General features: G+C 47.1%; 2 protein-coding genes across 7 annotated transcripts; one reads left to right on the top strand and one right to left on the bottom strand.

Annotated features, from left to right (window-relative positions):
- The first annotated feature begins 39,493 nt into the window (after positions 1-39,493).
- Znf395 (zinc finger protein 395) lies at positions 39,494-80,201 on the top strand. 3 transcript variants are annotated; one of them, XM_057786617.1, is made up of 10 exons: positions 39,494-39,748; positions 66,888-67,158; positions 68,388-68,593; positions 70,896-71,005; positions 72,766-73,004; positions 73,556-73,656; positions 74,425-74,725; positions 76,247-76,339; positions 77,083-77,186; positions 77,455-80,201. In XM_057786617.1, the coding sequence occupies exons 2-10, from the start codon at positions 66,910-66,912 to the stop codon at positions 77,564-77,566; spliced, it is 1,515 nt and encodes a 504-aa protein (XP_057642600.1). In that variant the 5' UTR covers positions 39,494-39,748; positions 66,888-66,909; the 3' UTR covers positions 77,567-80,201. The 3 variants fall into 3 exon arrangements, with proteins under 3 accessions (XP_057642600.1, XP_057642599.1, XP_057642597.1); XM_057786616.1 differs by having other exon boundaries at positions 39,637-39,748; positions 66,891-67,158; XM_057786614.1 differs by lacking the exon at positions 39,494-39,748 and adding an exon at positions 40,406-40,538.
- Positions 80,202-82,722: 2,521 nt separating this feature from the next.
- Pnoc (prepronociceptin) lies at positions 82,723-106,993 on the bottom strand. 4 transcript variants are annotated; one of them, XM_057786674.1, is made up of 4 exons: positions 106,968-106,993; positions 93,543-93,692; positions 85,835-86,225; positions 82,723-83,064 (listed from the first exon to the last, which is right to left on the bottom strand). In XM_057786674.1, the coding sequence occupies exons 2-4, from the start codon at positions 93,666-93,668 to the stop codon at positions 82,979-82,981; spliced, it is 603 nt and encodes a 200-aa protein (XP_057642657.1). In that variant the 5' UTR covers positions 93,669-93,692; positions 106,968-106,993; the 3' UTR covers positions 82,723-82,978. The 4 variants fall into 4 exon arrangements, with proteins under 4 accessions (XP_057642657.1, XP_057642658.1, XP_057642655.1 ...); XM_057786675.1 differs by lacking the exon at positions 106,968-106,993 and adding an exon at positions 106,707-106,732 and having other exon boundaries at positions 85,779-86,225; XM_057786672.1 differs by lacking the exon at positions 106,968-106,993 and adding an exon at positions 106,707-106,732.
- Between the last annotated feature and the right edge of the window lie 24,040 nt (positions 106,994-131,033).

Raw genomic sequence — 131,033 nt, 5'->3', positions numbered from 1 at the left:
CTCCACTGGCCGTCTTCTCCCTGTCTTTATGGGGCTCTCTTTTTCTAAGCTCTGGTGGACTAGGGCCTGTTCCAATGACTCACGTAACCCCGTTCATCTCTGTCTCCAAATGCAGGCTCATTCTAAGATACCGGGAGATTGGAGTCCGGCGTGTGGATGCATAGGGCACATGGTTCAACCAGTAACACATGCTATAGGCAGGGTTAGGAGAATCGAGATAAGATCCTCATCCTTTGGGCCAAAGAGATGAAGGGAAAAGGGAGAGGGGAAGTCTTGGAATCCAGTTTCTGCTGTGGCCTTGGGAGAGAGGCCAGCAGACAGGATGTGTTCGGGGTGACAGAGGAATGCGGGGAGGGAAGCAGCTGATACCTAACTCTTCTCTCTTAACACCCTTCCTCACTCCTGGCAAACACCATCTGGAAGTAGAAGCAAAGATACTTGTGGTTCAGCCCTTAGCTGCCAGTCCTCCTGAGGCAAGAGACCAGAGCTGGCAATGGTAGAGCAATGGAAAATAATCAGTATCATGGAGGAAAAGGTCTGGGACCAGCAAGATGGCTGAGTGGTTGAAAACATTTCCTATACACACCTGGTGACCTAAGACCAGTCCTCAGAACCTAGGGTGGAAGGAGAGAACTAACTCCTTAAAAAGTATCCTCTGGGGGCTGGAGAGGTGGCTCAGCGGTTAAGAGCATTGCCTGCTCTTCCAAAGGTCCTGAGTTCAATTTTCAGCAACCACATGGTGGCTCACAACCATCTGTAATGAGGGCTGGTGCCCTCTTCTGGCCTTCAGGCATACACGCAGAAAGAATATTGTATACATAATAAATAAATAAAGAAATAAATAAAATATAAAAAATATTTTAAAAAAAGTATCCTCTGGCCTCTACATGCATAAACCCTCCACCACCACCCCCCCAACAATAGAGTACATGTCTGGAGAAGTTACAGTTGCCATTTAATCAATTTAAGAGAGCTTTGGAGTAACTGGGAAACAAAAAGCAAAACAAACAAACAAAGTCATTTAGCCACAAAGACAGGAGTGCTACTGTAACAGGTGCCCAGACCTAAACACAACTGACGCCATGTTCACTTCACCATTCCAATCTTAACACCCGGCACATAAGCCCCAGTGCCTGCCAACATGGAAACAAAGACCTAATCCATCAAAGGTCTAGTCCGTAGTTTCAGAAAAGTCTGTAAAGGCACTAACCTTGATGTTTGGTTTCTGTGGTTCTGCTACTTGCTGACAGAAGTGTGACTACCAGAATGTGGGGTTTGTACGTAAAAGACAAAGGGCTGTTAATGATCAGGGCTACAAGATTTGGGCCAGTTCCCTATGCAGCCACCGGCCAGCAATAATGGCTTTCTTTTTTGGCTTTATGGGTGGGCTCACCTCACAGCACTACCGGCTACACTAAACCACCTACCCGTGTAGCCTTCTCAGTGTCCAGAAACTGCTGCTCGGAGATGCACAGTTACCTGAGTGAAACAGAATAGGGAAAAGCAGCGTCTGCTATCACAGTTTGAGTTTGACATAGCCCCAGAGAGGCTCCTACGTTGAAGGCGTGGTCCCCAGATGGCAAATCCAATCCCTGGGAGGTGATTGCATCATTAGGGTCTGACTTCATTGGTCAGTTAATTCACTGAGGAGTTTATACCAAATGTGTTTTTAGGAGGTGGGGTCTGGTTAGAGGGAGTAGGTTTCCAGTGGTCATACTTTATAGGGTCTGTCTTGACCTTGGCCCCTTCCTGTCTTACTCGCTGCCCTGTTTGCCACACGGGGAAACAGCTTTCGTTTTCCCCATGCTATTCTACATGAATGGGGCCAGAATCAATGCAGTCAAGTGACCAGGGACTGAAACTCTGATGCCAGCAACTAAGTCCTTCCTCTGAAAGTGTTTATTTTAGGTATGTTTCACAGTATTGAAAAGGATAGCAAACACAACCATCACTTGAGATACCAGAAAAGTCTTTCTACACACACACACACACACACACACACAGAAGTGGTTTTGAACAGTGGCCCAGACTGATGGTACAGAATAAAGTGATCTGTGTCAAATGATGGACAGGGACAAAACAATCTAATAATAATCACTTTGTTTGTATGACCTAGGGTGCCACGAAAGCATTGTTCCACATTGAGATTTTATGTCTTTTTTTTTAAGGATTTCTATTTATTTATTTATTTATTTATTTATTTATTATGTATACAACATGCCAGAAGAGGGCACCAGATCTCATTCTAGATGGCTGTGAGCCACCATGTGGTTGCTGGGAATTGAACTCAGGACCTCTGGAAGAGCAGTCAGTGCTCTTAACCTCTGAGCCATCTCTCCAGCCCCCAAGGATTTCTTTTTTTATAATTTATTTATTTTTATTTTATGTGCATTTTTTTTTGTTTTGGGGTTTTTTGTTTGTTTGTTTTTTGTTTTGTTTTGTTTGCCATGGCTGTCAGGCCCCTGGAACTGGGATTACAGACAGCTGCGAGCTGCCATGTAGGTACTGGGAATTGAACCAGGGTCCTCTGGAAGAGCAGTCAGTGCTCTTAACCACTAAGTCATCTCTCCAGCCCCAAGATCCTATGTCTTTCCCATAGGAAAGGTGTCCTCTTCCTGGGGCTTGTGTCCTCATGGTCAGCCCCCAGCAGCAACCATGGGCAGATGGAGAAGCTGGGTGGTTTGCAACTGTGCCTGCCTCTCTCTTTTTCCCAGGGGACCCTTTGGTCATGTCATAAGCCAGTTATATTCTGGGACTATGCCGAAAGGGCCAGCCTGGGCTCTACCACCATTCCCTTTTGGAATATGACCCAGAATCGTCTGGACCAAGAATTACCAAGGCGAAGAAGAGCTTATCTAGTACCAGTCCTGCGTGTTGTCTGTGGCTGTCTTTCAACTCTTTATCCCTGGGTGTCAAACTATCCCGGACTTAATTGCTCCAATGAGCAGTTGATTATTTTCTTCATGACTCTGAAGTTTGGGCAGGGCTCTGAGTGGAGAACTTGCCCCTGCTCTCTGCTGCAGTTCCTGGCCCTCCCTACAGAAGATTGAAAGATCTATTTCCAAGAAGGCAGAGGGGCATGGCTGGCATTAGGGCTCAGTGAGGGCTGAAGACAGATCCTTTGTTCCCGTCACAGAGCCTGGGGTTTGAAGCATGGGAGCCTGAGTCACCTTTGAGGTTCCAGTCATGGCGGTTCCTGGCATCACTCTGTTTCTCTAGTTGGCCCGACAGTTGTTTCTTTTAAAACACGAACTCTGGAGGACTGCAGGCTCTGGAAGAACATACTGGTTCCTAGGACAACCACAGACACCACAATTAATCTGGTAGAGGTGTCTTATGTGCAAATAACCTACTGTTTTCCTATGCAGTGTTTCTAATAGCCTCCCATTTATTTCTGTTGGTCTACCTGTATTTGAGATGGTCCCCTACAGTCCAGGCTGACCTTGAACTTACGAAGTATCTGAGGATGATCTTGAACTGCTCATCTTCCTACTGCCACCTCTTGATGCTGAAATGACTGGTGTGGTGGATGCCACGTTCAGTTTACGGGACACTAGGCCTCAGCCCCAGAGCCCTGTGAGTACTGGATAAGCACTCTACCAATATCCTAGGGATCGTAATAGCCCTAGCCTCTCCCACTTATTCATTATTTCTTTTGGCACTGGGGATTGAACCCAAGATCTCATACATAAACTGGTACCAGAGAGTTATGTCCCCAGCCTTTCTCATACAATTAAATCATTTCTAGATGAACTGTAATTCCTAACACAATGTGAGTAGTTGTTGTACTGTGTCCTTTGTACAGTGACTAAAAAGGACAGATGCTCAGTACAGACACAACCATAGCTGCATGGTACCTGTATGTCAGCAAGAGTGTGATAAAGTTTTGTAGAATTTTTTGTGATTGGTCGAGTCTGAGAATGAGGAACCTGTAGATGCAGGCTGTGGTTGTGAGGACTAGGCCTGTTTGTTCTTAGGCTAAGGAGCCCAAGAAGCTGGAGCAGCCATTGCAATCCAGGGCTCCTGGAACAGAGTGCCTTGAACAGAGCTCAAAGAGAGGACGATTAAACCACTCTGGGAGGAGCTGCAGGAGGAATGTCCAAGCAGAAAAGAAAGCCAGGAGCGAATCAATAGAACTGGCTCTGGACATGCAAGGGGGATCATTTCCAAGCGAGAAATGAGGCAATGAAATAGTCAGAGACCCAGGGCAAAAGCGTGCCATCAGTCAACCTGGTGTGCCCAGGCCTGCCTCAGCTTCAGTATGACAGGCCCACATCCAGGGGACTGGGGTGTATAGCTTAGTGTGAGCGAGTGTGAGCCCTGGGTGTGATCCCCAGCACCTCCAGAGCAAAGGGAGGGAGAAGGGAAAAAAAGAGAGAAGGACTGGAGAAAGGGAGGAAAAAGGAAAGGGGTGGAAGGAGGGTTATAAAGGAGGATAAAGAGGAAATGGAGAGGAAGAGAGAGAGGAAGAAGGGAAAGAAGAGGAAAAGAAGGAAGAGGAGAAGGAGAAAATGAAAAAAAAAAAACATTTCCAGGAAGCCCTCAGTCCCCACGGGTTATTCTGAAGACTGAACAGTTTGTGAAGGCTGGAGCCCACAGGAATTGTTCTGAGCTGCCCTGAGGTTGGGGAAAGAGCTGGAAAATTAGTCAAGGGTCCAAACAGGAAGCCGAGCCCTGCCAGGAAGTCAAGGCGTCACCCTAGGTACTGAATCGATAAGGGGCTGTTAAATAGGAAAGTGACCTGGGAAGACTTGCATGTAGAGGGCTCTGGAGCCTGGGGAACTGGGGAGAGGCGCTGTGCAGAAAGAAGGCTGTCCCTGTCCGTCACAGAGCAGAGAGGACAGTGAGGTGAACTAAAGAGGTGGCGGAAGGGCGAGGATGAGAAAGATATAGACAATAGAGGGACTTAGAGATCCCGAGGTTGGTGAGCAACTCTCAGATGCCTGGCATGGGCAATCGGAAAAGTCTGGGGAAGTAATGAGGGTGGTTTGGAAAGACCTTCCCACACCACCCTGCCCCGGAATGCAAGCAAGCAGTTCCTTCCCCTGCAGCTTGTGTTGCTTTGACAGTCATCTCGCTGGCTGCACAACTGTATTGGACATTCCAGGGACAAGAAAAGCTTGTGAGAATTGCAGGGGAAGCAGGAGGTTGGTCTGGGGCGTGAGGGGAAAAGAGAGAAACAGCATTCGACTATAGACTTCAGGAGCCACTTGTCTATGCTTGTGCAAGACCTTTAGTGGGAGAGGGGGGGGGGAGGAGGGAAGGACTGGCACCCTCAGTTTATAGACGGGAAATTTTGGATGGAGTAGCAAGCCCAAGCAATGGCTACAAAGCGGCACTCTTCCTGCCTCAGCTGCTCTGTGGCTACCAGAACCTCCTGTGGATAGGTCCTCCCTTCTCCTGTTGTGTCTTGGATCAACCCTCATTCAGTACTTGGGCTGGACAGAGGGTCTTCCTAGGATAGAGAGTGGAGAAGATGCTGGTGGGGAGATGGGAGGGTTAGGGCTGGTACTCTCATGGGCTCTCAGAGAGCAGCTGAAGGCTGCTGTCAGCCATTGAATTAGCTGGGCATGGTGGTGCACGCCTTTAATACCTGCACTCGGGAGGCAGAGGCAGGCAGGTTCTGTGAGTTTGAGGCCAGCCTGGTCTACATGACTGAGTTTTCTAGGCCAGTCAGAGCTACATAGTAAGACCCTGTCTCAAATAAAACAAAAAAACAAAACTGGAATCATCACGTAATTTCTTCTTCCTCCTCCTCTTTCTCATATTTTTAAGTATTTTATTTATAGGTATGTGCAGGGGGATTGCTGTAGAAAGGCCAGCTCTGAACCACATAGTAAGACTATCTTAAAAAGACAGAAAACACAGCCGGGCGGTGGTGATGCACGCCTTTTATCCCAGCACTTGGAAGGCAGAGGCAGGCAGATCTCTGTGAGTTTGAAGCCAACCTCAATATAGAATGAGTTCCAGGACAGCCTCCAACAATTACAGAGAAATCCTGTCTCAGAAAGACAGAAAAAAAAAAAAAAAAAAAAAACCCAACAACAACGAAACTGGAGCCTTCAAAGAAAGTGAGGTATCATCTCCAGTGTCTAAATCAGAAACATTTCCATTCCCACACGGACTTTGAAGCCTGTCCTTTCCAGTTATGATTTTTCTGCTTATAGCTGTCCACCCATCTGTCCATCCATCTTCTATTGTATTCGTTCCCGCAGGAGCCTCATTTCCCACCCTCTGGGGTGGGGAATCCTTCACAGGATCCCAGATTCACTCGCTCTTTCCACATTTCTTTTTACTCAGCAGGCGCATGATCGGTGTTTGACAGTATTGCTATCATCAAAATGTCATCCTAAGTTGAGAAATTCGCATTTCTCCGCCAGCTTCTTTAGTCCCTGGTTCCCGCAGAAAATGGACGCTAGAGGGCGCTCCTTCCCCTCTCTTCCATTACTCGTTTGCTTTGAACGCTACACCAGCATCCAGAAAGATGTTTTCAGAATTTTGACTCCGTATGCCAGCACCTACAAAAATGCTCATTGACTTAAGTCATTTATTCCATTCAAATCACCCTTTTAATGCCAGTTTTAAAATTTTTTTTTAATTTTATTTTTATGTGTATGAGTGTTTTGCCTGCTTGTCTGTGCACCATGTGCATGCAATGCCCACCAAGGTCAGAAGAGGGCGTCACATCCCCCAGAACTTGAGTTCTAGACTGTTTTGAGCTTCCTTGTGGGTACTGGAAATCAGACTTATGCCCTCTAGAAGGGCAGCAAAGTGCCCTTAAGCACCAAGCCATTTCTCCTGTTCTTAAACCCAGTTTTAGACACAGACTCCTCTTTTCCCATAGTGCCCTGCTGGAGTTCAGAGAACCTCCCAGCCAGGCAGTTCCAAGTCAGTAGGGGACAAGGGCATGGCTACAGACAAAGCAAGACCATTTCTCCCCCAGTGGGATCCTGACCTCACCTCCCTGTGCATCTCAGGGCCTGCTTTCTCTCTCAAACCTCTTCCATGTATGTGTCTTATATCCCAGATCCTATAATTTGGGGGGCAGATGGGCAGGGGTGAGACCTTCTAATGTGACCCAAACTGCCCTCAAACTTCCTGTGATGCTGAGGCTGGCCTCAAACTGACTGTCCTGCCTCTTTTTCCCAAATGCTGGTGTTATGCCCAGATCGTGGAGTCCCCCCAAAACCAACCAGGAGACAAAGTCCTGTATGTAAAAGCAGAGAGCCTCTATTCTTACACAAGCTTGCAAACTCGGATTCTCTGTGTGTCCAATGTATCGGAGGGGTCCGAGAGTCCCAAGCTCAGTTAGGGTTGGGTTTTTATAGTAGCAAAGGTAAGGGTGAGGGATTTCTAAGGCTCAGGACCCCTGATTGGCTGACATTTGTCTAGGGGTGTCCTGGTGAAAAGCAAGGGGTGTGTTCTGGCAGGTGATCCCATCTACAAGGGTTGGAATGTTAGGAATTTCCTTTGTATACAATATTCTGTCTGCATGTGCAGAAGAGGGCACCAGACCTCATTACAAATGGTTGTGAGCCACCATGTGGTTGCTGGGAATTGAACTCAGGACCTTTGGAAGAGCAGGCAATGCTCTTAACCACTGAGCCATCTCTCCAGCCCAATTTCCTTTGGATGGTCTGTTCCTGCGTGGTACCTGGGTAGTCTCAGTTTGTGGTCTTTCTTGGCACCAGGTATTGCCTTAGGGTAAACTGAGACTCAGGCCTCTACTGAGCTAGTCATGGCTGGGTCCTACCCTGGGATTTCAGAGGTGTGCCACCACACTCGGTGACAAGAATGCTGTTGTTCCTCCCCCTTCTTTACAGCAAGATGTTTTCTTGTAAATCAGTCGTTATCTTCCTGTTATACACAGCAGCAGCTACCCTCCATAGCTAGGAAACTTGGCCTCAACCTTCCCAGCAGGGAAATCCTCCAACTGACATAATCCTCTCAGGGGCTCCTTTGGCCACCGCCAGGGGCTCTCCTCCATTTTCATCCTATTTGAACTCTGCAGCATTTGCTGACCATTTGTTGGGTCTGAAGCTATATCTTGCTCCATCGGCCCCTTGGATTCTACCTGTGAGCCACTGACCGTTCCAACCCAGATCCCTGTCCCATCCAGCCACTGGGGACTTACCCTGGATTCGTAGGGACCTTCGGCTCCTCCTATGGACTCCCCTTTGCCTCCTCTGTTGGCTTCGCAAGTCTGTGATGATTCCCAGGTCCAGCTCCAGTGTTCCCCCTCTCCTCACTTACCCCCACACCAGTCATTTCCACTCCGAGATGTTGTCATTACCTCCAACCCAGCAACCAGAGATCTTCAGGGATCTTAATTTCTTTCTCCTTTGCCCCATAGTGTGTGTGTATGGCCTGTGACTATATACGTTTCTTCTACTTGTGTATAGGTTAATGTGCATGTGTGTGTGCGAAGGCCCATGGTTGAAGTCATAAATAACCCTCGACCTCTTCCTCTTTATTCACTGAGACAGGGTCTCTCAATCAAACTCAGAGCTCACTGATCTGGCTATAGTCCTATTAGCCTGCTGCACTAGGGATCCCATGCCTGTGCCTTCAGAGCCTGTAATTAGAGAAGGAGGTTTCACACCTGCCAAGTGTTCCTGGGAGTCTCTGAGGTCGGTTATGTATATATGCATATACCCAAAGAAGAAAAACACTGTTATTTGTTGGTTTGTGAACCACCTGGGGATTAGGGATACTTACGTCCCTCTGTATGGAGTGCTCCCCCCCCCCACACCCCGAGTACTTATATATAATCTTCATGTAGTTGCTCTGCCTTCACCACAGTGAGGTGGCAGACATGAGGCCGAGGAAGGGTGGGGCTCGGGGTGGTCTGGGGATGGATAATGCTTGGATTGAATGGGATTTTTTATTTGCTTGAGTTTTTGGGTTGTTTTTAAGTACATTTGTGCATGTACCATGGTGTGCCTGTGGAAGTCAGAGGACAGCCAGTGAGGGTTACCTCCAGTACCCCAGGGGCTCCAGGGATAGGGCTCAGGACCTCAGGCTTAATTGCAAGTACCTTTACCCCTGAGCCATCTCTTGGGTCTTGATTTAGATTCTGAGACAAGGTCTTGCTGTGCAGCCCAGGCAGGCCTAGAATTCACTGTGTAGCCCAGGCTGGTCTCTAATCCATGATCCTCCTGTCTCAGCCATCGTCTGTGCTCTGTTCTTCGATTCCTGTTCCCCCAGGCCTTCCCTCTCATGATGGACTGAGCCCTTAGAGTCCATGAACTAAAATGAGCCTCTCATCCTTGAGGTTGCTCCTGTCATAGATTTTGCCACAGTGGAAAGTAACTAATACCATAAATAACAAATAAACAGAGCAGAGAAAATTTGATGAATTTCTTAGTCACACGAGTTACTTGTAGATTTTGATAAAATACTGTGTTTGGGCCGGGAAGGTGACTCAGTGAATAAGAGAGTTCGCTGTACAAATACCAGGGCCTGAGTTTGGGTCTTCAGCACCCACTTAAAAAGCTAGGCGTGACTATGCACTCCATAACCCCAGTTCTGGGGGGTGGGCAGCAGGGGCTACGGGATTGCCTCAAAGTCACAAGATGGAGGGGGATAGAGGACACACAGCCTTCTCCTCTGTCCTGCCCATGTTTTCTGTCCATAGGTGCCCACCTATGTGCACACACGTACACATACACACAGTTTCTATCTTGATCATTTTATTTTCTAAGTCGTTCCCAGGTTAGTCAGCCTCCCATCACTATAATAAAATGCCCAAAATAATTAACCTATAAAAGGAAAAGATGTGGTTTTGCTTGTGGTTTTGGAAATTTTAGCTCATGGATAAGGTTGAGCAGCTTGTTTTGGGTCTCTGGTGCAGGGACACTTCATGGTGCAAACACGCACACCTCGTGGCTTGGAAAGACAGCAGAAAAGGAAGACTGGAAGTGCAGCTTATGCGGAATTCCTGTCTAGCATACATAAGGCCCCTGGATTGATCCTCTGTAGAAATTTTAAAAATGAGGATGAGAAAGAGATCCAAAATACCCAAAATACCTCCCACTAGGCTGCTCCTTCCAGCTGTACTGTTGTGGGGACCACACCTGTAACATATGGACCTTTAACAGACAACATAAAATGTCTGGCGTTATTCCACATATGTGTGTGTATAGTGTGGTGTTTGCTTGTACATGGTTCTGCTCACACATGCACATGCATGCACATGCCATAGTGTGTCCGTGTGACTAGAAGTATGAGGACAACTTTTGGAAATTGGTTCCCTCCTTCCACCACCATAGGTTCCAGGGGCTGAACTATGTCACCATAATTACATGGCAAGCACCTTAACAGACCCCGTCTGCCCCTGGCATGCAAGCAGACACACACACACAGCCTTGAGCTCACAGAGATTCATCTGCATCTGCCCCATAAGGAGTGGAATTTTGTGTGCATGTATGTCTGTGTGAGGTTGTCCAGTCCCATGGAACTGGAGTTACAGACAGTTGTGAGCTGCTCTATGGATGCTGGAAATTGAACCCAGGTACTTTGGAAGAGCAGTCAGTGCTCTTAATGGCTAAGCCATCTCTCCAGCCTCATGCATCTATATTTTTGAAAAGTCTAGCATAGTCTCCATAAAGAGTTCCAGACCGTAAGGGCTACATAGTAAGACCGCATGTCAGGAACCCTCAACAAAAACCGCCCAGCAAACATGGACAGGGATTGAGCAACTCTGAAGTCAAGGGAGCGGGTGATGGAAAAGTGGGGAAACCCTGGCTACGTAATTCTGGTGCTTATTTGGAATACACGTTCCCTGTAATTTGCTCATGATGAAATTTTGATATGTTTCATTTCATTTAAAAAAAAATAGCAATACTTTTCAAGTAGGAAACTGACCATGTAATTGACATGAATTACAAAAGTCACAACTACTAACACATGCCCAGAAAGAAACCCAGCCTCAGAACGAAGCCTCATCTGCTATTGCCAAATATTTATTACTTATACGCCGCTGGTCCATTCGCCTTTGTCCTCCGCGAATGCCAGTGGATCAGAGAGTGAGTCCTCACTGCTAAGGGAAAACAAGAATGGGGGGCATTTTCAAACCCAGCAAGTCTGACCCATTGACTTTTCCTTTCTCTATGAAATGGGGACTCAATTTGTTGTATATTTGATAGGCGGGCAGACCACCTCGCTCAACTCAAAGAGCACAATGTTCCCAGGAGTCACAGATTAAGTCCGGCCATGGACCATTGGAAGCAAAGTCCCCAAAGGATGACGAGTGCTTTTAAGCAAATGATTCTGGTAACTGAATACAGGACAGATTGGTGATGGGTGCTGAGAAAACCAACGAGGAGATTATAGCGGTAAACAGCTGTAATCCGAGCTGGAGATGCAGTAACCGGACCTTGTAGTTACACAATGCATATACATTCCTTCTATACCTCCTTAAAACAATTACATGAGCTAGGCTGAGTCCTTTTCTTAAGAATTGTAGGTTTCATTTAAAAGGGCAAGTATGGGAGAAAGATTTTACAAACCCAGAATTGGCAGGATTCAGGAGCTGGGCTGAGAAGGACCAGGGAAACATGAACGACCACCCCAGGTGCTTAAGTTTGGGTAACTAGAACACCATTCTCTATATGAGCTAGAGGAAAAGCTGACGTGGAGCCTGTGATGGTGAATTTTATTTATTTATTTTTTATTAAATTTATTTATTTATTATATATACACTTTCCAGGATACAGTGCCAGATCTCATTACAGATGGTTGTGAGCCACCATGTGGTTGCTGGGAATTGAACTCAGGACCTTTGGAAGAGCAGCCAGTGCTCTTAACCTCTGAGCCATCTCTCCAGCCCAGTGAATTTTATTTTTTAAGGATTTTTTTTTTTAATCTTAAGTGAGTGTTTTGCCTGTAGTGCTCATAAAGGCCAGAAGTAGCATCATATCCTCTGAAAGTGGAATTACAAATGGTTCTGAGCCACCATGTGGGTGCTGGGAACAAACCCAGGTCTTTTGCAAGAGTAGGCAGTGCTCTTAACCACTGAGCCATTTCTCCAGCCCCTGTTTATTCTTTTTGTCCTGAGCCTATTCAAGGTTTTTGTTTTTTGTTTTGTTTTTATCGTTGTGTGTTTGCTTGTCTCACAGCCTAGTCTACCATGGACGTTGACATGTCCCTGAGGCTGATCTTGACTTCCTGTTCCACTCCCCAAGTGCTCTGATCACAGGTATGCACACCACACTTGGCTCCGTTCAAGTGTTGCCTATGTTCTCAATAAGGGCCTTCGTAGAGGTCACATGTACACCCAGTTGTCGTCTGTGTCCACCTTGAGCAGTTCCTCGGGTTACCTTGATCTGGTGTTTTTTCAGGCTCTCTTCGGTTTGGAGTTGTTTGCTATTTCACCGCGCCTAACCTGGGCTATGCTTCTCTGAGACAGAGCTCACAGTGTTTACACTGTCGTTTCTCACTGTGTCCTGTCAGGGGGCACACAAGCTCCACTCGTCTCAGGACCTGTGGTTTCCGTGATTTGACTAAGGTGATGTCTGCCAGCTTTCTCCCGGCTGAAGTCACCCCTCACAAGGAAGGGCAGCAATGACTCTGGAGGAGGCACTTTGAAAGGCCCTGGGGAGGGCCTTTTTTCTCCAAGTCTCCAAAGCATTTGCAATTAGAAGGGCCCTAGGCACTGTCTACTGGTCTCCTCAAAGAAGAAAGGAAAGGAAGAAGGCGGGGGAGGGGTAGAGAAGGGGAGAACAGTGAAGGCACACATTTGAGCTGGGTTCTTACCTCCGGTCTAACACATTTGCTTAGATATGCACAGCCCTGGGTACCACCCCCAGAACCACAAAAAAAAAAAAAAAATTAATGGGGCAGGAGAGATGGCTCAGTGGTAAAAGCCCTTGATGCTAGCTAGACCTGAGGACCTGAGTTCAACCCCTGGATTCACGTTGTAGTAGAGAGTCAATTCCGACAGGCTGGCCTCTGACTTCATTTTCCTGAAGCCAGGTAGTGAAGGTGCACGCCTTTAATCCCAGCACTCTGAAGGCAGAGGCTGGTGGATCTCTGAGTTAGAGGCCAGCCTGGTCTACAGAGCAAGTTCCAAGACAGCCATGGTTACACAGAGGAAACCCCATATCAAAAACAACAACAATCACAATGGAAGGTTATTTGTCCGGCATACCATGTTTTCACTAATACCCACTTGAGAGTGGACAACCTAATGGCAAGACTAACTTGCTGGCTCTGAAGCAAGTGTAAACCGTCCCACTTGAAGGATTCTGGGTTTGAGTCAATCCTGCTGTCTCCTGCTAGGAACTCAGGTTCTGAGCAAGAGGCCCTGCAAGTTACACAGCCGGCCCAGGGTGAAGGCACAGGTGCGGACTATTCTTGGTCTTGGAAATGTTTCTGGCTGACACTGGGCGGCAGCTCAGTGGGGAGGCGCTGAAGGTTCTAGCAAGGGCGGGTGGGTTTGCAGATAGCAGTGAAGGAAGGCACAAGGCCTTCAGAAGGCGTATTTAGCCTTGGGCTGAAAAGAAGTGGAGGCAGAAACTGGCCAGGCAAGGGGGGTGGGGGACAGCCCGTGAGAAGCAAGGCACTGAAGGAAACCTGGCGTGGTGCCCAATCCCAAGGCCGCTGGGCGATTGCGCTCTGGGGGCCTGAGTGTCCCTGGCGGTCCCCACAGACGTCCACGTGTTGTGGGCATAGGGCGGCGCCACAGTCGCGCGGCCGGAACGTGCAGGCCAGGCCGCCTCTGGGGCCCTGTATTGGTCCGATGTCCTTCCCACCCCCACCCACCCACCACCGCAGGGCGGGTCCAGAGTAACGCTGGGGCCTCCGTGGGGCCAGGCACGTCGGCGCTCCGCGTCTTCTCGGCACACTAAGGCTGGGCTGGCGGGGAGGGGAACCTAGGAGGCTCCTTATGCCAGGATCGTGACGGGGGCGATCGTGTTGCAAGCCTGGCCTGAACTAGTCTGGGGCTGGGAGGGAACGAAGGCTGCCCCACCGTGGCTGCAACTCAATACAGGGCCTCGCGCTGTCGGGAGTCACCGACCCCAGCCAGCAGGACTGGATTGCTGGCCCACTGTGTGCAGAGGAACATTGGAGACCTGCGTGATCCCGCCTGCCTCCCCAGCTTGCAACTTCTTCTCCAGCTGCAGCCCCGCCCCGAGAGGGTCTGTGTGCCCAAAGGTCCAGTGTAGCTTTCACAACTTTTCAGATTGGTCATGGAAAAAAAAATTCTCCTGATTCAGTGACCTGGGAAGGAAGCAGGAGGTTTGGGGACATTTTCAACCTCACCCACCACCTTACAAAGTAATAGATAGCTTGTGATAAAAACTGGCAAACACGGCAATGTGAATAATTAGATTCCTCCCCAAATAAAGCACCCAGAATCCTACCACCCGAAATCCAATTCTTCATATACTGGAGTGTTTCATGTTTTGACGTGTCTATTTTTCTTTACATACTTGATAATTCTGCATAAATCATTTAGTATCTTGATTTTTTTTCTCTCTTGCTTTTAAAATATTTTTAATTAATTTATCGATGGGGGTGGCTTGCGTGGAGGTGATGGGGTAACTTGCAGAAGTCAGTGCCCCTTTCGCCAGGTGTGTTCCGGAAATCAGCCTCCGTTCACCAGGCTGGGGGCAACCACCTTTACTGGCTGAGACATCTGATGCCGCCCTCCCTTGACTTTGCAGCCATTCTCCTGCCTCAGCCTCCTAAGTACTAGGATCGCAAGCATGCGCCACCCCTCCCGTTTAACTCTCTTACAGCTTCCTTTTTTTTTTTTTTTTTTTGGTTTTTCAAGACAAGGTTTCTCTGTGTTTTGGAGCCTGTCCTGGAACTAGCTCTTGTAGACCAGGCTGGTCTCGAACTCACAGAGATCCGCCTGCCTCTGCCTCCCGAGTGCTGGGATTAAAGGCGTGCGCCACCACCGCCCGGCCAGCTTCCATTTCTTTAAACACATCCTAAATACGGGTAAATGGTTCTATGCTAACATAACTGTACAGGAAGACCACGCGGATTTATTGTTCCTTGGTTGTGTCGCTGTGGATTCTGATAAGGCAAAGGTCTTGGAATAGCAACCAGGCCTTTCATAGGTCCCAAACATTTCCGTCTTTGCCTCAGTTTACAAGAAAGAAAAGGAAGGAAGGAGGGAGGGAAGGAAGGCCAACAGACAGGCAGGCAACAGTTAAATTCATGTGTTCTGACTATGGTGACCTTTGACAAATTTAAGTTTTTCAGTTTTCCGGGCATTATCTGTTCCCCTCAAGCTTCAAAATCATATCACCAAATCAGTACTTTGAGGAGCCGTGGAGGAGTCAGTACACAGTGTTTCCCAAGGGCACCGAGTGCAGACCTCGGTTCCAGTCAGACTCCCCCCACCCCCACCCCCAGGTTCCCAGTAGACCCAGAGGGCAGCACTGGTTCCAGTCAAACTCCCCCCCCCACACACACACCAGGTTCCCTGTAGACCCAGCGGTTCAGCGGGCTGCACCGGTTCCAGTCAGACCCCCCCCACCCCAGGTCCCCTGTAGACTCAGCGGGCTGCACTAACAGGTTCAACAGCTCCCATGGGGTCAGGCTCAAAGAGAAGTCATGGCTTACACGCTGAGTAATCATAGTGATTACCTTATTAAGAGTCCCCTGGAGCCGGGCGGTGGTGGCGCACGCCTTTAATCCCAGCACTCGGGAGGCAGAGGCAGGCAGATCTCTGTGAGTTCGAGACCAGCCTGGTCTACAAGAGCTAGTTCCAGGACAGGCTCCAAAGCCACAGAGAAACCCTGTCTCGAAAAACCAAAAAAAAAAAAAAAAAAAAAAGAGTCCCCTGGAGCCAGGTGTCCCTTGGTAGCATAGCCTTAAGTCCTGGCACTAAGTAGGAAGGGGCAGGTGGCTCTCCATAGAGTTTCCGGACTGCTAGGGCTATATAGAGAGACCCTGTCTCAAAAGACAGGAGCAAAAAATCACAAAGAGCCCGTTAGAGCCATTTGTGGTGGCTCAGGTCTATAATCCAAACCCTGGGAACGTTGAGACAGAAGGGTCATGACAAGTTCAAGGACAGTCTGAGCTACGTTGTGAAATCGGCTTGAAAAGTGTCCCTTGGGAAGCCAGTTCCAGATGGCCCATTGAAAATCATGGTCCTGAATCTGTTCCCCAAACCTGAGTGGACAGAGGGGCTCTGGGTAACAACCTGAAGTTGCAGTATTGCCTTTAAGATTTCCTGTTTGTTTGCTTTTTAAGAGTCGTTTGCTTGGGGTTTTTGTTTTGTTTTTTATTTTTTTGGGGGGATTTTGTTGTTGTTTTTGGCTTTTGTATTTTCTTGCTATGTAGTTCTGCCTAGCCTGGTACTATGTAGCCCAGGTTGGCTTTGAACTCATAAAATACTTCTGTCTCAGTCTCCCTAAGGCTGGGATCACAGGAGTATGCCGGCCTGCTGGGCTAGCATTGCATTAGCCTACTCTCCTGAGAACCAGCCTGTACATTCCTGGCCACAATTGAGGTCATACCAACCCTAGGTGGCAGGGACCACAGACTTTCATTTTACAGCTGTAGAAAGTGAGGCTGGTGGGGTATCTGCCTGCCTTCTTACTGTTTGGTCACTGACAGCACATGCCAGTTTCTCCTCTTTGCTTCAGTGCGGGGGGGGGGGGGGGGATCTCAGCGAAGCACTTATGTACTGTGTCCAAATGGCCACAGCACAACTTATTTAAAAGCACCCACTTTCCTATTTGGCTGCATACTCAACACCCCAAGGTTTACTCTCAAGTGACCCCAGAATGGGGCCTGCTTGCTCAGAACCATAAACAACCTGGTGGCACATGGAACCCCATTTTGCCCTGATCTTGAAGTCAGTTACATTCATGCATGTACTCCACAGGCAGCTCCTATCTGGGTCCCTAGCCCTTTGATCTTCTCAAGACTGCTTTGGAGCTAGAGAATTGGTTAAGACCACTTGATGCTCTTAAGACCCAAGTTCAATTCCCAGCACCCACATCAGTGTGGCTCACAACCACATACAATGGCAGTTCCAGGGCATCTGGTACCTCTCGACTCTTTGAGCACCTGTGCTGGTGGGCACATGCTTCCCCTGCCCCACCCTCCTCCGCATAATTAAAAAAGAAAAAAAGATGACTTTGATGATCCCTGCTAAACGGGCCTGCTGTTTCTTTTCTCTCTTTCTTCTTTCTTTCTTTCTTTCTTTCTTTCTTTCTTTCTTTCTTTCTTTCTTTCTTTCTTTCTTTCTTTCTTTTTTTTTTTTGACAGAGTTTCTCTGTAGTCTTGGAGCCTGTCCTGGAACTAGCTCTTGTAGACAAAGCTGGCCTCGAACTCACAGAGATCGGCCTGCCTCCGCCTCCCTAGTGCTGGGATCAAAGGCGTGCGCCACTACCGCCAGGCTCGAGAATCTTAAGTAATGCAGATTCGGCCTTTTTTAACTTGCAAATTTTCCTGATAAACTGACTTTTTTATGAATGTGGATTGACTAATCATCTGACCCTTCACAGTGAGACCAGGAGAGGACAGTGTAACAAGGATGTCTTTCAGAGAAATCTTAAAAGAAGTCATGCTGAGAGAAAGTGCCTCTTCCTTCCTGCTCAAAACTTACAGATAACTAGCTAGTATCTTTTTTCCAAGTGATTTAAATTTTATTTTAAGACATTACTACAGTCGGGCGGTGGTGGCGCACGCCTTTAATCCCAGCACTCAGGAGGCAGAGGCAGGTGGATCTCTGTGAGTTCGAGGCCAGCCTGGTCTACAAGAGCTAGTTCCAGGACAGGAACCAAAAAAGCTACAGAGAAAAGACATTACTACAAGCATATAGCATGCTCACACTGCTGAAGTTTATTGTCAGGGCTTCAGAAATAATATTAGTATTAGAGAGATGGCTCAGTGGTTAGGAGCCCTTGCTGATCTTTCAGAGGACCTGGGTTGCGTTCTTGGCACTCACACGGCAGCTCTAAACTGCTTGTTAACTCCAGTTCCAAGGAATCTGGTGCCCTACTTTGGCCTCCTTAGACATCACACACACACAAACACGCAGGGAAGCACTCATACACATAAAAGAAATCTTAAAAGTTTTGTATCATGGAGTGTTTTTTTTTTAAGATTTATTTATTTTTATTTATTATATACACAGTGTTCAGCCTCCAGAAGAGGGCACCAGATCTCATTACAGATGGTTGTGAGCCACCATATGGTTGTTGGGATTTGAACTCAGGACCTCTGGAAGAACAGTCAGTGCTCTTAACCTCTGAGCCATCTCTCCAGCCCTCATGGAGTGTTTTATAATTTCAATATTACGTCAATTCTACAATTTGCTTTCCTGACTTTCACAATGATTTATTTTGTTTTGTTTTTTTTTTTTTTGGTTTTTCGAGACAGGGTTTCTCTGTGGTTTTGGAGCCTGTCCTGGAACTAGCTCTTGTAGACCAGGCTGGTCTCGAACTCACAGAGATCCGCCTGCCTCTGCCTCCCAAGTGCTGGGATTAAAGGCGTGCGCCACCACGCCCGGCGATTTATTTTGTTTTGTTTGGGGTGGGGTCTTGCTATAAAGGCCAGGCTGACTTGGAGCTTGCCGTATGGCTGAGGCTGGTCTCAAGCTTGTCGTCTTCTTGCCGTGGGCTCTGGAGTATTGGCAATGCAGATAGAAACCACACAAGCTGTCTTCTGGGTCTTTTAAAACACGGATGTGTAGCGTACGTCCGAAGAACTGTGCTCATCACAGAAGTGTACACCTCAGATCAACAAGTATTTCCAGTGCCCCTGGTGCCAGCCCCGCTCTGTAGCAGTTTTTTTTTTTTATATTTATTTATTATGTATACAATATTCTGTCTGTGTGTATGCCTGTTGGCCAGAAGAGGGCACCAGACCCCTTTACAGATGGTTATAAGCCATCATGTGGTTGCTGGGAATTGAACTCAGGACCTTTGGAAGAGCAGGCAATGCTCTTAACCTCTGAGCCATCTCTCCAGCCCCTCTGTAGCAGTTCTTGACCCTGCGATTTCTTCCTGCATTTCAGAAATGTGCCTGCTGTGAGTCAGAATGTTGCCTGGTTCAAAAGACAGCATTAGGATGTGCACCTCAGAAGAAATGGTTCCTCCCTCCAACTCCAAGGAATCTGGGGTGAAATCAGATGAATAGACCTTGGCTACCAAGGAGAGAGTCTGAGGGCAGATGCCTAGATTCAGTGATATTCAAGGCTGGAAGAGACTTTGGAAAGAAGAGATAGCCAAGGTGTCAAATAAACAACCTAAGTGGCAGAACCAGGCCTCCAAACAATCCATCATTGTTTTTGGCTTTGTGGCCGTTATGTAAATATAATCAACTAGGGGTGGCAGGGTGTGACAAGAAAAGAGACTTCCTGAGTGGAGTTGAGCATGGACACTGTAGAAGGCCATGAACAAAGTGTATTCAGATGTATCTCTCCTCCATGTTCCCATTCTGTCCCATCCAGACCACTCAGGTCTGCCCCAGACCTGGACCAGATGAGATGGAGCATGCTCAGGGCAATATGATAGTCTTCTCTTCTGCTCTATCCTGCTGGAGATACTCAACCTGTCCTTTAGTTGCTTTTTTTTTTTTTTTTTTTTTTTGGTTTTTCGAGACAGGGTTTCTCTGTAGCTTTGGTTCCTGTCCTGGAACTAGCTCTGTAGACCAGGCTGGTCTCGAACTCACAGAGATCCGCCTGCCTCTGCCTCCCGAGTGCTGGGATTAAAGGCGTGCGCCACCACCGCCCGGCTTTAGTTGCTTTTGAAATCACCTCATCACCTCTAACAATTTCTTTTTTTGTCCTTTTTTTTTTTTTTTTTTTTTTTCAAGACAGGGTTTCTCTGTAGCTTTGGTGCCCGTCCCTGAACTAGCTCTTGTAGACCAGGCTGGCCTCGAACTCACAGAGATCCGCCTGCCTCTGCCTCCCGAGTGCTGGGATTAAAGGCGTGCGCCACCACCGCCCGGAACCTCTAACAATTTCTGAATCAATCTTCCCCTAATTGTGAGATACCTTAGGGCCTTACAACAAACTTATGAGGTACCTCAAAAAAAAATTATATTTCTTTTTTGGTTTTTCGAGACAGGGTTTCTCTGTGGCTTTGGAGCCCATCCTGGAACTACTCTGTAGACCAGGCTGGTCTCGAACTCACAGAGATCCGCCTCCCAAGTGCTGGGATTAAAGGCGTGCGCCACCACCGCCCGGCTAGACAGGGTTTTCTGTAGCCCTGCTTGGCTCAAAAGTTTGTATATAGTGGAGGGTAATTTTGAATTCCTAATCATCTCATCTTTACCAAGACTGGGAGTATTTTATAAATATCCAAGGAAAACATAATGATGCCTGATGTCTGCCATAATGGGCATGGACTGTTAAAAAAAGTGAAGTTTCCGAATTAGCCTGCATTAAGTTCACTTTGATGGTGTCAAGTCTTTACAGAGTCAGATCTTGGTAGGTGCCGTGTTAAAACGCATGCACTGTGTAAGACCCAAAAGTGGCTAGGAAAGGAGGGCAGTTATGTGCAATCTGATGGTAAGGTCTGGGAAGTTGGGTAATGTTCACACACCCCAATAGAAAGTAATAGCAGTTGTTGAAGAGCAAAATAAAAAGATTGACTTATCTTCATGTGCATGCATCATTTTTATAAGGAACTACTAACATACTTCAGTGGTTTGGATTTAACTACTAAGTAAACAGACAATTCAGAAGTTTCTCTTGTCCTTGCCGCTGTGTGACCTTTGCCCAGGCCTCCAGCTCTTGGAGATCCAGCTCTTCAGGCTATTTGTGGCACCTCCAGCTCCAGCACTCTTCACCAACTGGACGGTCAGCGGAGAGACCAGAGTCCAGGATGTGTCAACAGTGTTGGAAAGCCACTCAGTGGAGGCCACCCACCTAGGGCTGCTCCAGATGCCTGGGGTCTGAAGCACAAACAATTGTTGGGGACTCCTTAGAGACAGTAATGCAAAATGAGAGGTCTGAGATTGGTTAGGCGGCTTGCAGGGGGCTTATGCATGCGAGAGGCCCTGAAGCTTCAGGTTCCTCCGTTTGATTAGCCTCTGGGACTAGTTGGGAAAAAGTAGAAAGAGAATTCCAACCCCATCTTGTCTGACTCCCATAATACAAGATGTGGATCTCCTCTTACCAAAGAGAAAAATTGGGGTTGTAAAAATATTTCTAAAACTGAGAGCCTTCCAGGGTGGCTCCTCAAGGACCTGGGAGTTAGGATGCCTGCGTCTTCGGATTAGAAGCTTGTGAGAAGCAGCAGGTGTAGGCTTTGGCATCAACCATGGGTTTGGAGCTGGGCACTGTGGCACATGCCTGTATTCCCAACACTGAGAGGTTGAGGCAGCAAGACCAGTGTGTTTGAAGCTAGCCTGGGCTTTATAGCAAAATTCTCAAAACCAGCCAGGCGATGGTGGCGCATGCCTTTAATCCCAGCACTCGGGAGGCAGAGGCAGGTGGATCTCTGTGAGTTCGAGACCAGCCTGGTCTACAGAGTAGTTCCAGGATGGGCTCCAAAGCCACAGAGAAACCCTGTCTCGAAAAAACCAAAATACAAAAAAAAAAAATTCTCAAAACCAAAACAAATAAGCAAACTCAACTGCCCGTGTGTGAGTGAAAGCACACATAAATGGACACGTTGGTTTGAATTCTAGCTCTCCCACCTCCTAGATCTGTGACTGTGGAACTTACTTCCCATTTCAATTGTATGTGCTGCCATGGACCAGCTATGGAAAGGGGACTTTGAGGAGTGTCCTCCATTCGTACAGCTGTTGACCTGCATTTCATTGATGGAAAAACTCAAGGAAGAAATGAACTGATTCACAAGTGATAAGGTGTAGAGTGGAACAGTTTTCCCTTAAGCAATACTCAGGCCCAGGACACTCTACTAGTGTGATGAGCCCTAGCCCTGGCTTGTTGAGAACGTGTAGCCCAGGCTGGCCTTGAACTTTCAGCCCTCCTGTTCCTGACTCTCAAGTACTGGGATTAGACGTGTACACCAAGCATGAAGACAAGAAACTGGAGAGAGCACTCAGCGTTTAAGAATATTTGCTGCTACCATAGAGGATCCAGTTCCAAGCACCCACATGGTGGTTCACAACCATCTGTGACTCCAGTTCCAGGGGAACTGACCTCTTCTGACCTCTCCCTCTGCTGACCTCTTCAGGCTTTTACATGCATGTGGTGCACACACATAGACTCAGGCACGTACACATAAAATAAATATTGGAAAAAAGGATGAAGATGATTACTAATAAAAAATCAATAGGCTGGCAGGAGCCTGTCTTTCTGGGAGATAATGAGGCAGTAACACATCCCTCCAAAGGTGGGGATCAAATGGAATCTCACAATGGAGGCAGCTAGTATTCAACATGCTTACTGCTTCTCTTACCACCCTCTCCCTTCTCTGCGCTCTGGCAAATCTCATGTTCATTTGGAGACGAAATAGAAGCAAGCTAGTTGATAGAGTTTCCTGTGAGTAGAGGATGAATATACAGCAAGCGGCTGTCTGCAAAAGATGCAAATCAGATGAGGCTGGCAGATCTCCGCCTGGTACTCAGGCTTCGTTCAGTCCCTTGTTCACTTATTTCAGGAGGTCTTTGGTACCCACACAAAGGTCAAACTTACCCCATTAGTTGGAATTTCTCCAAATCTGGCCTCAACAACTCTCCAATACCTTGTTTTATTAAGATCCAAAACAGACTGCTCTTCTTACCCACTGGCTTCCTTGTTCACCCTATAAACATCCGTCACAGCCTTCAGTAAAAAGCCACTTCCCCTCTGAAGACTTCTATTTCCACAGACGCCAATCTTACTCATCCATGAGGACCATCCAGGTCTTCTCTTGCAGTATTTCTGATATCTGGATGAAGTTCTCTTAGCTCTTGCAAGTTCTGTGTGCCGTGTGTGTGTGTGTGTGTGCGAGCATGTGCATTCATGGGCATGGAGGCCAGACAAGGACATAGCGTGACCCATTTTATCACTCTCTGCCTTATTCCCCTGAGACAGGATCTCTCACTGTACTTGGAGCTACGGCTGGAGGTAAGGCCCAGTGATCCTCTTGTCTCCACTCCCCACCCAAGCACTGGTTTACCGGTGTTCACACAGGCAGGTACTGGGATTTGAACTCAGGTCCTCATGCTTGTACAGCAAGCACTCTTACCCATTATGCTATTTCTCCAGCCCCAAATCCCACCCTTTGGAATATTTTCCCTCCAACTCCTGTATGATGGCAATAACAATCAGTGCAAAGATAGAAACATGATTCTGCGTCCCATTTGCTGACAAATACCTTTCCAGGCTTCTTGTACTTCTGGAGTTGAGTAAGAAAACAAAAATTCCTTTACACATGTTTAAGATTTATCTTTACCTAATGTATATGTGTGAGACTACATGAGTATATGTGCATCACATGTATGCAGGAGGCCACAGAGGTCAGAAGAAGACATTAGATCCCCTGGGATTCAAGTTACATGTAAGCCATGTGGTTGCTGGGAACTGAACTCAGGTCTTCGGCAAGAGCAGCAAGTGCTTTTAACCTGTGAGCCATCTCTCCAGTCCCTAAAATTCCTTTTCTTCTTCCTCCTCCTCCTCCTCTTCTTCTCTATCCTGTAGATATTGATGTCCTGAAATTTGCCGTGCAGACCAGGCTTGGCTCAAGCTCAAAGAGATCCAACCTGCTAAGCACTGGACTTAAAACCGTGTGCCATGCCAGGTGTGGTGGCGCATGCCTTTAATCCCAGCACTTGGGAGGCAGAGGCAGGCGGATCTCTGTGAGTTCGAGACCAGTCTGGTCTACAAGAGCTAGTTCCAGGACAGGAACCAAAACCACAGAGAAACCCTGTCTCGAAAAACAAAACAAAACAAAACAAAACAAAAAAAAAAAGAAATGTGTTGGTGCTAGGTCTGGAGTTCAAGCCTGTAGTCTCAGCTGTTCAGGAGACTGAGGCAGGAACATCACAAGTTCAAGGCCTGCCTGGGCTACATTAAGTGGCCAGCTGAGTGAAAGCTTATCTCAAAATAATCTGGAAGAAGAGAATGGGGATGTAGCTCACTGGTGAGGGTTACTGTAGCAAGCACAAGATCTAGGTGCAATCCCACAATATTTCAAGTGTTACTAGTCATAAACTGCGTTTGATTTAGTCAGGACAGCGACCTTATGTTTGTCCTTCCATTACCCCCCACTCCCGCGCATGGGTAACCTTAGCTTCAGGCCCCCAAAGCAATGCTGCACATTGGCAGGCACCCGGAAGTGTGTTAAAAAGGCAACACAGAACAGCGACCAGTGCTGAGTGATGTCTTTGATTAGCTTGGATGCCAAGCCCTATTCTGAACGCCTGACCTACCACGGAAATCTGTGTGACATCTCTGTTAGGTAGTTTCTGTCACTCGTCCAGGTTACAAGTCATCTCTGGAACCCAGCAGGGAGAAGTCAAATGACTTGCCCAAGATAACAAGTAGGTGGAGAAACAGGCCGTGGAATTCTGGCCTGCTCAGTCCTTTCTCTTGGAACAGGCACAAGAAAGTACTGCTGGGAAGGTTCCCCACCTCTCTCTCTGTCGTCTGTGTCTAGCTCCTAGTGCTACCTGGAAGGTAACTGGCAGAAGTGTGGTCCCCGGGTGAGGCGGGGGCTGAGAGGATGCGGACTGGACTGGGCCTGCCGGTTTGGAGTGGTCAGTTTTCTGACCCTAGACTGCAGTAAGAGATCCGTACAGAGAAGCAACAGGAGGTCGTGACTGACTTGGGATCTCCTTACTCAGCCCTGAATCTCAAGTTCCTTTACCTTCGAGGAAAAGGCAACGAGCGCCACCCCGACCGCGCAGGAGGCATGTTTACGCAGCCGAAATGAGTACGCTCATCGAGAACCGAGGTCGATTTGGGGGCTCAGGCAGGAAATTAAGAGGTTCCGCCGGGCCCAGGCTACCGGGAAGATGGAGCGGAGCGAGCTGCGTCTGCAGAAACAGCGCCGGTACCCACGCAGCCCCGAGGCCCAGCGCGCCGAGCGGGTTGGAGCAGCGCCAGGCAGCGCAGGCCGCAGGGCGGGGCGGGACTTGGCCACGCCCCCAGACCATTTTCCCTCCCGCCCATAGCGCGAGTCACGTGGGCGCGTGCGCGTGGGCGGGGTGGTCCCTGGGGGGGGGTGAAGGCTCGCAGAAGGCTCGGGGCCTCTTCGGCTTCGCGGCCGGGCGAGAGGAGGACGGGAGGGAGGGGCGGGGCCTGTTGTGAGGGGCGGAGCCTGTTGCTAGGGTTGGCGCAGGAAACTGGGCTCAGGGGCCCGGCCTACTGGCTGCGGGCTCCAGGACTGCTTGTTTACTCCTGGCGGGGGAGCTGTAACCCGGTGTGGGGAGGGGGGAGGCGGCGAGAAAGCGAGCGCGAAAACGCGGCCCGGAGTTGAGCCGGCTGCGGGAGCGGAGCGGGCTGGGGCCCAGGGGGCCGCGGCGGGCCTGGAAAGGAGCTGGATGATCCCGCCCAGCGCAGTCTTTAAACGATTTCCTAGCCGCTGCACAGCTCCTCGCCTGTGCGCCTTTCACCCTTCATATGCACACAGTACTGTAGTTGGTGAAGGGCGAATGCGCACCGTTTTTGAGGCCCTGAAATTCTTGGATCCTTTAGGGTAGGGCTGTGGAGCGGTGCTCCTAATGTGGCTGCCCTAAGACGCGGACACCCGTTGCGTGCTGTTCCTGAATGGGTCTCTGCCCCTTTTCTTAATCCAGGAAATGATTCATTTGCTCGTCCTCATGTAGTTCGCATTCCTGCATGTAGCCAGTCACACAAATAAGCCCTTTGGGGTTTGTTCTGGGCAGTTCAATCTCGCGCCTGGTTCTTCTAATTCATAGGATGAGCCAGAGGGCTGCTCACACAACCTAAAGTGCTCCACATAGGAATTCGAAAAAAATAAGCGAACACTGGGCAAATGTCTGCCTCAACTGAGTTTCTCGATATCTGAAAACTACAAAGCGCGGAGAAACTGTAGTCATTTGATAATGTATTCGTAACTACCATGTACCTGTTTTGTACCCGAACTTAAAGTAGCCGGGCGGTGGTGGCGCACGCCTTTAATCCCAGCACTCGGGAGGCAGAGGCAGGCGGATCTCTGTGAGTTCGAGGCCAGCCTGGTCTACAAAGGGAGTTACAGGACAGGCTCCAAAGCTACAGAGAAACCCTGTCTCGAAAAACCAAAAAAAAAAAGAAACTCTTAAAGTCACTAGTTGGTCAGAAGTCACAAGCCAGAAAAAAAGCAAAGGAACAAGAGCAAAAAGGAGGCGCTGACTCCATTGTGTGAGGATGAGTGTTATTCTGACACTAGTGTCTCCGATTTGGGGACATCACTCCTCTATTCCCTGGGGTTAGTTATTAAATATTTATTTATCTTTTAAATTGTGTGTGTGCTTGTGTGTGGGTTATGTGTGTGTGGACGCAGGTTCTGGTGGAGACCAGAGGTGTGAGATCTCCTGGAGCTGGAACTGTAGACTGTGGCAAGCTGCCCTAGGTAGGTGTAGGGAACTGAACTCTAGGCCTCTTGAAGTGCAGCAAGCCCACCCCTTAAACTCTGAGCCAGCTCTCCCTGCGGTTTGATTTGGCCTCATGATCATAGAATCTTACCCTTTCTGGAATCCGTGGTTGAGAGGGTGGGACATTTTATCTCAGCAGTCAATTACAGTCTTTCCTGGCGACCAACAGGAGGTGGTTGGGAGAGAAAAGGCTGTTTTTCTGCTAGAGTTACTAAGTTGAGATGTTGGATTTGGGAGTTGCCAACAAACCGTGTTCCCAAATAAATGAAGGAAGTTCTTTTGGGGGGGAAGGGGAGCTCTTTTTAGGTAGGGCCCATAAATGGAACTACTAAGATAGAGCAAACAGACATGAAAAATTTGGCTAGCTGGATCACTACCAAGTTGTTTAAACCTAAGCTCTTAACAGCTGGGGATGGGTCTGGCTCCATGTTAGAGTATTTGACCAGCATGCACAAGGCCCTGTGTTCAATCCCTGGCACATTAGATTTCTCAGTGAAGCCACAAGTTTGTTCTTTTTTTGCTTAAGCTAGCATAAAGCGAGTTCCTCTTACTTATCTCTAAAAAGAAGTCTGACTAATAAGTTTGGCACGGGGTTTATTTTTCCCTCCGAGAATAATGGAAGTTGGGTGCTGGCCACAACTATCACTTCTTAAGTGTTCCACTTCCCGTAGTGAGTCAGGCCAAGAGTGTGTGTGTGTCCCATGGATGTGGGTTAGGCAGAAGGAAGCGAGTTCAATTCTTAGTGTTACTGCCATTGCAAACAGGACACACTTCAACAAGCCCAAATTAAGGGTTACGTAGATAACACTTAACCCTGGGATACTGTAATTGTCTGAATTGTGAGTAGAATATGGACTGAGATTCTAGATTTTCTCATTTATGGTTTTTTGTTTTGTTTTTGATTTTTGGTTTGTTTGGTTTTGGTTTTTTGAGACAGGGTTTCTCTGTAGCTTTGGAGCCTGTCCTGGAAATAGTTCTTGTAGACCAGGCTGGCCTCGAACTCACAGATGTCTGCCAGCTTCTGCCTCCCGAGTGCTAGGATTAAAGGCCTGTGCCACCATTGCCCGGTTCATTTATGTATTTTCCTTTTGTTTTCCGAAACAGGATTTCTCTCTGTAGCCCTGACTGTCCTGGAACTCACTCTGTAGACCAGTCTGACCTCGAACTCAGAGACCTGCTTGCCTCTGCCTCCCGAGTGCTGGGATTAAAGGGGAGTGCCACCACTGCCCAGCCGTTTATGTACAGCTCAGACTAACGCTGACCTATAATGCATAAACTTCTGCCTGAGCTCCCCAGTTTTGGGATGGGAATACAGGCACATGCCACCACACCTTGCTAAGACTGCTAAGACCAAGTTTATCTCTTTTTTTTTTTTTTTTTTTTTTTTTTTTGGTTTTACGAGGCAGGGTTTCTCTGTGGTTTTGGAGCCTGTCCTGGAACTAGCTCTTGTAGACCAGGCTGGGTCTCGAACTCACAGAGATCCACCTGCCTCTGCCTCCCAAGTGCTGGGATTAAAGGCGTGCGCCACCACCGCCCGGCCCCAAGTTTATCTCTTTATTACGTTCATCATCACTTACTTTATTGACGGTGGACGCTCACGTATCTTAGGTTGACCTTGAACTGGAGTCCCAGCCAAGGATGATGACCTACTTTCATTTCCCACGTGCCATGGGTGAGCACCATCTTAGTTGATTCTGTGCTGCTGGAGATCAAACCCAGGGCTTCATGGATTCTAGGCAAGCAAGCACTCTACAACTGAACTCTGTCACCAGTCAAAGATAGGCTTGTGAAAATGAGATTACTGTGTTTTTTAGGGAGAAAGAAAGAAAGAAAGAAAGAAAGAAAGAAAGAAAGAAAGAAAGAAAGAAAGAAAGAAGAAAGACAAGAGAGAGGAAAGGAAAGAGGGAGGGAGGGAGGGAGGGAGGGAGGGGAGGGGAGGGGGGAGGGAGGGAGGGAGAAAGTCTGGATAACAATTTTTGGTTGGTTAAAACTGAAGGATCGATAGGAGCAGGCACATTTAGAATCACTAAATCTTAGACACCAGGGTCCCCTAATGTGTCCATCCTCCTTCCTGAATAGCTCCAGTGATGAAGAGCTGGACAGGTCACCAAGGAAAAGGGTGTCCGTGATGCATAAAGAATATGGGTAGATGATTTTTTTCACTTTTTTTGCCAGTAATGGCCATTCTGAAGGTCTGAGGGGGAAAGGAACTGCGTGTAGTCCTTGGAAACACGTCAAGGAAACCCATGAAAGTTTAAAGAAGAAGAAGAAGAAAAGCTGAAATGATGGCGTTAGAGAGATGGCTCCATGATCACTAGCACTTACTGCTCTTGCAAAGGGCAGAGGTTTGGTTTCTGGTACCTACATGGTGGTTCACAACCAGCCAGAACCTCAGTTCCAGAGGATCTGACCCCTGTGGCGCACAAACATGCAGGCAGGCAAAATGGACATACACATAAAATAAATAAATAAATAGAATAAATAAATCGAAAATTAATGAATTAATTTGAACACTTGAGATGGCTAAAATACTAAGTCCTATCTGTCCTTGGTTCCTCTGGGGGAGCAGCCTCGGCCTGGCGAGAGTAGGGCGCTGGATCCCTGAAAAAGCTTCTCTGAAGAAGGCAGGTTGTCCCTGGAGGAGGGGGAGTAAGTGAGACCCGAAAGGCTTAGGACAGCAGCAGAAAGAAAGAAAGAAAGAAAGAAAGAAAGAAAGAAAGAAAGAAAGAAAGAAAGAAAGAAAGAAAGACAGAGAGGCAGAGCGAAACAGCAGATGTGGGAGTTGAATCTTGAGGAGAGGAATTTGGAAAGAAGGTTTTTGAGAGCGTTGTTGTGTGTTGTGCAATAGACTTGCTCCTTGGCTTCTTCCCATCAAAGAGTCAACAGAGAGCCTGGGGATGGAGCTTGCTTGGTGGAGCGCCTGCCAAATTGGCACCATGCCCTGGGTGCCAGCCCTAGGACTGTGTGAGCCAGGTGTGCCGGTGCGCGCCTGTAATCTCAGCATTCTGGTAAGTGGTGGCAGAGGAACAGAAGTTCAAGGCTATCCTCGGTTATAGAGGGAGTTAAAGGACAGACATGAGGACGCCTGAGACTTTGCATAGTAAAAGGGGTGGGAGTGAGGGGTGGGCATGGTGGATCAGCAAATAAAAGCTCTTGCCCAGCCAGCTTGATAACCCGAGGGCAATCCCTGAGCCCCAGGGTGGAGGGAGAGAACTGATTTGTGAGCGATGAACTCTGACCTGCATACTCACGTGGTGGCACACGCATGCGTGCCTGAACACACACATGCACGCACACAATAATACATAAACATAGATCTAAAAAGAGAATGCAATAGTGTTATCTTATGGTCTTTTAAAGAAGGCCTGACATATTTATTATTGAGCCAACCAACTAGAGCAGATCAAAGAAAAAGAAACATCAGATTCCCAAACATTGTCTTGTTGGAAAGGTGGTTATATGTGTGATGGGGTAAGATGATCATAACTGGAGCTGGAGAGATGGCTCAGTGTTTAAGAGCATTGCCTGCTCTTCCAGAGGTCCTGAGTTCAATTCCCAGCAACCACATGGTGGCTCACAACCATCTGTAATGAGGTCTGGTGCCCTCTTCTGGCCTGCAGACATACATGCAGACAGAATATTGTATACATACTAAGTAAATAAATAAACATTAAAAAAAAAAAAAGATGCCGGGCGGTGGTGGCGCACGCCTTTAATCCCAGCACTTGGGAGGCAGAGGCAGGCGGATCTCTGTGAGTTCGAGACCAGCCTGGTCTACAAGAGCTAGTTCCAGGACAGGCTCCAAAACCACAGAGAAACCCTGTCTCGAAAAAAAAAAAAAAAGATGATCATAACTGGTAAATCACGATTCTTGTGCCAGCTCATGGGGAGTCCTTATAGACCCAGCTTGCTTTTCCAGTGTCTGCTCTTGGAGATGGACCTGGTCTTATGACCAGTTTTCATCTGAATCCATTGAGGAATGGGGCCATCTGTTTTGTTGTCTTGGCTCGACCCAGAAACTCTTGTGAGAGAAACCCGGCTATAATTCAGTGGAGTCAGGTATATCCCACAATGGTGGAGAAAATGAAGGGCAATAAAACACTCTTAACTGCAGAGGCATCTCTCCAACTCCAGAAGATGATGATTCTATGCCAGGAGGATTGTGCTCTACCACACCAGGAAACATAGGGAGGCATTAATAACTGAAGTTACCAAGCGGCGGTGCGTTTGCCTACTGCAAATGGGCTGATGCTACAGTAAAGAACAGGCATTTTCTAGCTCCTCTCATTTGTTGTAAACTAGCTGGCTAGTGCGCCTTAGGGGTCCAGGACAGTTTTGGTCCTAAGGTAAGCGGGAGCGATGGTGGGAAATATAAGAGATAATACCCTGTGGCCATCTGGAGTGGACTGAAGTCCTCAGCCCTGCCCTGAAGTGCCAACGAAGACAATGCTTGGTTATTAGCCATTTCTTGGGTTCCCAGGAGGCACTGAAGCAGTTTATTACACGCTGAGAGAGGGAGGGGTGGGACTTGGTAAATCAACAGTTTGTGAGAACATTGTGAGACTGGCCATGCCGGAGACAAGCTTTGGAAAATCAGAGTGCTCCCAGGTGGATCACAAATAGGTAATTGAGCAGGACTTTAATAATTCATAGGGCCTCTATCTCAATGTATTAGAAGGTTTACTAAAGCAGGATGTGGTTTAATGTCTAATGAATTGCAGCTTAAGAGAATCAGTGTGGTGATAGCTGTGTTAGGAGGCGAAGACTTAGCTTTCCCGGTGTTTGACTCTGAAAAACAAACAAGCAGGCAATGGGGCTGGAGAGATGACCCAGTGATTAAGAGTGCTTATTACTGCCGGGCGGTGGTGGCACACGCCTTTAATCCCAGCACTTGGGAGGCAGAGGCAGGCAGATCTCTGTGAGTTCCAGGACAGGCTCCAAAACCACAGAGAAACCCTGTCTCAAAAAACCAAAAAAAAAAAAAAAAAAAAAAAAAAAAAAGAGTGCTTATTACTTTTCCAGAGGACCTAAGTTTAATTCTCAACATCCATATCCAGCAGCTTACAAACACCTGTAGCTCCAGCTCCAGGGAATCTAACGCCCTCTTCTGGCCTCTAGGGATACTGCACACACACACACACACACACACACCATGCACATAATAAAAATAAAATAAAAATCTTTAAATAGACAATCTTAAAGTAAGATCCACATTTCTTTACCTGAACTTTGAGTTTAAGCATAGACACTGAGCCAGGCGGTAGTGGCGCACGCCTTTAATCCCAGCACTCGGGAGGCAGAGGCAGGTGGATCTCTGGGAGTTTGAGGCCAGCCTGGTCTACAAGAGCTAGTTCCGGGACAGGCACCAAAGCTACAGAGAAACCCTGTCTCAAAAAAAACCAAAAAAAAAAAAAAACAACCAAAAAAAAAAAGCATAGACACTGTTATCTAAAACTTAGATTCTTCTTCTAATGTAATTTTTAAAGATTAAATAACTTAATGGAAAAGTTTCTTCCCTTTTTGTAGATCAGGATACATTTCTTCAGGCGAGACTTCATCCCTTGAAGTTTCTTCCACCTCTTACTATTGTCAAACTGGGAACTCATCTCTAACCTACCAGGTTTGGGAGACAAAACCACTTCAAAAAACAATGCAGCCACCTTAAAAATCAAAAAAACAAAAACTAATTAATCTTGTATGTGTGTTCCTGTGTGTGAGCATGTGGCATGGCATCTAAGTGGAAGTCAGAGGACAATCTGCAGGAGTCATTCCTCTTATAGTCCATTATCTGGGTTCCAGGGATTAAATTCAGCTCATGAGGATTGACAGCAAGCGCCTTTACCTGCTGAACCATCTCGACCTGGACATCGAGTTTTATGTTGCGACACCTTACACACCTCTGACTTATTTCCCCTGTGGGTGGGAAAAGTTGCCCTAGGCCTCACTGAGGTCTTCTATAGAAGACTCTTTCTTCAGGGGTTATGACAGAGAAGCCCCTGGTGACACTGGGAAGCATAGTGGCACTCATGAAGTTGAATTCAATCAATGTTTTTGTTATTGTAATTTGCCTGTATCTGGGAGGCTCTGGGGTGACAGCCATCCAGATAGCCAGAAGACAGTGTGGAAAGCTTTCTGGTCCTCTGTACCTCCCTAAGGACTTGATGTGCCTGGGAGCCACCTTCAAAATGGTCCTGTTCTGGATCTTATCACTGTGCTTCAAGCACCGCCGAGATAAACAGACTTCCCATCTCTGTTTTCTGCCCTCACTAGAAAGCAGGCAGGGTTGTCCAGAATGAATTTCCCGTGTCAGAAACCGCAGAAGCATGAAATGATAAAACCATATGTGTATATATACAGCCTGCCTGGGCTTACACATCCTCTTCTACCCAGAGTTCTTAGGCCTTGTGTTCTTTTCTCTCTCTCTCTCTCTCTCTCTCTCTCTCTCTCTCTCTCTCTCTCTCTCTCCTTCAGTGAGTATGATTCTTGCTGAGATCCGGTTGCAAAGATTAGAGGAAGTAGGCACGGAGCTGAGAGTTTGTGCACCGGAGTGTCCCCAGCTGTCTTCACCTGTGGGAGTTTGTCTGGGTGAAAGTGCATTGCACAGATCTAAGTCAGGTACTTGAGGGATGCCCTTAAGCTTTGAGCAACCTCACAACCTATCAACCATCTAGCGACAGAATGCTAAGCCTACTTCCTTCAGAAAAGCCTTAAGATGAGTAGATCAGAGAGAACCACTATTAGCTGCAGGTTCATCTGCAAAATGCTCTCTCTCTTTAGAATTTCTGATTCTTGTGCTTCTTAGAGTGAAAAATGTTCCGGATAGGTGCTGGGCCTGTGTGTGTGTGTGTGTGTTGTGTGTGTGTGCATGCATGCATGTGTGTGTATCTACTAAGATACATTGTGACTTTGCTCAGCTGGAGAAAAGCACCGAAAATGCTTCAGATGCAAAAATAGCATATTATTCTTTCCATCCGAAACTCACAGCCTGGTTTTGAGAGGACCACAAAGGAAGCTGTGTTTAGAAGTGTGTATTGAAGAGACAGCAGTGGCTCCTACTTTGACTAAATAAGAAACAGAGCCCAAACAACTGAGTTGATAGGTGCCCTGCTTTAGGGTAGCTAAATTCTGGAGGGGGTTCAAGAAATTAAAGTTATGGATGGACTTGACTCATGTGTACCCCACCACACACCTCTTTTCATTTTCATGTGTGTGTTATGTATGTGTGAAGTATGTATGTGTGTATGCACATTTATATGTGTTTACATGAATACACATGCATGTGTGTGGATATGTGTGCACATGAATACACGTGTATGTGTGTGGACATGTATATGGAGGCCTGAGGTTTTGGTTGGGTTGATCAGGAATTATTCCCCTATCTCTCTTGCACTTTGTTCATTGAAGGAAGGTCTCTCAGTCAAACCCAGAGCTAGCCGAGATGGCTGGTATTGCTAGCTCTCTTGCTCCGGGAAGCCTCCTGTTGCTAACTTCAGAGGCTGAAATTCTATGCAGGCCACCAATTCCACCTGTCATTTACTTGGGTGCCAGGGATACAAACTCTAGCTTACCTGCTTGATGAACCTGGGTTTTCCCACTGAACCATCTCCCCAGCCCATGGGTACCTTTTTGATTGACTAATGAGACTCTTGATTTCTGATTATTTAGTGGGTATCTATTATATGCTAAACACTATCCTAGAAGCTGAGGACACAGCACAGATACAATCCTTGTTCTCATTGAAGTTGGAGCCAAGCAGATGGAGAAACAGGCTGTCGGGTGGTAGTGAATGCAGACTGGAGATACCACTGGGTGAATGAATGGGGTGGTGGCAGGAGCAGTCTCAGATGTGTTGGAAGGAAAATGTCTCATGCATTTTAGCAGAGATGGAGTTAAGTACTTGATGTCTATAGGAAGATTGTTCTAGATTCTAAATAACTAGTCTCAGGAAGGCTAAGGAGGGGGCTGGTTTTGAGCAACAGCAAGGAGTCAGTGTCATTGGGTAGGCCAGGGTTGCTTGGGGCCAAGATCACATGGCTTTGTAGTGAGCAGATGGAGATGCCCTTGGAGGCTTTGACAGAAGAGCAGCATAATCTGAAGGAGTGTTGTGTTTGCTGGGGTATTGCAAGGACTATAGAGAGACAACAGAGACAAGAGGGAGGCAGGATCTGTTTACAGAGATCCAGGTAGGAGATGGTGGCTGGTTCTGGGAAGCTGTACTGGAAATAAGACATTAGGCAGATAGTATCAACAGATTTTTTTTAAAAAAAATGTATTACAGAGTTAGAGACAGAAAGGAAGGGATGAAGGAAGGAAGGAAGAAGAGAAGGGAAGGAGGGAGGTAAGACGGAAGAAGGAAGGAAGGAAAGAAGGGAAGGAGGGAGGTAAGAAGGAAGGAAGGAAGGAAGGAAGGAAGGAAGGAAGGAAGGAAGGAAGGAAGGAAATGAGTTAATGATGTTTCCAAAGATGGGTGCTTGTTCTAGAGAACTAGAAGAATCTGTCATTTGCTGAAGTGGGAGGGACCAGATTTGTCAAGGGCCATCAGAAGTCTGTTTTTGGACACAGAACCCCAGAAGTTTAATGCTGGAATGCCAAGCAGAGAAGTGGTGATAAGAGCTTGGTGTTCACAGCCGGGCAGTGGTGGCACACACCTTTAATCTCAGCCCTCTGGAGGTAGAGGCAGGCAGATGTCTGAGTTTGAGGTCAGCATGGTCTACAGAGTGAGTTCCAAGTCAGCCAGGGCTACACAGAGAAACCCTGTCTCAAAAAAACAAAACAAAACAACAAAAAACAACAACAAGAGTCTGCAGTTCAGAAAACCAAGTGATAGAAATGTCTCAAACTGGGAGTTTCACCCAGCTTTGAAGAAAGGGCTGGGAGCTCCTCAAGAACCCCAGAGCCCACGCGACATTTAAAGCATGCTTTGGACCCTAGAGCACTGCTCTTTCCCCAGATTCGGTCAGCAGTTCATTCAGCAGCAAAATCTTTTTTTTTTTTTTTTTTTTTTTGGTTTTTCGAGACAGGGTTTCTCTGTGGCTTTGGAGCCTGTCCTGGAACTGGCTCTGTAGACCAGGCTGGTCTCGAACTCACAGAGATCCGCCTGCCTCTGCCTCCCAAGTGCTGGGATTAAAGGCCTGCGCCACCACCGCCCAGCTTCAGCAGCAAATTCTTAAGGCACTGTGCTGTATTGGACATGAGGCATTGGCAATATCATGGAATGAGACTGTCCTGTAAATTTGTAGGTGATGAAGAAAGAATGGAGAGTTCAGCACAGTGAGGAGGGGGTAAGTTGAGGGTGTTGGGACCATGAGAGAGGCACCTCAACTTGTCTCAGAGACCAGAGAAAATATCTCAGAGAACATGCTCCCGCAAACCTTCCTGCTTAGGGATGAGTAGGGAGAGCCACGTAGATCAGTGTGTGATAGCAGTGTTTCAAGCAGAGGATACAGCAGGGGACAGAGGAAGCCATGCATTTTGGTGAGCGGCTGAGGGTGTCTGGGGTGCAGCATGAATGGGGTAGACAGACACACAGACAGAGGCGGGTGGAAACTAGAGGCTCACCAGGAGCGGCTTCCGGAGAGTACTGGGACTGTATTAGAAAGGCTACAGGCCGCCTCTGGGGAGCTTTAGGTAGAGGAAAGAGGCCAAGAGAAGGGTAGGCTGGAGAAGCCAGGCCTATAAGCAGTAGCTTTAAGAGTTTGAGGAAGGTGGATATTTTAGACTTACAGAGAGCCCTAAATATGATAAGTGTGTCTATACAACATTAGGTATGGGAGGGGAAGAAGAAGGTTGGGTGTGCTTGCCTTAATCTCAGCAGATGGAGGTACAAGGTGCGAGTATTTTAGGAGGGAGTCAGGGTGTGGGAGAAAGGAAGCTGGACAGGCCAAAGATGAGACAGCCCCCAGGAAGGGCAAGGTCTTTAACATGGAGGAAGCAGCAGGCAGGAGAACAGGATCACAGACCCAAAATGACAGTCTTTCCAAGCATCCTCCGCTTGGCCTGTTGTGTGTGGTGTGTATTCAGGACCGGCGCCTGGCTTCCGAGGGAAGGTGCTTTATGCTGGGTGTCTGTGTGTTTGGGCTAAGTGTTTGCGAAGGGATATTCTGAGTTGGGACTAACCGTAGAACTCTGGGATGTACACCATACTGCCTGCAGTTAAAAGGGATTTGCATTTAACATATGCTGGGAGAGAACATATGTCCTTGAACAGCCTGTGATCCCAAGAAGAGATTTCAACCAGAACAAGCTATGGGCTGTGTTCACGTTCAGAGAGTATAGGCTCACTTTGTACACAGTAGGGGCATATGTTTTGTCAACAGAACGAGCATATCAGTTTTATCGAAACCCAGTCATTTTAGGAAGCATATGTTTGGTTAAAAGTTTGAATGAGATAGTTTAAGAAAAATAAATTCATCCGGGGGGTGGTGGCATGCGCCTTTAATACGAGCGCTTGGGAGGCAGAGGCTGGTGGATCTCTGTAAGTTTGAGACTAGCCTGATCTACAGAACAAGTTCCAGGACAGGCTCCAAAAGTTACACAGAGAAAACCTATCTCGGAAAACAAAAACAACAAAAACAAAATAACTAAATAAAGAAAAAAGAAAGAAAAATAAATTAAAATAAATTCAGGCTGGGGATTTGGATAAGAGCTAGAATGCTTGCCTGGTAGGCACAAAGCCCTGGGTTCAATCTCCAGTATTGAAAATTAAATTAGTAAGTAAATAGCCAGTAGTGGTGGTATATACTTTATAATCCCAGCACTGAGGATGCAGAGGCAGGAGGATTTCTATGAGTTCAAGGCCAGCCAGGGCTATACAGAGAGACTCTGTCTTTTTTTTTTTTTTTTGATTTTCGAGACAGGGTTTCTCTGTAGCTTTTGGAGCCTTGTAGACTAGGCTGGCCTCGAACTCACAGAGATCCGCCTGCCTCTGCCTCCCGAGTGCTGGGATTAAAGGTGTGCGCCACCATCACCGGCCGCTCTCATCCTCTTAGGAGGCCTGGCAGTGGTGCAGCTCCTATTCTGGCTAGAGTCCTACTCTGTGCGTGAAACTTTCATTTAGCTCAACAAGCATTTCTGGTTTTACTATGAAGGTTCATTTCCCTTTCCACTCAGACACCTTAGTCCCTGGACTGCAATTAACACTTAATTATAGTTCTTTTCTTCTCTCTCTCTCTCTCTGTCTCTCTTTTTGTATTGCTCCTCAATTGTTAGTGAACAGCAGTCTCCCAAAGAGGCCGAGTGTTCCTTGGGGCAGGGACTCTATTGCAAACATCAGGTTGATCAAGAAAGGCAAGAGAGGGTGACTGACTATCCAGAAGCGTTTGAGGACAACGGGAAACAAGAACAGAAGACCATGCATCGGCTGTATGTTCCTTTCCTAATAAAATATACAATTGCAATCTACATTTTCATGTTAAGGGAAGGCTTTGTGTATTCAAGTCATTGATGTGAATCCCTACAATGCTTTGTTCTTCTTAATTTGAAACAGAACTCTTTCCCGGGGTTGAGGATTAAAGGGAGCAGCAGTCTTGGATCGCCCTGGAGCAGGCATTATGGGCATTTCAGACTAGTCACTATGAATTAGCTTGTACCCAGCAGGGCATTGGTGGCATCCATCACCTTCAGCAGCTTAGATGCTAGCAGGAAACAGCCCTCACCTAACATCAATGACAAATGTCTTCAGATATTATTAAGTGTCCCTGGGGATAAAATCGCCCCTAATTGTGAACCATGTCCCATAGGAATTTTGATTCCAGCTGGATAATATTATTTCAACAAGCAGTTGGAGGGACGTTCCATTTTCTAAAAAATTAATTATTTATTGTGTGTGTGTGCAGGTCTAAGGATAGCTTGCAGGAGTTTCTCCTGCCACCTTGTGCATCCTGGACTTTAACTTGGGACATGAGTTTTGACCAAAAGCACTGTTATCCACTGAGCTGTCTCGCCAGTCCTCATGATACACTTTTTTCTTTTTTTTCTTTTTTTTTTTGCTGTGACTTAGGCACTATCTCTAGTTACTTTGCTTTATCTTATAGCTCAAGAAGCTGATGTTCAAAGTTAAAGCTGCTGAAGATGCTGGTGTTAGTTCAGCGCTTGAAACAGGATCACACATGTTAGCAACAAACACTCCACTGCCTCCTAGAAAGGCAGCAAGTTCCAAACTGGAGGTGAACAGCAACTTCAAAATATTTTAAAACTTTCTTTTTGCGAAGGGAGGGGACTATTACTCTTTTACTCATTAGTTTGATTGTAAACACACACACACACACATATATATTCTATATACACGCGCACGCCCCTCTCCACTGTCCTTGGCCTTATCTAGGAAAAACACCGAACTACACAATGGAACAGCTTCGATTCTCCCTGTTACAAATTATCCAAAAGCCAGAGCCTAACGGTGCCAAAAAGCAACCGGTATTGTTTACACAAGGGTTGAAGGCTAATAGTTAACTTTCTCCCATTTAATTCTAGAAACAGCAAACACCGCCTGGCGTTACAACTACAAACGAATAAATGTCATAAAACCGGGGATGAAAACTCTTGGTCTAAAGCAAAATGGAAAGGTTGGGTTTTCAAGCGCTTCCGCCCTCGCGCGCCGCCCCTGGCTACCCGGCCTCGGGTCCCTGTCGCCCTCGTCAAACTCCAGTCCCTGGCGCCCAGAGCTTCTGGCTTCATTTCCCGCCCTGGGGCGCGCTGGAAAAACAACAGCCAGAAACTTTGGCTGGCTTTGCAGTTCAGTGAGGGGAAAAAAAAGCCAAAAAAAAAAAAAAAAAAAAAAAAGAAGAGGCGTAGGAAAGCAGATACTCTAGTTCGGTTCCGGACCGAGCTGAACGTTCCGATTTAGGGGTGGGGGCTGGGGGGTTCACAACTCGGTCAGGTTCAAATGCGCATGTGTGAGAGGAGTCGCTCCAGCATTTATTGAGCGCCCACTGTGTACCGCCAGCCAGGGTTTGTGGAACGCGCGCGCGCGGCCAGGGCTAGGGGCGCGCGGGCCGTGCGCGCGCGTGGCCGGGGGTGTGTCCCCGCGTCTAGCTGGCTGGCTTGCGGGCGGACTGGCTGCGAGCGGCTTGGTGCGCTCCCTTCCCGGGCGGGGGAATCCGGGCCGGGTTGTGGCCGCGGCCGCGTACGTGAGCGCTGTGTCCCGGAGAGGGAGGGCAGGCCGGCCAGGTGGGCGCGAAGGCGGCGGCGGCGGGAGGCGGCGCAGTGCAGGGGCCGCGCCGGTGGCGGGCAGGGCCGCGGCCGCTGCAGGGAGCCGAGTTGTCCGGGCCAGTGGCCGACCGAGGTGAGCTGCGCGCGGGACCTCACGGGGGCTGCAACCCGGGATTGGGGACGGCATCGGGCGGGGGGCCCAGGAGGCTCGCGCGGCCCGGGCGGGACCGGGGCTGCTGCGGCGGTGGCGGGGTGGCCGGGTGGGGGTGGCCGCTCGCTTTCTCGCGCGTCGCCTTGTTTATGTCGCGGATTCTACCGCTGGATCTCCCTTCCAACTTTGAGCAGTCACCGGGAGTGGCCTGGCGGGCCCACACTGACCTGTTAACTTGCCCCCTTTCCGGCTGGGCCGTCAGCTCGGCGCTCCGCGCGCCCCTGCCCTCTCCAAATCCAGAGAGCGCGGTGCTGCAGCACTGGCCTCGCGACACACCCTCTCTCAACCCCCTTCTTCCGGGCCCCCTTCACCGCCCCCTTGGCTCTAATCTTGCCGACTTCACCCCGGGTCCCTCCTTGGCCGTGGCACTGTGGGCCTCTGAAGTGGCCCATGGGGACCTAGAAAGGGAGTTTGTCATGGGCAGACAATTCCGAGGCAGGGTTCCTTTCCTGCCTGGGAGTTAAGGCTCTGCGCCTTCACTTTAGGGCCTACTTGGAGGTCTAAAGAGACCCACCTGCCAGCAATCCTGCGCGAGCCCTGTTTTCCATCTCTCCGCTTCCTGTGGTTCTGGAGGACTTCCACCATGCAATGGGTTCCCATGATGCCAGGCCATGGCACAGGGGCTATCTACAGCCCTTCACTGCTTTCTTGACTCTCCCTTACCAGAAGGGTGTAAAGTGGGGCAGTTGGTTTCAGAGTGAGCAATCAACAGGTACTGTAGCCTGGGGACACTCTCCTAAGGGGCTGTGTAAGCAGAGGTTCTTCTTGCTTTGGAAGAGTGAAACAGAAGGAAAGTGGTTAACCCGCAGGTACCTCTGAGAACCTACTCTGTTCTTTTCTCACTGCCAAGCTTGCTGGGTGATGCTTAGAGGCGCGTGAAAAGTCGAAGGTCTCAGGAAGCTGCAAGACTAGAGAAGAATGATTAAGAGCTCAAGTTTAAATTAAGGTGCTATGACTGCAAAGTTAGTGTAAACTCTGGGGCACGGGAAGCATGGCAGTTAAAGGTGGGGAAGGGCGCTTGGCACTCATTTTGAAACAATTTCCACCTGTAGACAATTCCCTGGCAAGACTCAAAAGTCAGAAGGAAGAGTTCACTGGTTGGCAAGCTTGCCAAAGAATGCCCAGTGTCTCAGAAAGAAAGGTTACAGATGATACATAAATATTTCCGTGCAGGGCTTATAATCTCTTGGAGGACACAGGAAGACTTGAGCATGTGAAATAAGATTCCAGATGGGGCACAGTTAGTTGTCAAAGTGCCAGGTGCAGAAATGGGTGCTGTTGGAGGTCAAGGGAGGGAGGTCTGGACAAGGGATTGGCAGACCTGTGCCATGTCCTTGCAAGATGAGACTCTGTGGAGGTGGGAGGCAAAGTGGGGGGATGAATCTGGGTTTCTCTGGAGACCAGGAGATGGCCTTGGCTCTCTTGAATGTTTCCTGAACAGTGAAAGATAGAGAGAGAGAGGAACAATGACTGAGATTGTGAAAGTCCTAGAAAGTCAGACTAAGGAATTAGACTTTTATCCTGGGTGTACCAGGGAGACATCAGGCCAGGGAATGATGTAACAAGGATTATTTGTAAAGATTTTTTTGAATCTGATGTTAGAAGACCGACCAGTAAGTCGCCTGTTGCGCTTTTGGGGGGCTGTGGGTTTGGACTTGGTTTTACTGGAAGACTTTACTGTTGAAATAATCTGTTGACAGGGGCAGGGTGGAGAGAAGACACGAGTAGGAACTCATTCCTGGTGGAAGCTGGTCGCACACACACGGGGGCCTTGGAGTTGCCGTCGTTGGTGATCTGAATCGGAAATGTGTGTTTTGTGGAGAAGTAATTGGCACTTGGGCTCTTGAGAAGTCTCTTGTGTTTGCCAGGTTATCCCGGATGTAGGGATGTAGGTGTGAGCTTACCATTGTGGCTCTGAAGAACCCTGGAGGGTAGTGTAGAGGGGAACTCAGGGAGCCGTCTTGGTCATAGGCGCAACAGAGAATTTACGTGGGACTGAGAGTCTGATCCTCAGGCTTCTGTTTTGCCCTCCTTTCTCTTGTCATCGCCTGGGATTTGACCCTGAAGATGGAGGAGCAAGGCTGGGGAGCGGGCTTCTAGGAAAATGGGGTCATTTTTTTTACAACCATGAGGGTGGAGTTAAGAGGTTGGAAGGAAGTGGAGTGGGCTTTGCTAAAGGAGTAAGTTATTAGGCTTTGATTTGCTGAACTTTACACTTTACAGAGACACTGAGGTAAGTCTCCCTCCTGCGCTGTTTGTGCAGGGGGAGGGATGGACAGCAAGACAAGCTAAAGTCAGAGGAGTGTGGGGCCTGTTGTAGAGCCTGGCTTTTCCCAGTCTCATCCAGTTCCTCTTCCCAGGATTCTGGTGCCGAGGATGAGTAGCAGGGAGCTGGCATTATTTTTTTCCCCTGAGCTCTAAGGTCTTTCTTTTTGCAAGAGCAGCTCAGGGTGATTTGCAGAATGAATTCCCCAAGCCTCAACTTGCAACATCTGAATTTGAAGGATGATTGCAAAAGGTCGTGGAGTGAGCTGAGATGGTCATTTCAGTTGCTTATTTCTCTGAGATTCAGGATCAGAGAACTGAGGGGAAGAGGGCCTTGAGGGATAGGGACAGAGGCCATAAGGATCAAGTTCTTTCTTTCCTTTCCCGGCCCCTCCTTTTTCTTCCTCCCTTCCTCTTCCTCTCTCTTTTTGCGCCTTTTCTCCGCCCCTCCCATCCTTCTCTCCAATTCTTCTTACTCTGTGTAAGTCAGGAGGAGCCTTTGAACTCACTGCAATCCTGCTGTGGCAGGCCTGATCTTTAACAGATATTTTTTTCCTTATAGTGACTGTCAGAGTATCAAAAAAAAGTAATCATGCAGAGCAAACAGAGGGTTGAGTTCTTTGGTTCATCATAGAGTATAATGGCCTATATAATGACCTATATTAAGAAATAAAGTTGAAGTCGGTCAGTGGTGGCATGTGCCTTTAATCCCTGCACTCGGGAGGCAGAGGCAGGCGGATCTCTGTGAGTTCTAGGACAGACTCCAAAGCTACAAAAGAATCCTGTCTTGAAAAACAAAATGAAACAAAACAAAACAAAAAACCCAAATAACAACAAAAAAAGCTGAATGCTGACAGATGGCTTGGTGGGTAAGGATGCTTGCCACCAAGCCTGGTGACCTGACTTGATTCCCAGAATTTACGTGGTGGAAGGAAAGAACCGTGAACTGCAAGTGTCTCTCTCAGTGTAAAATAAGGAAGAAACTTATATCTATTTATCTATCTGTCTATCTGTCTATCTATCTATCTATCTATCTATCTATCTATCTATCTATCTAATGATTTTATATACCTAATCATGTATGTAAAAACTGAATCTCATTGTGTGAAGTTTGTTTCTTTTCTAGGTGCAACCTTGGATTTTTTTTTTTTTATTGTCTATTCTGTTACTTTTCACTAAGAAAACGCTGTTTCCTACCAAGTTGATCCGTAGTGGATCATAACCCAATCACAGTTTGAAATGCCCTGGGAGACTTTCACATTCCTCAAGTATTTACGAAGCTGCCTGAGTGCAGCGCTGCACCCCCCAGGGCTGAAGGTAGCTGCCAGCCAAACAAAGAGGTGGGGGGTATGGTCTAGTTGGAGAGCTGAGATATACCTTGGAGAAGGGACAAGGCAACCTACTAAATGCCAAGATGAGAAATTGATACCCGGAAGGACTGGAGAAGTGGACAGAGGAGGGAGGACAGCACAGTGGTGTGCTGATGGGACTGAGAAGAACTCTTTGGAATAACCAAGTCTGGGAGGAAGTTTGGGGCATCTAAGTGCTGCATGAGTGGGGGGCTGGGGCTCGGAATGTACACTGGGGTTGTGTGTGAGAGGGAACAGAAGGTTTTTGGGAAAGAGGACTGGAAAGGTGGTTTAGGACATGTGTAGTATAGGGCCTATGCATGTGTGGCAGGTTAGAGCACATCAAAGTTCCAAAGGTTATTTTTTATTATTATTATTAATTTTTTTTTTTGGATTTAGGTTTTTAGACAGGATCTCACTGTATAGCCCTGGCTAGCTATAGACCAGGCTCAACTCCAACTCAGAGATTGGCCTGCCTCTGTCTCCGGAGTGCTCGGACTAAAGGTATGCATCACCATGCCCAAGCACCACAGTTTTTAAAAAAGAAATTGGGAGCAGTCCAGAAAAACCTCCGAATTTGGGCCTTTGAGGAGTCAAACCTGGCTGCCTCCTCACCTTGAGGAATGGCTGTCCGCTGAGTACAAAATAAAGATATTAGAGTGCCCAGTTGTGGCCTCAGTGTTCCCTGGTGCTCTGGAGCAATCACGACATCTTTGCGGAGGCCTGTGGACATTGGGCTTTGGAACCCAGGGGTCTATGTCATAGGCTCTGACTGGCCACCAGAAGGGTCTTGTAAGAGTGTCACATGGAATCTGGGGTGTTTGTGTGTAGTGAATTTGTGTTATGCAAGTCAGAGGTTGCTCCTAAGGAAGATGGAGCCTGGAAATATTTTTATGTAATCAGAATTATGTTTCTCAATTTACTTTTTAAGTGTTGAGTGTTTTGTCTGTATGTATGTGTGTATGCAACATATGTGTAGGCCACAAGATGTCAGATCCCTTAGCGGAGAGTTGGACTGTGAATCTAAAGCCTATGGCCTCTGCAAGAGCAACAAGTGTTCTTAAGCACTGAGCCATCTCTCCAGTCCTAGAGTAGTATATTCTTTCTCTTCTCTGTCTCTTGTTTTTCGAGACAGGATTTCTCTGTGTAACCCTGGCTATCCTGAAATTTGCTCTGTAGACCAGACTGGCTTTGAACTCATAGAGATCCACCTGCCTCTTCCTCCCAAGTGCTGAGATTAAAGGTGTGTGCCATCACCGCCTGGTTAGAATGACATTCTTTTTAAACAAGCTTCTGCTGGTTAAATTAGGCTCACTTGTTTCTAGGGATGCCAGAGACTCTCTGGCATCTTCACTGTAGGTTTTTGCCTTTCCTGCAGAGATGGTGACTCCAGGCTTTCCTATCCTCTAAGGATGATGTCTGGGGCTGATAACTGGTGAGATTGGGAGTCATGACTAGCCAGTGCCGCCAGACAATGACTTCTCAGGTGCTGTGTCTCTGGGAAACAGTCCTAAGGGCTGTAAGAAGGGCCAAGCCATCTCTCTCTGGTTTCTTTACCCCGGGACAGTCCAGGATTCAGGGAGACTACAGAACAGCTGGTTTAAGTCTAGGTGGTAATGGGAATGACTCCAGAAATGCTAGTCTGATTTGGTGACCAGTAGTAGTGAGAAAATTCAGGTTTTTGTAGTCTGGAATATTCTAGTTTACTCTGGAGAATCCATAGCCACCTGTGATTCAGAGGCGGTCCCACGTGAGCCACAGGTGGGAACGCTGACCAATATTTTTGTATAAGTGGACAAAATTCAGTTGCTTAAAAGATCCTGTTTTGATAACATAAAAAACGAAGTAAGAAGCTAGACTTGGTGGTTCATACCTATAATCCTAGCACTTCAGAGGTGAGGTAGAATTCTAAGTTTAAGGCCAACCTGAGCTACATAGACTTTGGGGAGGGGGAAGGCTTTTTTTTTTTTTTAACTATATTCTGCTTAGAAAATGTGTCTGTAGGATGCAGAGGTAGCCCAAAGTCAGCTGAATCCTATCAAATTAAATCCATGTCCTGTTTTATATGATGGCTGAATGGTAGCAGCTATACTAAATTTTGGCTTTAGTAAACTTTTTTTTTTTTTTTTGGTTTTTCAAGACAGGGTTTCTCTGTAGCTTTGGAGCCTGTCCTTGAACTCATAGAGATCTGCCTGCCTCTGCCTCTTGAGTGCTGAGATGAAAGACGTGCACCACCACTGCCTGGCTAGATATTTAGTAAACATTTTTAAAATTAATTAATTAATTAATTAATTAATTAATTTATTTATTTATTTTTATTTTCGAGACAGTGTTTCTCCGTAGCTTTTGGTTCCTGTCCTGGAGCTAGCTCTTGTAGACCAGGCTGGCCTCGAACTCACAGAGATCCACCTGCCTCTGCCTCCCTAGTGCTGGGATTAAAGGCGTGCGCCACCACCGCCCGGCTATTTTTATTTTTTCTAAACCAGCAAATAATGTATTAGATACCATTCTGCCATTTTTGAGCAAAGTGTGTTTTTATGACTCTCCTTCTCCACCTCCTCATCCCTGCTATCCCACCCTCCCTTGGTAGCATCCTTGGTCTCAAAGATTATTCCCTTCTTTCATGTCCCATGTGTCCTTTTGCCTCCCTCTCTGCATTCTTCCTCATCACCCAATATTACCATCTTTGGACTTCTTTTCTGGATTTTTAGACTCTGTTAATCAAGTATTTAATACTTTTTTTAAAAAAGGGATAATTGTTTATATTAAACCATAGGTGGTAAATTGTGGTGGGCTGGGTGGTGTTATTAATTTAGTTTGACAGTCACATGCAAAAACTTAATTATTGGTGCCAAGCCAGCCTCGAGGGAGCTCTGAAAGTAAAAGCTTTGTGATTTTGCTCTTGATGGGTTCAACATTTTCCTAATGTTGTGGGGTGTCGATGTTTATCCAGCTTAAGAGTCACAGAAGTGGCAGGGATTGAGTATTTCATACTAAACCAAGGTTCAGAGTCATCTAGAAGGAGGATGATTTAGAAAGGAATTCATTAAAGAATAAATGTCCAGAGTGACTTTAAACATTTTGAACTGCCGGGCGATGGTGGCGCACGCCTTTAATCCCAGCACTCGGGAGGCAGAGGCAGAGGGATCTCTGTGAGTTCGAGACCAGCCTGGTCTACAGAGCTAGTTCCAGGACAGGCTCCAAAGCCACAGAGAAACCCTGTCTCAAAAAACCAAAAAAAAAAAAAAAAAAAAATTTTGAACTGTGGCTTGGCAAGATGACTCGGAGGGAAAGACACTTGCTCTAGCCTAGCAAGTGTGACCGTGGAACCACGTGGAGATAGAAGGAGAGAACTGACGTCACAGGTTTGTCGTCTGTTCACACACATGCCCTGGCCTACATGTGTGACCCACCAGTCATGCATATGTGTTATAACACTGCTTAGAAAATTAGAACAACATTGAACTGTGATGTATTGAGATGTTCGTGCATTCTGATTGGGAATTCCTCTTCTGAGGGTATAGCTGAGACCATATCCAAAATGCAGACGATGTTTTATGTCCAGATTACCCAGAGATTTGAAGACTATATATATAGTGAAAAATGATCTCATTATGTAGTTCACGATGGCCTCGAGCTCATAAGAGCCCTACTGCCTCTGCCTCCTAAGTGATGGGATCACAGGCGTGTGCCACTGTGAATGAGCCTTGTGATGATGGAATATGACAAGGTTGTAAAAAGTAATGTTTAGGAATAGTTTACAAAAAATAGCATCAGAGATGCTTCTGCCCAAAGGTTGATGTCTAAGATGAACGCGGATGTTTCCTAAAGAGCCGCGGGTAGAAGGTGAAGGGTGTGATGTGCTCTCTATACATTAACACAACACACACTGATTCTGCCTCCAGAGCTGACCCCAAAGACTGGGTGAACAGATGCCAGTTCGGCATGTAGAAGGTTTTCCAGTGGGTAGGCTGTCCGACAGGGGGCCTGACTACCCGTGCAGTAGTGAGCTTCCCGTGGTTGGGTGCATTCAAGTAGGATTCAGGCTGTCAATCGGGGAGCAGTCAGGCTGATCGTTAGAGTCTGTTTCGATTTTCAGTTATTCTGTGTCACAGCTGAGGGACGACATGGAGGAGTGGGTATACTTCCTGAGTCAATATCACTACGTAAGTCTCAAAGAAAGTGTCTCCTCTTGTTTTTCTCAGTACTGGGAATGGAACCTGGGACTTCACATAAAGGCCCGTCCCAGACTCGTTCTAGCGTTTTGAGATGGGTTCGGACTTAGTTTGTGGTTGTTGACATTGCGTTTGGTCCTCGAGAGGCAAGGAAAGTGGGGGAGCTGGTTGATCACAGTGAGCGCTCCACCCTCTGCTGATTTTGTTGTAGTTGTTTATTTTTTGAGTGTGGTGTGCGTATGTGTGTTTGCATGTATATGGGATGTGTATGTAAGCTTGTGTGTAGTGGCCATTCCATGTTGTCTTAACTGTTGTCCACTTTAGCTAGTTATTGAGGCAGGTTCTCATATAAAACCCAGAGCTCACTGACTGTCCGGCTAGTCTAGCTAGCGAGTTTGCCCTAAGGATCCTGTCTCTACTTCCCAAGTGCTTGAATGACAGGTGACCAGCGTGTTTGCCCAGATTTTATGTGGGTCTGAACCCCTACCCTCAAAACAAGTTCTCTATGCACTGAACTGCCTCCTCAACCTCTAGATTTTTTTTTTTTTTTTGAGACAAGATCTCACTGTGAAACCTTGGGTGGCATAGAGTTCACTCTATAGACCAGGCTGGTTTTGAACTTACAGAGATTCAGCTGCTTCTGCCTCCCCAGGGCTGGGATTAAAGGAATGGGACCCTATTCCTGGCTTCCTTCTTCTTTTTTTTTTTTTCTTTTCTTTTTTTTTTGAGGCCATCTCTCACATAGCATGCTGGGCCCACACTCACAGCCGCCTCCTCTCCTCAGTCTTAGAAGTACAGGTATGAGCCACAGCATCCAGCTGTAGATGTTTTGGGGGCGACTTTTGCAGTTGTTGGTATTGCTTGGGCAAACTTGCAGCAGCCCCTTAGGGACTATAGCAGTTAATCTTAACTCCCAGAACTGTCCCAAGCTGATTTCTGTCTCCATGCAATTCATGCTCCTATTTTGGCATTTGAAAGGTCATTATTTGACAAGTAGTGCGTTCATATGGGTAAGGTAGTTTGGGAACCCGACAACCCAAGGGCTGGCAGTTGAGGTGTGTGTAAAATGATTGGGGAGAATTTGGTTGTGCGGGACCAGAACAAAACATCTTTGTACTTTTGTTTGTTTTTGTTTTGTCATGGGATCTTTGTATGCGATTTGATGGTTCTGAACTTGTGTCCGTCCTGTGTCTGTCTTCTGAGCTCTGGGATGACTGGTGTGCACTGCGAACCTGGCTGCGCTCATGTGGAAGGATGGAGGGACTTGCCCTTGTTTCCCTGTTGCTTGTGCTTTACGTCTGTACTTGCCTAGCTACTGGAAACTGATTCTTTGGTGCACATTTGTGGGTATGGAGAAAAGTTAAACTAACATGTGATTTTTGTGTGTGTGATGTTGGGGTTGGAATCCAAGGCTTTATACAGGCTAGATAAGGGCTACATTCTTAGTCCTAGTTTGTGTGTGTTTGTGAGTCGGCCATAGGACAACCTCAGGTGGTGTTCCTTAGGTATTGCCTGCCTTTTTGTCTGTCTGTCTGTCTTTCTTTTTTGGTTTTTCGAGACAGGTTTCTTTGTGTTTTTTTTTTTTTTTTTAAATATTTATTTATTTATTATGTATACAATATTCTGTCTGTGTGTATGCCTGAAGGCCAGAAGAGGGCGCCAGACCTCCTTACAGATGGTTGTGAGCCACCATGTGGTTGCTGGGAATTGAACTCAGGACCTCTGGGAGAGCAGGCAATGCTCTCAACCACTGAGCCATCTCTCCAGCCCCCTCTTTGTGTTGTTTTCAAACCTGTCCTGGAACTAGCTCTTGTAGACCAGGCTGGCCTCCACTCACAGAGATCCTCCTGCATTTGCCACCCAAGTTCTGGGTTTAAAGGCGTGCGCCACCACCACCCAGCTTCCTTCTTTCTCTCCTTCCTTCCTTCCTTCCTTCCTTCCTTCCTTCCTTCCTTCCTTCCTTCCTTCCTTCCTTCCTTCCTTCCTTCCTTCCTTCCTTTCTTTCTGAAACAGGGTCTCATTGGCCTGGAACTTGCCAGAGATCTGTCTGTCTATAAGTACAGAATGACTGGCTTAATTTTTTCTTTTTAATGTGAAAAAAATGTGAATTCTGGGGATCAAACTCAGGCCTTGACCTATCTTCCCAGCTCTTGGTCTTTACCTTTGTTGGAAACAAAGTATATAGTTGGAGTTGGCCTGAGTTATCTCATTTTGTACCCCAGAATGACCTTGAGCACCTCATTTCTCAGCCTCTCAGGCGCTGGGATTACAGATAGAAGTAGTCATACCCGTGTACTTTTCTTCTTCTTCTTCTTAAAAAAGCGAACTGGTAAGAGTCAGCAGTTCTTGGTTTTATTTTGTTCTCTGAGTACTGGGAAGTCATAAAAATCTTGGTTAAAGACAGCCGGTCAGTGGCCAAATGTAGACAGTAATAAAACTTTCTCTCCTCTGTTTTTTTTTTTTTTTTTTTAAGATTTATTTATTTTTATGTGTATGAGTTTTGCGCGAATGGATGTCTGTGCACCATGTGTGTGTCTGGTGCCTGTGGAGGCCAGAAGAGGGCATCAGGCCTCCTGGTACTGGAGTTATTGGGCAGTTTTGAGCCACTGTGTGGGTACTGGGAACCTGAGTCCTCTCCAAGAGCAGTAAGTGCTTCTAACCACTAAGTCATCGCTCTAGTTCCTTGTCATCTATTTTTATGTGACTGTTACTGTGCTATGCATGCATCTTACATAGTTTAACAGATGTTTCTAGTGTCCTATAAAACAGTTCAGAGTCCCATGGCTTAGCTGTTTGAGTTTTTTTTTATTTTTTAAGATGGGCTCTCTTCACATAGCCCCGGCTGTCCTGAAACTTGCCATATAGACCAGGCTAGCCTCAAACTCACAGAGATCCATTTAGTTCTGTTTCTCGAGTGGAATTAAAGGTGTGCACCAACCACCCCTAGCTGAGTTGTATTTTTTTTCCTAAGGTATAATTAAGTACAATGAAATTTTCAGATCTTAGTGTTCTTAAATCAGTTTTGACAAAAACATCTTTTACCCCAGACTTTGTGTGTATGTGTGAGCGTGTGTGTGTGTGTGACTATTTTAAGGTAATCCTTAATCCTTATTCTAATGGAAGTACCATAAATTTGATTTATGTTACATAGATTAGTTTTACTTAGTTCTTAGTTCTTGTGTGTTTCTGAGGACTCAGTAAGTGGCATCTGGTATCTGAAGATGAGGAGGTTATAGGTGTGTGTGTGTGTGTATCTGTCTGTCTAATAACACTGTCCGGGACTGAGACTGTTAATCATTGGGGTGTGCTTTTCTAGCATGCCTAAGGCCCTGGCTTGGATCCCTCTGTAGACAGTCAATCAATTAATCATTCAGCTTCCTGTATAACTAGGTGGCCACAGTAATAATGCTGTATGTAGTCTTTTTCTTATGGGTTGTTTATGTTCTTCCTCTTCATTAGCCCAAGGGATCTAGATTGTTTCCCAGCTGGAAGAATCAGAGGAAGCGTGATGGGGCAGGAACTGTCTTATTGCTGTGTGTGTGCGTTCTGTGTGCATGCCTGTGTGCCTAGGGTGTGTTTTAGCTTGTTGAGTTGGAGCCCTGCAGTATGGGCTAGAACTGGAGTGGCTCCAAGGAGGTCCCTTTGGATTACCAAAGTCCCCATGACATACTCCCCCCTCCCCCACCCCAACTGACATAAAATTTAACCATCTGCAGAGTTTCCACAGAGTTAACTGAGTTGCGCCTGTGAGATTGAAATAAGATCCGTGTTGCAAAATGAGCTGCTGGCTTGCAGCGCACACAGTCTGTGTACTGCTGAGCTTGCAGCCTTCTGGCAGGCGGGAGCCAGATTCCAGTGGAAATCACTCTTAACTAAACATGTTATTAAAATGTATTGAACAGGGTCTCAATCTCTTCTTTAAAAAAATTAAATGAGTGAGAGTTTCATTGCATAAATAATATGTGAACATACTCTATAGGGGAAGAAAAATGCAGACTCAAGCAGGCAAAAAAAGGCTTCCTTGACAACCACCTCTAATCCTAGTTTTTTTCCCCCGGAGGTTAACCACTGTCCTAGGGTTGTTGATATTCTTCAGATGCTTTGCATACTTATAGCTGTGCCCCTAGGAGTCAAATGCACTGTACAGAGAACGTGGGTTGGGTATACCTTACCCATACCAGGATATCTTCTCCGTGTGTGAAAAGTGGCCTTGATCTTACTTCCTGCTTAGGTTTAGAAGGCTGAACAATTGTTTCATTCTTTCCTGATTGATGGACACAGGAGTTACTTCTCATCTTTTTCTGTTACCAATGCCCCTAAGAGAAAACATTGTTGCAGCCTTTGCAGCTCTTGGGAGGTAGAGTTCTAGGGCAATGGACATCTGGTAAGGGGTGGGGGCACTTCTGAACTCAGAGTTACTATAGGCGGAAGGGTGCTTGCATTGTGCGTAGAGAGCAGGATTTAGCATGTGCAGGGTGTGTGTTCTCTGGATCTCATTGGCCATGCAGGCCAAGTGATGGTAGGTAAGAAAGTCTGGTATTAAGAAAGGCCCTTTGGGCCAGGTAGTTGATGTCTGGCCCCGTGTCCTGAGGACTTTGGTCTGTATGTTGATAGTGCCTGTGTGAAGAGTCACAGGGTTGATGAGCAGTATTGTGGACCCACAATGGGCAATTCTAGCTCTCCACTCTTTTACCTGAGACTCGACTCACTTGTGGGTCTTCTCCTTGTATTCTTTAGAATACAAAGTATAGCTTCACTGTTCAAGCTTGGGTGGGGCAGTCGGAAGTGTTTCTAGTGTTCTGCGAGTATCTAGCCCCCTGCCACACAGTGATTGTTGGAGAAAGAAGCTGTGTGTCTTCCAAGTGTGAGCATGAGCCAATGGAGGCCAGAAGAAAGGCTTGAATCCTCTGAGGGCGAAGCTGCTGGAGGTCCAGGTACTCATGAGCTGCCTTAACTGGGTGCTGGAAACTGAACTCAGGTCCATTGGAAGGCCAGCAAGCACTTTTATTTGTTGAGCTATCTTGCTATCTATTAAAAAAGATTTATTTATATATTACGTATACAGTGTTCTGCCTGCATGTATGCCTACATACCAGAAGAGGGCCCTAGATCTTATTATAGATGGTTGTGAGTCACCATGTGGTTGCTGGGAATTGAACTCGGGATCTCTGGAAGAGCTGTTAGTGTTCCTAATCTCTGAGCCATCTCTCCAGCCCACAAGCCATCTTTCCAGCCTGCAGGATTTGTTCGTTTGTTTGTTTTTCTTTTTGGTTTTTCGAGACAGGGTTTTTCTGTAGCTTTGGAGCCTGTCCTGGAACTAGCCGCTGGTCGAACTCACAGAGATCCGCCTGCCTCTGCCTCCCCAGTGCTGGGATTAAAGGCGTGTGCCACTGCTGATGGCTTGTTTGTTTTTTGGGGTGGGATCTTACTCTGTGGACCATAGCCATCCTTGAACTCTTGATCCTTCTGCTCAGTCTCCCACATGCTGAGATTACAGGTGTGTGCCCAGTATAGGATGCTTTTTCGCTTTTTGTCTTTGTGGCTAGCATAGACTGGCCATCTGATCCACAAGGATGTACATGTCCCCACCTGTGAATGTTACTATACGCACTTGCAAGATTTTGATGCTTTTCTTTCAGATGCCCTCCACTGGCCTTGTCAGTGGTAAATTCCATTCCCCTCTTTGAGATTTTAGTGACTTTATCATGTGTGTAGGGTGTGTAGAGAGTGCATGTGTGCACCGGTGCATCAGTGGAGGTCAGTGGACAGCCTGTAGGAGTTAGTTCTCTCTCTCCACTGTGCGTCCATGGGTGTCAAATCAGGGGGCAAGTGCCTTTACCTGCTGAGCTATCTCACTGGACCAGTGTTATAATTTATTGTTTTCTCCACTATAGTGCTACCCTATAATCTGCCTATAAATTTGGCTCTTCACCGCTGCCTGTTTGGTGTCTATTATTTGACCCTTGTGTGGGGGATTGAATGTAGGGCCTTGTGTATGCTAGCCAAGTACTGTATCGTAGACTTGATACAGCCTTACTCAGCCCCGCTTCTTTTGTTAGAAGCCTGTTTTGGGGAGACGGTACAAGCATGAAGAATCTTCAGAACCCACATACAGTAGGTACAGTGACACTTACAGTAACCAGTGCTTCTCTGGTGAGCTGGTAGGTGGTGACAGGAGAAAGCCCGAAGCTTATGGGCCAGTTAACCTAGTGCTTGAAGTCACCAGCAAACCAGGCGGAAGGCAAAAGACTGGCTCCGCAGGTTGTCCTCTGACCTCCACACGTGCCCTGTAGCGTGTGTCTATTCATTAGTGCACAGACATCTCTCTCTCTCTCTCTCTCTCTCTCTCTCACACACACACACACACCTTTTTTACCCTGTTAAAAAGATCGTTTTTCTTCATTTTTAATTGATCAACAAAATTATACCTACTTATAGATGGTGGCATTGTGTGTGTATATGTGTGCGTGTGTGTGTGTGCACCTAGCATTTATTGCATATAAATAAACATGAGCTCTTGTGTTTGACATGTAGTTTCTTATTATTTTCTCTCTCAGACCTGGGGACACAATAGCTAGGAAGAGGCGCCCCATGACTCCCAAAAGCCAAGGCACCCCCTCCACGAGTATGCGCGTGTGAGGTGTATATGTGTTTGCTAGTGTGTGGGTTCGTGTGCTTGTGATGCCTGTGTTTATGGAGACCCGATGTTGGGAGCCTACTCGGTTGCCTCCACCTTATTCATCTAGGCAGGGTCTCACCACTGAACCTAGCGGCAGTCTAGCTGGCTGATTACTCTAAGGGATTCCCCATCTCTTCCTTCCAATAGCTGGATTTACAACTGGGCTGCCATGTCCGACTGCATTTATATTAGCTCTAGGGATCCAAAATTTGATCCTTATAGCTGCACCTGTGAGAACTTTGTTTACCGAACCATTTCCCAGGCCCTAAGGCATTTTTGAGAATAATAAAAATAAAATAACTCCAACACGTTATTGTCTCATCAAAGTTTCAAAGCGGCAGTGATGCTTGCCTGTAATCCCAGCTCTTTGGAGGCGGAGGGAGGTGGATCTCTGAGTTCAAGGCCAGCCTGGTCTACAAAGTGAGTTCCAGAACAGCCAGGGCTCCACAGAGAAACCCTGTCTTGATAAACCAAAACCAATCAACAGACAAAAGCTTCAAATTGTCCTGTAGGATAGAAACTGGTGGTGTGTGTGTGTACCATTTTACAGGAGTAGTAACTGAGGAATAAGACAAAAAAGGCTTTTTTTTCTCTCCAAAGGTCGCAATAGTTGGGAAGTCTGAGCTCATTTGCTGCCCAGACTGTTGGATTTTGCCTTCTCTGCGGGTGGTCCTGATGTTGGGGGGAGCCCCGTCCTGGATCACCGCCCCGGGGCCCATTTCCCCTTTCATACCACAACCACCAGTGCCACTTTGACCTCGATGTGACTTCAGATCTGTAACAAGGAGCCTGAAGAGTCATCCAGCCTCTCCGGCCCTCCACTCGTGCATGACCATCCTGGCCGTGTCAGATAGGCTGAGCTCCCAGCTGAATCCTGTCCTTTACTGTTTCTGTGGTTCTGGAAAATTGCTCAACCTCCCTGGGGCTCAGTTCGCTTATCTGGAAAATGGGGACGAGCAGGGCGCTTATCTTGTGAATTCTTTGGGAGGATTAAATGAGGTGCAAGTTGTGAAGTGCTCTGCAAGTGACTGGCGCTTAGGTATTGGATCGGCAAAGCTAGCTAGCTATTGGACGGGTTTGGAACACAGCCCTGAAAGGCTGTGGGTTGTGTGTCAAGTTTCCTATTCTGTGCTTGCCTGTTTATGCTGTAACCAGCAGTTCTAATGAAGGAGACATGAGCAGCTGTGCTCTGGGATCATAGATGTTTGCCTCTGGGCAGACCACACATTCTTTTCAAGGCAGGTTGGGACCTTCAAACTCTTCTTCCTCTGCTTAGCCTTGTCTTCAGGAGCTAGGCCCTGGTATAGCTAAGTCAGCAGATGGCTAGGGGCTGGGGCTCTGCTCTGTGGTGCCCCTGTCCCCAGGTTTCTGGTGAGTCAGTGCTTAAATGTGTCTTAGCACCAGTGTGGGCCGGATCTGCTCCAGGAGGCTGGCCAGGCCACACCCCAGGGAAGTTTGGCAGTCAGCCTTGAACACCCTGGGCAGGGCCCCAAGACAGATGTAGGCACAGGGGAGCTGAGCAGGGGAGCAGCCCATGGCTGAAAAGAGGTGACAGGCAGCTAGTCATGCGGAAGACAGGCGGGATCTCACTCTGGACTCCCCGAATGTCTAGTTTGGCACTGAGCACGGTTTGAGTGCTGAACCCGGGGGTTCTTTGGCCGGGAGGCCTCTAACAGCAAGAGGTTGGATTTCTTTTTCCCCCATCTTGCTGAAGTCAGCTTTGTTGGGATTTCAGTTAATTAGTGGCTCATCCATTGTAGGCTTCTGGATTCCCTTGAGAGTGGGTAGTCGTATTTCAGGTTCTGGTACGGTACCTTGGTGCAATGCCAGTTCTTCCTAGATGGCTGCTGGATGGACAGTGACCGCTCTGAGTCACTTGCTGTGTTATGTAGCATGGACCCAACGGCAGGGACAGGAGCATGTTCCTTCTGGATTTGGGGTGCTGGCATTGGCTCAATGAGGCAGATGCATTCTCGCCTTCACCAATGGGGGGGGCGCTGTAGACTTTCAGTCTTTCAGAAGCTGGTGGCTTCTGGAGTAGACATGGATTCCTGAGGGGTTCTTGTGCGGTGCTTTGATTTCTACCCTCAGTGCTGAGTGTCTTTGCAGGCACAGTGTCTCTTGTGTCTGTGTTTGCGGTGTGTGCCGTCTTCAGCCTGCTGCCCGAGTTGGTGGTACAGGCACTGGACACCTGTAGCTCTGAGTGCCCCGCTTCTCCACCGCAGGGAAGTGGCAGGGCCGTTGGATGACCTGTTGATTCCAGCCAGGAGCATCACCAGGTCCTTCCGCGCGTCCTCCAAGCCCACTGCTTGTTTGCTTGGCCCTGTCTGGAAAAGTGGTCATTCGCTGGAGTGACGTCTGAACTCTGCAGCCTCCTCTTCTAAAGGGTTCACCGTCATCCATCATTCCCGTTCATGTGGCATCACAGGGTCTGAGGTTAATTCATTCAAATGATGGCCCGGTTTCAAAGTATGTTTGCTTTAGTCCATGTCCCTGAAAAGAAAATATGAATTATATCCTATGCCCTGCTTCATTCTTCAAGGAGTAAAACATCACCCTGTTCACTGAGCATCAGGAGGGGACCTTGGGTCCTGTTAATACTTAACCTGTCTTTCTAGTGTCTGCCACTGGCTTGCTAGGTTTTTAGGACTCTCTGCTGAATGTTTTGCGATGCCCATTTTGCCAACCTTGCTTGCCACTCACAAAGACCCTTCTTCCTAGTGAAAAATCACCCTCTTTTCCTCCAGAGTCCCCTTCCTTTCCTGTGCCATCTTCCTACCCCCCAATTCCTGGAGAAGGGAGAGCCAGACCAGGAGGAGCCAGGGAAGCTGTAAATGTACACCCCCTCATTGCTAGTGTGAGGGACCTTATTCTCTCAGCCATAAAACAGGGGCACTTTTGGCCCTATATATCAAGAATTATTTTACAAATAAATAAAGAAAGAAAGAATTGTTTTTACATTTACTTATTGTGTGTATGCATATGGAGTTCAGCCAGAGGAGAGTTTGCAAGCATAGCCTTCTGCCATGTAGGTCCCAGGCCAGGGATCGAAGTTAGGTTGTCAGACTTGGCGACAGGTACCTTTATGCCTGAGCCATCCTCTGTATTTTATTGAGTTACTGGGGTGGGGTAGGGGCGCAGGAAAATAAAGCAGCCCTGAAAATGTCTGTTGAGACTAGACAGGAAGCCACACGAGTGTCCTCCTTCGTCCCTTAAGCTCCAGCACCAAGCTCTCAGACTTACCTTGAAACACCGCAGAGCCGTTGGATGTCTGGGGCCTGTCTCCCTGGGGAAACGCTGGCTCCCAGTTCCCTCCCCGGAGACCTGGCTCTGGGGAGAACGCCCAGTCAGCACTTCTTTATCTCCCTACCCTCTTTGGGGAGGCTCACGGAGGAGTTTCAGCCAGGTTTCAGTCAGCTTTAACCTCATCATTCCCTCTCTGGTTTTTCATTTATTTGCTGTGTTGCCCAGGCTGTTCTGCTAGGCCCCAGGGATCCTTGTGCTCCTCTTCCAGGCTCCCCAGTACTCGGGACTACGGGAATTGCAGGTGTGCACTGCCTGCATTGCTGGTTGGTTTGTTTTCTATGTGTGTGTGCTAGGAGTTGAAGCCAGGGCATGTTTGGTGCATGCTAGTCAAGAGCTCTACTTCTGGGTACCCCCAACCTTTCCACCTTTATTAATATTTTGAGACTGTGTCTCACCAAGTTTCCCCAGCTTACCTTGAATTCACTCTGTAGTCTAGGCAGGCTTTGAACGTGTGTTCCTCTTCATCAACTTCTTGATTAGCTCGGATCACGGCCCTTGTACCACAAGACCTGTCTCAGTGCCTGCTTTTATGAACAATCTTAGAACTAAGTTTGTGTGCTGTTTAAAACCCTGCCTTGAAGCTGGGCGGTGGTGGCACACGCCTTTAATCCCAGCACTTGGGGGCAGAGGCAGGGAGGATCTGTGTGAGTTCAAGGCCAGCCTGGTCTACAAAGCGAGTTCCAGGGCAGGCACCAAAGTTACCCAGAGAAATACTGTCTCAAAAAACATAAACTCACAAATAAGTAGATAAATAAAAATAAAATGAAACCTTGTCTTGCGTTGGAGAGATGACTCGGTGGTTAAGAGCACTTGTTGCTTTTGCAGAGAACCCAGGTTCAGTTTTATATCCATATGGCAACTCGCAGCTATCTGAAACTCCAGTTAGTTCCAGGGGATCTGATTTCTCTCTGATTTCTGTCAGAACCAGGTACCTATGTGGGCACATCTAAAACACTCAAACACATGTATTTAAAAAACAAAACAAGACTGCTTTACTTTTTATATAAATGTGTATGAGTGTTTTGTCTGTCTGTCTCTCTCTCTCTGTGTATGTATGTATGTGTGCTACGTGTGTCCATATCCACAGAGGCCATAAGAAAGCACCTTTGAATTGGGGTTGTGGATTGCCATGTGGAAATTGAACCTGGGTCCTCTGCAAGAGCAACAAATGCTCTTAACAATGGGACCATTTTCTTTTCTTTCTTTCTTTTTTTTTTTTTTTTTGGTTTTTCGAGACAGGGTTTCTCTGTGGTTTTGGAGCCTGTCCTGGAACTAGCTCTTGTAGACCAGGCTGGTCTCGAACTCACAGAGATCTGCCTGCCTCTGCCTTCCGAGTGCTGGGATTAAAGGCGTGCGCCACCACCGCCCGGCCAATGGGACCATTTCTACAGCCCTCTGCCTTGCATTGATGTCTGCATGTCAGGGGAAACAAGTCTTCTTTTAGAACTAATTTTTGTTTCATTTTAAAATTTATTTTATTGTGAGTTCGAGACCAGCCTGGTCTACAAGAGCTAGTTCCAGGACAGGCTCCAAAGCCACAGAGAAACCCTGTCTCGAAAAACCAAAAAATAAATAAATAAATAAATAAATAAATAAATAAATAAATAAATAAAATTTATTTTATGTGTAGGAGTGTTTTGCCTGTGTCTTTGTATACCACTTGCATGCAATGTCCAAGGAGGTCAGCAGAGGGCATCAAATCATCTAAAACTTGAGTGAGGAGTGGTTGTGAGTTGCATGTCGGTGCTGAGAACCCAGTCAGGATCCTCTGTTAGAGCAAGTGCTTTTAACCGCTGAGCCATCTTTCCAGGCCCCAGATTAACTCTCCTTGAGTCTGGGACTCTGGGAAGCCTTGTTTACAATAACAAACCTGGACTGACAAGCAAAATACAGTCTTAAAGAGGCTCAGTAGCACCACTGCTGCAGGTTGAGTATTCCTCAACAGAAGTGCCTGGGAACAGACGTGTATCAGATCTTGAACCCTGTCCCCAAATTGGGAATATCTGCAAATGTATAATAACATATCCTGGACAGGGAACCCTCGACCAAACTTAGAAGTCATTTGTTCATCACACCTTAGTCATATACTCTGAAGGTAATTTTACTTATTTATTCCTATGTGTATATATGTATGTATGCATGAGTACTTGCATGTATATATGTATCACATGTATGATTGGTACCCTCTGAGGCCAGAAAAGGGTGTTGATCTCCTGGACCTTGAGTTACAGATGGTTGCAAACTGCCATGTGGGTGCTGGGAACTGAATAGACCTGGCCCTTTGTAAGAGCAGCCAGTGCTCTTAACTGCCAAGTAGTCTCCAGAGCTCCTTGCACACTGTTTTTAATGTGCCTGTGTTTTCACTGTGACCTGTTATGTGAGGTCACGTGTGGAATTTTCAGCGTTGTAGCACCATATGAGAGCTCATGGTGTTTTAGGTTTTCAGATGAGAACCCAGGCGTTGTGTTTGAGCGTTGTCTTGTTCGATAGCCTTAGGCAAGCAGAACAGTTAGGAACAAAGGGTGCTGTGTTTCTGAGAGGAGGAGGAGATAGGTGCAAGGGGAGGGAGAGTGTGTTGCTGGGGAGAGCTGTGAACCCCTTCCCTTCCTGCTGTAGGCAAACAGAACTGCCTCTGTCACCCTGTTGAATGACAGCTGGGCTGTGAGACCCACAGGCATAATTTGTTGATCAGGTTCATTTATTATTTGCTGGAAACCAGATCAGATGACCTGTTTCTCTGGCCCATCCACTGGCATATGAAAATGGCTCTGTTATTTGAGACCATTATTCTTCCCTTCCATTATCCTATTACATCTATTACCCACAGCAGCAAGAGACTGCGCGCCCTGTTACCGGGATGCTGCGGAAAGGGCTCCAGCCCGATTCCTAGTTGGCTGACCTTATTTAAATTCATCCAAATTACGGGACTCTGATACAGTGTAACCTGTTTTTATGTTTTGTTTTGTTTTTTAAAAGATCTTCAGAATAAGACAATTAGAACACCCTGAGAATCCAATTTTTTGCTGTCTGGACAGCTGATTTGAAATTTAAAAAAATTACATCTTACCTATGTAAGTTTTGGGTGTGGGTATGCATGCCACAATACATGTGTCCAGGTCAGAGGATAACTTGCAGGAGTTGGTTTTCTCCATGTGGGTCCAGGGGATCAAGTGTAGGTTGTTAAGCTTGGAGGCAAATACCTCTACTCGCTCACCAGCTGCTGGGCTTAGAAACACCAAAGGGGTCACAGATGTGTTCAGTGCTGTATATCTTGATGGTAGTGTAGAAATCTTAGCTATATATGCCCTCACCCTAAAACAAATGGCATACAGGAGCTGGGGAGATGGCTAGAAAGTGCTCTCTGTACAGCCATGAAGACCTGGGTCCAAGTCCCCAGAAACAAAGTGAGTCTGAGCATAGAAGCTCGTGTCTGTAACCTCAGTGATCCTACAGTGATATGGGCAGAGGGCCAGCTAGCCTGGTGTTCACAGGAGGTCGCCCTACACACACATCCCCGCAGGATGCACACACATGCACACGTTCCCACAGTGTGCACACACATGCACACGTTCCCACAGTGCACACACATGCACACATACAAGAACTTGGTGAATAGCTGAGATTAGAGACTTTGGGTTAGGGCCTTGGATGCCCTCACTGGGATTTAGTTTCTTTTGTTTGTTTGTTTGTTGCATTTATTTTTGCTATGTGTGCTGTTAATTCTCCTGGAACTAGAGTTGCTGATGGTTTGTGTTATCTGACATGGGTGCTGGGAGCCAAACTTGGGTCTTCTGTAAGAACAGTTCATGTTGTTAACTGCTGAGCCTTCTCTTCAGCCCCCTCACTGGGGTTTCTAACTGAAACCAGGTAGGGTTTTCTGTCTCTATGAAGAAAAAGCCCAAGTGTGTTTTGGTTTCCTCCAAAGGCTTGAGAACCAACAGGTAGTGGTGACGGAATGTGGCAAAGTGCAGGTGGTGGCCTGTAAACCAGATTGATCGTGAATGTATTTGCACACGGCACCTATCCGCCAAGATACTGGGTGGTCATGATGGGAAATAGATCCCTGTGGAGATCTTCTGGAAAATAAGAGACATGGTTTCCTGATAACCTTCATCCTCTGGTTGAATTTAGAACATAACATTGAAAAACAACTCAAAACATTAAAGTTTTAAAGGGGAAAAAAACCTGGTAATTCTCTAGTAAAGGATGAGGACAGCACACAGGCTATTAAGGACTAAAATCTCAGGTTTCTGTGTACGCGCTGGTTGTCAGATCTGTAAAGACACAAAAGCTGGGGTTTAGCTGCAGCTTCGTGTCTTCACTTTGGCTTGTTCATCAGCGACAACCAGACTTTTTGCAATTAAGAGCCTCGCTCAAAGCTTCACCCTTCTCAACTTTGACAGAAGTCCCATGAGTTGTGTAATAAATCACTGGTTTATGACTTGTGTCCTAGAAGTGCAGAGGTGATGTCATGGCATGCCACAATGCCCCTGGGTAGTGAGAGGCGCAGCCATTGTGTGCAGCTCTGTGCACTTGCAGGCGTGTGCTGAGACATGCCGTGGTCCAGCAGCCTTCTGTAATGAATGGCAGTTTGCAACTCTGAACCATAGAGTTTGTTTCATTGTTCTGCCAGGTCCAGTTATGTAACTGGTGGCAGATGTCTGCATTAAAGGCCATCAGCAGTGTGTTTGCTGAGACTGGGCGAGTGTTAACCATCTCTAGACCTTAGCCAAAGTACATAAGCCATCCCTTTCCTATTGGTGACAGCACTTGAGGCTCCAGACCCCCCTGTCATATGTTCTGAGACCATTTTGGCCTAGGTTTATGCTCCAGCAGGAATCCTGTAAGTGGGGAATGTAAAATTGGACAGGAGCATTTGACCACAGGCTGAAGTCCAGTTCTTGTTATTCTACAATATAGTTTTCTTCATTTTTCTCTGCTGCTACAGAGCTGCATGGCAAATCAAGGGATGACTGATTCAGGAACCATCAATAGCACTTGAGAAAGCATCCAGGGAGCAGTAGCTAGAAGCAGAGGTTGGGGAAGAGGACCCTGAAAGAGGCCAGCGGGAGGGGGGCTTGCATGCTAGGGGGAAGAGTGAGATCCTTCATGCCGGGTGATCAGCTAGCACCCCCAGCTAGCACCCCTGAAATAGGTGTGACCTTGCTCCCGTCTTTCCAGCCAACTTCTGGTGTTAGTGCTTCGTTACTTCTCAGTCCTGAGAGCATAATGTGTGTTTTTGAGTGGATCTTGGGAGAAAGTAGCCAGCCTGTGGAAACAGGCCAGAGGCAGGCGAGCTGCCTATTTGTGCAGATCCCTCTGGCTTCTGGAAGGTACAGGCTTACCAACCAACAGAAGCGCATTCTTTAGAAAGAAGACAGGCTTCCAAAAACACCATCAGAGTTTGTTGCCCAAACATCTCAGGTTCTTCCTGAAGACTGGGAACCGAGGAGGTTTGGAAACACCACTGTCTTCGTTTTCAGTACTAGAAACCCCAAACTTCCGGCTCAGGAAACTGGGGGTGGTTCCTGGGATTTTTTTTCCTTTTCCTTTTTTCTTTTTTTCTTTGGCCAAGAAAAGGGCTGGTGGTTTCTCCGTGGTAGTGCTTCCACCTGTTGTCAGTAAGTGGTACTACACTCTAGCTTTCCTTCACTCGGTGCCGTTCTTTTCTGATGCCTGGGTTTGGACCCAGGACCTCTCTTAACACCAGGCATGCACTCTGCACTGAGCGACACACCTGGTCCAGTGGCTGCAGTTTAAAAACATCTGGGACGCATTTTTTTTTCTTTTTCAAATTGTAGTCACAATATGAGGCGTGAAGACACCAGCCATCTAACTTGGGGTCTCTGCATGCCACATCTTTGGTTTGTTTCTTGGGGGCTCTGGGCCAAGCTGCTAAGATATCAGATTACAGCCTTTGAGCAGTGGTTACAGAGAACCAGCATTTGCCACTCCTCATCCTCCCCCCCCCTCAGCGACGGGCCTCTCTCTGTAGACCAGGCTGTCCTGGGCCTGGCTCTGTAGACCAGGCTGTCCTGGACGTGGCTCTGTAGACCAGGCTGTCCTGGACGTGGCTCTGTAGACCAGGCTGTCCTGGACCTGGCTCTGTAGACCAGACTGGCCTTGTACTCACAGATCTGCCCGCCTCTGCCTCCTGAGTGCTGGGAGTAAAGATATGTGCCTCCACTGCCCAGCTGCCACTTTTTAAAAATTATCCTTTTGTTGTTTTTAAATTATATTTTATCATTTCAAGCAAGTTTTAAGTTTAAATGTTTGATCATATTCTTCCCTCCAAGTCCTTCCAGCTCCTCCCTCCCTCTACCCAACTTTAAGTTCTTTCTAAAATAAATAAAACCCAATAAAACAATCCCCTCTAAAGCAAGAAAACAAAACATCAAAACAGAAAAAAAACTGTAACCAAATAAAAGCATTTTTAAAAAATAAATAAATAAACTTGAGTCCACAGTATGTTGGTCGTCTGCTCCTGAGCTTGAGGCTGCTGTGCAGTAGATACTATACCTAGTGGATAGTGTAGTGGATAGTGGCGAACACCGATTTTCCCCTTCCCAGCAGGTATAGTTCAGCTGTTAGCCTTTACCCTAGTGGCTAGGTTTTCTTTCATTTGTTCATCATTCATTTAAAAAATATAACAAAACAAAATATAATAAGATAAAACAAAAGCCTTCACATTGAAATTAGAAAGGACAAACCAGCGGAAGGAAAAGACCCTAAGAGAAGGCATAAGAGTCAGAGACCCACTTGCTCGAACACTCAGGAGTCCCGTGAAAGCACTAACCTGGAAGCCATGATATTTCTGCAGAGGACCTGGTGTGGGCCCTGTGCATTCTGCCTCAGTCTCTGTGAGCTCCTGTGAGATAGTCCTGTTGATTTAGAGGCCTTGTTTCTCTGGCGTCTTCCGTCCCCTCTGGCTCTTTTGCTTTCTCCGCCTCCTCTTTTGTAGATGTTTTTACCTGTCTTGGTTAGTTGTTGTAGACATGGTGGCTAGTAGAACTTGCCTGGCTAGTTGGGAAAAGAAGCAAGGATGGTGTGGGGCGAGGCTGTGGCGGGAGACCCAGACAAATCAGCCCCGAGGTACTTTTGTATCAGGCAGAAAGTAAAGGCTTAGAGATCTGTTCAAAGACAGTTGATGCTAACAAGTATTTAAAGGGTATTTAGTGCTAGGAGATGCAGTTCACTGCATATATATATATATATATATATATATATATATATATATATATAATTTATGTGTGTGTGTAGGTCAGAGGACAACTTGTAGGAGTTGGTTCTACTGTGCGTGTCCTGTGGATTGAACTCGGGTTACCAGGCTTGGTAGAAAGTGACTTTATCCACAGTTATCTCAAAGACCCTGATAGGCTTCTGGTTATGGATTGGGAAGGAAGGGGAAAGGGGAGGGAGAGGAGGAAGAGGAATGTTCTGGAATCCCTTTTTGAGACATTCAGCCTGTGTGCAATTAGCCTAATGGTGTTCTGGGCTGGGGAAGCAGCAGTTAGAATCAAGGTCCTGAAAACCCTGGAGTTTAAGTGCCCACCCCAGCCCATCCACACCTGTAATGTGCTTCATGCCTAGTTGTTCTCAGCCAGATACCAATGATACTGAATGGACAGAGACCTTGAACAACAGAGACCAGAAGTCTGTGTGGAGACCCAGAGTGGTTGAGAGGCCCAGGACAGCTGGGAGGAGGAGGGAAGCGTGCGTTGGCAGAGGCTGGTCTTTCTTTGTCTACTTGATGATTTATTCTTTTTACTTTGAGCATACAAGTGCTTTGCTTGTGTGTGTGTCTGTCTGTGCACTGTTTGGTGCTGGTGGAGGCCAGAAATAGGACATTGGATTTCCTGAAGCTGGAGTTATGGTTGTGAGCAACCACGTGGGTACTGGAACCAGACGTGGTCTTCTGGAAAAGAAGCCGGTGTCTTTAACCCCTGAGCTACCTCTCCAGTCCTGGTGGTGTTAGTTTCGTGGTGGGTTTCCGAAGTTGTCTGCAGCTTGGACGCGAACTCAGCCTGGGAGTCTGTGTATCCAACAAAAGTGCTCAGGACTGATCTGGCAATATCATGTGGATGAACCTCACTAAGGAAGCAATGCTATCCAGGGTGGGAGGGCTCAGGGATTGCATGATGAAGGCAGAGTAGCTGAGATAGCAAAATGGGACTCCATCCTTCCAGGAAGTAATGGGAGAATTTGTTAAACAGCAGCTAACACCTGCCTAGAAAGTACTGACGGAGCCGGGTGGTGGTGGCGCACGCTTTTAATCCCAGCAGTTGGGAGGCAGAGGCAGGCGGATCTCTGTGAGTTCGAGACCAGCCTGGTCTACAAGAGCTAGGTCCAGGATAGGCTCCAAAAAAAAACACAAAGAAACCCTGTCTCAAAAAACCAAAAAAAAAAAAAAAAAAAAAAAATCCCCGCAAGAAAGTACTGACGGCTGTTTTTATAGGTCAACACTTAATGATGTAGGAAAAACTTAGCCATCACATGAAGTAAAGTCAGCTTACTAGTTTAGTTTTTATAGAAATAAAGTGTGGCAGAGCTGGGTGAGACAGCTCATTCTTGTGATCCTAGCACTTAGGGCGCTCAGGCAGGAGGGTTGCTGCAGGTCAAGGCCAACTTGATATAAGTTCCAGGCCAGCCATAGTTACCTAGCAAGACCTTGCCTCAGCAGCAAAAAAAAAAAAAAAAAAAAAAAAAAAAAAAAAAAAAAAAAAAAAACCCAGAAAGTTCGTGAGTAAAGTTATAGAAGAAGGAGCGGGATGTTTTTAGAGGGTAAAAAAATTGGAGTCAGGGCTGGGGATGTAGCTCGGTTGGTAAAGTGCTTATCAAGCATGCACGGAGCCCTGCTTGTCCTCCAGCATCACATAAGATGGGCATGGTGGTGAATACTTGGGACATGGGGGCAGGAGGGTCAGCACTTCAAGGTCATCCCCAGCTGCATAGGAAGTTTTGGACTGAGCTATATGAAACAGGAGTCTTTAAACAAAAAAACAATAAAAATAAGAAAATGGGAGTGGGGAGGAGTGGGTATCTTTGGGAGGCAGGGTCACAAATGATTTTATTTTCTTTGAGTTTATCAATATTTTTTTACATGACCTCCTAGGAATAGGCATTATTTTTCTCTATAAGGAAAAGATAGAGCCAACAGGATGGCTCAGCAGGTAAAGCAGCTTGCCTGCAAGCCCGATGTCCTGAGTTTATCCTTGCAACCTACGTGGTAGAGAGAGAGAGAGAGAGAGAGATTACTCGCTGACACACTGACACTCTTGTCTCCTCAGCAGGCGCAGCCCAGTATCCAGCATGCTGTCCCGACGTCTTGGTAAGCGCTCCCTCTTGGGAGCCCGGGTCTTGGGACCTAGTGCCTCTGAGGTGCCACTGGGGGCCAGCCTGCCCTTGGAGCCACAAATAGAAGTGCCGGAAGGAGAAGGAGCCGCATCCCAGCCCTCACTCACCTCTAAGGACCCTGTGTGCCAGGAGCAGCCCAAGGAGGTCCTCAAGACTCTGGGAACCTCAGGCCACCCACAGGTGGCCTTTCAGCCTGGACAGAAGGTAGGTTGATGCTAACATGGACAGGTACCCTCTCTCCGAGTGTTGGGATTGGCAGACTAACGGCACCTAATGGGCTGGAAGTCCTAAAACTGGGGCTCTACACAGAGAATATGCTGTCATTTCAGACCAGGGCCTCTCCATGATTGCCATGTGGAGGAAAAAGTGGCCAGGCATTCTGGGATGCTCAGAACCTCAGGCCAAAGCATGGCCTCAGCTCGGTGGCTTCTTGTCTGCCTCAATTCACAAAATTAGGAGAAGGACCTTCAACACAGGTGCCAGAGAAGAGGTGTAGTCCAGATCTGCTAAGAACTATTTTTTTTTCTTGCATCCCCTCGCCATGGCTGGGCCCTTGGTCACCTAGGCCTGATTGATCACTAGATCTAGATTTACAAGACTCCTGCCATTACCTTCTCCAGGGTCCACCTACAGAGACTTGGCCTTTATCTTCCATGAAGCTTGGTGTCCCCTAGACCTTTGTCCTTATGAGATAAGGTAGCTTTTCAATTTCAGGTATCCTGACAAGAGAGCAGTCTGCACCCTCCCTTTCCAGTGCATACTGTGGAGAATGGGACTTAGAACCCCCCAGAAGAAAAGCAGTGAGTCAGAGGTATTTAAGAGTTCAGAGGCAAGGAGAGGGGCACGAGTAACTGAAGGATGCGTATAGATTTAGGGTTCACAGAAACCCCAGATGCTGGCCTGCTCACTGCCTTCTAGGGTGGAAAGTGTATGCGGAACTGTACAAGGAAGGTTTGATCCCGTGTGGATAGCCCGAGAGTGTGGGTGGGCAGCAGGTGTCTGGGAATCTCTGCTCTCTCCTGGCCCGTTCAGGCTGCTATAATGGAATCCCCAAGGGGGAGAAATGTGTAGACAGTAGTTTATTTGGCTCAAACTTCTGGAAACAACAGAGTCTGAGAGGAGGATGTGGATAGGAGACTGCAAGGGTCTGCACCTTGGTTTATCACCGTTCACACTCCTCTCTGGATAATCCTGTCCTGTTGTGACAGGCCGTTGAGAGAGCAGCAGTTCTCATGACGTCCACTCACACTACACCCCACTTCCTGACCCTGGTCTTGTGTCTAACATGCACACTGGGGGTGTCTACTGGATCTTAGCACGCACACATTAGAGATGAGCGTATCAAAGCACAGACTGCAACAGGCAACCTGATTCCCGGCACTGAGATCTCTACGGGTCCTGAGTGTTGACCACGGGCCATCATTCCCCTGCAGGTCTGTGTGTGGTATGGGGGTCAGGAGTGCAAGGGCCTGGTGGAACAGCACAGCTGGGCGGAGGACAGGGTGACAGTGCGACTGCTGGACCAGAAGCTGCAGATCTGCTGTAGAGTGGAAGAGGTGTGGCCGGCAGAGCTGCAGGGTACCACATCCCAGGTGCCAACCTACAGACCTGTGTCTAGGAACATCGATGTCCCAAAGAGGTATGTAGGGGTGGTGAGGGTTATAGATTTGGGCTGGGACGTGTGGGGTCTTGGGTACCTGCTTGCTGCGGTAGTGACGCTAGAGAGAGAAGAGGCATCCTTTGAAGGAAGCCTAGGTAACAACACCCTTCCTTCTCCAAAGCTCTTTTAGGGGTTACATCTAGTTGGTTTGGTGGAAGTTTAAACTCGGCTCCTAGGTTTTCACGAGAAGAGACAGGAACAGATGAGACAGAGTGCCAGCACCAGCTCCATACAGTGCGGAGACAAATGGTTTCAGCCTTGTGGGCCAAGCAGACTCCATCATTGCTACTTGGTGCAGCAGCCACAGACATAAAAGCCTGTAGGCACGCCGTATGCTAGTGAAAACCAATCAGAGTCCCAAACTTTCCTGTGATTCACTATCGTTTGTATCATCTGTCAAGGAGTGAAATGCTTTTGATTCTAAAATAGCATTTGAAAAGGTAAAGCCATCCTTTGTTGGCTTAAAACTGGACAGGCGGGCAGCAGGCTGTGTCTGGAGCATGGTCTGATTCTTCACTTGAGTGCTAAGAACCATGGGGTAAAGAATAGATACTCTACTTTGGAGCTTAATGGTAGGATGTGCCCTGGGACTGTAGATCCTGATGTGCACCTAATGGTCTATTTATATTGATCTTTTAAGATTTAAAAGCCATTTCCCTGGCTTGGTTTGTTTGAAGCATTTTCTGTGCAAGCCCAACAACCTGAGTTCTCTGCCTGGGACCCCTGTAAAGGTAGCAGGAAGAGCCTACTCCACAGAGCTTTCTCTGACCTCCACGTGTGTGCCAAAGCATGAGCACACTAAAGCTCACACAGCGTGCACAAACACAATAATAATAAATAAAAATGAAAAGCAAAAAACTTGGCCAGCTGAAGCTGTTTTACATGCAAGATATATGCAAACAGCTAAACTCTATTCCACCCACTTCTGTGGGTGTGGGGGCTGTTGGTAGACCAGGTGGTTTAAAACTGCTTTTAAATTACATGTGTGTAATTTTTTTTTAAAGATTTATTTATTTATTATGTATACAACATTCTGCCTCCATATATGTCCGCATGCCAGAGGAGGGCGCCAGATCTCATTATAGATGGTTGTGAGCCACCATGTGGTTGCTGGGAATTGAACTCAGGACCTCTGGAAGAACAGCCAGTGCTCTTAACCTCTGAGCCATCTCTCCAGCCCCCATGTGTGTAATTTAAATTAGTATGTGCACATGCTATGGTGCACCTGTGAATGGCAGAGGACGACTTTCAGGAGTCAGGTCTCTTCTCCTCTCTGGGTACTGTGCATTGAACTCAGCTAGCCAGGCTTGGCAGCAAGCACTTTTAACCCACTGAGCCATCTTGTTGGCCCAGCAGAGACCCACTGTTGTAAGACCAGAGGGACAGCATCGTATCCAGTGGAAGGCCAGCAGAGAACTTATTTTTCTATTCTGAGGAAGTGAAAACACAAAGACCATGTATGTTGACGACTTTGGTCCATCTGGTCAAACCCAGTTGCACAGTTTGGTAGACACGGTGTATAAATATGGGTGAATAGAGTCCTTTGAAATAGGCAAGCCACTGGCAGTTGATTATATTCTAATTTCCCCCAAATACTTTAGATTTCGGATAGTGCTTATTTTACTTATAAATCATGTAACTATGGATTTAAAGGAGAGAAAAGAAAGCACACGTAAACTCCCGTGCAGCCTGTTTAAAGCATGGAGCTTAACAGTGGGAGATGGTTTCATCTGGTTATTTATTTTACCCCGGTTTGTTTGCTCACTGACTTATGTAATAGGTTCTGTTGACATTCAGAAGCTAACAGAATGCCGTGTTTATTTTGGCAGAGGGGAGAGAGAAATCCATTAGTGTAATTGTTTCCTCTTAAATTTGAATATAAGGCAGGGGTAGGAGGTAGTTTTAGATTCTAGTGGGCATTCTTTATTTCTTAGCATTCGGACTCTTCTCTCCACTCCCAAATAAAATGTTCTGTTTCAAGTTACAGGGTTAGAAGGAGAGTTGGGGAGAGCGGTACTATCTCAGGTGTCGGCCCTGGTTTAAGTGGGGGGGCACCTGCTCATCCTGGGCTCCTTGAGACACCACCCAGAACAAGCACTTTTCATGTTTGTTGCTTTACTTTCCATTGAGCTCATGCTGGTTGCTTGGGTGGGAGATCTGAGGGGACAGCATAGCAGTGTAAGGGGATCCCATGAAAATGTGACTATGGAAGCTTAATCTGTGAGCTTGGTGGGCCAGCCGGGCCCAGGAAGTAACATGCTCCCCACCCATTTGACTGCAGGAAGTCGGATGCCGTGGAGATGGACGAGATGATGGCCGCAATGGTGCTGACGTCTCTGTCTTGCAGTCCGGTCGTGCAGAGTCCTCCTGGGACCGAGCCCATCTTCTCTGGTGAGCAAGCGGGGTTGCACTGGTTCCTGGTCTGGCAGAGGCACACAACTGATGCTCCTTCTTTCCAGCTTTTGATGCCAGGCCATAGGGTGCTGGAGGCTCTCAGGACCGTTGGTCAGAGGCTCAGGTTCTTCATTGGAGCAGAAAGTCCTTGGGGTTTTGTGACAGTGACTGAACTTAGCACCCAGCCAAGATGAGCACTCAAGCAAGTTCCGTGGGAGCCTGGACAGGGCCTGCAGGAACATTTATTTAGTTCGCAAAAGCAGAGCCATGCTTGGCAATCCCCCTAGTGGTTTCCCATGATCAATACTCACTTCTGAGTGAGTAAGTCAGCCTCATAAGTTAGCATGGGTTTTCAGGCCAAATACCTGAGCTCAAGTCTCAAGCCTTATATAAACCAATAGCATAGTGGGTAAAGGTGCTTGCTGCCGAGTCTGACAGCCTCTTTGATCCCTGGGACTCACATGGTGAAAGAATCGACTCCCCTAAGTTATCCTGTGACCTCTACTTATGCACCACACAACACACACACACACACACACACAGATACTGTAATAAAAAGTCCCTAGTAATATGACTTCAGGTTTATAGATGCAAACAGAATTCTTCTGGTTATAATCCTGAAATGCTTCCCCAGCACTTGGGAGGGCAGCATCAGAAAACACTGCAGAGTAAGTCTTTCGACAAGATGTTATGTTAGTGGAAACTCCTTATCAGCCGGTCCTAAAAGCTATTTAAAAGCCTGTAGGAGAATATGGAGCTAGTTCTAATTCACACGGAGAGAAAAGTGGCCTCTACAAGTGTCCCTCACGAGTAATTTCCTTTGCTTGAAAGCCAATTTAATTATTTCATCCAGAGGCTATCGCTGCACTTTGGGACACCTAGTGGTGAACCCCAGCAGTGCAGCCTGCTTTAATGTGCACAAAGACGACCCAGAGCAGGGATGCTAAATTCTTAAAAAGTCCAAGAAGTTAAGTCAGCAGATTCAGGAAAGGAGCTGAAGGGGGTCGGGGAGACAAGGCTGCGGTTCCCTCTTGGGCCCATGTTCATGGGTCCATGATCAGTTGTTTTGGATGCTTCTTGAGTTCTGCCCTGAATAGTTACTATTTTAAGCTCTGTGAGTCGCGATGGGAATCTCTCAGTTTCCAGGAAGAGCAAGTGATGAGAGTTTTAAGATTGGGGAGGGGTACCTGGGGAGGAGGGGCTCTTTATCCAGCATCCCATGTTTGGAAACATGGAACCTTGGAGTTGGCCCAGTCTTCAGATCTGTCCTGATTCCTTAGGGTGTGGCAATGTGTCTTCAGGCCTAGGGTCAGGAGACTCTGAATGTCTGGATAGGAGCTGGGTGGCTGGGAGCGTAAGTTTTTTGGTTTTGGTGGTTTTTTCTTTCTTGCTGCTCCCATGTATTAGACTTTCAGATCATCTTTGCGATCAATTGACTTGGGTTTGAAGGCAAGGCATAAAGGAGAGTCCAGCTTGAGTCTGAAGTAGCCTACAAACCCATCAATCAAAAAAGTAAAAAAAAAAAAAATCTAGGCTTGGGATTTCTCTCAGTGATGAAAATGTCCACCAGGCAGAGCAGTTATAGCACCAAAAATTGCCATAGCATTTGCACCTCCCCCATCTTGTAGCTCAGGAAGAAATTTCTTTAATAATTAAAATTTTAGTAATATTTTGATTTTCACCATTTACTTGCTCCCTTCTTCTCTCTGTTCCTGGGGACAAGCCCCCTGAGTGTCCTTTCTCCTCTCTCTGGCTAGTTTCTCGTGCAGCCTGCGGTGACCCGTGGAAGGAGAGTGGTGACGTGTCAGACAGCGGCAGCAGCACTACCAGCGGGCACTGGAGCGGGAGCAGTGGCGTCTCTACCCCCTCGCCTCCCCACCCTCAGGCCAGCCCCAAGTACCTGGGTGACGCCTTTGGGTCTCCCCAAACCGATCATGGCTTTGAGACGGATTCCGACCCATTCCTGTTGGATGAACCAGCCCCACGCAAGAGGAAGGTAGGTGACCAATGAGCATGTGGGGACAGCCATCCCCAGGGGAGCAGGGACTCCATGGGTCCCGGGTGCTTCTAGTTTTCCTTTGTGGCACCTGTTGGTGAAATCCCTAGACTGAGGCTGCTTCCTTTTCCTTTTTGGGGGTGTGTATGTTTGTGGGTGTGCATGTACCTGGAGGCCAAAGATCAACCTCAGGTATTGTCTTGAGGTGCTGTTCATTTCTCCTACCTCATGCCATCTTAGTGTTTGAGATAGGCTCTCACTGGTTTGAAGCTCACCAAATAGGCTAGGATCTACTGTCTCTGCCACTCGTTGGTATCACAAGTGTACTACTAGGTTTTTTTTTTTTTTTTTTTTTTCCCCGAGTGTGGCCACCAGGTACGCTCAGGTTCTCTTGGGCATGGTTCTGTGCTCTCTGGGAGCCCCCTGCCTGGAGGTTTTTCTTTTGGGTCTGGCGGAGGATGGCAGCCAGCTGAAGTCCTCATCAGGTGACGAGAGGGGCCAGGGAGAGGATGCACACACCCTGGTTACTAAGACTTCTTTCTCCCCCCTAGAACTCCGTGAAGGTGATGTACAAGTGCCTGTGGCCCAGCTGTGGCAAAGTTCTGCGCTCCATCGTGGGCATCAAACGGCACGTGAAAGCCCTCCACCTGGGGTAGGTCCAGAGCTCAGTGCCTCTTGCCTAAGGTGCCTTTTAGGTGTGCCTCCACCCTTCTAACTCCACAGGACTCGCAGCCCAGAGGCTTCTAATGAAATGGCTTGCTACAGGCACTGCCCAGTCCCCCTCTCTGACCACTGAATGTATGATGCCTTCGCTGGGCAGGGAGACTCTTTATATTGTGGTCAGTGTTGGTGCTGTTGCCAGAGTGTTAGCTCTGTGTATCTTGTGGTGGAATCTTCCTACCTGGTGTAGGAAGCAAGATGTTTCAGTTCTGGGTAGAAATAGAACGGTTTGATTTAGTCACTGGTGAGATTCTGTGGCTTAGGCTTAGTGGCCAAGTTTTACTTCTGCTTCTGTAAATGGAAGTTAGGTCTATATCAGCGCCGTGACGCCAACGTGAGGGCCTCATCTCTGGACAGAACCCTCAGGGCAGCTCCTCTGGCATCCACTGCCTCACCGGATGCGAGAGCATGCTGTAGATGGGGTGGGCCCCAAGGGGGCTCATAACAAGACTAGATCTGCATTCATACACGCTCACTGTGGTGTGAGCCCTCGTGCTGGGAAGAATAGCTTCCATGGGTGGGCAGTTCTAATCTCTTATGATAGCCTCTGAGCGCAGGGCTCCTGAGTATTTTCTTGGGTACCCTCCCCCAACTTCCTGGGTGGGCACAAGTGGTCACTTCCTCCTTGTACCTTTCTCTTCTCTGGCTTCAAACTAAGGCAGCGTGTTCTTAACGATGGTCGAATGTCTGCTCCACACAGGGATACTGTGGACTCTGATCAGTTCAAGCGGGAGGAAGACTTTTACTATACAGAGATGCAGATGAAGGAAGAATCTGCTCTGGCTGTGGCTGCTCCCCCTGCCCCTGGGACACCCAACGGCGAGCCAGCCCCTACCTCCCGTGTGACCAGCCCGTCCCTTGCTGCTCTTTCATTGCCTCCACCCAAAGTCCAGTCCTCTGGCCCTGAACACCCTGGCATGGAGTCTCCCCTGCCTTCAGTTGCACTCAGCAAGTCAGCTCCTGGCTCCTTCTGGCACATTCAGGCTGACCATGCATACCAGGTTTGGAACAGGCATATGCTGGGGGCTTAGCCTGGGGCCTCAGTGGTCACTGGCTGTTGGAGCGCAGGCCTCTGCATACCTTATTAAGACTGAGCCTTTTGGCTAAGTTGTTAATCTTACTTCCACAGAGAAGGAAAAGGAAAGGCTGAGATGTAGGCCAGTTGGTAGAGTTGCTTACCGAGCATGTGCAGGGCCCTGGGTTGCTCTGAGCGTAAACCCAGTGTAAGACACACAGCACACACCTGCGATCCTAGCCCTCAGGGTGGGGACAGGAGGAATAGGAAGGAGTTCAGGGTTATCCTTACCCATGTGGTAGAGCCAACTTGGGCTATGTGCCAACTCTGTCTCAGACAGCAACAAACACTCAGACACTCAGTGCAAAGAACAGCGCATATCAGGATGTGAACCGAGAGCTGTCACCTCCAAGACCGGCTAGAAGAGTCGACAGGGTCATACAGGGCTTCCCAGGCAACTCCTTAGCTCCGAGCAGTGTCTTACATTGAATGCTACTGCTCTGAGCATCTACCTGATGTCAACACTGGCTTAGGTAAGCCTTCCAGTTAGATTAAGGCATGACCTCATGACGTACATGGTGGAGTGGGGTTGGCTGGAACTAATTATAAGTTGTCAAAGTGCCATTTCCTCGAGACACGGTAAGGCATGGCATAGGCCCAAAGGAGAAAACTCTATCATTCTCTTGGGCCTGGGGAAGTTGTCATGTGGAGGATGACACTGTCATTTAGAATGACCTTCACCCTGCAAGCAAGGCTCTCATTCCCGTATGCTGGTTTAAAACCTTTTCTGTGTTTGTAGTTTGATTTGAGCAGACCTGACCAGTTTGCAAGTTAGTAAATAAAAAGTAGTGCTTTTCCAGCCAGGTGTGCTTGTCATACTTAAAATGCTGGCACCTGGGAGGTCAAGGTCAGCTTGGGCTACATAGTAAGGGCAAAAGTACCACCACAACAAAACAAATCAAAATAAAACAAAACCCCCAAACCAATAATACTTTCGGTGAGAAAAAGTACAAAAGAGCAGGCTATCCTCATTAGAATTCGTGGTCCCTTAGTGTGTGTTTGTCTGAGGTTCAGCCTTAGCTGACATTGTAGCCAGTACGGTTAGAGATAGACCTAAATCAGACATCCCTGCCTGTACCTGAGGAGTTGTCTGGCAGTTCTCTGTCCTTTCTCGGAAATACTACTCAGACTTAGAGGGCTTTGGACGTTTTGCCTGAAGCACGTTCTCCATAGGTGACCCAACCACTGACTACCACCCTGTAAGGACTAAATCATGGGGTTGGCATATAAGCAACCCCCAAAGGGAAGACTACAGAGTAAGATCAGCACCTCTCAGGAAGAAGGAGGCTGTGCTGATGATGGATTAGATGGCTTTGAGGCTGCTCATGGGAAAACCTATCTAGCCGTCTTGCCTGGGCAGAGCTCCTCCTTCGGTTGCTAATGGGAAGTCACTGGAACCTGAGGCAGTTGAGTTGGAGCACAGACTAACACACTCTTGTCTCTGCAGGCTCTGCCATCCTTCCAGATCCCCGTCTCTCCCCACATCTACACCAGCATTAGCTGGGCTGCTGCCCCTACCACCACCTCCCCGCTCTCTCCGGTGAGTGTGCGCTTCGATACCTCCAAAGCTCTTGCATACACCCCCAGGGCTGGAGGAGACAGCACATGACTGATGCTGCCTGTCTCTGTCCCTATACTTCATAAAGATCATCGTGTATCCTCCTCTATCTGGCTACAACTCCTCTCAGTAGCTAGGAGGGGTCTTCACGGGGAGCCAGGGTGGAGTAGTTCCTTCCTTAGAAATGTACTGGACAAGGGTAAGCTCACTCCCTTGCTCTGTGAATGTCTGAGTGCTTGTTAGAGTTCTGATGCCTAGATGGAAGGAAGGGAGAACAAGAAGGAAGACCACTCGGAGGCCGGGTGGGCTGCACCAGAAGTCTCAGACCACCATGAACTTGTACCCATGACTCTGAACTGAAATAGATTGGAAGTCATTAGGACCACATGTGGGTGACTCTAGTTTCAAGTATCTGCCACAGAGAAGTATCACACGTGGCAGAACCTAGTTGACAGAAGGTGTCACTAAGGCAGTTCAATGTCTCCATTTACACCTTGTATGGTAACTCCATCTAATTCCCCTAAAACCTTAAGGGTGACTCCTGTCTCTGGCCCTAACCTGACCCCATCTGTTGAGACTGACCTTCTTGGGGAGGCTGCATGGTCCCCTGTACCAGCACCTGTTGTGGGGCTCAGGGAGGCATGCATGTCAGATCCCAGGGAGTTTCATTGCAGTCCTGAGGGAGTCTAATGTTCACAGCTGTGCTTATTTCCCCTCATACCCAGGTCCGCAGTCGGTCACTCAGCTTCAGCGAGCCCCAGCAGCCACCGCCCACAGTGAAGTCTCACCTGATTGTCACCTCCCCACCCCGGGCTCAGAGCAGCTCCAGGTGAGCCATTTCATCCTTAGCCTTGGGGTTTCTGCCCCCTGTCAGCACTGGGGATAAATTGACCCAACTTTAGTCTCCAGGGTTTGTCTCCAGACAGAGGCCACACTGGTGGAACTGGCTCCTCTCCCCTGAGTCTCTGACTGTGGGTCCCACCAACTTCTGCCAGAAGCCACCCCTCCTAGCTCCTGCGTGCCTGCCTGCTTATGCGTGGCTATCAACTGGGTCTAACCTCCATTACCTGACACCACCCTCATTTCATTCCTGTCAGGAAAGCCCGCGGAGAAGCCAAGAAGTGCCGTAAGGTGTACGGCATAGAGCACCGGGACCAGTGGTGCACAGCCTGCCGGTGGAAGAAGGCCTGCCAGCGTTTCCTGGACTGAGCCTGCCTCTCCCAGCCCCACTCCTCACCCTGCCTGGAAACCAGGAGGTCTCCAGGCCTGCAGCCATCAGCAGAACACAGAGAGATGTGGAGTGGATGTGGGCCGCTGGGACTCCTTTGGCTAAGATTTAACACTTAAAAACACTTTCTCCCCCTTGTGGGAATGTTTTATTTTAAAAAAAAAACAAAAAACAAAAAAAAAAAAAAAAGAAAAGAAAATATTTTTCCCCCTAAAATAGGAGAGAGCCAAAATTGACCAAGGGTATTCTGCAGCGAACCAGAGACCAAAGAATTATTCCCCCCCCTCTTGGGGACTAGTTTGTGTGCATCAAAAGTAGGCCAGGATGCCTTGCCCATTTTTGTGCTGAGCTGGTGAAACCTTTGCTCCTTTAATTGTTCCAGAATGGACTGTGAGCAAAATTAATTTCCTTTTCTTAGAAAAAAGAAAAGCCCTTTCTGGCAGGTGGATGACCCAGGGAGCAGTAGCAGGGCTCTGAGAAAAGTAGGCTGCTGGCTGTACTTGGCTAGATGCAGGGTTACTTCTGTGGGAGCAGCCTCTGGGGACAGAAGAGGGACACCCTTTTACGTGTCAACTTTTGGATCTGGGCCCTCTCAGATGTTGGATTGCCTTTTAGTAAACATGTGGCTTCTTCTCAAAGCCTGTCCCCCAAAACACTGAACCAAAAGGCTAATATGAATTAAGTTTGAGAATGTAGCCTTGAAACACTACCCGTGAGCATCCTTTCAGCTCTGAGAGGAAGTGTGGAGGGTCTCCACAGAAACTGCTCCCGCTGAGTAAAGTCCTTCCTGAGGCCTCTTCCCTCCAGTGCCACAGAGGCTTTAGAATGTCTGGTTCTGTCTGCAGTTGGAGTCTTTGATGTTGAAGCCTTCTTTCCGAGTGGGCTCTGGGAGATCCTAGCAGACTGTGCCTGCGCCTGCTGAACATGACTTCCCAGACCCAGCGTTTGTGGACTGAAGTCCCAGGTGTCATGGGCTCAGGGAGTTCCACCAGGCCACCTCTCTAGGGACTGGGCAGTTTTTACGGAGTCCATCCTCCTGACCATTGAGGCTCCGCTGGTGACATTAATTACATGGGAAACACACGTCTGCTTTTCAGTCTGAGACACACTAAGTACACTTAAGAACCCAAGAGACTGTATGTGATATGAAGGCTGTAGTGGTAGCCAGGGCTGCTGACGGAGGGGAGAGACACAAGTGTCTTTGGTAGGGTTTGTTTTTATAACAAATCTAGCCCGCCAGAGGCAGCCCTGGGTTCTTCTTCTCCTTCAACCTTATGGATAATTAAAAGCTGGCAGCAGAAGTCTCTTTTCTCTCCTTACTTCCCATGATGCTCAGCTTCCAATCTTACTGGAGAGGGGAGGGGACAATAGAGACAGAGAGACAAAGTTTCTGGGCATGTAGAAACCCCACCAGGAAACTCTCCTCTCCCCTTCTTACTCCCAGTGTGGACTAAGCCTCCACTTCAACAGAGGCATTGTAATCCCCCAGCCTCAGTTTGGAGCATGCAGATGTAACTGACCATAATAATTCTCTCCATTCGAAGCAGGCTTCCTATGCCATTGGCTTGCCAGGCAGAGAAGGAAGAGGAAAAAGAAAAAGAAATAGATGGGATGGCTTAGAAACTGAGAGAGTTTTGGTTTTGTTCAGTTCTGTTTTTTTCTGTTTCTGTGCAGCCTTCCATGTTGGCAATAGTTCTCTCTCTCTCCTGGCGGTGGTGGCCTCCCGCCCACTGTTGTCTTGCCCCCTCCTCCCCCGTGCTCCTTCATCTTGATGCTTTCATGTTGGTTCCCGTCACATGGTCTGGCTTTGGGTTTGAAGGGCAAGGGTGGTTGGTGAGCACACCAAGCCGTCAGGCCCGCTTCCTTCATCTCTAGCTCCCTGCCTCCCAGCCCCTGGGTTTGGAATCTGACTGGGTGAAGGTGCCACAGGTGTGCTTCTGAAACCAGCAGGCCCTAGTTTGCAAGTAGTTGTCCTGGAAACTGTCTAGCCGTGTTTCCGTTGTTCGGAGCGCTCTCAGAGTTCCTTTTAGACTTGGTGCCATGTTGGGAGCGGCCTCAAGTGAGCCTGCACCACTCCCAGCTCCATTCTGCGAGTCCAGGGTTACTGTCTGTGGCCAGCCGGAGTCTCAGGTACAGAGCCAAAGGGCTCTCCGGTAACATAGGCGTGGATCGATGATAAGGCTTCTAACCTGGCCCTGGAAGCAGTTGTTGCCACTTCAGACAGTGCTGCGAGCAATGGCTGCCTTGTCACAGTGTATAGCTCGACGCCTCAGAGGACCCTGTGAAATTGGATATGGAAACGGATTTGGTGGAAGAAATCTGTTTTGTTACTTTCTGGTCACCCCAGGTTCTGACTTTACCAGGGGCAAAAAAGTAAATAAATAAAAAATAAAAGTAAAAAAAAAGATGAAAGCAAAACAAGAAGGGAGAAGAATCCCATCTGTGAATTTGTCTTATCGGCGCTTCTTCCCCTCCCCCACCCCAGCCCTGCTGTCTTCCAAGTATTATTTTTACTGTTAAGATTTTTTTTTTAAATGTGAAATGAAATGTAATGTTTTTACAGCAATGATATGAAATATATTTTATAAGGAATAAAATGGTACATTGTCTGACTTAGTGTGTGCCTGCACTGAGTTCTTTGCTGTTTCTACAGTAGGTCGCACATGGTATCACGAGACACTGTAGGCATCGAGACCCATTCACTTATAATTTCAGTCGCTTGGTAGGGAGTGCAGCTCGGTGGAGGAGCACATGTGTGGCTCTAGGTTCAAAGTCCTAAAACAAATTCAAGCAGGGCCATATTTACCAGGGAGCAGACCGAGAGCTGATGGCAGTGGTGCTCAGCCTTCCTAATGCTGCAATCCTTTATTGCCTTCCTCCGTGTTCTGGGACCCCCAGCCATAAAATTATTTTCATTGATACTTCATAATTGCACTTTTGCTGCTGTTATGAATTGTAAGTATCTGATATGCAGGCTATCTGATATGCGACCCCCAAAGGGATCATGACCCTTTGAGAACAGCTGCTTTAACAGATGAGGAGTGGAGGTTGATATCTTGCCAAGGGTACGGACTGGGTTAGGGTGGGGTGATGGCATTGGTATTGTAATCTGGGCAGTGAATTTTTTCTATGACTTACATTCATTTTCAGAAGAGGACATATTATGGGCATATGTTTATGCCTGATGGAGACTGGATTGGGAACTTGGGAGAAAATATATTTTCTATATATCCATCTATATTCTGTATATCCATCTACATTCTATATATCCATCAGCTTTTCATAGCTATAATAAAATACCTGAGGTGGGCTAACTTTGAAAGCAAGAGGTTTAGAGGCTGAAAGACCAAACACTATGGTGCAGGGTTTTGCACTGAACACATCACCTTCTGGAACAGGTGGCAATGTTGGGAACTCATACCAAGGGAGGTATCACAGTGTGAACGTAGGAAGCTAGAGAGGCTGGGGTCCCTTCCTCAGGCACGACCTCCCACTGCCACCCCAAACATTATGCCTCCAGCATATCAAGGCACATGAAGGTTGGGGACCTCCCCAGACATGTCAAACCATAGCACGGTGTCTACAGAAGGGGTTCTCTGTGTAGTCTCTGCAGGGCATTGACTTTCACAGGTTGTGGACAGATGCTAGCTAAGTTGGCTTCTGTTGGCAGGGTCCTAGAAGCAGAAAGGACCCCCCCCCCCCATATAGACATTGGCTTATTCAACTTTAATCATTCCAAGAGTCTGTCAAGCCAGGCCACAGGAAGTTGTGGGGGATGTGTTTAAGTGTTCAAAGGACATTTGGAGTATGAAGGGGGTTGTGCTGCCCTTGTAAGAGCTCTCTGGTCCCCCTTCCCTCCCCGGTATTCTCTATGCAGTTCAACATGGCCTCCCCTTACCTCTTGAGAGCTGAGATTACAGGTGTGCACCACCCTGCTCAGCTCTTAGATTTTAAGGGGGTGGCTGGAGTGTGGGAAGGAGATCTGGTATATTTTATTTTATTTTATTTTATTTTTGCATTAAGCTGGCATCCTGTTCAGGAAAGGCAGGAGCTGGAGTGTGTGCCTGCTGGAAGAGAGAGCCAGAGGAGTGGAGAGCTGCTTCTGAGCCTGGCAACCATCTCCGGGACTGGGATCTCAGCATTGCTGGACAGTGAAGGCCCCTTGATCTTTTGCTTTTTGACCTCAGGAAATGTGAGCAGAGTAAAATAACCATTGTTCATAATTTACCCATTCTGCGGTGCGATTGTCCACTGGTATCTGTGAGTGCCACCTCAGCAGATCCGACCAGCGGCAGATTGACAGTCTTAAAAAACAAATTGCGTCTATCCCTACCACATACAGACCCTTCTCATTTTTCTCTATACAGCAGAGAAAACAACTGTGTGCATGATATTTATGTTGTAGTTGAGAGCATCGATAGAAATAATTTTGATACACAGAAGCTTGTTATGTAGGTTATATACAAATGTGCTATTTTGCGCAATGGGTGATTTTGCTACTCACAGGGGGTCCTGGAACTAGTGCCTCGAGGTTATAGACAAACAGTTGTATTCTGTCCTTCCAGCAGGGGCAAATGGACCATGAAAGCTGACTACTACATAGATATTGAACTGGTCACTTCCCCCAATTGGGTTCTCCACGTGTTTCCCGGCTGGACTTCGAGAGTCACACACCTTACCATGCTTAGCGTTACATGGAGAAAAAAGCAGGCGGGCAGGTTCGCCACTCCCTTGCTTCGGTCACAACCCACTGGCGCCAAACCACCAGGCTCTGCATCACCTGGGAGCTGTTAAAAATACAAGTTCCTGCTGGGCCCAGAGCTGGAAATAGGGTCCAAGAGCAGCCGGATGGACGTGAAGGTTGAGAACGGCTGTCTCCCTCTCCGTCACCTACCCGCTCACACGTTCACACAGCCCTTTGCATCTGACTTCACAGCGCCCTTGCCTGTTGCCCTCGGCATGGTCATGTCCCAGTGTCTCCTCCAACTTTATAGTCCCCACGGCTGGCTATGAGTTTCCAGCCCCGGAGTTGCCCACCTGGCTCTCACGGTGTGTGCTTGCACCGTGCCGCATCGCCTCGTTTAAAGACAGCCAACGAGTTTGTTAACCATTTGCTCAGTAGAAGTTTAATGGAGAGAGTTGTTTCAAACGATCGGTCAAAAAGAACAGATCTTTTACAAACAGGTTATGGCAGTGACAAGGCAAGACCCTGCGTCTGATTTCACATTCCTCTCCCCTGGCCCTAGAAGAGGGCAGAAGGTGAGGGAGAAGACAGGGCCGTTGAAATGTTAGCTGGAGGAGTTACAAAAATACACTCTGATGTAGCAACAGGATTGTGGTGAAACATGCCATGGGGAGGGGGCAACAACCGGGCAGGGGGTTGCTGTGGGTACTCAATGCCTCAGGGAAGAAGGAATCCTGACTCCCGGCCGGCACTTCTGGGTGTGGACACATGCTGTTCGGGGGGTCACCTGAATGCCTGAGGAGACAGAGAGGAACAGAATGTCAAATCCAATAGGCCCACTAAGCCATCCATCCTGTTTGCCCAAGTGACTAAAGCAACCCAAAGTGGGCCACCACAGCAAGTGAAAAAATTTCCAAAGTGACCAGAAGGGGTCCTTACTCAATGCCCTCTCCGCTTACCTGTCACTTTTGCCTACTACTGACAGGAGGGATGCGTTGGATAGAAAGGGAGGCTGATGGGCTGTGACTTCAAAGGCCCAGCGACAAGTCTTTTCCCAGCACCACTCATCCCCTCTCCAGTCCTCAGCATCTATGTAAAACACAGCGTCCTCAAAGTTCTCTTATGTGGCACAGGCTCTCTAGGCTAGATGTGCAGAATAGGGACGGGGTCATGCTGCCGATGTCTAGAGGGTCAAGGCCGGACACAGCAGCAAGCATGGGAAGGATAGGTCAGAGCAGGAGAGGCTGTCCCCAAGACCTGCTATGTTCTTCTTCCTGTGTTGTCCAGGGCAGAGTCTGCACTGCAGTGCCCCGTCTTCCTAGGTTGTCATTATGCTTTAGATAGGTTGGGTGACCCCCTCTCCCGACTCCAATCTTCTGAGTATAGACTGGCATTGGCATTTTCGATGCCAGGAACAACTACAGCAATGAGAACTGGCTGGAATGGAAGGATTTCTGTCGTGCACGCGGCAAGTTGGGCTGTGTGTGTGTAGATAAGCCCAAGGTCTCAGCTGGCTATGACTGGCTCATTAACACACACCCATTCTGGAACTCACCACTGTGCCCATGCAGATGAGAGAGGGAGAGAGCTGGTGACATGGCGGCAGGACGGCCATTAATAATATCCAAATGAGCTGGCTAATGTTTCCATCAAGAACTTTGCATGTTGTGCAAAGTAGCAGACAGAAACCAGTTATTAGCCCTGTTACAGCACCTCTCAGCTGGAAGTATAATAGAAAATCAGAAAAGTCAATTGACTGGCTCAAATAGTTTTTCTTCTTTCAAATGAATTGATTCTTGCTAATGGGACTGATCTTAAACTGTCTTTAGGTAAAGAATATTGTTGTGGTTTAGAATTACATATGGGCTTTGGTGTCCCTTAGGAGCTCCTGTAGAGAATGCCATTAAGACTTAGAAAAAATTCGTGCTACTTCTGGAAGATTTACTACTAGATACCAGACAGGTCTGACTTAGAAAGAAATCGGGTGCTTGTCAAGGACGGAGTGCAAGTTCACTCAGAATCTTTGGAGATGAACCATTCTGTTAAGACAAATTCAGGGCCTTCTCCCACAACCTAAAAAAATGTGACCATCTTTGGGGATAAATTTGCTGCAAACAAGGGACCTAGCAGCTTGAGCCCTGGGGGCTGACCCTGTGCCAGAGTGTGGGCACCAAAGATTAGCATTGGATAACTCTATCTGGAAAGAGGACCATGATTATGTTGGGTGTGTGGGAGGAGAAAAGAGAGGATGCATGTGTCCCCCCCCCCCCCCCCGCCCCGCATCAGAGACGGGAATTAGCTTCTGTTGGGACAGTATCATATGGTCAGCTAACTCGTGCTTTGTATGAGGCTGTTTCCAAGCTGTCTCAGGAGATGGATCAAGCTGTCTCAGGAGATGGGTGGGGATTTGCTCAGGGTCACATTGGCATGTATGGACGGGGGGGGGGGCACAGATGACAGTTGGACTCTCTCTTAAATCCGCTGTGCTGATTCCTAATGCCATTCCCTAGTTACACACTGGTGATGGCGGGAGAGAGCTGGATTTGGAATCAGCCGGCAGTCACTGGGTTTTTGCTGTGTGTTTTCCGAGGCTTTATATGACTAGGTAAGTGTGTACCAGAGGGTGGGAAGGGAGCAAAGGAAGAGAACACAAGAGGCATCCTGGGACGAGTCCAAAAAAAATGAAGAAAAAGAAGACTCATTATTCCTTAGTACTTATTCTAACACCTACTAGCTCCATTGGACCAAATTCTGTAGTCCTGGTTCAGCAAGGATGCCATTAATGGGAAAAAGAAAAAAGAAAAAACAAAAAACAAAAACCCACAATACTGGTCCTTCCTTGGCAAAGTGCAGAATGACCAAATTGTTAGTGGAAGAAATAAGAGCAAAAAACATGACTCTGGGGCCCAACAAAGGTCTTTGGCAGGGAGAAATGGGAAATACTAATGGTTTCCATGGAGTTTAGCCACCTTGAGATGTAGGGTGAGATGGATAAGCTCTCTTTGAAGCAGAGCGGTAATCAGCCTTATTGCAAATGGCTAAGAGGAGTACTGGCTATTAGGTTTTTTTTTTTTTTTTCAGATAAAGTCTCCGAGGAAAGGTGAGCTGAATGGTTGCTATGGTAACTGACTGTTAGAATTGGTCCACTTAACTGTCCCCATAGTAACTAAGCTCCTGGAGAGCTATAAAGGAATTAGTTATCTTAACATACTACTATTATCCCCATGGTAACCAGTGTCTGAATGGGAGTGGTCAGCTTCAAGGAGAATGGTGGGAAAAATCTTTCTCCCTGGAGAAATGGGTAGGAGGCAGAGATGTGAATTTCTTCACCAATCCAGCCTCCGTAGAGCTGGAGTTCTTGAGATGTGTGTAGGGAAAAGAGAGAGGGATTGGGTGGTGTGTGTGTGTGTGTGTGTGTGTGTTTGGGGCTGGCTAATATGTTTTTAGGCCTGGGATAGTTGGGTATATGAGGTCACTTCTTGCCCCCTGCTAATTGGTGCCCAACTCACTCATGGGTTGCAGTGGCCGGTGCAGCTGGGAGGGGCTCCTTCTGGCTACACATTACCATTCTGGTGCAGAGTGCGCCGGCGCTGACTTGATTGCATGCTCAGGACCAGGTACTGCCTCATAAACTCACTGAACCGCTTCTGGTTGGCCAACTTCCGGGCCGACTTCCGGGCCCCAGTGAAGCCCCCAAACCTCTTCTGCAACTGCTTCTGTTCCACCTCGTCGGCATCATCAGTGCCAGGCTCCGTATCTGCCGCTTGCACCAAGCTCCTGACCCGGGGCATTCGCTTCAGATGCTGCATCTCCGAAGCTTTTGGCTGGTAAAGAGCAGCTGTCACGAGCTCTGGGTCAGCAGGGTTGAGCTGCCCAGGGTCACTGGCCATGACTTTGGCACATGCAGTCCAGAGGGGACGGAGTAAGACCTTTCCTTCACACTGGAGGATGCATACCTGCAAAAACACAGGCAGGAGGAAGAGAAAAGGGGATAGAGCCAGGGATGAGCTAGGATCATCTATAGCTGTTCCAAGTTGTGTGCTTCTGAAGTGCTAGTTCTCAAGTGTTGTGCAGCAGTGTATTATGTGTGGGGGTGCACATGTATGTATGCACGCGTGTGTGGAGGCCAGAGATCGATATTGGTTATCTTCCTCTAGCGCTCTCCATTTGATTTTCAATATCATTTTCCTTTAAAATAATGATTTTTTTTTTTTTTGGTTTTTTTCAAGACAGGGTTTCTCTGTGGTTTTTGGAGCCTGTCCTGGAACTAGCTCTTGTAGACCAGGCTGGTCTCGAACTCACAGAGATCCGCCTGCCTCTGCCTCCCAAGTGCTGGGATTAAAGGCGTGCGCCACCACCGCCCGGCTAAAATAATGATTATTATATAATAATAAATTATTCATTAATAACAACAACAGCAATAATATTATGATTGTGTGTGAGTGTGAAGGTCAGGGGACACTATGTGGAGTCTCCTTCTATCTTTATGTGGCTTCCAGGAATCAAATTCAGGTTACTGGGTTTGAATAGAAGCATATTTACCCCCTGAACAATCTCGCCAGCCCCTCCACTTTATTTTTTCAGCCTGGGTCTGTTATTGACCTGGGTGACCTGAGCCAGCTGATCTATACTGGCAGGTCAGCAAGTCCCAGCAATCCTCCTGTCTCTGCTTCTCTAGTGCTGGGATCACAGGTATGTGCTTCCATGCTCAGCTTTTACATGTGTTCTGGGAATCAAACACAGATCCTCATGCCTGTCTAGCAAGTACTTTACTGATGTATTAGTTAGGGTTATTATTGCTGTGATGAAACACCATCACCAAAGCAACTTGAGGAAGGGATTTATTTGGCTTACACTTCCACCATACAGTCCATCACTGAAGGAAGTCAGGACAGGAACTCTGGCAGGCCAGGAACCTGGAGGCAGGAACTGGTGCAGAGGCTATGGAGGTGTGCTGCTTACAGGCTTACTCCTCATGGCTTGCTCAGCCTGCTTTCTTAAGAACCCAGGACCACCAGTCCAGGGAAGGCACCACAATAATCACTAATTAAGAAATGACCTACAGGCTTGCCTACAGCCCTATTTTATGAAGGCATTTTCTTTTCTTTCTTTTTTTAAAAAAGATTTTATTTATTATTATGTATATAGTATTCTGCCTGCATGTGGGTGCTGGGAATTGAACTCAGGTTTTCTGGAAGAATAGCCAGTGCCCTTAACCTCTGAATCAGCTCTCCTGTCCTGTACTTTTATTTCTATTGTTGTGGTAAAATATCCTGACAAAAAGCAACTTAGGGGTTTATGTCTTATTCCATTTGCAGTCCATCATTGCAGGGAAAGAACATCAGGAACTTGAGACAACAGGTCATATCACTTCCACAGTTAAAAGCAAGAGACATGCATGCTTGCTGGCTTATTTGCTTGCTTGTTCACTTGTGCTTAACCCTGCCTACGGAATGGTGCCGCCTACAGTAGGCTAGGTCTTCTCACATCTGTTAAGGCAATCCCCCACAGACATGTTCACAGGCCAACCCGATACAGCCTATCCCTTATTGAGATCCTTGTGCTGTGTGATTCCAGCTTGTGTTAAACTGACAAAGTTAATTATCACACCAGCTTAGTCCGCCCTTTTGCTCGTCTTCTCTGGCTTTCTCTGGGCGTGGTTTGTTATTCCAAAGTTGAATTTTTTAAAAAAATTATTTTTTGTGTGTATGCACATATGTGTGTAGGTGCCTCTGGAGGCTGGCAGAGGACCCCCTGAAGCTGGAGTCACAGCCATTTGTACACTGCGAGACGTGAGTGCTGGGACCTGAACTCAGGTCCTCTGGAAGAGTAGGAAGTACTCTTAACCAGTGAGCCATCTCCAGCTCTGAGATTTTAAACTCTGGGTACATTTCTGCCTCCCTTCTCCCTACTATCCTCCTATCTATGCAGTACGTGTACCCGCCTCTTTTTCCATTCCTTCTACCACCGAGTAAGTGCTTCTAGAAGACAGAAGCCTCCCACAGATCTCCCCATCTCTCTTTTTGCCACTCAAATCCATGCCAGGGCCCTGGTGGGTCCAGGAGAATTATTCTAATCACATCATACCCTGCCCACAACCGCCTGGTACCTTGTCTTGTCTTCACAACATCTCCAGAATCCTGACCAGGGCACAGAAGTGCTTGTACCATGTGGCCCAGCCTACCTGTACATCATACTTCCAAGTCCTTCTCCTTCACAGTCCCCTGGGCACACAGAGCTTCTCCCACACCTCATACACCTCCCTGCCTTTGTCACCGTGTGCTCTCAGTTGGAATGACGCTTTTGCACTGTCCTCATGGACCTGGCCATATTCTAATACTATCTCTTTACCTTATTATCTTTTTTTTGTTTTTTGGGGGAAGAATTGCTCTGTCTTGCTCTGTGTTCCCACCCAACTTTGCATTCCACCCAGGGAGATGTTTTAATGATAGATAGATATATCCATAATACTTTATGAAGCATAATCTAAGAAGTTAGGGGCACATCTTATTCATATTTGAGTCCTGGGTAAGTATCTGCTCTTTATAGTGACTAGTAGGCAGTCAATTAAATCCTTTTAAGTTCTAGTACATGGACACATTTGGCTATCATAACGTGTGTCTTTTTTTTTAACATGCATGTGTGTGTGTATGAATGTGTGTATGAAGGCCAGAGAGCAGTCAGGGTGTCATCCTCAGGAATGCTGTTCAGTTCCTTCAAGGCAGGGTCTCTCATTGGCTTGGAGCTCACAATTAGGCTGGACTGGATGGTCACTGAATCCCAGGGTGGGGCTAGAAGCAGCTCAACCTTTGGGTACCCTTGGTTCCTGTGCAGAGAAGGAACCCTCAATGCTCGCTGAATCATCTGTGCCTTTGGTTTGCAGGTAGAAGAGACACATCTAGAGGCCCCTGGAGCTGAGCACTCCCAGCCTTCTAATTCCAGATGGTAATTGGAATTTTTGTCAGTGAGAGAAAATGAAAATTTGTGATCAAACCAGATGCCACGGTCTTTACCGAGCTCCAACACAGCGCCAGATGAATTAGATACTGACCACATCATCACAACGGTCGCTCTAGAAGGTCTGAGGCCAATCCTGGCTGTCTAAATGTACAACCGCGTTTTTAGTGCCAGATGGGCATAGGAGCCTAACGCTGAAGACTCTGGTCCAGGGTCCTCATCAGCAGCTTCCCCGGGATGGGCTAGTGGCTTATTAAGTGAGCTGGATGCATTTTCTCAGTCATGATGATGACAGTGCTATATTAAGCCAGAGTTTGCAGGAGCATCTGGAGTCCTAGACTGGTGCCAAATTGATTTGTAAAGCTGGGCTCCTGAAGAGACTGAGCGAAGGGCCATTTGGATGTCTGGATCAAAGGTGAGGGTACAGGCTGAGGGTGTAACCCAGCCACAGAGGTCAGGCCTACATCCACTGCATATCAAGCTAGGCAGATACACTAGACCTTTGAGAGGAATGAAGACAGCTACTTCGTGATTTGGTTTCTGTTTCAGGCTAAGCCATACTTAGGAGCTGTTTGTTCTAGGAGGTTTTGCCAAAACATTCAAAGGGATGGCTAGGGATGTAACTCAGCCATGACCACCTGCCTGGTCATTCAGAGTCGCACTTTCAATCATAATCACTGCAAAATTTAGAAAAATAAATTCAGAGGCTGGGAAGATGGTTCAGTGGTTAAGAGCACATACTGCTCTCATAGATGACTCAACTTCAGGTCCTAGCACTTATGGGTGGCTCACAGCCACCTGTAACTCCAGCTGCAGGGGATCTGATACCACTTTTGCTTCTATGGGCAACAGTGTATATATACCCCCTCTCTCTATAATATATATAATTATATTATATATATATATATATATATATATATATATATATATATATATATATATATATTCAGGGCAGCAGGTGAGCACTATTGAAAAAATCCATTTGAAGAGCTCCTGTTGCAAATCACCCGCAAAGAATTCTCACTAGCTGCAGGTAGAGATGCCAGGAGGCAGCTTCTGTTGCAACAGCTGTAGGAATTTTAGATGCATTTCCCTAAAATGTTTTCTGAGAGTGTGTTGTTTTCATCTTGGACTCTAAAATAACTCTGTGAATTTAGTTTCTTCTCTTGAACTGATGGAATAAGTACCACCGACAATTAGTTGAAGAACCAAAGGACACTGCAGTGGGTGAGTCATTTGCTGAACGAAATTATAGTCTAACAAAAAGTCAACCATATTTGGGCCACCTACTAGGAGTAGAAATAGAAAAATTTCTGATGGAGCCAAGTGTCCTGAGGATCCTGGGAGCAAGTCAGGATTATGTAATGTGGTAGGTGACCCTGGCTGAAACGTGTGTCCCCTCCATCATTCCCCTCATCAAAGAAGACATGGGCAAGATTGGCAGGCTCAGAAAACGAGACACAGTTGCTTATGCCTTTGGAATTTTGTTCTATTTAAGATGGGTTAAAAGGGAATTGGAACTGGAAAGAGAAAAACAAATCAAGCGACAGAATCCTTGGGGGGCCAGCAGGCACTGCAAAGCGTTTATCTCCAACTGTGAGGCTTTTACCAATCCATTTCTGACTTGTTTCGAGGAAGTAAAATGAGTATTGTCTGGACCCCAAAGACCTGAGATGCTAATGGAGAGAGGATAGAAGCACACTTCCAATTCTCCACCACCTGGGAAAGACCCAAATGTGAGACCTTACAGTGGCTGCCGGGATGTGCCCAGCAAGGAGCCTTCCAGTCTGAGAATCACACAATTGCCACCAGGCAGGTTGCTGGAGTCCTGTTGTGGGCCACATACAGGGCCCCATGCTAGGATACCTAGTTAGGTTAGCAAAGGAACTCATACCTTTCCAAAGAGGTGGGGGAGGGGGGGAATAGCACCAAGAGGCAGAATAAGTTCAACCCATGAGCATCAGCCCCAGGAAGAAGAATTTTATTTCATTTCCTCATGAAGTTCAAGGTCAGATTGGTTAAAGAAACTGACGGTATGGGAGTAGGTGGTTAAGTCAGCATGTATATTGAAAATAAAGGTCACTGTGGAGAGAACAAACATGGTGGTTTTAATTTTCAGCCTATGTACAGTGGCCACCCCATCTGTGTGTGTGATCTACAGTCATGGCCTGGATACAGGCAGCTCGGGCGTTCGTGGGGCTGCAATGCTATCTACCCTGTAGGGCTCATTCTCGTGCCCAAACCAGACCCCAGAGTGCCAGAAACTCTGCAGCTGCTCTGTTTCTCCAAGCACCACCGTGTCTAGTGGAGACCGTCAAGCTGGCCATTCCATCTCTGCAGCTCTTCCTGGCTGGTCCTGACCTTGGCCTCACTCTCCAGAACTTCCTGTCTCCTAGAAGCCTCTCTTTCCTTCTTCCTGTGTGCTGCTTAGCTTTATCTCTGATTCTCTTGTGTATTTTCAGATCCAAACTCCACGCTGTCGTCACCTTTCCCTTTGTGAGTGAACAGCGTGTTTGGTATGAGGGGAAGCTTGGCTTTGGCCTTGAAGTGCAAGTGAGGTTTGGTGCGTAGGGGAAGGGAGAGGCAGGTGCAAGGTGGCAAGACAGCAAAGAAATTCAGGGTTCCCTGGGAGCTGTAAAGAGTGCCTTGGATCTGGGCTTGAGCCTGTGAGAGAGGGTCAGGGGCCCCTATGACAGTTACCTGCAGCCTGAGAGAGAAAAACCAGTGTAAGTAGTGACATCTCAGAAGGAGAGGGACAGAGGGGCAAGAAACATGCATCTTGCCATCCCTGTTGAGAGATTCGGCAGAGGAACAGATGCCAATACAAAAGGCTGGGAAAGAGTAGGTAGAGGGAAGAGACCCATAGGCCAGGTAAGAGAAGCAGGAGATGTCTCTTGAAGAATGAGATGCCCTCTGGGTAGACAGATGCCTAGGAAAATAGGATGGATGAGCATCAGAAACACATCCCTTCCAGGGTTCATCTGGGCTGCCCTTCCTGATTGCTCAACTCTGCCTTCCTGCCCAGATGACAGGTGTGTCCAGGCCTGCAAGATTGTAGTGCTTGTCTTTTGGGACTATGGCCACGTTTCTTCCTGGAGCCGGGAGATAGCAAGGTGTGTTGGGTACTAGTGACACTGGATTTCATGTCGCCTCTTTGCTTTAAGGAACAGCAATTACTTGCTCGTTTTGAAAGCTGAGGGCTTGAAGCACGGCGCCTTGAAAGCAACTTTATTGACTTCAAGGGAGAAAAAAGTAATTGAATTATTCTGCATTTCATATGAGAGAATCTCTATCTAAGCTGAAATTAAAAGAGTAAGAAAGCAGCTCATTTAATGAATAATAATTTAATGTTTTGTACTTCAAGCTGGGAATTTAAAACACAAGAGAGCATTTTGGATGCTCATTGCAGAATTATTTGCAGTATAAAAAATGGATGATACTATACATGTTCTTCAGACAGGGAATGGAGAGTAAGTTACATATTCATAGAAAGAAAGCACCTGAAATAATTGTAATAACCTGAGACTATTAATTCTGTGACACTACAGAAAGAAAAGTAAGATTCTCCTGGTTTTGGGAGTATAACATAATATAAATATAATATAACAGTAGATCTTTATTGTCAACTTGAGGGGTTGAGGATTGTATAAGAGACACAGTTGATGAGGTTGTTTCAAGAGAGATTCTACTGAGGCTGAGAACTCCACCATGAGTCTGGGTAGTGCCACCCCAAGAGCTGGAGTTGGAGCCTGGATAAAGAAGACATGAGCTGAGCCCCAGCCTTCATCTCTATGCTCCCCAACTCAAGTTCCTGCCTCAGACTGTCAGCCAACATAAACCCTTCCTTAAGTCTCAACGATTTTTGTCATGACAAAGAGTAAAGGGATTAATTCATGGGGTTGAAGAAGACTTTAATTTTCCTTCTATACATGTATTATGCATAACATTGGGACAGGGGCATCATGAACAGATATTTATTGGAAGATAAAGATGGAGAGCCATGGGAGTCTGGTGGTAGGGAGGGAGGACCACAGGGGTCTGGTGGTAAAAAGGGAAGACCATAGGGATCTGGTGGTAGAGGGGGAAATCACTAGGATCTGGTATTAGAGAGGGAGGACCACAGGGATCTGATGGTAAAGAGGGAGGACCACAGGGGTCATAGTCAGAAGATGCAGCTCAGCTCCACCTGTTTCCTCTTGGTCACACTACACTGCATAAGTCCTGTGACCTCTGGGGGAGACTTGAATGTCTCGTTTAGCATTTGCTTTGGAGTCAAAGGGAGGAGAGATCAAGGAAGAGGGTAATTCTAGACATACCTTCAAGTCAAAGCTGCCAGGGTCTGGGCGGAGCTTCTCCTGGCAGGTGAGACAGTCCCTGGGACAGCTGCTGAACACGCTGGAGAGCAGGCTCAGCAGCAGAACGTCACTAAACAGGATTTTCATGGTGCCGCAGTGGGAAGCAAGAGGCTGAAACACACAGAGAACACATGCCAGTTAGTATCGCCTGGGGAGAGGGTTAGTCCGCCCTGGGGACCATGACCCAGGGAGGCAAGCATCATTCCTCAGCAAGGAGATTCCTCAGGTAGGTCTGAGATTCATCTGGCAAGGAATAGATTGTAGAGAGTACTGGTGGTCTGGTCCTGCCATCCAGGACCGCTTTTATTCATATACTGTGTGTAGTCTGGATCCCTGGCGAGCACTTGTGACTCCTGCCACTTGACTGGCCTCTGTCATTCCAGGGAGAGTTGTGGGGTAGGAAACAACTTTCCTGGAGGTCAGAGGTGTTGCTTCCTAGCTGATTAATGTATGCATTTAAATCAACCTCTTCAAACTTCAGTTTCCATGACCATAAAAGAGAAAGCATGGCCTATGTCTTACCATAGGCCTGTTAGGAAGATGAGAGGTGACCAGTAAGGGCCAAGGTTTTCAAGGAGCAGATGAGCAGCTCCCATTTCTTGGGAGGCAGAGGCAGGCAGATGAACGACTAAAATGCTTTCTCTCATCCTCTCTGGCCTGGCCACAAATGCTGACCCTCAGTTCTCTTTCAGGGAGCTCTCACATGCTCCCTGCCTGTCCCCCATCAGAGCTGAGCTCCGGCTACTGTCTGAGTGTTTGTGTCTTCTCAGAGACTGTATGTTGAAATCTACGATGGCAAATCTTGGCAGACAGCTTGAGCAGACTAAAAACAAGGAGAGGGAGGTGGCGGAAACGGCTCAGTGGGTTAAGTGCTTACTATGTTCGGATCCCACTCAGCAAACACCGAATGGGATTGGTGGACCACCTGCAACACCAAGGCAGTGGGAGCTGGAGACGGCGGCGAGTCACCAGAACAGGGTGGGCAAAGAAATGGTTAAATCCGTGGACTCCAGGTCTAAGCGAGAGAACCTGCTTCTCCATATATAGTCTAGTTAATAATTAAGGACTATATCTGAAGTCAACCTTGGGGCTCCATATACACAATCAGCACCCCTCCACACTGTGCAAACACACCCACACACTACACCCACACCACACCCACCCACTAACGTGTGCACGCGCGAGCACACACACACACACACACACCACATCACGTAGAATATTAGTAAATTACTCCTCTGGTTCCTGTGGGATTGGCATCTCTAGAAAGACTGAGATCTTGAGGATGCAGACATAATGGATAGGCTAACCCCTTGGTAAATGCATATGATGATGATATAATTGGGAGCTGGTGAAGGGTAGCAGGTGGGGTCTACTAGGAAGAAGGAGGTCCCATGCTCCCTGGTTTATACCGAAGACCAGCTGAGATAGATATCTAGCCTCATGGGCTGAATTACTGCTAGATTCTTAGACTTTTCTTTGGTAATAGCCATTATTGAACTAGCTGGACCACAGCCTGTAAACCACTTTAATCAATGCATATATATATATATATGAATATATATGCATATATTCATCCTATCAGTTCTTTTTTTTTTTTTTTTTTTCGAGACAGGGTTTCTCTGTGGTTTTGGAGCCTGTCCTGGAACTAGCTCTTGTAGACCAGGCTGGTCTCGAACTCACAGAGATCCGCCTGCCTCTGCCTCCCGAGTGCTGGGATTAAAGGCGTGCGCCACCACCGCCCGGCTTGCCCTATCAGTTCTGTTCCTCTAGAAAACGCTAATACAACATCCTTAGATCAAACCTCTTGAATCAAAAAACTATCCCCTAGGACTATGACATTTTGGGTTGAACCATCTTTTTTTGGGATTGAATGGAAAGAGGAACAGGAAACTTGTTTAACTGTTAACTTGACAGCTAGAGTCACCCCTGAAGAGAGTTCTAATGTCAGGATCAGGCTGGCCCAGGAATATGTCTGTGGGATTGCCTTGATTGTTAATTGATGTGGGAAGACCCAGGCCACTGTGGGCAGCACCATTCCCTGGGCAAGTGTTCTTGATCAGTATAAGAGAGGAGAAAGTCAACTGAGAGCAAGCAAGTAAGCAAGGGTGCATTTGTCCCCCTCTGCTCTAGATGACTAGGTGACTGGCTGCTGCAAGCCCCTGTCGCTGTGGCTTCTCTGCGGCGAAAGACTGCAACCTGGGGTTGTAAGCTACAGGCTATTTTCCTTTCATTTATGTGTATGTATGTGTTCCTCTGCGTGTGTGCCATACGGACGGTGGTGCCTCCAGAGGCCAGAAGAGGGCAGTGGATTTCCTGGAGCTAGAATTACAGGCAGTTGTGAGCTCTCTAACATAGGTGATGAGAAACAAAGACTAGCAAGTGATCTTAATCACTGAGCTAACTCTCCATCCCTCGAAATTTTTTGTGTCAGGGTATTTTGTCATCGCAACAGAAATGAAGGCGGAATGGAAGCTTCTAGAAATATTGACTTTTTTTTTTTTTTTTTTTGGTTTTTCGAGACAGGGTTTCTCTGTAGCTTTGGAGCCTGTCCTAGAACTAGCTCTTGTAGACCAGGCTGGCCTCAAATTCACAGAGATCCGCCTGTCTCTGCCTCCCGAGTGCTGGGATTAAAGGCGTGCGCCACCACTGCCTGGAAATACTGACATTCTTTATTGGGGACACAGGTGTGTGTGTGTAAACACAGAAATGAAGGTTGATTGGAAACTTTCCAGAAATATTGACATTCTTTATTGGTCTCTGTGTGTATATATCATATATACATATACACGTATAATATATACATATATAAAATATACATATGTACACATGCACATACAGAAGTTAATGTTGAGTAGAAACTTTCTAGAAATACTGACATTCCAGGATTTCTCTGTGTAGCCCTGACTGTCCTGGAACTTGCTTTGTAGACCAGGCTGGCCTCAGACTCACAGAGATCCACCTGCCTCCCTCTCAAAGTGCTAGGATTAAAGGCGTGCACTATCACTGCCCAGAAAGGGGTATATATATTTTCCAAAATCCATCAAATTATAGATTTAGGGTCTGTGTATTTTACTAGATGTTGCTTTTCTGCAGAGAGGATTAAAAACAACTGTTCTCATCGCTTTATCGTCAGATGATTCTGAGAAATCTATGCATTTACCTTTCTAAGGCTGTCTGTTGGGCTCTTCTGAGAATCAGGCGGTCTTGGGCCCTACCCACAACCATCACCTCAGGATCTGTGTTATTAGTAATATTCCTAGGTGACTTGTCTGCATGGCAAAGTTTGAGAGGTGTGGGTGAGAAGGAGCTGGTTCATAGGAGTAAGGAGGGACATGAAACAGAAACTCCTGGGAGCCACATTGGAAGAGCACTGGGCTCTCACAGATCAAGAAGTGTTTCAGACCTAGGGAATGATGATCAAAGGCTGTTCAATAGATTTTGTTTTTGAAAGAGTCTCATGTAGCTCAGGCTATCCCTAGACTCCCTATGTAGCTGTAAATAACTTCCAGTCCTTCTATTTCCACCACCCAACGTCTGGGGCTCCGGTGTACACCACTAAGCCTAGCTTGTACAGTGTTGAGTATCAATTCCAGGGCTTCATTCATAGGCAAGCATTCTATCAGCCGAGCTACATTCCCAGCTCTTAGCAGATGTCTGAGTGAGTGAGTTCCCCCCATTTGTAGTGCATGTCAAACATGAGTGTTTGCTAATAGCGACCTTATGAGACCTGGGATCATAGCCTGCGAGTGTGGTGAGCAGACAGGTAGCCTGGGGAACCTGCCCACATTCTTCAAGGTTAGCACCTGCTGTAAGGGGACCGGGTCCAGATGGAGCAGGTCTTGTCCTTTATCTTCAGATGAGGGATGTTTTGGGCTAATAAATAAAGCGCCCAGACATCTGTATCCATGAGTGTCTCTCAAATGCAATTTTTTCCTTCTTTATCCCAACAACAAGCATCTAGTTGAGATTTATTGCCTTATTATTGTAATCGTCTCCTAATTAGTCCACCTAATGATCTGGCCTCCCTCCAAGCCATTGAATGATACCACTTCATTCTTAAACTAATTCCATAATGTCTATGGCTGTCAGATGTTCCAAGGACTTAGCCGGCCACTGGCTCTTGCCTTGTCCCTGGGCACTCATCCTGGCTTTAGGTCCAGAGCACAACTCTCATCTATATCAGGTTGCTAATGTTTTTATGCCTCGTCAGTGACTGTCTCCTTCGTCAGAATACCGTATCCCCATGTCAGGAATATCTCCTTCCAGAAAGTCATCACTAGACCGGCTTGAGCTGGACCAGTCTTTGCTACTGTTCTGGCATCCCAAGGCAATGTGTTACCAAGAGAAACAAGTGGGGTTCAGGGCCCCGTCGGTCACATGGGCTAATCAGAATGGTCCTGTAGAGTTGCACAATATGAGTTTTCTCTTCTGATCATCTTGGGAGAGGAGTTCTGCTTTCAGATCATTGGTTCTGTAACTTGCTGTCTGTACGCAATCTCTGAGTTCCTCATTGTAAAAGCAGGGCCATCTTAGGAATTATATCATACTAGCATCAGGGGGTTCACGTCTGTAAACATTTAAAACAGTACCCAACATATGGCAAACACTTCATAAAAGAAAGCTGGAGCACAGCTCTCATCCTGGAGGTCACTATATCCTTACTCCCTCGGCTCTACACTCAGTAATCCGTACATTAGAACTTTGCACTTCTCTGTTTCTCCCATGGGCCTAGGACTTCCTGGGGGACTGAGATCTGGTCCCATCATTCTCTCTGTCTGTGAGGTACCCAGGCTAGGACACAAACTATAGGATCTACACACAAAAAAATGGACAATAGACAGCGGAAGACCTCTGCGACCACCTTCCTTTTTTTTCTCTGCAAATGAGGGGCTGAGGAATACTCTGGAGTCACCGCCTCATTGGGGGTTCAGCGTGCCCATGGCACAGGGGTTGCCTCAGGACCCACAAAGTCTTTACTAGCGAATCGTCCTGTTTGAGCAGGGAGAAGAGAGGGCTAGTTTTATGCCATCCTAGTAAGGTGAGAGGTTATCCTAAGCAGACAGTCTGATGCATGTCTACTAGATGACCGGTCACATGGGCTGTGTCCCAGGCTAGGTCTGCGAAGGTTGAGTAGGAGTGGGCAGACCAGCAATGGGAATGCTTCTTTGAGCTGATAATGCAGCTCATTAGCTATCAGGCAAAATAAGTATTCTAGAACACAAGGCAGTCTTAAACATTATTATCTCTCAATTATTATCTGATAATTGCTTCTCTATGTGTGTTCATAGGAAACTCTGCTTTTGTGTTTCTGTTAGGAACCTTTTTTTTTTTTTGTAGGATTTATTCAGAACAGCACAATTCGTTCCCTTTATTGCCACATGATGGCAGTGGCCATATGTCGCAGAAGAAAGGGTCTGGGCCATTTCCTTTAGCTCCTGCCTGGAATGTTTAATACAAGTCTTTGCCCAGTTGATAAGCGGTGACAGATGTTAATGAGAAGTCCCAGCTGAGGGTACTCACGGACTTCACCAGCAACTTGATGGGCAGGCCCTGTCAGTGTTTTGGCTGATATTTGGCATCCATGATTTGTGGTAAATGGAATTTAGGGGTGCAGTCCGGGGGCGATTAGCCTCTGCAGCTGGCTCCCCTTGAGGGTGGAGTCTGCTGAGAACTCAGATATCCCTGGCTTTGGTCAGACCCTCGTCCTGTCTGTACCTGATGGCCTTGCTTCTGCCCTCAATTTCCTCTTCCTCCTCCTCTCCTTCTTCCCCCTCCTTCTGTACTTCTTCCTCTTTCTTCTTCTTTTCCTTCACCTCCTTTCTCTTCCTTCTCTCTCACTCTCTCCACATTTATTTATTTATTTATATTTTTTTGAGTCAGGGTGTTACTATGTACTGTGTAGCTTTGGCTGACTTGGAAGTCACCTTGTAGACAGCCTGGCCTCAGATCCACGGAGATGCTCCTGCCTCTGCACCCTGAGACAGGGGTTAAGGGGGTGTGCAGCACCTCCTCTTTGAGACAGTCTCACTATATAGCCCTGCTGCTTCCAACTCACTTTCCTCCTGCCTCAGTTTCATCATCTGGAATCACAGATGAGTGTCCCCCTCACCCCTGCATTCTCCCCTTTAACAAGCAGCTCCAGCTACTAAATAAGACCCTTCCTTCCATAACTGGCTGGTACTCATTCCTTTCTGCGAGTTCAAGAAAGCCGTGAGCTAGGAATGACAGACAACAGGATCCCATCTCACAGGTGGCTTGCCAGCTCTTAAGTATGATCAGTGTAAACAACTGTGCAAAAACCTGTGGAAATACATCACAAAGTGGAGATCTTGCTTTTTTTGTTCTCCTCATAATATCCAGTTGTGTGCTGTATAAAATTATATTAAAAAATAGAAAGCCTAGTAGAAGTTTTAAAAATTTTAAAGTCATGATTTATTTTATTTTTGAGACAGTAGGTCACGGACATCAGCTTGCCCTTGAACTTTATTATGAGTATGACCTTGACCTTTTGACCCTTCGACCCCCATCTCCCAAGTGCTGGGATTACAGGCATGCGCCATTACGCCCAGTTTATGCGGTACTTGGGGTCTAATGCAAGACTTTGTGCATGCTAGGCAAGCACTCCACCAGCTGAGCTACAGCCCCAACTCCAAAAGCTTTTTGATTTTTAAGAAGTCTGGACAACAGGTCTGGCAGTGGTGGCACATGCCTACAATCCTAGCACTTGGGAGGCTGAAGTAGGAGGGGTACTGTAAGCCTGAGGCCAGTCTGGGCTACAGAGTAAGACTCTATCCCCCAAAGTCCCTTCTCTCTCTCTCTCTCTCTCTCTCTCTCTCTCTCTCTCTCTCTCTCTCTCTCTCTCTCTCTCTCTCTCTCTCCCACCCCAATAACAAATAAGCCCAGACTCCACCTGTGCACTGGCTTGGCACTCTGCACAGACACTGGTGTCCAGGAGAAGGGAACCAAAGAGTTTAGCTAATTCTGGAGTCATGTTTATGCTTAAGCCATACGCTTTGTAAAGATGTGATTTGAGGAAACTGAATTTACTCCCCAGAGCATTTGTCTTCTCAGCTGCAAGGAGAAGATGAATTTTTTCCCATCTGAAGATGAAGCATTCCCCCCCACACACACCGCATTTGTTCATCATCCAGAAATGGTGACTGGCCATCAGGAAGCACAATGGACCTGAGGATGTTTGAGGTTTTAATGGCTTCCTTTTCATAACCGAGCCCAGAGCTATTAGCCATTCACTGTGGCAATCCTATAATCAGGCTCTTTTGTAAAGAGTAAAGAAAGGTTTAATTACCTTTTATTTAAGTAATGGCACCTTATAAATTTGATTGCATCTTGCTGTTTATAAAGATAAGCTACCACTGTGATTTAGTCTTAATCTACTTGTGCGTACTCTTGCCTCCAAGGGCAACACAATTAGCTGCTTTTCTGTTGGATTAGAACATGTGCAAGGAGAGCTGAAGAGAGACTCCTGTTTCGTTTCCTGACCTAGGAGAAAGCCTATGACCAGAGCACTACTGGTGAAGAGGGAGAAAGGGGCTCGCCTCCATCAGTGACACACAGGGAATACTGTTCCTTACAGGCTGTAAATGATATTTATTTTCATCTACAACCCTATCACTTGGGGGTAATTTTACCCACCTTTCTTGAATAAACATCAACTCACAAAGATGAAGTGGTTTGCCTAAGGTGGTCCAGATGATAAACAGCAGAGTCAGGACTTAAACTCGGGTATTTGAACCTGTGTTCTGGCTGCCCAGAAACGCTATACAAGGCTTGTGCTGTGAAGAGATGGAATCTTGCTGGGAAGGAATCCCCATGCCTGAAAGCTGCTGAGAGCCAATGGCTTTGTGAGATTCCACCCTATGGCTAAGCGCTGCCCACTTCACTTCACAGTTGAGGAAACTGAGACTGGAAGGGAGGAACTATGAAGCATCAGACCTGGGATTGGACCCCCAAGCTTATGTTTTGAGGGTACCTCTGATGTTCTGTCTTCATGCGAATGCATTTGGAGGACTGGCTCAGTCCCTCTTCCTAGTCTGACAAGAGGCACTTACACCCTCCCGGCTATGCATCAGCAGGGCGTGCAGGGTGTTCCTCATTCCCTGGTTCTCTGATCTGCTACAGGCAGGGTTCTGCTGTTTATTAACCAGGCAAACTGCTTAACCACCATGAACTTGTATTTACCCCAGAAAGGTAGATTATGTTACCACCAGATTACAGGGTTAGAGATGTATAGAAAGGTCATCCATAACCTGTAAAGAATGATATTCCACATATGGCCACACAGGCTCCTAGGAGGGAGTCCCACCCTCATTCTGTAATAAAAGCATCAAAGAATGACAGGGTTTCTCATACACCAGGGAAAAAAACTCTGAGGTAATAACAGCTAAAACTTCCATATAGATATGCTTGCTTTTACCCAGGGAGACTGCTGTTTTTCTTTCCTGTGATGAATGCATTTACTCTTAAAAGGTCTCTCTCCTGCTCTCAATTTCCATTCAGAGAAAAGAGGAAGGACAAGGGAGTTAGGGCACAAAGCATCTGCCTACACTATGTGGACCAAGCAACCTGCTTACACTATGTGGACCAAGCAACCTGCTTACACTATGTGGACCAAGCAACCTGCTTACACTATGTGGACCAAGGTCCCTGTCTACACTGTGTGGACCAAGGCCCCTGTCTATACTATATGGATCAAGGCCCCTGTCTACACTATGTGGACCAAGGAACCTGCCTACACTATGTGCACTAAAGCCCCTGTCTACACTATGTGCACCAAGGCCACCATCTACATTATGTGGACCAAGGCACGTGTCTATACTATGTGGATCAAGCCCCCCCATCTACACTATGTGGACCAAGGCCCCTGTCTACACTATGTGGACCAAGGCCCCTGTCTACACTGTGTGGACCAATGGTGGTCAGGAAGAGCTGTAAATGAGAAAGAGCCCTGTGCTTGGATACAAGGTCCTGGGTTCTAGATCTGGTTCTGTTGCAACTTGTGAGATCTTAGGCATGACACTGTCTTTTCCTGGGCCTCAATTTCTCTTTCTCTAAAACAGGCATTTGCACGAGATGGTTAATTATACCCTTTGATTTTATGAATGGCCAGGATTGTCCTCTACCCGTAAGAGAAGAAAGAAGGGGAGGGGAGGAGATCACAGAGTAGTGGCTCCAGACAATCCCAAATGAAGGTCATGAAAGTGCATCTGGGTCTCACAAAGGGCCAGGAGGGAAGTCAGATGCATGTCCTTTTGGTTGTCACACATCGCAAGGGAGTGCTCTTAATGTTCACCTTCCTGATCCTGGCGAATGCTACCATGTACTCTGTCAGCATGGTTTAAACGGACTTTTAAAGCTTTTGTTAACTTTTATAAATTCACTCTAGGTTCTTTTAAAAATGATCAGAAAGCCCAGATATGAAGAGAATGACGAATCTAGACTCATATAATCTTCCAGCTTTTTTAATTTTCCATCTCTAGCAACCAGTTTTAAAGAAAGTTTTAATTGACACAATTATATCTATTTATGGAAGTACAGTGTGTTATTTCCACATGTGTGCAATGTGTAACAATCAGATTGGGGTAGTTGTACATCCATTGCCTTGAACATTTACGATTCCTTTGTGTATTAAACATTCTAAATCCTGTAGTTATTTTGAAATAAAGAATTAATTGTCATGAACCACGGTGACACAAGGAACCAGTTTCGGATATACATTCCCAACCTCTCCATGAATGTTCCATATATTTATATAAAATCCACTAATGTGCAAAAAATTAAGTAAGGTAAGATTTGGGGGGTGACTCAGTATATAACATGCTTGCTGCACAAGCATAAAGACATGTGCTCAGAACCCCAGAACCCCGATAAAAATCCAGGAGTGGCATTGTGTGCCTCTAACCCCAGTGCTAAGACTAGGGGCAGAGACAAGTGGATGCTGCTGGTTTGCTTCCTGTCAGTCTAGCTAAACTTGGATCTCTAGGTTTAGCGAGAGATTCTGTTCAAATAATGTGGAGAACAATAGCCTGATGTTGACCTCTGGCTTCCACATGTGAAAACTGCAGGAGAAAGTGTTCTTATGTGCCTGTGTGTGTCGTGTGCACGTGTGTGTCAAAATAAAAAAAAATTAACATCTCAATTTTTAGTAACCTAGCAGGTATCTGGGTGAGTAAGCCCCTTTGGAGACCTCTGGTCTGGGCTCCTTCACATTTTGAGACTTTAGCTGTGAGGTGGGAGGAAGCTGATGACGGACAGTTCTACACTACGGGCACACGCACTGCTCGGCTCCTATCAGGGACACTACGCACGTTCCCAGTTGGATGAATGAAAGGATGAATGGGGTGACAGGGCGGGGGAAGATCACAGGACGGGCATGAGGAGAAGAGAGGCTGACTATGACGCTGCAGGCTGCAGAGCCTTGGCTGCCTGTCAGGGAGGCAAGCACAGCTTTTCTCACCTGGCTGGTCTATGCTGCTGCAATGTCCAAGCAGCTGCTAGGATTTTGACAGACCCAGGACCATGCAAAGTCCATGATTAAAGTGATTGTAGCCTATGGAGGGTGACAATGCTCAGAAGATCAACTTGTGTCTCCTTTCCCCCATTCCCCCCCCCCCAAAAAAAAATTGGTGTGCCCCGCACCTCACAGCTAGAGTTTGTGGTTAGAATTGCATGGTCTATGTGAGATGGTGGGAGCAGCTGTAAGCATCGAAAGAGAAGTGTTTCAACGATCCCATTTGTCTAATGAGTTCCCAAGAACCCAAACCCCCAAAAGCTGAGGTGTTGAAGCCTCTCATTTTCCGAGATGAGTTCATTCTTTCCTAAAATACCTAATGACCCAGAGTACAGGAGACTTAGACATTTCCTTATGGTCTGTGTGAGCTGAGGAGTCGGGGGAGGGTCTTGGAACCACATCATTACAAGTACACAATACAGGATCGAGCCTCTCATTATTGCCGTGTGTGTGTGTGTGTGTGTGTGTGTGAAATAAGTAGATAACCAAGTTTATCTTACTGCCTGTCTTTCGTGACTTCAAGAAATGCTAATTCTTTTGCGTTTCTTTTGTGCCTTTGTCCTACCTGCCTTCAGACCTCTGGTCCATCCTCATTCCATCCCTCTTTCCACTGGCCTCAGTCCTTGGAGGAAGATACCCTTCCTCAAGGTCCTCCAACATTGACTCTCTGGACCACAAGTGCAGGACTGATCCCACCCAGTCCTGTATTATCCCATTATCTCGAATTGCTTCCTGTCCGTCTGTGTTGTGTGCCTGCAACTCATTTACCAGCACCACAGACCTTAAGGGGAGCAAGCACCAGACCTAGGACGGCTGCCCTGAGCTGGGCTTGCTTGCTGCACGGGGGTCTTGTTCCTGCAACTCTGAGATAATGATTTTTTGCCTTCCAGGGTTGCTGCTGGAGATAATGGGTGCGAAGTGCGTAAATCATTGCACCAAGTAAAGTGCCGTTATTAGCACCTCTGCTGAATCTATAGAGCCCCCATGCCTCTCCTTGCCTGGTGGGGTGTAGCTGATAAATACCTGATTGATTGAAGATGGAATTACTTGGTGACAGCTCCATTCTCAGGCTCCGCTAACGTCTAATCCTGCAATTACTCCCTTCACTGACGATGCAAAACCTGCTGAGTTTACTGCAGCCCTAAGTGCCCTCCGACTCCAGCCGATAAGGAAGGGATGCTGTACCTGAAGAAGACGACCCTCAGCGGCACCAGAGAGCACCTTCCGCAGACAGCGCTGGCTGTCACCTGGAAAAGTGCGGCTGTTCCTTTGACTACGCAGGTGATGTCTGGGGGCAGTTGTCCCTGCAGAAGACTCAGCAAGCCCAAGGAATACAAATCCTTTCTGTTAAGGTATCATGGCACTGATGGAAGCTTGTAGAATATTTCCCTGCTAGGCTCCATAAATGAGGAAAAGGAGGGTGTGTGCAGCACCCACCCACAGGCAGCGAGAAATCACAGCATTCTCTCTGCGAGGTTTTGATACGAAGCCGGGCAGTTACTTTTCTCCCTCTGTGATGAAAACTCTGGTTTGGGCTTGCTAGCAAATGCCGTGTGGAGCTCAGCTTTTGTTAGTCTGCTGAACAATGTTATTGGTTATAATTGGGGCAATTATGAGCTGCTGGAGGAAGCTAAACACAGATGTTTAAGCCCAGGCTTGGGGTATTCAAGTCCAAAGCAGCGTGCTTTAAATAGCCCCCTTTCCAAATCATCCTGACTGACTTAAAATTCCCCTCCGAACTTGCCAAAGGGAGATGGGGGAGAGGAGACGATGGGTAGAGAAGGGAGGGGGGACGAGACTCACAAAGAGAGGAGGAGGAGAAAGAGAAGGCTGAGAGAGGGCAGAGAGAGTTCAGATGCTCTGACGTGTGCGAGAGTTCCATGCAACCTGGGTAGAGAGACCTTTGGATGGGACAGACAGGCAGTGGAGAGAAGGATGTCAAGAGAGAAAGGATACCCGAAACAAGCCTGGATCCGGAGGACCAAGGTCATGCCTTCGGAAATGCCCAGGAAATCCACCCAGCCAGCGACTGACTGCGTTCAGCCATGCACACAGGTGAAGCTCAGCCCTCGGGTCTGTCTTTTCTCCATATTGTTAACAATTTCCATTAAGGTATAAGAGAACTCCAACCAGAATGACATCAGATCTAACGACACCAGAGCGGCAGCTTACACAAAGGGCAGGAAGCCACAGAATGAAAAATCCCCATAAGGTGTGCCGGGGGCTTCCCAGGGCTGCTCTGAATGGCAAGCCCCTTCCCTGGGTCTGCTCTCTCTCCTGTAGCCACCTCTTCCATGTGTATCTGTCACCCAGTAGGGGCCACAACTGGGAAAGCAAAACTTTTCCTCATTTCCAAGTTTAGCTTTCTCTCGCATTTCTCTTTGAGCTTAGCCAGCCCTCCGCCCTCCCCCTTCTCTACCATCGGAACACAGAGAATAAGATGAATGAAGCCATAATCTCACAAGAGGCCAGCAAGCAGTCACAGTGGACAAAAGACAGAGGTGGAGGGGCCGGCCAGGCTTCCCTGCTTTCCCCGAGAGGCTCCAGGCAGATAGTGCCGGCCGGCTGGTGTTGGTGCCACATGCATTGCCTACCTGACGCTGTCTGTCACAGGGCTCTCTCAGATGTGAGGCTTGTTCCTCTGTGTCAGCCACACCAGCATATATATCCTCCCCCCCCCACGCACAGCCCTCCCCTTCCCTGCCTACCTCGACGATGACACATGCCTACGCTGACCCCCTTCATCAACCGAACAACCCAACTACAATCCTGCCTGCCCGGCCCCCTCCCCTGCTCTGCGTTCAGACTTGTGACACGCCAACCTCCCCATCAATCCAACCTCTAGCCTGCTTCACCTGGACTCCGGTTCAGCCAGGATCCCTTAGCTGTCTCTCCGGTTGCTTTCAGAGCCACTGTGAGAATGGCCAGGCAGGGAGAGCTGGCAAGTCACTCAGAAAAAACAGACTCCTGATGACAAGGGATGAGGCAGACCCCAAATCCTGTAGTCTTCTTCAGTACCCTCTCTGCCTGAGGAGTGAGGCTCAGGCAGCACACGGGAGAGAGGGAGAACTCATGCCCACCTCCCACTGGTGCAGAGAAGGGATGAGCTGAGCTCCCCTCCTGATGTCCTGACCCCACTGGGGTGGCAAGCTCCAGACCACTCCAGGGTGGCTCTGGAGGCATTTTCCACAGGTGCCCACAGCATGGTATACAGTACACACTGCAGAGCAGGGGTTCGGCAGGGGCCCTGAGATTTCAGCTCTCTCCCTCAGAGCAGGTGTGTCTCCTGCGAGTCTCGGATTCCCTTCTGTAGAATGGGTGCACCGACTCCCAAGCTGGGAGCAGTGATGAGATTCTGTCTGTATCTGGAACGTGCAGGCCTTTAGTAAATGCTAGTGCCGTGTTCTCTCCCATCTCACTGTCTTGTCCCTCGAGTTGGTGCCACCTGAGGTCTTCCATCAGCATCCAGGGGGTTTTCAAGCTGCCGCCGCACCTTAGGGTATCGGAGGCTGCTGAAGCCACCCCGGCCCTGTTGCAGAACCCCAATTTCCTTCTTAGCTCAGGCAGGGAGCATGCTGAAGACAGGTGACTCACAGGCAGCTCAGAGTCCAGCCGAACCCCATGGATCCTCTTTCCTTGCTCCAGGAGAACTGCACCAGGACCCTGTGCTAAGATTTAAAATATTCTGGGATGCAAGGCTTTCAGCATCCAATGAGAGCAAGCATTTGCACATCTAGCTCTTGGTGGACAGGGGGCTTGGCAGAGGAGGGTGGAGGGAAGCGCTTGCCCTGATCGCTCATGGGCACAGGGTTTAAATGTGTTGGAAACATGTTTTTGAGTGGTGACGGTTGTCCTGTTGAAATTATAGCGCAACAGAAAGCAAACTGCAAGTACTTGTCCAGGTGAAGAACAAGTCCCGAGAATAAAATTTCCACTCGTGTATGTTCCTGGTGAAAAGGTCCAGGCAAACAGCTTGCCTACGTGGCACTGAGATCTCTGAAGTCCACTTCTTCACCATGGGCCAAAGCAGCCAGGACAAACTCTTCGGGAAGTCAGCATGACCTCTGTATGGCATGGGATGGGGGGGGGGAGGCGGTTTTGCATTTGCTGTACTTTGGGGTCCTGGGTATGGAGTCTCATCTCGTATGTGCTGTGGCAGATGTTGCTGGCTGGCTGCCCAATATGTTCCCATCCCTTTGCTATTCCTTATTGAGCAGGGGTTTGATTTTATTCAAAGTGACAGCCTGCTCAGCTCAAACTCCGCATTTCCCTGGCCTTTGGTGCAGCTGAGGCAGCCAGTGAGAGTCAAAGCACTGGTCCTTAGGTGGGGTTTTGAGGAAGTTCTTTTTACGGTGTCCACTCTGGCAGTGGAGGCTTTCTCTCTCCACTCTTGCTCCTTTCCTGGAACACGTGTATGATTGCCAGAGCTCTAGCCGCTCTCCTGGATCTTGAGGCAACTTCGTGGTTGAAAGCCGTATGGTTACCGGCTACTTTTCTTGTTGCTGGGAAACAAATACTCAACAAAGCAAGAGGGAAGGGTGTGTTTTGGCTCACAGTTTGAGGGTACGTACAGTCTTCCGTGGTGGGAAGAATTGATGGGGTCTGATGCCGCTGGTCATATTGCAGTCACACTCAGCAAGCAGAGAGCAATGCATGCCGGTACTCAGTTCTGTTTCTTCTTTTTCTTCAGTCTGGTATCCCAGCCAAAGAAACGTTGTTACCTACACTTAGGATGGGTCTTTCTGCCTCAGTTTACCTAGTTGAGAAGCTCCCTCACAGACACACCCAGAGGTTTGGTTCTATGGTTCTAAATCCCATCGAGTTGGCACTATTATCCATCACAGAATTCATAGGCTAAAGGTGATTCAACGTCAAAAAGACAGTTCTGGGTCTCCCATGGCCATGAACCTACCATATTGATTCTAGACTTCCAAAGATGAGGCCACTATTATTTGAAGGGGGAAAAAACCCTCAAAGCTTTATTTCTAATGTCATCAGGGTTCAGTTATACGTTGCCGTGTTACGTTTAATGCCAAAGGTAGAGGCTTAACACAACAGAACCGTGCCTGTCTCATGATTCTACAGACTGGGGATTCAGGCTGGGCTCAGCAGGGAAGTTCTTCCGGTCTCAGCGGGAATCTTTCACTCATCAGCACCCAGCTGCAAGTTGGTTCTCAGAGGCTCGCTCAGTTCTCCTGCTGAATTCTTTCTTTACTGTACTGAACTCTCCATAATCCCCAGCACACACTATCTCACAGCGACGGAATGTCTTCGCTGTCCAGGACCAGGCAGGCTAGACACCACAGTCACAAGACAAAAAGGGGACAGCAGTGAGAGCCAGTCCACACTTTTGTTTAAGCCATTGATTTGGATTTTATGTTTTACCCAGGGGAATAATAATAACACTCCTGCCATTCATTCTTAGAATGTTGAGCAGTGGTGCACACGCCTTTAATCCCAGCACTTGGGAGGCAGAGGCAGGTGGATTTTTGGGTTCAAGGCCAGCCTGGTCTACAGAATAACTTCCAGGACAGCCAGGACTACACAGAGAAACCCTGTTACAAATATAAAAAACAAACCAAAAAAGAATGTTGAGAGAGCTAAATACTTTCCTATGCCACAGCCAAGGAAAGGGAAAAAAGTGAGCGTGAGGAGTCACCTCCTCTGATGTTTCCATTCTCGTTTATCAAATGAGAGAGGTGAAGTCAGCGGCCTGGAGGTTCTCTGGGAGTCGAATGGAGATGTGTGTCCCACCAGGCTATTTCTGAGATAGAAGGGAGGGGTGGGATGAGCCCAGGGAGGGAACACACCCTTCAGAAAGCAGAGTACATGTCTGTCATTCCGTGATGGCTTTCTACTGTGTACCTTGCTACAGACTCATGCTGCGGGGCCCTTGTCTTTCCTGTTGCACAGCGTGGTGACTGGTTAGAGAGTCACAAGCTCTCCTTTGTTTTCCTGACTGAACAGACACCCTGGGAAAACAGCTCAGTAAAGGGCTTACCTTGTAAGCATGGTGACTTGAATTTGACACCCCAGAACCTATATTAAGAAAGAAAAAAAAAAGCCAGTCATGGGGGCGTGCACTTTTAATCCCAGCCTTGGGGAAGGATGTCAGGTAGATGCCAGGCCTAGCCAGCCAGTCAGCATGGCCTCCTTGGCAAACACTAGTACCAGGCCAATGAGAGACTGTGTCTCAAAAACAAGGTGGTTGGTGACTGATGATTGATGCTGTGGTTGTTCTTTGTTCTACACACGCACACACACACACACACGCATGCACACACACACACACACATACACACACACAATAATATTCTGGTTTTGAATCCTAAGTGTCCCCCATAGGCTGTTTTGAATATCCAGTCTCCTGCCATTTGGAAGGCTGAGGAGCTTTTAGAAGGTGGGGCTGGTTGCTGACCACCTTGTGAGGGATGCTCACCATATGCTACTGGTGCCATGATGGACTACTGCCCTCTGGAGAGCCAACCCATCTTCCCTTATGTGGTTCTGCCAGCTTTCTGTAGCAGCGACGAGAAAGTCACCAATGCACTTGATGAGGGAGGCCACCTCACCTCATCTCTCCTGCTTTTGCTGGTTTCCTCTCTCCGGAGAAGGACCCAAGCTGAGGACTGTAGCAGGCGGTAACTAAGGAGCAGACTCCCACGGTCCCCACAGATGAGTCTTAAGACAACTGGAGCAGACTTTTAGAACAGGCCATCAGACCCACTCAAGAGGAACTGCAGGGGGAGAAAGTGCTCAGAACCTTGCCGCTTCTTCTGAACAAACTCCACCGGCCTCCACCTACCCAGTTATCTCCCCCTCCCAAGGCCGAGAGCACCTTCCTCCCAGGTGTGGCCACCCAGGATTTACTAGTGAATTAAAGCGCCTCCAGCCAATTTGTCTCCTTAGTAACTGCAGCAGCAGGGTCCTGGCTGGAAAAGCTGCTCCTGCTTTTCCAAAGAGGGAAACCCAGCTTCACGTTTTTAAGACTCTTTCAAGTCACAATATAGGAGGACATTAAAAATAGACACATCTCTCCACAACTCTGTGTCCGAGAAAGGATGGACTTTTGATGTATCGAGGGCAAGGTAAAACGTCTGAGAAATAGGTTCCTCCATTGGATGCGTTTATTTGTTTATTTATTGATGCAGGCACTAAGGGTGGGACCCAAGGCCTTGCACAAGCCAGGAAGGTGTTGGACTACTGAACCACATCTCTAGCCCTGAATGGGCTTTTTGTTTTTAATTGGTGCTTAAGAATCGTCGATATTTAAGTTCTGAGTGATAGAGATTCATATATACTACATGGAATAACCAAGTCATGGTAGTAGTTAGCAATGCCATCACAGCGTCATGGGGTCATTATTCATGTCTATGACATGGAATGCGGCTATCATTTTTGCTACTTCAAACATTCGTCATTTCTCTGTGTGGACACCCAATCCTTGGCTCTATCTATTTTAAAACACACAATAAATCATTGCCAATGATGTTACAGAACACTAGAACTTAGTCCTCTTATCTAACTGTGTTTTTGTACCTCTTAGCCAACTTCCACGTTCCTGCTCTTCCTTCCTCATCCTCAGGTAATCACTATTTTTCTTTCTACTTTTGAAACTTCAATTATGTTGTTGTTGAGATGGGGGTCTTGTTATGTTGCTGAGGCTAAAGTGATTCTCTAGCATCAGCTTCCCAAGTGTCAGAGACTAAAGGCATACACCACCACAGCAGGCTAAGTTCCATTTAACAGTTTTTTTTTTAATTTTTTTTATTGATTTTTATTGAGCTCTACATTTTTTTCTGTTCCCCTCCCTGCCTCTCCCCTTCCCTTCAACCCTCTCCCAAGGTCCCCATGCTCCCAATTTACTAGAAGATCTTGTCTTTTTCTATTTCCCATGTAGATTAGATCTATGTAAGTCTCTCTTAGTGTCCTCATTGTTGTCTAGGTTCTCTGGGATTGTGATTAATGGGCTTGCTTTCTTTGATTTATGAGTGAGTACATGTGATAATTGTCTTTCTGGGTCTGGTTACCTCACTCAAAATGATGTTTTTTAGCTCCACCCATTTGCCTGCAAAATTCAAGATGTCGTTATTTTTTTTTTTTGCTGTGTAGTACTCCATTGTGTAAATGTACCACATTTTCCTTATCCATTCTTTGGTCGAGGGGAATTTAGGTTGTTTCCAGGTTCTGGCTATGACAAACAAAGCTGCTATGAACATGGTTGAGCACATGTCCTTGTGGCATGATTGAGCATCCTTTGGATATATACCCAAAAGTGGCATTACTGGGTCTTGAGGAAGGTTGTTTCCTAATTTTCTGAGAAATTGCCACGCTGACATCCAAAGGGGCTGTACCAGCTTGCATTCCCACCAGCAATGCAGGAGTGTTCCCTTTACCCCACAACCTCTCCAGCATGTCATCAGTGTTTTTGATCTTGGCCATTCTTACAGGTGTTAGATGGAATCTCAGAGTTGTTTTGATTTGCATTTCTCTGATAGCTAAGGATGTTGAGCATTTCCTTAAGTGTCTTTCAGTCATTTTAGATTCCTCTGTTGAGAGTTCTCTGTTTAAGTCTTTACTCCATTTTTTTATTGGATTATTTGTTCTTGGTGTTCAATTTCTTGAGTTCTTTGTATATTTTGGAGATCAGACCTCTGTCTGATGTGGGGTTAGTGAAGATCTTTTCCCATTCTGTAGGCTGTCATTTTGTCTTGTTGACCGTGTCCTTTGCTTTACAGAAGATTTTCAGTTTCAGGAGGTCCCATTTGTTAATTGTTTCTCTCAGTGTCTGTGCTGCTGGGGTTATATTAGGAAGTAGTCTCCTGTGCCAACGTGTTCAAGTGTACTTCCCACTTTTTGTTCTATGAGGTTCTGTGTGGCTGGCTTTATGTTGAGGTCTTTGATCCACTTGGACTTGAGTTTTGTGCATGGTGTTAGATATGGGTCTATTTTCATTCTTCTACGTGTTGATATCCATTATGCCAGCACCATTTGTTAAATATGCTTTCTTTTTTCCATTTGATATTTTTTGCTTCTTTGTCAAAAATCAGGTGTTTGAAGGTGTGTGGATTAATATCTGGGTCTTCAATTCAGTTCCATTGGTCCTCCTGTCTGTTCTTATGCCAATACCAGGCTATTTTCAGTACTGTAACTCTATAGGAGTTTGAAGTAAGGGATTGTGATGCCTCCAGAAGTTCTTTTATTGTGCAGGATTGTTTTAGCTATCCTGGGTTTTTTGCTTTTCCATATGAAGTTGAGTACCAACTGTTCTTTTGAGGTCTGTGAAGAATTTTTCTGGGATTTTAATGGGCATTGTAGTGAATCTGTAGTTTTGGTAAGATTGCCATTTTTACTGTGTTAATTTTACCTACCTGTTGACTGAGGTTTTCTATCCCACCCAGCCCTATAGCCATTCAGCCCCAAAGAAATGCACAGAGGTATACATTAGTTATAAACTGATTGACCTAGTACCTCAGACTTCTTATTAACTCTTTTTTTTTAAAATATTTATTTATTTATTTATTTATTTATTATGTATACAATATTCTATCTGTGTGTATGTCTGCAGACCAGAAGAGGGCAGCAGACCTCATTACAGATGGTTGTGAGCCACCATGTGGTTGCTGGGAATTGAACTCATGACCTTTGGAAGAGCAGGCAATGCTCTTAACCACTGAGCCATCTCTCCAGCCCCTTCTTATTAACTCTTATGACTTATATTAGCCCATTATTCTTGTATATGTTAGCTGTGTGGCTTGGTACCTTATTCGGCGAGACAGTCACATCTTGTTTCTTCTGTGGCTAGGTCACGACTGCGGAAAATGATCTTTCTTCTTCCCAGATTTCTCCTGTTCTCATCGCCCCACCTCTACTTCCTTCCTGGTTGTCCTGCTTATACTTCCTGGTTACTGGCCAATCAGTATTTATTTAAAATATAATTGACAGGATACAGACCATTTTTCAGTTCTTAGCTTCTTTTGCTTAACATAATACCTCACAGTCCTACACACATTGCTGCATGCAACAGGATTCCATTGCTTTTTTATAGAGATATACCACTTTAAAAACATATTCAAGAGTCCACTAACTCATACACTCTGTATCTTAGCTATTGTGACCAGTGAACGCTGAATGTGGAAATCCTCTTATTTCTTTGACATACTAATTCTAGTGTCATTGGATGTATGTCTGATAATGAATAGCTGGATCATACATTCATTCTGTTTTCTTTTCTTTTTCTTTCTTTCTTGAGGAAACTCAATGCTGTTTTCTGGGCTTTAATAATTTCCACCAATAGTATCAGGTGAATTCTCCTTTGCCCCCCACCCCCACCTCTTTTGGTGACATTTTAACCGAGAGAGAGGACATAAACACTAGATTTTAAGTGAGTAGAACTTTCTTGTAAAGAGCCAGTGATGGCCTCTGAAAGTGTGGACTTGACCACGGCGGTGAGTGCGGTGCCCGGTGCTGTCAGAAAGAAGGGATCCTAACCCGGAGAGGCAAAGAGGCTCACCTGAGCTACAAGAATAATGCTAATGAGTGCTGATCCACACAGCCTGTGCCACAGTGGCTCAGATGATGAGAGTTACAAGGCCCACAGTAGGCTCCGATTGTAGTTCAGGATGGCAGTGAAATAGGGGTCCCGAGAGGAGAGAAACGACACAATGTTTTCCGTTTCTGAACAAAATGTTAAGACACTGAAGACCAGTCGCAGGTTCTCAGTGGGCTGAAAAGTGCCAGCTTGCCTTCACGGCAGCCAAGGCTCAGGGTCGGGGGTATAGCAGTGTTTGGGCTGCTGTAGCCAAGCCCTGCTGACCGAGTGGCTTCAACCATAGGCACTGATTGTCCTACTATTCCAGAACTCAGGCTGCTTTACTCTAGAGCCTCTGGAGTTGTCTGACCACCTTCTTCTCCCTGTCTCTTCACATGGCTGTCTTTTTTACATGTCATCCTCTCCTCAGAGTGACTCCTGCTGTATGGGACCAAGGTCCATTTTAAAGATCACATTTGCTCTTAACTACATCTTCAAATGCCCTGACTTTGAAGACATTCTCAGTACTGGGGCTAGGTCTTTAACATAGGAATTTAGGGGGGGAGGGTATATAGTTCAGCCTGTAATGGGGAAAATGAAACCACGCCCACTGGAGAGTGGTGATACAATTACTGAGAGGGAGTGAAGTTCACTGTGGGGCATGGGGGTGAAGCATGTCAGAGCGAGTTTTCTATAGCTTGCCCCACCAAGCCCCCCATTCTTCTATCCACAGGAGCTGGTGTTGGAGAAGGGAGGCCATTTGTTGGTTCCCGGCCGCCTGGCTAGCTTAGACCCAAAATAATCACACAGAAACTGTATTATTTAAATCACTGCTTGGCCCATTAGCTCTATTTGTTATTGGCTAACTCATACATATTAATTTAAATCATTTCTATTAGTCTGTGTATCGCCACGTGGCTGTGGCTTACTGGCAAGATTCCAACCAGCGTCTATCTCTGGTGGCTCCGTGGCTTCTCTCTAACTCTGCCCTTCTTTCTCCCAGCATACAGCCTAGCTTTCCGTGCCTAGTTCTGTTCTTCCCTGCCATAGGCTCAAAGCAGATCTTTATTCCTTAACCAATAAAACCAACACAGAGACAGAAGGACCTCCCACACCAAGCTGGGGCCTGCTGGCTCTATGACAGTGACAATGGTCCTCTTGTTGGCTTTATCAGGGTGTGCCCGGAGCTCTTCAGACAGCTCCTGTGATTCCATATCAGTGGTCTTGTTACTACAAGAGCTGTATGTACCCTAGACTTTGGAGCACGAAGCTCCGTCTCTAGCCACGCCCTACACCGTACCATGAACCTTCACTGCTAAGATCATGAAAGCATTAAGAGTGGTGGTCTTTAGAATAAGACGGCACCTGCCCATGTCAGAGTCTGAGCACGGACCCAGGAAAACTCTGTGGAATGGAGTTGGTTGGGATACAGGGAGGAATTCCTGACATCCCTGGGTTTTGTATATTTCCAGGAATAGCTGCACATTCCACATTGTTCACACGAGCCCCACTTCTGCCCATTCCTTTGTTAAGTAGAAAGCTTTCTACAGTCAGTGCTCCCTTTTGCATTCTTGCAGCTTCCTACGTCTCTTCTTCCTTCACAGACTATCCAGGGCCCTCAGGATGCTCTCATTCAGTATTGATGCTTAGAATGACGTCACACCCCTGTCCAGATTTCATGTGCCATAGTCACATTCTCTCAGCCTAGTTTTATAGTTTATAGTAGGTTTAAAGAGATTTAAGTGTATGAGTATTTTGTCTGAGTCTGTGTATGTGCACTGTGTGTGAGCCTCATACCTGTGGAAGCCAGAAGAGGGTATCAGATCCCCTGGTACTGCAGTGATAGATGGTTGTGACCGGCCATGTGGGTGTTGGGCATTGAACCCAGGTTATTTGCAAGTGCAATAAGTGCTCTTAACCACTCAACAATTGCTCCGGCCCCAGATGGTATTTTTTTTTTTGAAAACATAAGTCACCTCACTTCATCCTCCTTTCCAGATATTATCTAATGCATCAATCCATCCTTGTGTCATTTGTCAGAGTTTCTAGTATCCCATTCTCCCCTAGGGCCTATTATATAATGAAGGATGGTGTTGAATTTCCCATCTTCCCATCTTGACTTGAGTGCTGAGATCATGAGTCTGCACCACCACATCTGGTTTGTGTGGTGTTAGGGATTCTGAGAATGACTTCAGAGATGCAAGCGCTCTTCCAATTGAGTTATGCCCTCCGCCCCGCCACATATTTCTTGATACACGAAACATCGATAGATGGGGAGTGGGACTCAGAAAAATATACTGATATATAGGACTCATGGGCCAGCTTAGAAGATGGCCTACAAGAAACAGAGGACTGTAAGGTGGTTCAAGAGTCTGCAAAGATGCTTGAGCCCTGAGAGGACTTGGATTCCTTCCCGTAGGGGGTGCAGAAAGGCTCAGTAGGGCCTGAAAGAGCAAGTGAGATCTGTCTGAGCAGACAGAAAGAGGGAGCAGGCAGGTGTGGACTCAGATCCACCGAGAAAGCATATTGACCCAGGCAGCAGACGCCTGGAGGAGTGGCCTCGGGACCCAGGCTTCTCCTGGGCCACAGAAAACATGGCAAGTATTTGCTGTATATATTAGAGCATCCAGCTTGGTACACAATACTTATTGACTGGAGAGAGCAGGGGAGAGTGTGGAGGTGTGCTTGCGTTTGTGACTGGTGCTGAGGGGCTGCCTGCCGTCTCAGGATTTCGCTAGAAAACACGAAGAGTCAAGGGACTACATGGAAAGCTCCCTAGGCCTCCTGGAAGCAGTTTTACATGAAAAATAAATCTCTGAATATCTTGATATTTCTGTTTTCTACATCAGGAAATCTCTGCTCGCCAATCTGCCCTTCACCCCTGTCAGAGGTGTGATTGGCTACAGCACCCACCCGTGCTTCAGCGGGGAAGAGTCCTCGCCCTCCCTTCCCCTGCGTCACATCAGACAGCGGTTGCCTTAAAGCTGGGATGGTGCCATTTCACAAAATTGGGTTCTTCATGCCAGATGACTATCGTCCCCAAGCTATTTCCTGCTTCTGAAGAGGAAAATACAAAATACAATTTTGGGGGAAAGGAGAGACAAAGTAGTTTCAATCCTTTGTAATACAAAACAGGTTTCACAGTCCATTTTTTTTCCTGTTTCAATGAAAAGTCAATGGTTTAAGCATCCTATCGCAACCTTCTTGGTCCTCCATGGTCTCTTCCCACTGCGGGCCACTGCAGGCTTTAGAAAGATTTGCACACACGGACACAGGGCCACATCATCCCAGGGCATTTACTGCTCATACATATACTCTGACATCTTTGAAATTTACTCATGGAAACACATAAGCACAGCACCAAAGATCCATAAGGAGCCAAATGGTCAGTTAAGACAAAGGGGTTGCTTCTCAAAGGGAAGGAAGGTGTGTTGAATGTCATACAGCCTAGCCTCACCTAGCACCTGCTTTAGGACAAGAACTTCCCCCAGAGACACTTGTTTCCATCTCTTCATATCTGCTGCCCACTAAAGAGGTCAGGGTTCCCCAGGTCTGGTTCTGGGAGGCTAGACTCCTATCACAACATGTAGAGTACTGACTGAGAACGGGCTCCCCACTGAGGAAATACATCTGTATTCTAGACAGTCACACGGCCTCCAAGGGGCTGCATCTGGGACCTGAATGTTTTATGGAACCATTAATAGTGAATTTTCTGCTTGAATTCCCTGCTGCCTGGAGACAGAAGGCACTAGAGGGCTCTGTGTGGGGCTACGGGGTGGTGTGAGAGCATTCTGATTTGTATTCCACAGCTTCTTGCATGTGTATGCTTTCAACCGGCCACAGGCGAGCCCCCTTTGCCAGCATGATTCTGTGTGTTCTTACGTGTTCATCGACACATATGCAACAAAGCTTCTGGGTGCCAGGCACTGTGCCCGGGGCTGTGCATGCAAAATGAGTCACGAGCTTTTCGATGACATTCTGGACCCCTCTGAGCTTGTCCAGTGCAGTTTGTAGGAATGTAAAGCAGGGCACAGCCCAATGTGAACAGCATCCACATGGTTTTAAATTAATGAGGCATAGATTCAGAAGGATTTACAGATGTGGACAGGCGGGAGATAAGCATGCAAGCTTGTGTGTGGTGGTCTCTTTCTTTCTTTTCTTGTTCTTCTTGTTCTTGTTCTTCTTGTTCTTCTTGTTCTTGTTCTTCTTGTTCTTGTTCTTCTTCTTGTTCTTCTTCTTGTTCTTCTTGTTCTTGTTCTTGTTCTTGTTCTTGTTCTTCTTCTTCTTGTTCTTGTTCTTCTTCTTCTTCTTCTTCTTCTTCTTCTTCTTCTTCTTCTTCTTCTTCTTCTTCTTTCTTCTTCTTTGCAAAATTTTGTTTCACGTGATTAGAGTGGTACTTATGCAGTGAAACTGGAACACGCCAAGGGGAACTAAGGACTTTAAGAGACAGAGTTGGTGTTTACAAGCTATACAATGTTCCCTCGTGATGAGTGAATAAGATTCCACCACAGAACAACTGCCCCAGGAGCACCCTCAACAGGAAAGATCACTTATGGAACAGGAAATGGTATTTTCTCCCCAAATGAGAATCCTCCCTCTCCCCAACTATACGACCAACACATACTTGTGAGAAAAAGTTCAAAGTATATGCAAATTAAAAAATGAAAAAAATCCTTTGGACTTCCTCAGAGGCTATTGATACTGCTGTTGGTAGGATCAATTTTAAGCTCAGAGAATTGCATACATCTTTAAAATCCGTGGTCACCACATAATTACTATTATTAATATTTTAGAATTATTCTTTGAAGTAGAATTATTATTTGACAATGCAGTCGCATATACAATGTACCTTGATCATGGCTGCTCCTAACTCCCCACCCCCACTCGTTGCTAGTGCAACTGTTTGAAAGTTGAATCATGCGTTTCCATGTTTTTTGTGGGCTCTCCTTGTCAGGTACCAACCAAGATTAACACACTCTCCTCACCCTTACACCCTCATCAATCACAATTCAGCATCATCTAAGATCCGACATATATAGTCAAAGTTACCAACCAAGATTAACACATTCTCCTCACCCTTACACCCTCATCAATCACAATTCAGCATCATCTAAGATCCGACATATATAGTCAAAGTTTCCCATGAGTCTCCAAGATTTCTTTCATGATTTTAGAAAAAATCTAGGATCCAATTGTCATCTATTATATTTTGGGGCCACTTTTTTAAATCATCAAAATCTAGACCGGTCCTCATGTTTGACTCTGTGCTTTGACAATGACCTTTTGAAGTTTTCTGCTCAGTTGTCTTACTGAATGCTCATCACTATGGATTTTCCTGGAGCTTCTTCATTTTGATTTGATTCATATTAAATTTTCCTTTGCGAAAACAATTATGTAAGTGGCACTCTGTATTTCTCGCATCATTATACAGTAAGCAACTGCTGTTAGGTCTCCTTCGTGGAGGGAGCAGCTGACAGACCAGTGTGATGGAGCACAATGTCTTTCTGGTCATTTAGAAACCCATGAGGCGATAACTCGGGGACTGTGAGCATCTTTTGTTTCTGCATAGCTTTCAAAGTGCTTTTTTTTTTCTGGAAGAAGGAATTGGGTCCCTTGGAGCTGGAGTTACAGACAGTTGTGAGCCACCTGACGTGGGTGTGGGGCCCTGAGCAGGTCCTTTGCAAGATCAGTATTTGGTTTTAACTGGGGAGCCAGCATTTTCAAAAAAAGTGGAGCCGGGGTCCTCACCTGAATCAGAGGTTTTTCTTGGGATTTGCAGAGTGATAATTTTTCCTGATTGCTTCCTTGTTTCTTAATGGCTTCTCTTCTGTTTTTCATTTCTTCTTTCTTCTCTCTTTGTAAGTATATTGTTTGTTTGTTTTGATTTATTTGATACAATATTATGCATCTAGCCCAATATTACGTGTGTACTAGGCAAGTGATGATCTCTAGACTTTTATGGGGCTCTGTAGATGTATATAGATCTTACAACAGCAGTCTAGGGATGCAGTTCAGTGGAAGAGCACATGAGGCCCTGGGCCTGATTTATAGCATCAAGCCCACCCCTAGATCCTCAATGAGTCATACACATTTAGTAAAATATTATTTTTTGTTGTTCAAATTGCCCCAAATTTGACAGTTACTCCTGTGGCTCCGACTGATTCTATTAGTCTTAGATAGACCTTGTGTTTTTCTGGCACAAGAATTACCATGACCTTTAGTGCCACAGCTCAGAGGGCAACCACAAGCGAGAACCCAACTCAGAGAGCCAAATATTTCCTGAGATCTTGCAGAGAGAAGAAGGGTGACTGAGTTCAGAGATAAGTCTGTCACACTGAGGCTGTGGTGTTCTGTTTTTTGAAAGAGGTTCAATGGTGGAGATGATGTTTAATTTTCTCACTATTGTGTCTCCATGGGTGGTCACAGCCCTAGCCGCAGTACTTAACCATTTGTTGAATTACCATCTTTGCCTGGAGAGCCTTATGTTTGGGCTTAGATAAGAAATCAAGATGTTAAAGGCTGGGAAGATGGCTCGGTGGGTAAGAGCATTCGCTACGCAAGATTAAGGACTTGAGTTCAAGTCTCCAGAACTCATGACATGGGTTCCACATGGGCCTTTGACCTCAGTGCTAGAGTGGGCTAGAGACAGGCCAGGAGCTGCCAGTCTGAGACCCTGTCTCAGGGGACTAAGGTAGAGAAAAATAGAGCAGGAAACCCAATATGCTCCTGTGGCTTCTGCATGTGCAACACACACACACACACACACACACACACACACACACACGGTGAGGGAACTGACTAAGAGCAAGTGAGGGAGAGAGAATATGGCTCACCTTAAAGCTTTGTTTGGGCTGAGGTTCTTGAAACAGTGAAAGTTCTAGGTGAACCGGAGCAGCCACATAAAGTTCCAGAAGGTAGATAGCACGACATCTGGACTTCAACCCCCAGCGCATCGCTATGCATTCTATCATCAGAGACCACCGGAGAATTTACTCATGTTTTTATTTCATGTCATTCTATGATGATTGCACAGAACCGAGAAGAGACGGCATTGAACACAATTCCATTAGAAACTTTGGTAGGAATTCAAGTGTCCAGGCTTCTTTGCATCAAGTGAACTTCCATGTGCAAAAAGCATCCAAAGTGAAATGGTCACATGGTTTCAGCAAAATGCAATGGTCCAGGTTATTGTCCCAAATTATAGCACGACAAAGTCCTTCCTGTTGTGCGGCAGGGTAAAGTGTCCTGTATTCGCTCTTTCTCCACAAATATGTATTATTCATGCACTAATTCTTTTGCTTGAGAAATTCACTCCGGGTGGAGTCACCTGGGGAGTCATAGGCTGAGGTTTAATTATAAAGCACATTTTACCCCATTATTATAACCGAGAGTGCTGTTCCTCTTATCGTCTGGCTCATCTAATAATCTGAAAAGTCTTTCTCTGCCCATTTTCATTTTTTCGGCCTTTCAAGGTAGAAAATGAAAAATTCTGAATTGCTAATTGTGTTCCATGGAGGCTAAAAGCAGACCACGAAGATAGCATCTCCGTCTTCTTTCGCACTTCCATGAAAGATGACGTCATCCTTTTGGCACCATGAAGGCAGGAGGGCCAGCTGGGGATGTAGCTCGGTTGCTAAAGCTTTCACAGGGCGAGCATGAGGACCTGAATTTGATCTCAGACCCTGAGAGGTGGAGACGGGCAGATCCCTGGAGCTCACCAGCCATCATACTTGGACTATTTGGTGAATTCCAGGCCAGCGAGGCTCTGTCTCAAAAGAAAACAAGATAGATGGTGCCTGAGGGACAACACCTGAGGTTGTCCTCTGGCCTTCACATACGTGCACACCTGTGTACCTGCACACACACACACTCAGAAAAATGCAAGGTATGTTCTCCCTCCTCGCGTTGTCGGCTTTCCAGGAGATGCCATCATCCTTCCATTACAAGGTCACCTTCGCCACATCTGGCACAGCTGGACCAGTGAAGGATGATAATCTCCACAGTAAGAAAGTAGTAGGATATTTTAAGACATAGGAGAAGGGGATCAGCATAATCCCATTATTTCTGAGATATATTGTCTTTGCGTGAAACGGGTTTCAGTGGAATATTAGGGTCATTGCAAGATGGATTAAGTTTGATTCAGTAAAAATGTGTGAAAATACTGTTTTCCTTCCTTCCTTCCTTCCTTCCTTCCTTCCTTCCTTCCTTCCTTCCTTCCTTCCCCTTCCTTCCTTCCTTCCTTCCTTCCTTCCTTCCTTCCTTCCTTCCTTCCTTCCTTCCTTCCTTCCTTCCTTCCTTCCTTCCTTCTGGAGACAGGGTCTCTCTGTGTAGCTTTTGGAGCCTGTCTGGAATTTGCTCTGTAGACCAGGCTGGCCTTGAACTCACAGAGATCTGTCTGCCTCTGGAGTGCTGGGATTAAAGGCCATGCACCATCGCCACCTGGCGCAAATACTTTTTTCTTTGGAAGATCTCCCACAGAAACATCATAAACACCAATCCTTAGAGCTAGAATCCGAAGTGTGAGACACACAAGGAGACTGGCAACAGTGAGTGAGCACACACAGCTGTCGGGGAAGACTGGCCAAGGTGGGGAGACATGACAAGGCAGGCTGGATGGGAGTCAGCAGGTGACTCGGAGTGTTGCAGAGTGGTGGGGACATGAGGTCAGGGGTCTGATTAGGGTCACGTGTCATGAACTGCACTCCGCAGATCTCCTGCAGCACCCCTGAAGGGCTTTAAGCAGGGGCTACACGGGGCACTGGTGTACACAAACATTTTCCTGCCCCTTTCTATGACACTTATTCCCACGGGTGAAACGTTAGACTGTAACAGAAATCAGGTGTGGTAACTTCAACATCCAGTCAGAGCATTACGCGTTTTTTTTAAAAGTACTTCAGCAACACAAATTAAAACCCGTATTCTGTCTTCAAAGCTGAGCAAAAGCTGCTCCACACTCAGACATAAGCCACTTGGCTAAACTACAACACTGGACATCAGCGGTGACTGAGCACCGCTTGCCGGTTTAGGGCAACATGCTGGTTTGCCATTAGGGGAAGATGCCTTGGGCTGCAGAGCTGAAGGAGAAGCAGGGACATGATCATAGTGTTGAACTGGTAAGCTCAGGGGATCAAGAGGACACAACATTTGTTTTTCAAATTCTGAAAGGACTTCCGTAGGAAGGAAACTTATAGAACCATTATCCCAAGAGGTAGCAGAACCTGCAAAACGAATTTCCCGAATTAAGATGCAGGTGGAGATGACAGTTATAATTGGCAATAAAAAGAAGTCGCATGCTGTTGGTGGCCTGCCCGCAGAGGCTGTGGTCAGGGCCGTTCATTCCCAGGGGCTTGGGCAGACAGGCTTACCTTCCTACACTCTTGCGAGGCAGCCGGAACCAAGGGGAGCCAGTGAGAGCTTTCCCATTACCTGAATTGGTTCTCAGCAACCACACGAGAAGAACTGGGTATGTTTCATCAATTTCATCTTTCAGGCTGGTGGCTGGGACCTGTGGATGAAGTTCTTGGACTTTTGTTGCTTTGCCTTCCACTCATCACCAAGAGCCAACATCTCACTCTCAATGTATGTAAGGATGATAGACAGACAAACAGCCATGGCAAAAGGCAACACTGTTAATCTTGACCTGGGGGTGTGTGACAGGAACCAGTCAAGACTGTTTTAGGAACTCTCGACCTATGAGCATCCTCCCCAGGTATAAATATCTGGCACCCAAATATAACTTTTCAGCACACCAGGTTCTTTTTTTTTTTTTTTTTTTTTTTTTTGGTTTTTCGAGACAGGGTTTCTCTGTGGTTTTGGAGCCTGTCCTGGAACTAGCTCTGTAGACCAGGCTGGTCTCAAACTCACAGAGATCCGCCTGTCTCTGCCTCCCGAGTGCTGGGTTTAAAGGGGCGCGCCACCACCACCCGGCAGCACACCAGGTTCTTAATCTTTAAACTTATTCCCTCTCTAGTTTGTATGTTATATGTTTTTCTGGGTTGGGGATGAGACCCAGGCCTTGCATATGCTAGGCAGGTGCTCTATCTTGATACATATACATGCACACACACACACATATGTGTATGTATGTGTATATATATATGTGTGTGTGTGTGTGTCTCAGTGATCCTGCCAGATGAAGCAGTGAACGGATGTTTAAAAGAAACCCCACACTAGCTCAGAACTGAGAGATAGATATTTATTTAGGGGTAAACTTACAAATTAGGATTCTCTGCTTGAACGGTGGATGGAGGTCAAATCCAAACAATCTGAATGAGCAATTAGTGAAAAGAAGCACGGGGAAGGAGAAAAGGGGTGGACGCAAGTTCATTTTCTGGGGACTGTGTCCAGCTGTGGGAATGGGTACAAGACCGTGAGAAGATGCCCTACTGTCCTAGGCATTCCATCCTCCTTCTGCGATGGCTTGCATCATGGGCCAAGAAGATAGGAAGCCACTTCCTAGATATGGGGCGGAGGGGAGAAACGAGTCACCTTATACCCATGCTTCACTGCCTGTGGCTGTGGGGCGTGTGGGACAGGTGTGGCCTCAGTGGCACAGACTTCTCTTGTTCAGGCGGAACACAAAACAGCTGATAACTGGCAGCCAAAGCTGGTCACGCTGCCCGCAGATGAAATCTAAACCCTTCCTCAATGCAGGTGGTGGAGAAGCCACATGCTCGGTCTACTCAGGCTATTCTAGACGAATATGGAAGAAAGGAAGAGACTCTCACCTACATTGTGTGTGGTCTGAGGCTTACGGGACCCAGACTGGCATAGAGAGTGGGTGGAAGAACTTGGGAGTCTCTGCTCATCTCAAAGTGGGAGGGGACTGAGTTAGAGCTGGAGTCGGCCTGGCTCTCCACTCCCCCCCCCCCCACTATTGTGTAGTGAGTTACTCAGGCTGGGCAGACTCTCCCATCTGCCATTTCAGATCTTGGCTGAGAATATTTGTTATAGTGCACTCAAAGTAAACTAGAATACCCCCTGGGGGATAATGTTTTAAAGGGAGCCGCAGAAAAATTTATCGTGACTGTTAAGTGGCGAAAGAACAGAAGCAGTCTGGGGAGGGATGGGACGTCAGCTGAGCCTCACCACTAATGGGAGCGAGCAGGCACAGGACTGTGGCTAATAACTGCCTCGGGCCAGCCTTAGCGTTTGCCAAGAATCCATTGTGTCTTTCCTATTCTTTAAATGTTGCTTCCTTCCTGACAACCCTCTACTGGCCTGCTTTGTGTCTTGCTGGCTTGGAGTGGCAGATTTGATGTGCTAAGTCTTCTTAGAAAATAATTAAACTGAGGGGTTATCTTTAGCTTGGTTTCTCTTATCTCCTGATCCCAAGGTCATTAACAGCCGCTGCCACCGAGAAGTTTCAAGCCTTCACTTATCAGCAGGATTTATCTTGTTCTGCTTTGCTGGGGAAATCTTGGCCTCTCTCGTGTCTGTCACCCTGTGGATGTCAAGGATAGGGGGTCACTCTGGGCCCCCTGGGCAGTGAGGCTGCCCCTCAGACACCATTCTGCCAGCTTCTTGGAGGATGGATAGGAAGATGGAGCCGGAGACTCGAGGAGGTGGAGATGTCTGCAGGAGGCATCTTTCACCATCTGCAGGGCCAATCATTTACAGAGCCATGATCACACCAGCTAGAAGAGAGCCTCTTGGGAAGTGGGAGAAACTCTGGATTGTTAGTTTTCAGCAGTGAGAAAGGGGACTAGGGAGTCCAAACTGGGACTTACACCTAGGTCATGAATATCATCTGTGAGCTAGCATTGTGGGAAACCTCAACAAGCTGCTCCCAGAAGTGAGTTTCAAGGTGGGCCTGTTAGTTACTTTTGTATTGCCATGTCAAAACACCCGACCCAGATAATATAGTGAAGGAAAGATTTCTTTTGGCTCATGGTTTCAGGGAATTGCAGTCCTTCACAGTAAAGAAGGAGTGGCAAAGCTGCTTAGTACATGGTAGACGAAGCTGTTTAGTTAGCAGGGTGGTAGACCACAAGGCCATCAACAACCTTTAAGATCCATTTTATTCACGGTTACGTATATGTGTATGTGTGTATCTGTGTAGGGGTATGTGCAAGTGCCCACAGAGGCTAGTAGTGTCAGATCCTTTAGAACTGAAGTTATAGCCAGATGTGAGCTGCCTGATGTGGGTGCTGGGAACGGAATTGAACTTGGGTCTTATGTAACAGCAGAAGATGCTCTTGACTGCTGAGCCAACTCTTCATTCCCCAGGCCATAACCTTTAAAAAGCCTATTCTTGGGGACATACTTCTGCCAGATAGGCCCTACTCCAAGGTGCTATGGCCTCCTCAAAGAATGCCACCATTCAGAGAACAAAAGCCAAACATGAGTCTCCTTAAATCATAGTGCAGCCTCTTGAGGAATGTGAGGGCCACCGAAAGACTGCAGAGGAACAACAGGACAGATAAGACAAGGGAACACCAGGGCCAGCATTCAGTCAGGCATTCTCTGTGTTGGAGACTAGGACATGGCTGGCAAGACAGCCCACATGGGAGAGGGGGTTGATGAAGTAGGATGATGGTTTCTAATCAGATCACCTTCCTGGAGCCTGAAGAATTGAACCAGGAACTACAGGAAGTCTTTAAACCTGGGAAGAAAGGGAGGCTGTGAAATGGCCGATGGTGGAAAGAGACTGGGTGGTAGTGACACTCCAGGACACTGTTGTAGCCTGGGTATGAGGAGATGGACGAACATGGTATTCATTCTTAATGTCACCATCATGACGTTCAGGAAGCCTGGAACTCAGACCCTGGTAATATTCTGACAGTTCCATAGTGGGACATTTCCAGTTTCCCTGTCCCATGTTCACTGACTCCCCAACATTGTGAACTCAAACAGTTGTAAAGAGTTTCCTTTCTGTGTCTCTATAGGTGGAGACTGCTCATTTATTTCCTGGCCTCACTGACCCAAATAATCACACAAAACTATATTAACTACAACACTGACCTATTAGCTCAGGCTTCTTATTGACTAACTCTTACATCTTAAATTAACCCATTTCTATTAATCTGCGTATTGTCACAAGGCTGCGGCTTACCAGAAAGGTTCTAGCAGCAGGGCCTTTCTCCTTTGGCACCTATACCTCCTTGACTCCACCTACTCTTTCTTTATATCTCTTCCAGCCTGGCTATATTTTGCCCTGCCATAGACCGGAAGCAGCTTCTTTATTAACCAATATTAACATATTCACAACACACAGAGGGGAGTCACACATCAAACAATCTCCTCAGTGTTCCTGAAGCCTTCTGCTCAGGATGAAGAACCACCCCCCATCCCTTCTGTGCCTCCAGGCCAGGCAGAAATTCTTTAGTAAGCATCATGCCCTTCAGCCTTCCTTCTCATTCTGATCTCCTGCATCTAATCCTACAGAAAGTCAGTTTCAATTCTGCTGCTTCTGTGTCTTTATTTATAACTTTCCATTCTGATTCAGATCTCCTTCCCCGTTCCTTCCCCTATGGCCTCATTGATAAAACACTTGCTGTCTTGAAGGTCTAGTCTAATAAACTTACCCCCGTTTCTATGAGCAGAATGCATTTCTTTGTAATGCTATATAATAACATGTAATCCTGGTGTTTTGTTTATTGCTTTTTCTTGTCTTCTCCGTCAACATCTTGTACATGGGACTTGACCATTCTGGGACAAACTGCCAAACCTCTTATTACTCATTTGACTGAAATGCGGACATCAATTACTTTTCCCCACGGTGTATGTTCCTCTTGGTGACCAGCATCTGTTTCTCTGACACCCTGATTGTGCTTCTTCATAGGAATGACTCCTCTCTTCCTCCACCTGTTCAAACAGTCAATAACACCATCCCCTTTTCTGCCACAGAAGTTGTCAATACAAGGCTGTTTTCCACTCTGCTGTAGCTGAGCATGGTGGACCCACCAGCATCCTACGAGGAGACCACTGGGTGAACTCCACAGAACCATTCTTCAGATGTTAAAAATGGGGATACCAAGGATAAAAATAAGACTACCGGTGACAGAAGACTTCATAAGGGAGAGCTTAAAGCTCAGGATACAGCGTCCAGTTAGCAAAATCACAGCAGCAGGTTCACCCTTAAAGCCCGTGAGCTTCCCAGTCATAACTTCTTAGTCAAATTTACAGTACCAGAAATGAGTTTCCTCCTGTGCTGTGGGACTTCAGCCCAATTAGAAATTCCTCAGTTATTCCAATGCTATCCATGCCACTATTGCGTCCACTGACATGTCTTCCCAGGACAATCATTACTGTAGCTCAAAGCGTTCATAGCTGGATAAGACTACTGATGATTTTTCTCCCCTAGTAGCCTGCATAGTACCTTTTGATATTATAAAGACTAGCCAGCAGGTAGGAAGCTTCCAGCTTGGTAGTAGCTTGATTTCAGCCCTGTAATCAACATACTTCAGCAGTGGGGTCTTACCATCAGTTTCTAGTGGGAAACCAAGACAATAGGAAATAGTCTGCACTGCTTTGGGGATCCCTCAGACCCCCCACACCTGTCACTGGAGCACTGGGCTTTATATTTGGTGGCCTACGGCTTCTGGGGGGAGCATTATATCTCTTGTGGGGTAGCTTGTGTAGGAAGTTTATACAGTAATAGGTCCCCATACAGTCTTTTTAAACATCTCTAGTGTTAGCCATTCCTCCTCTTCCTTACCTTCACATTCTCCTCCCCACTTAAACCTCAAGTCCTCATTATTTCTCTTCCCTGTTTTGGAAGCATTTAAATGATCCTTGACTCATTATTGAGTTTAAGGTATTGTTGGAGTGTGGGTTCAGCTTCATTTATAATAAACAGCATTAACTAAGAGTCCTCAAAAATATTTGTGAATTTCCCTGGATAACACAAAGTGTAGACATAAGTGATTACTCAAAGGTCAGGTCAGGGACCATACTGGGGCGCTGGTATAGGATACAGCATTGACCTAGATGCAGGGGAGAGGATGTTCTTGTAACTAGGATGCTCAGGCAAGGTGGTTTCTTTCTGGTATCTTCTAAACACATTGAAGTGAGTTACAAGGGCTGTGGCTGTTCACTAAATGGGTCACCTGGCTTAGTCACCCACCACTCTCCCTGGATAAGCATCAGTAAGTGCTCCAGGCTCTCCCTCTGGGATGTCATGCTGCAACCGGCTGACAGGTCTTCTGTTATAGACAAGAACAGTGGGAAGGCATTGGAACTTTCCTGCGGGGTCAGCTTGAAGGATTAAAGAGGTCATAGCTACAAACGGCACCCTGCCTCCAGTCCCAGACTAGAGAAAGCATTTCACTGAATGGCCATCACTCAGAGTGTCAGTGAAGTACCTTGATTGTCTCAGAATTTGCAGCTGGAAAAGCCCAGAGAGCCTGAACTTAAATCCCTTTGAGGAGGACTTTCTGTCAGATGGTCTGGACCAGGGGTTTGCCGTCAATATAGACTTTTGATCTGCAGGGACTACACTGTGTACACACCTGGAATCCTGCTCATGCACACCCCCCCCCCCAGACATCTTCAGGGCTTGCGGAGTTCTTCTTTTCCTTAGGTGAGGTCTTCCGTCCCTTGCTGCACACCCAGACTTGGGATTTGGTCTTTTGGCGCAGCATAGAGTGAGCTCTTCTGCTTGCTCAAGGGCAATGTTCAACCTTTTGGAGATAACTATCGTTTCTCCCCTGAGTCATCTCCCTGCCTAAAGGAGCCTGACTCCTCCAGCCGCACATCGTGACCCGCAGTTTCCTGACTCTTCACGATCTTGCTTCCTTCCTTTGGACAATTTTCAGGTCTATGATTAATGCAGAGTCTCCCTCCTAAAAGGATTAGAGTTGGTTTATGACAACCGCAGAAATGTAGCAAGGTGAGGTTTTGTTTCTGATGCAAAAGAGAAACAGTGATCTTGAAAAACAAGCAAGAAAACACGATAGCACCGAGGGATAAAAGAAGTGATGTCCTCCGGCAGACGATTTGCCTCTGAGCATCCTCTTTGCTTTTAATAATCATTTAAAAATTATTGTTATAGTGTGAATGGCGTGTGGGGGAATTGGGGGGTGCTGTGCCTGCTATAGCGCGTGTTGCCGAGGGTAGAGGACAACCTTGGGGAGCTGGTTCTCACCTTCCCTTTATGTGGGTGCTGGGGATCAAACTCAGGTCGCCAGGCTTACACATGTGGAGCCATCTTGCTGCTCCTGATTCTGAGCAGCAAAAGTACAACGAAAAAAGACATTCAGCTGCGGGCACTTGTCAAAAAGGAGAACGCATAGGAGACTCTTAGGGGAGGCATCTTCTTTTGGGCTTCAAGCTTCTTATGCGTTTTATCATGGGAAGAGGCGTTTTATCTTGTAGCAATTTCAGATTTACAGAAACATGGCAATAGGCACAGAGAAGTCTATGTTCCTTTCCCAATTCCCTGATGCTA

This window comes from Chionomys nivalis, chromosome 12, assembly GCF_950005125.1.
Source record: "Chionomys nivalis chromosome 12, mChiNiv1.1, whole genome shotgun sequence".
NCBI lineage: Eukaryota > Metazoa > Chordata > Mammalia > Rodentia > Cricetidae > Chionomys > Chionomys nivalis.
This window is presented reverse-complemented; position numbering and strand designations above follow the sequence as displayed.

Bases quoted from the DNA above. Each gene is read 5' to 3' on its own strand.
- Znf395 (XM_057786617.1), top strand. From the start codon at position 66,910: ATGCTGTCCCGACGTCTTGGTAAGCGCTCCCTCTTGGGAGCCCGGGTC. The intron at 73,657-74,424 runs GTAGGTCCAGAG...TGCTCCACACAG, and splicing joins GTGAAAGCCCTCCACCTGGG to GGATACTGTGGACTCTGATC. The intron at 77,187-77,454 runs GTGAGCCATTTC...CATTCCTGTCAG, and splicing joins CGGGCTCAGAGCAGCTCCAG to GAAAGCCCGCGGAGAAGCCA.
- Pnoc (XM_057786674.1), bottom strand. From the start codon at position 93,668: ATGAAAATCCTGTTTAGTGACGTTCTGCTGCTGAGCCTGCTCTCCAGC. The intron at 86,226-93,542 runs GTATGTCTAGAA...GTGTTTTTGCAG, and splicing joins CTGGCAGCTTTGACTTGAAG to GTATGCATCCTCCAGTGTGA. The intron at 83,065-85,834 runs GTAATGTGTAGC...CTGTCTCCTCAG, and splicing joins GCGCACTCTGCACCAGAATG to GCATTCAGGTGACCCCCCGA.